The sequence below is a fragment of the Erythrolamprus reginae genome, chromosome 6 (genome assembly GCF_031021105.1).
Source record: "Erythrolamprus reginae isolate rEryReg1 chromosome 6, rEryReg1.hap1, whole genome shotgun sequence".
NCBI lineage: Eukaryota > Metazoa > Chordata > Lepidosauria > Squamata > Dipsadidae > Erythrolamprus > Erythrolamprus reginae.
In genome coordinates, this window is record NC_091955.1 from 98,034,180 (window position 1) to 98,158,325 (window position 124,146).

At 43.2% G+C, this 124,146-nt stretch overlaps 6 protein-coding genes and 1 pseudogene across 13 annotated transcripts; 4 read left to right on the forward strand and 3 right to left on the reverse strand.

Annotated features, from left to right (window-relative positions):
- The first annotated feature begins 9,651 nt into the window (after positions 1-9,651).
- On the forward strand, positions 9,652-15,864 carry LOC139168839 (C-type lectin Cal-like). Its single transcript, XM_070754579.1, has 6 exons — positions 9,652-10,070; positions 10,203-10,265; positions 11,057-11,166; positions 13,093-13,239; positions 14,462-14,570; positions 15,598-15,864. The coding sequence occupies exons 1-6, from the start codon at positions 10,052-10,054 to the stop codon at positions 15,666-15,668; spliced, it is 519 nt and encodes a 172-aa protein (XP_070610680.1). The 5' UTR covers positions 9,652-10,051; the 3' UTR covers positions 15,669-15,864.
- A 9,411-nt stretch (positions 15,865-25,275) lies between these two features.
- On the forward strand, positions 25,276-32,181 carry LOC139168842 (lithostathine-like). Its single transcript, XM_070754585.1, has 6 exons — positions 25,276-25,471; positions 25,592-25,654; positions 27,129-27,238; positions 28,141-28,287; positions 31,499-31,610; positions 31,924-32,181. Exons 2-6 carry the CDS (start codon positions 25,600-25,602, stop codon positions 31,992-31,994), a joined length of 495 nt encoding a protein of 164 aa, XP_070610686.1. The 5' UTR covers positions 25,276-25,471; positions 25,592-25,599; the 3' UTR covers positions 31,995-32,181.
- A 3,223-nt stretch (positions 32,182-35,404) lies between these two features.
- Positions 35,405-53,581, forward strand: LOC139168833 (lithostathine-1-like). 8 transcript variants are annotated; one of them, XM_070754571.1, is made up of 13 exons: positions 35,405-35,641; positions 35,787-35,849; positions 36,646-36,755; positions 37,755-37,923; positions 39,698-39,850; positions 40,629-40,775; positions 42,372-42,491; positions 42,766-42,859; positions 43,676-43,738; positions 45,273-45,382; positions 48,689-48,835; positions 51,456-51,570; positions 53,328-53,581. In XM_070754571.1, exons 6-13 carry the CDS (start codon positions 40,674-40,676, stop codon positions 53,396-53,398), a joined length of 822 nt encoding a protein of 273 aa, XP_070610672.1. In that variant the 5' UTR covers positions 35,405-35,641; positions 35,787-35,849; positions 36,646-36,755; positions 37,755-37,923; positions 39,698-39,850; positions 40,629-40,673; the 3' UTR covers positions 53,399-53,581. The 8 variants fall into 8 exon arrangements, with proteins under 8 accessions (XP_070610672.1, XP_070610670.1, XP_070610669.1 ...); XM_070754566.1 differs by having other exon boundaries at positions 35,407-35,641; positions 36,643-36,755; positions 45,270-45,382; XM_070754567.1 differs by having other exon boundaries at positions 35,407-35,641; positions 45,270-45,382.
- Positions 53,582-55,220: 1,639 nt separating this feature from the next.
- Positions 55,221-77,332, reverse strand: LOC139169174 (uncharacterized). Its single transcript, XM_070755001.1, has 12 exons — positions 77,260-77,332; positions 75,965-76,059; positions 72,456-72,596; positions 70,902-71,043; positions 68,850-68,913; positions 68,708-68,732; positions 65,420-65,521; positions 61,910-61,994; positions 61,356-61,438; positions 59,017-59,157; positions 57,705-57,819; positions 55,221-55,288 (listed from the first exon to the last, which is right to left on the reverse strand). The coding sequence occupies exons 1-12, from the start codon at positions 77,315-77,317 to the stop codon at positions 55,221-55,223; spliced, it is 1,119 nt and encodes a 372-aa protein (XP_070611102.1). The 5' UTR covers positions 77,318-77,332.
- Positions 77,333-87,043: 9,711 nt separating this feature from the next.
- Positions 87,044-94,761, forward strand: LOC139168845 (C-type lectin lectoxin-Thr1-like). Its single transcript, XM_070754588.1, has 5 exons — positions 87,044-87,112; positions 88,004-88,092; positions 89,075-89,215; positions 92,961-93,075; positions 94,644-94,761. Exons 1-5 carry the CDS (start codon positions 87,055-87,057, stop codon positions 94,706-94,708), a joined length of 468 nt encoding a protein of 155 aa, XP_070610689.1. The 5' UTR covers positions 87,044-87,054; the 3' UTR covers positions 94,709-94,761.
- Positions 94,762-96,091: 1,330 nt separating this feature from the next.
- Positions 96,092-100,219, reverse strand: LOC139169176 (C-type lectin mannose-binding isoform-like; annotated as a pseudogene).
- Positions 100,220-106,091: 5,872 nt separating this feature from the next.
- LOC139168840 (C-type lectin lectoxin-Thr1-like) lies at positions 106,092-114,737 on the reverse strand. Its single transcript, XM_070754580.1, has 5 exons — positions 114,665-114,737; positions 113,320-113,414; positions 110,083-110,223; positions 108,328-108,469; positions 106,092-106,342 (listed from the first exon to the last, which is right to left on the reverse strand). The coding sequence occupies exons 1-5, from the start codon at positions 114,720-114,722 to the stop codon at positions 106,275-106,277; spliced, it is 504 nt and encodes a 167-aa protein (XP_070610681.1). The 5' UTR covers positions 114,723-114,737; the 3' UTR covers positions 106,092-106,274.
- Between the last annotated feature and the right edge of the window lie 9,409 nt (positions 114,738-124,146).

Here is a 124,146-nt window from a genome sequence, read left to right on the forward strand (position 1 = left end):
TACATAACGCAGAGCAAAGCAGACTGTAATCTCAGAATGTAACAATGGAATGTAACATAGAGCAGCACATCTGCCTCCCTTATATTGCCAAATTGCACCCCAGCCCACAATTACTGCCTAGCTCTTAAAACAATTCCAGTTCTTTCTTCCTAACAACCTATGCTGGCTTATCCATAATATATTGGAAACCCAACCAAAACAGTATGTGGTACTGACAGCTTCCATTCCTGAAAACCAAATTGGAATTTGTCTGTAATGTTGCATTTTATTTTTTCTCCAAATTTTATATAATGATTCTCTAATTTTATGATTTTGAAAATATGAATGCATTTTATGTTTCCCTCCCAAAGAAATGCATGCCATCCAACCTGCAGTTCGTATCCTCCGAGCAGTAATATTCCTTTATTTTCTAATTTTATCCAACCTTTGATCCATTGCATTGCGCACGCCTGATAATAAAGTTCCCAGTCAGATAGTTTGAATCCTCCTTGCTTTCTATTATCCTGTAAATGCTTCAATCTGATTCTGTCTTTCCCCCCCAATCCAGATAAATTTCATTACTATTTTATTTAAATGATCAAAATATTTTTTGTCTAATTTTATTGGGGCTATTTGAAATAAATATGGGAATTAGGGCAAAATTGACATTTTAATCATAGATATTCATCTTAATAAAGAAATTTGCAACTTATTCCAATTATTTAATTTTTTTCTGTTTGCTTACTTAATTCTTCATAGTCATCTTCTTTAATTGTTGAACAGATTTATTCCTAGATATTTAATTTTTTAACCACTTGAATTTCCAATTCACTTTCCAATTCTTGTATTTGTTCTTTTAGTAAATTTTTGGTTATAATTTTAGTTTTCTTTTTATTAATTTTTAGGCCCACCACTTTTCCAAAATTGTTAATCTCATTTATTAATTTTGGTCCTGTTTCTATTGGGTCTTCTATATTAAAAACTAAATTATAGGTCAAGACCTGTAATTTATATTCTTGTCTTTTATTTTTAATCTTTTAATGCCTGTTGATTTTCTAATTTGTTGTAGTAGAGAATTCTATCACGAGTACAAAAAGCAAGGGGGATAATGGACAGCCCTCTCGCACTTCTTTTGCAATCTTAAGTTTATTCATCTTTTCAAACTTATTTATTTAAAAATCCCAATTTAAATTATCAAATGCTTTTTGTGCATTGAGGAATACTAATGCTGCAGGTTTTCCAGATTTTGATTCATAATACTTTAGTATATCTAAAATTGTTCTTTTATTATCCTTTATGGATAATGGATGAAAAATTCTATTTAATACTTGTTTTAATCTCTGCCATAATTGATGAAAAATCTTATAATCGGTATTTAGCAGCAAGATTGGCCTGTAATTTTGGACTTTTTGTTTTTCTTTTATCTCTTTCAGGATCAATGTGATTAATGATTCTGTCTATCCATGTGATTGATCTGGATGATTGGAAGAAGATATGGAACTGGAATCTCAAATTAATGATCTGCACAGCATACAAGGAAAATATATACAAAATGTTTTATCGGTGGCATCTCTCTCTGACAAGACTGGCAAAAATCTACCCTGAATCATCCCCCAAATGTTGGAAGTGCAAATCAGAATTAGGTACATAATACCTCACATGGTGAACCTGTCAGGTGACTAGGATCTATTGGAAGAAAGTCCAATAACGGTTGAAAGAAATTACACTAATTAATTTTAGAGTTAAAGTTGGAGACATTTTTATTGGGTGTAATACATCAAAAATACACAAAGACAACCAATATTTGATTATCCATATGATAACAGCAGCAAGAATTTGTTATGCACAACTATGGAAAAAAGAAATCATTCTCACCAACCTAAAAGTTATAAATAAAATATTGGACGTGGCAGAAATGAATAGATTAACAATTAGAATAAAAGAAAAAGAAGACTCGGACTACCGTAAAATATGAGACGAATTGTGTAACTGGTTGGATAAAATGAAGAAAAAGAAATTAAATGTACATAGCATACAAGTAATATTAAGGAAAACATATAGAGATGGAAAAAATGAATAGATAATAATATGTAATAGATAGAAATTATTAGAATTGAAGACTTATTATCTAAAGGGGAAGTGAATTAATTACAGTATCAGCTAGTTAATATTATTAATTGTAATATCAATGATAAAAAACTACAATATACCAAATATGAGAATGTAAATATGTTAAACCCTATGAGCAACTGCATGAGATATAGAAATTTATAAGTAAGAATAAGAATAATGTTTATTGTTTTTGTTTTTGTGTTCTTTTTTCTTTTTTTCTTGCTTTTTATTTTCTCAAGATGTTGGTTTTACATCTCACTTTGTACTTACATTTGTAATTACATTGTATATGTTTTTTTTTCTTTTAAACAATAAACATATACAGTGATCCCCCGGTTATTGCGTTCCCGACCATTGCGAACAGGCTAATTTGCGATTTTTGAACCCGGAAGTCAAAACACCATCTGCGCATGCGTGCCCTTTTTTTCTATGGGCACGCATGCGTAGATGGCGCTGGGCAGATCAGCTGCTGGGCGGCTTCCCTAGGTCTTCCCCCTCTTGGCGGGCATCAGCAAGGAGTTTCCCCACCGCCCACGCAAACTCCTCGCTGCTGCCGCTTCGCTCGGGCTGCTTCCCAGCTGAGTACTCAGCTGGGAAGCGGCCCGAGCGAACGGCTTGTCCGCAGCCTGCCTGCCCGCGCGCCCGCCACTCGCGCGCCCTTCTCCCGCCCACGCCATTCGCTCGGGCCGCTTCCCAGCTGAGTACTCAGCTGGGAAGCGGCCCGAGCGAACGGCTTGTCCGCAGCCTGCCTGCCCGCGCGCCCCGCCGCTTGCGCGCCCTTCTCCCGCCCACGCCGTTCGCTCGGGCCGCTTCCCAGCTGAGTAGTCAGCTGGGAAGCGGCCCAAGCAAACGGCTTGTCCACAGCCTGCCCACGCCATTCGCTCCCCCTCTTGCTGGCGGGAGGGCGAGAAGCCCTCCCCAGCACCCGCTCGCCCGCCCTTCGCCGCTCGCCCACCCGCCCTTCGCCCGGCCACCCGCCCTTCGCTCGCTGCTCACCCGGGTTCGGGGGGGTGCTGACAAGCCGCCCATGCCGGCAGCGACGTTTTAAAACAGCCGCGCGGCTTTCCAATGAGTCCCGAAGACAAACGCGGAAGTTTGACGTTTGTCTTCGGGACTCATTGGAAAGCCGCGTGGCTGTTTTAAAACGTCGCTGCCGGCATGGGCGGCTTCCTAGCAGCCCCCCAAACCCAGGTTGGGGGTCCGGGGGGTGCTGGTAAGCCCCCCATGCCAGCGGCGACGTTTTAAAACAGCTGCGCGGCCCCCAATCTTCGGCTCCTCGCTAGCGCTGCGGAAGTAAAAACACCATCTGCGCATGCGCAGATGGTGTTTTTACTTCCGCAGCGCTACTTCGCTAAAACCCGCTCATTGCGGGGGGTCCTGGAACGGAACCCTCGCAATGATCGGGGGATCACTGTATATACACCAGGGTGATTCAACACAAAAATATGTAACCCTTCCCTGGTGCAGAGCTGAAGGGATTGGATACTGTAGCCTAGAGGATAATTCTCTGCCTTACAAGGCAAAGGTTGCAGGTTCAAGTCCCAGTGGGTATGGCTAGCTGATGAGGCCAAAATAAGGCCGAAATAGATCTACCCTAGTCTCCCTTAATTTTCAAATTCAGCAAAAAAAACATGTGATATATATATATATGATATATATAAATGATTCTGTCCATGAGTTTGGTGTTTCTCCGTTCTGAAATAGTTCATTATTTACAGTTAGTAATAATTTTGTTAGAACATTTTGTAAATCTTTGTAACATTCCCCTGGAATACTATCTGGTCCTGGTTACTTTTTTGTTAGTGAATTGCATTCTCCAATTCCATCATTATAATTTCCTCGTCTAAAATTTCTTTTTCTATGTCAGTTATCATTTCATTTTTAATATCTTGCAAATAGTTTTATATTATTTCTTTTTATTTCTTCTTTGCTATATAGTTTACTATAATATTGAGTTATAATTTCCTTTATTTCTTCTATCCCTGTTTTTATATTTCCTTTTTCATCCTCCAATTGCTATATATATGTATATGTGAATGATGAGGCAGCAGCCATCTCGATCACCGGAACATAGAAACTTTAATAAAACCACTTAGCTTTCGTTAGCGTGCTGCTAACTTCGTCAGAGTATTAAAATGCCGTGGGAGACAAACATCTTTATAAAGCATTACTCAGTCTGCTCATTGCCCGCGTCACGGGGCCACACCCTTCCCTCCCCCCTGCGGTAAGCCTAATTGTGGGCTTAATCCTGCTGGCTGAAGGGAGATCTACCGCTTTTGCTCGTGTCTGTTGCCTTTTTCCCTCCCCAAGGGAGGGGGTGGAATTGTGAGGCTTAATCCTGCTGGCTGTAGGGAGATCTACCGCTTTTACTCGTGTCTGTTGCCTTTTTCCCTCCCCAAGGGAGGGGGTGGAGTTGTGAGGCAATGCTTCGGAGGTGTTTGGTATTCCTTTCTTCCCCCCATTGTCGTTGTTACTTTCTATAGTGGTACATGTCTGCTCTTGCAATTTTTTTACCCATGTCCTCGTCCTAGGTCTACACTGTTCTAATCCCCCCTTGTCCTCTATGTTAGACTTAAATTGTGCCCCTCCACCTCTACCTCCGTATTGCTCCAGTATGTTCCCTTGTTTCTCGTGGGGGGTTATCCCACCCTCATTTGGCTGGTTTCTATGTCTGGCCTGGGGAATTCTGCTATGTACCTGGAACTCGCATTTTTAGGACTATTCTTGATATATGTATATATATATATATATTCCTCTCTCGCATTTTTAGGACTATTCTTGATATATGTATATATATATATATTCCTCTCTCTCTTTCCTTAATTTGTACGATAACCATCTCCCTGGCTTATTTGCGTGTTCAATATGATTTTACCTAGCTCTTTTTTTCATTTGTGCTACTTCCTCTTGCGTGATTAAATTTATTTTGTGCTTAAGTAGATCTTTTTCTTCCCTGCTTTTATTATCTTGTAGATCAATTTGTAACCTATATTTTAGTTCTCCGATTTCCTTCTGTAGTTCATTAATTTGTCTATTTTTATTTTTATTTTTCCTACTTCCTTATTTGAGGTTTTGCTGATGTGAAAGACTTAGGACACTCAAGATTTATTATCTTCTCCAAACCTTCATAGAAGCAATTTATTTCTTACCTTTTAAAACAGCCCAATATTTATGGATGAAGAGCTTACAATAAATAAATAACTATAAATACCATTTGAATAAAAACATACAGAAAGCAATAAAGTCAAATGCAAATGGGAACCACCATTTAAATCAGAGAGCAGCAAGATAGTAATTCAAAATTTAAAACACTGAGGCTGAAAATATCAATAAACCTAAAAGCATGGGAAACTTACAGAATAATAAAATAACGTAATTGCACACGCCACTGCATTTTGCATCAGCTAAAGTCTCCAGCCGCTCTTCAAGGGTAGCCCCATGTAGAGTGCATTGCATTTTCTTGCCTAAATGTAGAACCTTACTTTTTTCACCATTGAATTTCGTTTTGTTAGATAGCACCCAATGTTCAAGTTTGTCAGGATCCTTCTGTATTTTGCGCCTCTCTTCTGGAGTGTTGCCTTTTCCTGCCAGTTTGGTGTCATCTGCAAATTTGATGAGTTCCCCATCTATCCCCTCATCCAAGTCATTGATGAAGATATTGAAGAGTCCTAAAACAGAGCCTACATTCCTCCATGTAGATGCAGTTCCATTGAGCACTACACATTGAGTGCTGTTGGTTAGCCAGTTTTGAATCCATCTGGTGGTGTTGCTGCCCATCCCACCCTTTTCTACTTTATTTAGTAGTAGGGTCTGGTCTACTTTGTCAAAAGCCTTACTGAAGTCCAAGGAAACCACATTGACAGTATTCCCCTGGTCCACTAATTTTGTCACTTTGTCAAAGAATGCTATAAGATTAGTCTGGCATTTGTTGTTGTTGTTGTTGTTGTTGTTGTTGTTGTTGTTATTATTATTATTATTATTATTATTATTATTATTATTATTATTATTATTTTGTTTGTTCCTAGGTGTTCATTGATTTGCTGCTTGATTATTCCAAAATCTTCCCTGGTATTGAGGTCAGGCTGATAGGTCTGTAGTTTCCTAGATCTGTTCCCCCCCCCTTTTCTTGAAGATTGGAACTACATCAGCTCTTCTCCAGTCCTCTGGCAGGTCCTCTGTACTCCAGGATTTTATTTTATTTATTTTATTTCTTTATTTTGTCCAATACAAATTGAAAGTTAAAGAGAATAAAAACATGCAGTAGTAAATATCAGGGAAAGGATAGAAGAAAAGATATGAGAATAGAATACGTCAATGAAGAGTAGAGGAAAAGATATATGAATGGGAGGAAAGATATATAAAATATAGGAGAGACAATTGGACAGGGGACGGAAGGCACCCTAGTGCACTTATGCTCGCCCCTTGAAGGATCCTTGAAAGCAGGGGTGGGCTACTGCTTGGACAAGGGGGAACGCAGTGGGGTAGCGAAAATGGAGCTCCACCCCAGAGCACCCAATTTGCACTGGAAGATTTTGAAAGAAAATGCAGGGCATCCTGCATAAGCCACACTCACAGTGTGGTAGTAAAAGTTTTGGTAGCCCTTCACTGCCTGAAAGATCTAGTTCAGTGGTTCTGAGATTCTTTTCTGCCACTTCCTTCAGAACCTTGGGGTGTAATCCCTCTGGTCCCGTTGATTTGAATTCGTCTAAGGTAGACAAGAGTTCCTTTACCATTTTCCTCCCTATTTTAACTTGTGTTCCTAAAATGTATTTTGTGATGCTGTTTTTGATAAGTTGAACTGTTTTTTTTTCCTTTGTGTAAAGATAGATGCAAACAATGTGTTGAGTAGCTCTGCTTTCTCCCTGTTGCTTGTCACCTTCTTGCCACTTTCTCCCTGCAATGGACCAATTGTTTCCTTGACTTTTTTTCTTGTTTTTAATATGTTGGAAGAAGCTTTTTTTGTTACTTTTTACTCTTGTTGCAAGCCTTTGTTCATTGTGAGCGTTAGCTTTCCTCACTTCATCTTTACAGACTCGGGCTATTTGCTGGTATTCTGCCTTAGTTATTTCCCCCTCTTTCCACTTTTTATACTTGTCCCTTTTGTCTTTCAATTTGTCAGAGAGTTCTTTATGCAGCCATGTTGGTTTCTTTTGTGACTTATTATTTTCCTTCTTCATTGGTATTGAATTAGTCTCGGCTTTTATAATCTCACTTTACAAAATTTCCCAAGCTTCTTGAGTTGTTTTCCCCTTGAGGATTCTCATCCATGGAATCTTTCCCAAGTTCTCTCTAAGTTCATTGAAATTAGTTTTCTTAAAGTCCAAGACTCTAGTTTGTCTTTGTTTTATTTTTTATGTTTGCATAATGTTGAATTCAAAAATTGCAAGGTCAGTTGCCCCCAAGATTCCTGTAGCTTCAACACCTTCTATCATTTCATCTCTGTTAGCGAGAATTAAGCCCAATAGGGCTGATCGCCTTGTTCACTTCTCTACTTTTTGGGTAACAAAGTTGTCTGCTAGGTTTGTTCCACTTGGTGCAGAGTTTGTCTCCCAGTTGATGTCAGGATAGTTAAAATCCCCCATTACCTTCGTGATGTGCTTCCTACATACCTTAGTTATCTGACTAGCAAAAAGTTCATCTACTTCTTCTGTTTGTTTGGTTGGGTAGCCTATAGTATAGACCCACCCCTTTAATATTGACCCAAATGCATTCAAGATAATAATAATAATAATAATAATAATAATAATAATAATAATAATAATTCGCAATCCCAGGAGACAGCAGAATTGAGGAGAAGCAGCTAGAGAAATTAGTGAAATACGAAGATCTAAAAATCGAGCTGCAACGACTCTGGCATAAGCCCGTGAAAGTGGTCCCAGTGGTACTTGGCACGCTGGGCGCAGTACCAAAGGATCTCAGTGGACATTTGAAAACCATTGGAATTGACAAAATGTCCATCTGTCAATTGCAAAAGGCCGCGTTACTGGGATCGGCAAACATAATTCGCTGCTACATCATGCAGTCTTAGGTGCTTGGGAAGCGCCTGACTGGTTATGAAATACGAAATCCAGCATAGTGATCTCGTTTGCTGTGTTATATTGATAATAATAAGACTGAAGACTCAGAGTGTCTCTATTATTTTTTTTTTAAAAAAAATCTTTATTGAGTTTTATTGAGAATAAGACAAAAACAAAGACAAAGGGGGATCAATAGTACATAATAATTAACGTTCAAAGCACATATTATTGTTGTGCTCTATTTCTGTAAAGGTGTAGTTATTTCTTATATACAGTGCAATTCCACCTCCTCTTTTATTTGGTCTGTTTCTTTAAAATAATTTAAATCCCTCTAGCTGTATATTTCATTTGTCAGTTTCATCCCACCAAGGTTCTGTAATGGCAACTATATCATATTTTCCCTCATTTACTTGAATTTCTAATTCACCCTGTTTGTTCCTGATACTATGTGCATTGCTGTATAGACCTTTAAGTCCATTTTGCTTGACCCTATATTTACATAACTTCATAACCTGTCTTGTGCCTGACCGCCCCATCTTTGTCAGTGAATTCTTTAGTCAGTGAATTGTTGGCAAGATAGGCTACATAATTGTGTTCACACAACTACAAGAACCCTAGTCTTAGATATGTGAAACATTGGGATGTGGTGGGGAATCAGTCTTTTGCTAAGGCAAGTAGCTGCTCTGTCTGGCAGGAGGAGGTGATGTTACCTGTGTACTTCTGGTTTCAGCTTATAGCCAATCACACACACATGGCCTTGGAAAATTCCCACACTCAAATCATTTTCAACCCAACACTGGGGTGCAAACGGTTCTTTAGAATACACAGAGATCAACCTAATTCAAAATAACAGCAAGCTTTCCTGGTTACAGTGTATATCTATTTGCCTTTATACACACACACACACACTGGGAGATGGGTGGCTTTTGTTTGTTTCCTTGACAACTTGGTTCCTTCTAAGCCTTTGTCCACTGTTTTTGTGTGGTATCATGAATCTTTAGATATGGTAGTTTATCTAGAGCCCATTAAAGTTCCTGCCAGCATTTCTTTCTTGGCCCATTTCCTTTCTTTGATCAGAACCCATGAACCCAGGCCCAAAGAACCGAGAATCACGCATGGAGTTACTTCTGAAAAGTGCCTTTCCTGTTGCTCGCCTACAGACAGCATCTTGCCAGACTAAAGCAAAATACCTCCCACGACTATAGATTTGCTCTGTGAACTGCTAGGGAGGATCCGACTTGCTCTCTTTCTGCTCCCCAGACATTCCAAGCTCCACTTTCTCTTTGGTCCCTGAGGAAAGACCCTCTTCTACCTGTGACTTCATTCCACCACAACCCACTGCACAATCCCTTCCCATTCCTTTCCTCCTTTGATTTGTGTCTTCTTCACACCATCTCCAGCAAAGTCAAAACAGTCTACATGGCGACTACAGCCATGTAACCACAGAATCGCTTTGTTAATTGCCTTTTCAAATATTTTCTTTTCATATTCATTTCCAGTCCAGCTTGAGCTGCCTAGAAAAGTGGAGCTCCTTCCTAGGGAGAGATTGTCCTGTTTTTTCTCAACCTGGGCTGATGTGCCTTGAGACTTTGGCCCAGCAGAGCCTCACAACTAGATGCTGATCTGTCACACACTTAAATATGTCCCTTAGTATCAACCCAGTTGTGGAATGTTCTCCGTGCAAGAGATGAAGTAACCATTTGCCAACTCTGTTGATTCATGTTTCATCATGAATCTTTAGATATGAAAGCTTATCTGCCATCTAAAGTTAAATCTAAAGTTTAATGGGTTAAAGAACCCATTAAAATTCCTGCCAGCATTTCTTTCTTTCTGGATAACTTGCTTTGAATCACCCTGTCTTGCCCTGCAGGGTGTGATCATAGGAGCCCTGCTATATAAGGTGCAAAAGAGACCATTGGTGGCTCAAAGGGTTTCTCCTTCAGATGGGATCCCTCTTTGAAGGTGAGAGCCATAGATTAGAGGAAGAGGTTTAATGTAACTTTAGGGAAAGAGATTACAACATAATTGTAATTGTAAAGGGGTTGACCTAGAATTTTTGGAGCACATTCAGGTTTTTTCTCTTTCTCTCCTCAGGTTTGAAGATGCTTCTCATCATTTGCTTCATCTTTGGTCTCTTGGGCACCCTTACCTGGGCAGGTAAGTTGTTGACAGCACTCCAAAGTTGATATAGCTCACTTCTATTCTATTTCCCCATTTATTTAGGCTTATTTTAATGTTTTATTCTTAATGGGGGAGCCTCTACTTCTAGTTATGATCCAGTTAGACCAACCCAGAAAGGCCTGGAGTTCCCAAAGACCCCTGGGTCTCATTATACGGACACCAAATCCTTGTATCGACAGGATGAGGCTGGCATCTGTCCACTAAACAAGACCTGGGCATTTTACATCCTCTGGTTCACCTTTGGCCCTTTAGCTCTCTCTGTCTGGTCCACGTGAGGTCAGTTGGAAATTAGAAATCAAATGCAAATGAGTGTTTGTCATACACACAATACAACTGCAGTGCTTTTATCTTGAAGGCCACTTTTAATTTTCCATTGTATGTGGGTATCTGAGTGCCTACAGACCTTCATAGACCTCTTGGTTTGGCCCTCACCAACAGTCCCAGTTTCCTATGTGGCCCCTTGGGAGAATAGATTGTCCACTGAAGCCAAGATCCACAATACAAGGGAAATAAGACATTTTCACACCCATTTTACATTATGACTTTTTCAGTTACAAATATCAGACTGATATAAATCCATCCTAATTCCAATTGACTCGTTCAGTTTATGTCACTCTTTCCAGCTCATCTTCATGGAATGAAAACTTTTTCTTCTCTGGAATGTTTATCAAGTACCGTAGTTATAAATGTCTCTTTTGCTCAAGGATTTCTCCACTTTGTTAATGTCCATGAAGAAAAAGTCCATTTTTATTCTGTTTTCTGAGCAGGTCCTCAAGGCCGGACTGTTTGTCCTTCTGGCACCTTTGCCTATAAAGATGGAAGTGAGTGGAGTTGCTACAAGTTCTATAGAGAGCAGCTCACCTTTGAAGATGCTGAGGTAACTCACCTGAAATATCTCACCTGAGTGGGAAGAATTCCCTTAATCTGGCCCAGAGTTTCCCCAAACTTCACAATGCCCAGAAGTTCATGCCATTGTTTAAATGAAGAGCACCTGCTGTATGATTCTCCTTGAAAAAAAAGATGAAAGTCTACAAGAAAGAGTAAAATAAAATATTTTAATAATTCTGTTGAATTCCCTTCAATTTAACAGGATTAATATCATGGTTCAATATCAGTAAATTTTGTTAAAGGAAATAATTTATTTATTTGACTTCTGTGCCTCCCAATCCCGTAAAATTCGGATGAGACCCCTAACTGCTACATTTAAATGGGATTGGATATTGTGTGGTTGAACAAATTGTGCAACTCGGCTATTGTCTTATCCATGTTGTGGGACCAAGGCCAACAATCATAAGGTTAACAGGGGTCTTCACATAATTTTACTTGCAATTATGACATTGATGAAAGTGATTATGGCCAATCCTCACAGTTATGACAGTTGCAATTTGCTCAGCAATTGTTCATTAAATGACTGAGTTGCTAGTCCCAATTGTAGTTGTGGGAGAGAGAGAAGAGGGGAGGAGGTGTTCATTTGTGTGTGGAAATAAAGAGACACTCTTAGAGAGAAGAGGTCACTTTCAAACAAAATAACTTGAATTTTTGTGTTCCCTCCTTTAACAACTACAATTGGGACTGACAATACAGACCTCTTGGAAATGGGGAAAGGTGGACTGTAGACAGTCTAAGGTTAAAGTTTTGGGGGTTCAGGAAAGAAAGCTCAGAGTCAGGTAGCGAATTGATCCCTCTGTTGCTGAAGTCGTATTTTCTGCAGTCAAGTATTGAGCAGTTTACATTTACTTTGAATCTATTGCATGCTCGTGTACTGCTGCGGTTGAAGGTGAAGTTGTCATTAACAGGAAAGACATTTAGGTATATGATTTTCTGAACTACATTTAGATCAGATCGGAGACAACATAGTTGTAAATTGTCTATTCTCAGTATTTCAAGTTTGGTGGAAAAAGGTATTTTGTTGCGAGCGGAGGAGTGAAGAATTCTTCACTCCTCTTCTCACAACAAAATACCTGACTCCACCAGACTCGAAATTCTTGGTTTAGACAACTTACAACTCCGTCGTCTCCGTTCTGACTTAATTATAGTTCATAAAATCATATACCAAAATGTCCTCCCTGTTAACAACTACTTCACCTTCAGCCGCAACAACACATGAGCATGAAATTGATTTAAACTAAATGTCAACCACTCCAAACTTGACTGCAAAAAATACGACTTCAACAACATAGTAATCAACGCCTGTAATGCACTACCTGACTCTGTGGTTTCTACTCCTAACCCCAAAACCTTTAACCTTAGACTATCTACAATTGACCTCTCCCCCTTTCTCAGAGGTTTGTAAGGGGCGTGCATAAGCGCACCACTGTGCCTAGCGTCCCTGTCCTATTGTCTTCTTTTGTTACTTTTTATCATTACTGTTAAGTCACTTATCTAATGTCTTATTTGTACAAATTACCACCCTATAATTGTTTGACAAACAAACAAACAAACAAACAAATAAAAAAAATATGATCACAAAGATTGTTTATGTAGAGTAGGAAGAGTGTTGATCCTAAAACACTGCCTTGAAGGTCACCACTATTGATAGGAGCAGGATTTGATATGGCACTTCCTATTTTGACCACTTATTGTCTGTTAGACAGGAATACAGCTGTCTAATCATGCAGTGGTCCAGAGATTTCATAGGATTATAGTTTCAGAAATAGTTTGTCCTGTACTACTGAATCAAAGGCTTTACAAAAGTCTATGTAGATTGCATTTATTGTTTTACTCAGTAAAACTGCAAGACTCCTGGGTTGGTAGACCTGCATAGTAGCAGACCTACAATGGACAACATGATTCCCCTTTGCAGGAAGAGTGTCAGAACAGATGGAAAGGTCATTTAGCATCTTTCCACTCGGACAAGCAGGCAAAATCCATTGCTGCCTATGTCGCTAAAGAAAATATGGAGAGTCGTTTTGTCTGGATGGGACTTCAACGAGATGAAGACTCTGATATGGTGAGTGTTTGGTCCTCCTGTTTCTGAGCAATTAGCAGCTCTTTCCATGCGGAGGTTTTTTGAACCATCCCTGAAAAGCCCAGAAACCTTGTTCCATTTCCATTCCCTGATGCCAGATTATGTGCAGGACCACCTTCTGCCACACGAATCCCAGCAACCGGTCAGTCCCGCAGAGTCGGTCTTCTCCAAGACCCGTCAACTAGACAATGTCGCTTGGTGGGGCCTAGGAGAAGAGCCTTCTCTGTGGGAGCCCCGGCCCTTTGGAATCAACCCCCCTGGATATTCGCACTGCCCCCTTCCTTGCCTTTCGCAAGAGTCTTAAGACTCATCTATGCCGCCAGTCTTGGGGCGATTAGATCACAGCCCCCTGGCCAGTGAAAGGTTTGTATGGCTGTTGTTTGAATGGGTAGGACTGATTTTTAACACAACTGGGAATTTTAGATTGTTTGTTTAGTTGTAATTTAATTGTATTTAGCTATTTGATTTGTTGTTTTTATATGTTGTAAGCCTCCCTGAGTCCTCGGAGAGGTGCAGCATATAAATTCAATAGATAGATAGATAGATAGATGGATAGATAGATAGATAGATAGATAGAGATAGACAGATAGATAGATAGATATTTCCAACTTAATGATTCCTTTCTAAGTCCCTTATCATCTTGATAGCTCTGAAGGCTCTTCAATTTGTCAGTGTCCATCCTAAAATACAATAGTCAGTACTGGACATAATATCCTAGCTGACACCGCCAGAATTATTCCTGGGTCTTTGGCTTGTCAGTATTTTCACTGTTGCTTTGAATGAAGAAGAGGAAGGAGTTGCTCAACTGGCACAGAGAGGATAGCCCCATAGCCCTCCTCCTCCTCCTCCTCCTCCTCCTCCTCCTCCTCCTCCTCCCACACTCCCTTCTAGCACTGATGATGCTTCCCAGCTGGGTCGTGGCTCAAAGGCTCAGGTGTCTTTGTAGCCCCAGAAATCCTGGATTCTGGGCATAGCAAGAGCGACAGCAGCAGCACTTGGGCTTATATAAAACTTCATGCACCCAAAGAATTTAACTGTGTGATAGGCATGTGGTGCATGTTTGCAGAAAATCCTATTTACTAGGACTCCCCCCCTTAATTGTAAGTTAGAAGCAGAATTGGAAAATATCTCTCTCCACTCCCACCCCCCACTCCTCATGTCCCCCACTCACCCACCTCAACATGTTTTATTCTGCATTGCACAGATTACTGGATGGTACTGGGTTGATGGATCACGATCCAGGTACAGAAAATGGTACTATGGTGAACCCAATGGCAAGACTGAGTTTTGTGCCACTCTCTATGCTCTAGCTGGTCAGTATGAAAAGCCTTCGTTCCTTAGTGGGGTTGGACTTTGCATCTGGAGTTGCAGGAAAGCAGGGGAGGGGAAGGGAGGGGAGGGAGGGGAGGATAGAAGACAGGAAAGAGAAGGGAAGGAAAGAAGAGTAGGGGAAGGAGGGGAGGGAGGGGAGGCAAGATGGGAAGGGGAATAAGCCTTAATTTGAAGGAGACTTTCTTGGGGTGGCTGATTTTAAGGACTTATGGGAGACCCTTAGCAGGCAAAAGTTAGAAATTTCCAGAGTCTCAGAAAACAACAGCTCCTCATCCCAGCATTTGTCGCAGAGGCAACACAATCTATTTGCTTCTTTCTGCTATTTCTCATTCACTGTCACAGCTGGAGAGGTTTGTGAAGGACTCTTTTCATTTCAGACATTTACAGGGTCACCCAGCCCAATCAAAGGGGCTCTGAGTGGCATATAACCACAAAACCTAAAACATCAATTGCACTTCATCTTAACAAGTAAGGCAGATGTGCCACAACTGCAATCTGGAAAGAATAGATTAATACAGTGTTTTTCAAGATTAGCCCCTTTAAGAAGTGTGGCCTTCAACTCCCAGAATCCCCCAAGCAGAGAGTCAAATGTTTCAGGGAAGACAGAAATCTTAACTCTCTTTATGAAAGAGTCAAGTAAGTTGTAGCTCAGCAGGAAGACAGTTCTGGACTAGGGAGGCAGCCACCGAAAATGGGCCCTTCTGAGATGGCCAGGCTTAGATGAGGGGAGCTGGAAGGCGGAGTTAAATGTGCCATCTCTGTAGAGTCTTTGTGTCCCCACAACAGACCTAAATCCAGTCCTCTTGAGGTCTCTTGGCCCTTATCCAGTGTAAATTTACCTTTGACGCGATTAGTTGACTAGATTATTGTGTACTGGAGCTCTTCGTACTTGATATCGCCCATTAGTGGACAGGCAGTTGTATTTGAGAGAAGATAGTCTGCATGTAGCCCGATTGTATGCCATGTTGTGCTCTAAAAATGATCACCACCCATGTTCCTTCCTTTCAGGGCACTTGACTTGGGTTGATCTATCCTGCGTCTACAAATTTCCTTTTCTCTGCAAATGGAAACCCACTTAAGCCAAGTCTGGAGATGGAGTTTGGAGGGCTCCCTGTTGATCAGAAACCTCAGCTGAGATCTTTTGATTCCAACTTCTCCATGCGTAAAATGTCATTGACCAGAAAGACCAGCTGAATGTCAAGCAGTTGGTTCCTCTAATCTTGCTTCTCTTCCTCTCTTTCTGAAGAACTTGATAATAAAGTCTATTGTTCTGCCCTTGTCTTGAGTTTGGCCTTTCTCTCCCAGGGGGTCCAGGGTCCCTCTCTGAAGAAATCTCGGGGCGGGATGGGTGTTGTGTCTGTAATTGACTTTCCAGGCCCAAAACACACAGTGCAACCTTATTGGCTCATTCATTCATTCATTCATTCATTCATTCATTCATTCATTCATTCATTCATTCATTCATTCATTCATTATATTTGCCAAACAAGTATACAATTATAGTTTGTATTAACATATCAAAGTATAAAGAAGTGATAAAAAGGATAATAGGGCAGTAGGGCAGGCACAATAGTGTGCTTATGCAGGCCCCTTACAGACCTCTTAGAAAAAGAGAAAGGTCAACAGTAGATAATTTTGAGGTTTGGGGAAGAAGCAACAGAGTCCAGTAGTGAGTTCCAGACATTGATCACTCGGTTGCTGAAGTCGTATTTTCCGCAGTCAGGTTTGGAGCAATTTACATTTAGTTTGTATCTCTTATGTGCTCTTGTGTCATTTTTGAAGGAGACGTAGTCACTAACAGGAAGGACGTTATGGTGTAGGATCTTAGGAACAACAGTTAAATCAGTTCAGAGTCTTCCCTGGGGTCCCTCTCTCCCACCTTTTCTCTCCGAGGGAAATAGGAGATTAGTGGGAGGAGAAATATGGATGGGTAGAAATGTTTATTTATATGTTTATTTATTTATTGGACTTATATGCCGCCCTTCTTCAAGGACTCAGGGCACCTCACAACATACATACATACATACATACATACATACATACATACATACATACATATAAATACAAACACTAATGCAAATCCATATCACTACCAAACTGTGTCAGGCCAACCTTTGACTTCACATAATGACTTTGGGCCTGACACCCCTGCTCAGGCAGGAGACCCTCTCCCACTTCAGACAAATGACAACTGAAAACAGAGTGGTCTTCACTTGACACTTATGAAGAATCCCAGAATTGCCATGGCATCTATGCCACCTATAAGCAGGTAAAACGGCTGCCACGGGACCTCCACTTCTCCAGCCAGTCAACTGTTGGCAAGATAGGTTGCGTAATGGTGTTCACACAATTGCTAGAACCCTAGTCTGAGATGTGTGGAAGATTGGGATGTGGTGGGGAACCAGGCCTTAAGCTACTCTCACATTGGAATACTGATATCGAATGACCTAAGTGCTAAAGCCCACTGCAACAATATCGCCAAAAAAGCCTCTAGAGTTGTTAACCTGATCCTACGCAGCTTCTGCTCAGGCAATCTCACACTACTCACAAGAGCCCACAAAACTTTTGCCAGACCCATCCTAGACTACTGTTCATCTGTCTGGAACCCATACCACATCTCAGACATCAACACCCTTGAAAATGTCCAAAGATATTTCACCAGAAGAGCCCTTCACTCCTCCACTCGAAACAGAAGACCCTACGAAAATAGACTAACAATCCTGGGCCTAGAAAACCTAGAACTACGGCACCTAAAACACGATTTGAGTATTTCCCACAAGATCATATGCTGGAATGTCCTACCGGTCAATGACTACTTCAGCTTCAACCGCAATAACACAAGAGCACGCAACAGATTCAAACTTAATACGAACCGCGCCAAAATTGACTGTAAAAAATATGATTTCAACAACCGAGTTATTGAAGCGTGGAACTCATTGCCAGACTCAATAGTGTCAACCCCTAACCCCCAACATTTCTCCCTTAGACTCTCCACGATTGACCTCTCCAGGTTCCTAAGAGGCCAGTAAGGGGCGTAAATAAGTGCACCGGTGTGCAGTGTTCCCTCTAATTTTTTCCCGGTGTGGGCAGAAAGGTATAGTGTCTGAGCAGCAGTCCTTTTGGGACTGGGCGGCATAGAAGTCTAAATAAATAAATAAATAAATAAAGTGTGAGCGCACACTATCAGGCGTACGCGAGTTCTGACATCCATAATTCGCTCCCCCTCCTTTCTCTTTCCTCCTTCCTCTCTCATCTCTTTCCTTTCTCTCCCTCCCTTTCTCTTTCCATTCTCTCCCTCCCTCTTCCTCTCTATCCTTTATATATGTCTCTTTCTTTCTCCCTCCATCATTCCCTCTTTTTCTCCCTCCCTTTCTCTCCCTCCCTCTTTCTCTCTATCCTTTCTATCTGTCACTCTTTCTTTCTCTCCCTCCTTCATTCCCTCTTTGTCTTTCCCTCCCTCCCTTTCTCTCTATCCTTTATAGCTCTCACTCTTTCTTTCTCTTCCTCCTTCATTCCCTCTTTCTCTCCCTCCTTTTCTCTCTTTCCTTTCTCTCCCTCCCTCCTTCTCTCTATCCTTTATATCTCTCACTCTTTCTTTCTTTCTCTTCCTCCATTCCCTCTTTCTCGCCCTCTTTTTCTCTCTTTCCTTTCTCTTCCTCCCTCTTTCTCTCTATCATTTATATCTCTCTCTTTCTTTCTTTCTTTCTTTCTCTCCCTCCTCTCCCTCCCTCGCTTTCTCTCCCTCCCTCCCTCTTTCTATCCTTTATATCTCTCACTCTTTCTTTGTTTCTCTTCCTTCTTCATTCCCTCTATCTCTCCCTCCTTTTCTCTCTCTTTCCTTTCTCTCCCTCCCTCTCTCTCTATCCTTTATACATCTCTCTTTCTCTCCCTCCTTCATTCCCTCTTTCTCTCTATCCTTTATATCTCTCTCTTTCTTTCTCTCCCTCTTTCATTCCCTCTTTGTCATCGAGTTGGTGGCATGGGCGGTGGATTCACACAGACACCCCGCACGGACGAACATCAGGCTGGTGGCGTGGCCGGCGGATTCGCGCCTCCCCCCACATGGATAGACATCGGGCTGGCGGCAGTGCCGGCGGATTCGCCCCCCCCTGCACGTACGGACATTGGGCTGGCGGGGTGACCGGCGGATTGCGCCCCCCCCCCCAGCACGTACAGACATCGGGTTGGTGGTGGGCAGCCAGCTTTGCTGACGCCGGCCAGCAAAGCTGGCTTTCCGGGAAAACAGCGCACTTTTCAAATTCGGGCTGGCGTGGCACAAACACTTCTATAGGACTCACTCGCCTCGCTGAGGCCGTGCCGAGGCCCGCTCGCCTCATGGAGCCCCACTCCGCCTCGGCCTCCTCCGCCGCCCGGCTGGGCTGCCTGCGGGACTCGCACAGAAAAGCAGCGAATTTGAAAAGCGCGCTGCTTTCACAGAAAGCCGGCTTTGCTGGCCGGCGTCAGCAAAGCTGGCTGCCAGCCGCCAGCCCGATGTCCGTACATGCTAGGGGGGAGCAATCCGCCGGCCACCCCACCAGCCCAATGTCCGTACGTGCCGGGGGGGAATCTGCCGGCACTGCCGCCAGCCCGATGTCCATCCGTGTGGGGCTGGGGTGAATCCGCCGGCCATGCCGGCAGCCTGATGTCCGTCCATGCGGGGCCCCCCGAATCCGTCGATGAGAAAGAGGGAATGAAGGAGAGAGAGAAAGAAAGAAAGAGAGGCCCCCCGCACGGACGGATATCAGGCTGGTGGCGTGGCCGGCAGATTCGCGCCTCCCCCCACATGGATGGACATCGGGCTGGCGGCAGTGCCGGCAGATTCGCCCCCCCCCCTGCACATACGGACATTGGGCTGGTGGGGTGACCGGCGGATTGCCCCCCCCCCCCAGCACGTACAGACATCGGGTTGGTGGTGGGCAGCCAGCTTTGCTGACGCCGGCCAGCAAAGCTGGCTTTCCGGGAAAACAGCGCACTTTTCAAATTCGGGCTGGCGTGGCACAAACACTTCTATAGGACTCACTCGCCTCGCTGAGGCCGTGCCGAGGCCCGCTCGCCTCATGGAGCCCCACTCCGCCTCGGCCTCCTCCGCCGCCCGGCTGGGCTGCCTGCGGGACTCGCACAGAAAAGCAGCGAATTTGAAAAGCGCGCTGCTTTCACAGAAAGCCAGCTTTGCTGGCCGGCGTCAGCAAAGCTGGCTTTCCGGGAAAACAACGCACTTTTCAAATTCGGGCTGGCGTGGCACAAACACTTCTATAGGACTCACTCGCCTCGCTGAGGCCGTGCCGAGGCCCGCTCGCCTCATGGAGCCCCACTCCGCCTCGGCCTCCTCCGCCGCCCGGCTGGGCTGCCTGCGGGACTCGCACAGAAAAGCAGCGAATTTGAAAAGCGCGCTGCTTTCACAGAAAGCCAGCTTTGCTGGCCGGCGTCAGCAAAGCTGGCTTTCCGGGAAAACAACGCACTTTTCAAATTCGGGCTGGCGTGGCACAAACACTTCTATAGGACTCACTCGCCTCGCTGAGGCCGTGCCGAGGCCCGCTCGCCTCATGGAGCCCCACTCCGCCTCGGCCTCCTCCGCCGCCCGGCTGGGCTGCCTGCGGGACTCGCACAGAAAAGCAGCGAATTTGAAAAGCGCGCTGCTTTCACAGAAAGCCAGCTTTGCTGGCCGGCGTCAGCAAAGCTGGCTGCCAGCCGCCAGCCCGATGTCCGTACATGCTAGGGGGAAGCAATCCGCCGGCCACCCCACCAGCCCAATGTCCGTACGGACGGATATCAGGCTGGCGGTGTGGCTGGCGGATTGGCTCCCCCCCCCCGCACGCACGGACATCAGGCTGGTGGCGTGGATGGTGGATTCACCCCCACACACACATGGACGGACATCAGGCTGGCACATTCGGGGGGCCCCACACACACGGACAGACATCGGGCTGGCGGGCAGCCAGCTTTGCTGACGGGTGCAGGGTTCAAGCCCTGTGCTGGCCAGCAAAGCCGACTTTCCGGGAAAGCAGTGCGCTTTTCAAATGCGCTGCTTTCCTACACCTTTTACCTGGGCAGGGTGGGGAGGCGGCCACCTTCTCCCCCCCCTGCCCAGGAAAGAGGTGCAGGAAAGCAGCGCATTTGAAAAGCACACTGCTTTCCCGGAAAGCCGGCTTTGCTGGCCGGCATGCCCTCCCCTTGGCTCTGCCTCCCGCTGCCGCCACGCAGCTCACCTCAGAAGCCTTGACGATTTGCTGGCCTGCACGGCGTGGGGGAGGAGGCCGATTCTGGGCCCGTTGCCCCTGGCTCCAGGGGGCAGCTCCCAGCACGGCGGCTGGGAAGGAGGCCAACGCCTCCTCCGACACCGAAGGGAAGCGGAAGGGCGTGGGAGGAGATGGGCGCGGCCGACGGCAGAGCCCAGGAAGCCGGGGCTTTCTCTCCCACCAACAGCTTGGGAGGGGCGGATCAGCTGTCGGTCGGGGAGAAACCCGCTCCGCGCCAGCTTGGAAAACTCTGCGCTGTCCTTAAAATTTGCCTGCGCTATAGCGCGCTGCGCAGCTTACAGGGAACTATGCCGGTGTGCCTTTCGTCCCCTGTCCAATTGTCTTTCCTTTCTCTCACTTATCATATATATTCTCTTCCTTTCATATATCTTCTCCTCTATTTTTACATATTAACTTTATATATATTACTTCATGTCTATTCTCTTCCATATGTATTGTGTATTGTGTATTGGATGAATGAATGAATGAATGAATAAATAAATAAATAAATAAACAAACAAACAAACATTGCACGTCTGCTTCTGATTTCAGCTTACGGTCACTCACACACGCACGGCCCTGGAAAATTGCCTCGCTCAAATCATTTTCAACCCAACACTGGGGCACAAACGGTTCTTTAGAACAGTGATTTTCAACCTTTTTTGAGCCACGGCACATTTTTTACATTTACGAAACCCTGCGGCACATTGAGCAGGGGGGGGGGGGGGCGCTAAAAAAGTTTGGACAAAAAAATTCTCTCTCTCTCTCTTCCTTCCCTTCACTCTATTTCTTTCTCCCTCCTTCTTCCTCTCCCTTCCTTCCTCTTTCTCTCTCTCTCTCTCTCCACCCCTCTTTCTTTCTCTTCCTTCCTTCCTCTCTTTTTTGCTCTCTTTCTCTCTCCCTCCCTACCTCCCTCTATGTCTTTCTCTCTCTCTCCTTCCCTCCCTCTCTTTCTCTCTCTCTCTTGTTTTCTTTCTCTCTCTTTCTCTCTCGCTTTCTTTCTCTTGTTCTCTTTCTCTCTCTCTCTTATTCTCTTTCTCTCTCTCTCTCTTTCTCTCTCTTTCTCTCTCTCTTGCTCTCTCTCTTGCTTGCTTTCTCTCTCTCTCTCTCTTGCTTGCTTTCTCTCTCTCTCTCTCTTGCTTTCTCTCTCTCTTGCTTTCTTTCTCTCTGAGCTTCGCGGCACACCTGACCATGTCTCGCGGCACACTAGTGTGCCACGGCACACTGGTTGAAAAACACTGCTTTAGAATACACAGCTAATTCAAAATAACAGCAATAAGCTTTCCTGGTTACAGTGTGTATTTATTTATTAATAGTGCTTGTGCTTCTATTTGCTATATCTATATCTATTTGCTTTTACCCAAACACACAAACACACGCCCACACAGACCTTCTCTCTCACACTCTGAAGGGACTGGGGATGGGGTTTCCCAGCTGCTTAGTCCCAATTTCTTTTTTCTGGTTCAGGTGATTTTTGTTTGTTTGTTTGTTTCCTTAACAACTTGGTTCCTTCTAAGCCTTTGTCCACTCTGCTTCTGTGCCATCATGAACCTTTAGATACGATAGTTTATCTGGGGCCCATTAAAGTTCCTGCCAGCATTTCTTTCTTGGCCCATTTCCTTTCTTTGATCTGAACCCATGAACTCAGGCCCAAAGAACCGAGAATCATGCATAGAATTACTTCTGAAAAGTTCCTTTCCTGTTGCTCACCTACAGACAGAATCTTGCCAGACTCAAGCAAAATACCTCCCACGACTACAGATTTACTCTGTGAACTGCTAGGGAGGATCCGACTTGCTCTCTTTCTGCTCCCCAGACATTCCAAGCCCTACTTTTTCTTCGGCCCCTGGGAAAGACCCTCTCCCTCCTGTGACTTCATTCCACCACAACCCACCACACAATCCCTTCCCATTCCTTTCCTCCTTTGACTTGTGCCTCCTCCACACCATCTCCATGATGGCTGTCTCTTTCCCAATAATATCATGGATAAGAGAGCTTTATTGCAGACTCACCTGGCGTTCAAGACTCAGATCTCTGAGGCAGTGAGAGAGAGGGCAGGGCCTGCAAAATGGCGCCAGGACTTAACATCCCTTCCCCCTTCCCAGAGTGGCCCACTGCTTATGAGCCACTTCATCTGCTTATGGTCCAATATCCCCACGATGTTCCTGCTTGCCCTTTCGCCCCCAACAACACACATTCTTTCCCCTCCACCCATGTGTCTGTTACACCCTACCCCACAACCAGGCCAAAAAGCAATGGTCACTAACACTGGGTGCTTCTGTCTAGTATTCTGGACTGAGTCTACCAAGTTAGATCACTCAAACGCTTTCTCTATCCCCCAACCTACTTGCTGCCAGTGGAGCCATTCAACCACAGCTAGTGGCCTGTTGGGAAAAGGTTTAATAGCATCCCAGAGAACAAAAACCATTTACAGGCTCATTTGTTGGATTTCTTTGAAACATCTGAGTTCAATGACAAGGGTGAAATACAGGAAATACAGGTTACAACCCCCCAAATTCAACAAGTCTCCTTATTCTATTTCAGGTGTTGGGGAAGGTATCCTCAAACCTTTTGTGATGCAAAATATACATTAGACCAAAACATACCGCATCTCGGACATTAACACCCTCCAAAGTTACTTCACCAGAAGAGCCCTTCACTCCTCCACTTGAAACAGAATACCCTACGAAAATAGACTTACAATCCTGGGTCTAGACAGATTAGAACTACGACGCCTTAAACATGATCTAAGTATTGCCCACAAGATTATATGCTGCAATGTCCTGCCTGTCAAACACTACTTCAGCTTCAACTTCACCTCAACACAAGAGCATGTAACAGATTCAAGCTTAATATTAACTGCTCCAAACTTGACTGTAAAAAATATGACTTCAGTAATAGAGTTGTCAAAGCGTGGAACTCATTGCTGGACTCCATAGTGTCATCCCCAAACCCCCAACACTTCACCCTTAGATTATCCACGGTTGACCTCTCCAGATTCCTAAGAGGTCAGTAAGGGGTGTGAATAAGTGCACTAGAGTGCCTCCCATCCCCTGTCCTATTGTCTCTCCTGTATCTCATATCTCTTCTCTTCTATCCCTAAATCTTTTGTTCTATGCTCTCATTGATATATTTTATTCCTATATTTTCTCCTCTATTCTTTCCTTGATATATTTCATTTTGAGTATATCCACTATAACCTTCATTGTGTATTAATGTGTATTGGACAAAATAAATAAATAAATAAATAAATAAATAAAATTTGCAGCTGGCTGTAGTGTAGACATCAGAGAGTTATTGTTAATGGTGAGTATTCTGAGCAGAGACTGGTTACAAGCGGTGTGTCACAAGGGTGTGCTCTGGGTCCTATTCTTTTTAATATGTTTGTGAGTGACATAGGGGAAGGTTTGGTAGGGAGGTTTTGCCTATTTGCCGATGACTCTAAAGTGTGTAATAGGGTTGATATTCCTGGAGGCGTCTGTAATATGGCAAATGATTTAGCTTTACTAGATAAGTGGTCAAAGCAGTGGAAACTGCAGTTTAATGTTGCCAAATGTAAAATAATGCACTTGGGGGAAAAGGAATCCTCAATCTGAGTATTGCATTGGCAGTTCTGTTTTAGCAAAAACTTCAAAAGAGAAGGATTTAGGGGTAGTGATTTCTGACAGTCTCAAAATGGGTGAGCAGTGTGGTCGGGCGGTAGGAAAAGCAGTTAGGATGCTTGGCTGCATAGCTAGAGGTATAACAAGAAGGAAGAGGGAGATTGTGATCCTGCTATATAAAGCGCTGGTGAGACCACATTTGGAATACTGTGTTCAGTTCTGGAGACCTCACCTACAAAAAAGATACTGTATTGACAAAATTGAACGGGTCCAAAGACGGGCTACAAGAATGGTGGAAGGACTTAAGCATAAAACGTATCAGGAAAGACTTCATGAACTCTATCTGTATAGTCTGGAGGACAGAAGGGAAGGGGGGACATGATCAAAACATTTAAATAGGTTAAAGGGCTAAATAAGGTTCAGGAGGGAAGTGTTCTTAATGGGAAAGTGAACTAAGGGGCAAGGGGGCAAAATCTGAGGTTAGTTGGAGGAAAGATCAGAAGCAACGTGAGAAAAGATTATTTTACTGAAAATGTAGTAGATGCTTGGAACAAACTTCCAGCAGACGTGGTTGGTAAATCCACAGTAACTGAATTCAAACCTGCCTGGGATAAACATGGATCCATCCTAAGATAAAATACAGGAAACAGTATAAGGGCAGACTAGATGGACCTGGAGGTCTTTTTCTGCTGTCAATTTCTATGTTTCTATGTTTCTAACCTGTTGCCAGGTCCCAGTTGCAAAGCCAAGAGGGGACAGGTGATCTTCATTCAAAAGAATTGGCCTTCCTTAAATTTTTATTCACTAATGATTTTGGTGTTGCCTGTTTCTAGAGCAACTCTTGACATCTTACAACATAAAACAGGAAGAAAAGACCAGGAGGACAGGAGAGGAGGGACGTTCCACCTGCTTTCTGGATCACTTGCTTTGGATCAGCCTATCTTGCCCTGCAGGGTGTGACCACAGGAGCCCTGCTATATAAGCTGGAAAAGAGACCATTGGTGGCTCAAAGGAATTCCTTTCAGATTGGATTCCTCTTTGAAGGTGGGAGCCATAGATTAGAGGAAGGGAAAGAGATTACAACGTAATTGTAAGGGTGGGGGGTTGGCCTGGCATTGTTGGAGGACATTCAAGGTTCATCTCAATTTCTTTTTCTCTCCTCAGGTCTGAAGATGCTTCTCATCACTTGCTTCATCTTTGGTCTCTTGGGCACCCTTACCTGGGCAGGTAAATTTACAGCACAGCTGATATTTCTCACCTCTGTCCTGTTCCCCCCATTTATCTGGTCCTTGGTTTATTTTAATGTTCTGTTCTTAATGGGGGAGCCTCTTCCTCTATCTATGATCCCATTAGACCAACCCAGAAAGGCCTGGAGTTCCCAAAGGCCCCTGGGTCTCATTATATGGACACCAAATCCTGGTATCGACAGGATGAGGCTGGCATCTGTCCACTAAACAGGACCTGGGCATTTTACATCCCCTGGGTCACCTTTGTCCTTTTGTCCTTTATTGTTATGTTGTATTTCATTACTGTAAGCCACCCTGAGTCCGCGAGGAGAAAGGTGACCTATAAATTTAATAAATAAATACATAAGTAATCTTGAAGGCAACTTTTTCTTTTCACTTTGTGTATATGGGTGCCTTCATGCCTAGAGAACTTCATAGATCTCTTGGTTTGGCCCTCCACAACACTCCCAGTTTCCTAGGTGGCTGCTTGGGAAAACTTTGCATTATAACTTTTTCAATTACAAATATCAGTCCGATACAAATTTATTTATTTATTTATTTATTTATTTATTTATTTATTTGTTTGTCTGTCTGTCTGTCTGTCTGTCTGTCTGTCTGTCTGTCTGTATATATACATATATACAGACAGATATATATATATATGCTGCCCCTATCCAGGGACTCGGGGTGGCATATAAATCCAATTTAACCAAATCCATCCTAATTCCAATTGACTCGTTCAGTTGAAGTCACTCTTTCCAGCTTTTCTTCATGGAATGAAATCTGTCTTCTCTAGCATGTTTATCAAGAAAGAGGCATGTTCTACTACCAATGGTGGACATGCACACAGGCAAAAAATTTCTGGAATAAAATAACAAATTGGTTAAAAGAAATAGTAAATGAAGAAATTGAAAAAACCCCAGAATTATATTTATTGGGTATTTTTAATTAAAAAATAGAAAAAGAGGTAAGATACCTAGTTATACCTATACTAACAGCTGCCAGAATAGTATATGCCCAACAGTGGAAAATAGACAAACTACTGGAAGAAAATATAATAATTAAAAAGATACTAGACTGTGCGGAGATGGACAGGTTATCTAAAAGATTAGAGGGGGGAAAAGAATCAGATTACTATAAAATATGGGCAAAATTTTATGATTGGCTAAAGAAAAGAGCAATAAAGAAATAAATAAAAATCTACGCAAAGCAACACGTTGAATAAAAGAATTGAAAAATTAATACTATGTGAAAGAAGTAAAATTCTCTGATCAAACATCCAAAAAGTGGGGAAACTTTCATTTCCCAAATGTTGTATGTGTCTGTCTTTATGTATGTTTTTTCTTTTTTCTTGTATGTTATATTTGTAAAAAACCCCAAATAAATAAATAAATAAATCAAGTACCCTACTTATAAACTCATCCTTGTTATTGTCCGTGAAGAAAAAGTCCATTTTTATTCTATTTTCCGAGCAGGTCCTCTTGCCCGAACGGTCTGCCCTCCGGATACCTTGGCCTATAGATACAGAAACCAGTGGTATTGCTACCAGTTCTATGACAACCAGCTCAGATTTGAAGATGCTGAGGTAACTCACCTCATTTAGGGAAGAATTCCCTTTATGTAACCCAGAGTTTTTTCAAACTTCACAAGGTCAAAAAAAGTTCATGTCAATTTTTAAATGAAGACCACCTGCTGTATGATTTTCCCTTTAAAAAAGACAAAAGTCTACAAGAAAGAGTAAAATAAAATATTTTAATAATTCTGTTGGAATTCCCATCAGTTTAACTGGATTAACATCATGGCTCATTATCAGCGAAATTTGTTAAGGGAAGTAAAATTCGAACGAGACCTCTGACTGCTACATTTAAATAGGATTGGATATTGTGCTGTTTAACAAGTTGTGTAACTCAGCTATTGTCTTATCCATGTTGTGGTTCCAAGGCCAATGATCATAGGGTTCACAGGGGTCTTCACTTAATTCCATTTGCAGTTATGACAGTGAGGAGAAGTGATTGTGGCCAATCCTCAAAGTTATGACAGTTGCAATTTGCTTAGCAATTGTTCACTAAATGGCTGAGTTGTCAGTCCCAATTGTAGTTGTTAAACAAGGGAGCTCAAACATTCAAGCTATTGTGTTTGAAAGTGACCTCTTGTCTCTAAGAGTGTCTCTTTATTTCCACGCACAAACACACACCTCCTTCCCTCTTCTCTCTCTCCCACACCTTGTGTGTATGAACCACTTTTTTATAGCTATCCCACTGCTGACACCACCTTTATGCCTCACTCCTGTGCATGAGAGTTATCTTCCCCCAATGCTTTTCTCGCATTTGCAGCTCCTCTTAGGAGAACGTCTACTACAGGAACATAGCGGAGAGGACCTAGTCTGAGCAAAGACTCCTGGGTTGGTAGACGGGGATAGTAGCAGACCTGCAATGGACAACATGGTTTGCTGGTGCTACGATATTTGTGGTTCTTCTCTCTTTGCAGCTGCAGTGTCAGAACAAATTGAAAGGTCATTTAGCATCCATCCACTCGGACAGACAGGCAAAATTAATTGGTGCCTATGTCACTCAAAAAAACCGAAGGAATAGTTTTGTCTGGATCGGGTATCAACAAGATGAAGGGTCCAGTGGGGTGAGTATTTTGCCCTCCTGTTTCTGAGCAATTAGCAACTTTTTCCTTATGGAGGTTTCTTGCGTCGTCCTTGACAAGCCCAGCAACCTTGTTCTGTCTCCATTCCCTGATGCTGGTTTGGTCCCATGTTAATGAGTTAGACAGACTGTGTGTTGTTGTTGAATCTAAACACCATCTCATTGCTGCTCCTGACACAAGGGGTCACAAGGACAAAGGATCCCAATGCCAGCAGACGATGGTTGGGATGAACTTTTGTGAATTATCACTGAGAAATCCTGGAGATTGCTGGAAGTGCCAGTTGACCTGGAAGAGGAAAAAATATTTATCTATTTTATTTATTTATTTTGTCAAGTACGTATTGGTAATATACAAAGATACAACAATATTTATACATGATATTGGTATTAATACGAGAGAAACATTAGGACAGGGGATGGAAGGCACACTGGTGCACTTATGCACGCCCCTTGCTGACCTCTTAGGAATTGGGAGAGGTCAACAGTGGGTAGTCTTAGGGTAATGTTTTGGGGGTTAGGTGATGATACTACAGAGTCTGGTAGTGAGTTCCATGCATCAACTACTCGGTTACTAAAGTCGTATTTCCTGCAGTCACGTTTGGAGCACTTTACTTTGAGTTTGTATCTGTTGTGTGCCCGTGTGTTGTTGTGGTTGAAGCTGAAGTAGACATTGACAGGAAGGACAATGTAGCAGGTGATTTTATGGGCTATGCTCAGATCATGTTTCAGGCGACATAATTCTAAGCTTCCTAAGCCCAGGATTTCAAGTCTGGTTGCGTAGGGGATTCTGTTGTGTGTGGAGGAGTGGAGGGCTCTTCTTGTAAAGTATCTCTGGACGTTTTCTAATGTATTTATTTCCAAAATGCAATGTGGATTCCAGACAGATGAGCTGTATTCGCGGATTGGTCTGGAGAAAGTTTTGTATGCTCTGGTTAGTAGTGTGAGATTCCAGGAGCAGAAGCTACGTAGGTTTACGCAGCTTTTATAGACTGGATGTCCCTGTCTTTCAAAGAGAGAAAGGCAAAAAGGCAGCTGTGGTTCTATTGCTTTTTGCAGCTGTAGACAGTCTCATACTGATGCCTGGGGAAATTCCTGGGGAGCTGATGATAAACAGATTGAGCACAATAAGCGCTTTGAAGAGAATGTCAGATATCAGTCTGCAGTTTTCAGGAATAAATCCTCCCAAAGTGTCTTCATCTCATTGTTTCCTCAGATGGCTTAGTAGATTAATATCATGTAGATTAATATCATGTGTATAAAGTACCGATATCTTGTATATAAAGAGAGTTATTTCTTTGTACACTACCAATATGTGCGTGACAAAAATAAATAAAATAAATAAATTACAGTCATGCAGCAGATGTAATATATCTTGATTTCGGTAAAGCATTTGAAAGGCCATAGAATTCCATCCATTGCCAGCCAACAAGCCCATGTTGTCTCACAGCATCTTTTGAAATAAGGGACTCGTTGTTGCCCTGGCGATCATACTCCCAGAATATAAAATTGGAAAAGATCGGGAAATAGTTATGTCAGTCTTTTGCTCTTTGTAACTGTTGGCAATGCAAAGTTCTTTGTTTAGGAAATGAAAACTAAAAGCACGTACAAGTGCCCTCGAGTGCCTTCCGTCCCCTGTCCTATTGCTCTCCTATATCTCCTATACCTTTCCTCTATTCCTCTATCTCTTCTTTTATTCTTTCATTGATATGTTCCATTCCTATATCTTCTTTTCTATTCTTTCTTAGATATATTTTACTATGAGTATCTCCTCTATAACCTTCACCATGTATTTTACTATGTGTATATTGATATATACCCACTAAAACCCTCATTGTGTGTTGGACAAAATAAATAAATAAATGAATGAATGAATGAATAAATAAATAAATGAACGAACAAACGAACGAACAAACAAACAAACAAACAAACAAACAAACAAACAAACCAACCATGAAGGGAGCCACTTGGATGTGATGTGGCTGCAAAAAAAGAAAGAAAGACAAATGTGATTTTAGGTTTATCCCAGGAGTAAAATTCCCCCCCCTCTTCAAAATGGAAGGATTTGTTCTATAGGTTCCTTCTCCCCCCCCCCCTGTCTCTTTCCCCCGCTTTCTACCCAACTAGGTAATAACTTCAGGGCTAGAGGGGACGGGGTTGCTCTCTGCTTATATGCAAGTGGTGTGCTGTGCCCTGCCAGGGTTGGTGGGAGTGGGCTGATGCTTACTTTCTTTGTCTGAAGTGGGAGTTCCTGGATTGGGGTATTATAGCACATGTAGAGAGCATTGCAGTAGTCGAAACTTGAGGTAATAAGGGCGTGAGTGACTGTGAGTAGAGACTCCCTGTCCAAATAGGGCCGCAACTGGTGGACCAGGCAAACCTGGGCAAACGCGCCTCCTCCTCCTCCTCCTCCTCCTCCTCCTCCTCCTCTTCCTCTTCCTCTTCCTCCTCCTCCTCCTCCTCCTCCCATACTCCCTTTGAGTGCTGATTATGTTTTCCAATTGGGTCTTGAAAAGTCTGCAGGAAAACCTAACATTTCCTGGTTCTTCCACCTCCTTTCCAGTTGTCTGATCATCTTCTCTGAACTATCCTGATGCCCATCTAATTGGCACCGGATTTTAGGGGAGGGGTCTCTGATCAAAGAAATATAAAGCAGAACAGTTACTAACAGAAGCGAATATTTGTAGCTCCGATTGATCGGTGCCCCCTGAGCCTGATTGTTCCCTTGAAGACCTTTCGTGACCCAACTAGGAGACATCATCAGTGCTAGAAGGGAGTGGGGGGGGGAGGAGGAGGAGGATGGCTATGGTATTCTCTGAGCCTGGTAGTTTTCAGAAAATAATGAAATTAGCAACCCCCAGAAACGTCAGGGAGTTGGATTTGTCCCAGGGATCTGAAATCAGTTCTATTGGAGACACAGCTCTTTCTCAACAGTTCATTTAGTGACCAAAGTTACAAAGGCATTGAAAAAATTGACCCAGCACTAGTGACCATTGCAGCATCCCCCCTGGCTATGTGACTTACATTGGGGAGGGGGGGGTTGATAACTGGTTCAGGTGCGTTTTGCCTGCTTGCACAAAGACCTAATTAACAGGACTTCCCCCTTTGAATTAATGTAAGGTAAATTCAGAATTGGAAAATATTTCCCCCACTGTCCCCACCCACCACTTCAACCTGCTTCATTCTGCATTGCACAGAGTAATGAATGGCGTTGGGTTGATGGATCCGAATCCACATACAGCGGGTGGAGCAATTACGAACCCACTAGGAACTACGAGGATTCTTGCGCTGGTCTCTCTCCTCAGTCTGGTCAGTATGAAAAGCCTCCGTTCCTTGGTGGGGTTGGAGGTTGCACCTGCACTTCCAGGAAAGAAGGAGAGGGGAAGGGGTGGAAGATGGGAAGACAAGGAAAAGAGGGAAGGGAAGACAGGGGAGGGAAGACAGGAAGGGAAGAAGGGAAGTTGGGGAGGGAAGGGGAAGGGAAGAGAGATGGGGGAAGGAGGCGAAGAGAAGGCAGGGAAGGGAAGATGAGAAAGGAAGGGAAGAAAGGAAGGGAAAGGAATATGGAAAGGGAAGAAGGGAAGGTGGGAAGATGACCAACGCCCATGTTCTTTCCTTTCAGGGCACGTGACTTGGACTGAGCAAACCTGTAGCTGCCTACTTCCTTTCCTCTGCAAATTTAAACCCACTTAAGCCAAGTGTGGAGATGGAGCTTCCCCATTGATTGGAAACCTGAGCTGAGATCTTTTGATTCCACCTTCTTCATGTGCAAATCTTCCTTTGCCAGAACGACCAGCTGAATGTCCAGCAGTTGTTTCCACTAATCTTGCTTCTCTTTCCCTCCTTCTGAAGAACTTGATAATAAAGTCTATTGCTCTGCCCTTGTCTTGAGTTTGGCCTTTCTCTCCCAGGGGGTCCAGGGCCCCTCCCTGAAGAAATCTTGGGGGGAAGAGGGCGTTGTGTAGTTGACTTTCCGGTCCCAAAACAATGCAACCTTGTTGTCTCCTTTCCTGTGGTCCTTCTCTCCCACCTTTTCTCTCAGAGGGAAATGTGAGATTAATGAGAGGAGAAATATGGATAGGTGGAAACAATGTCCCCCTGGAGAGAAAAAGATCTATGCAGGGGGGGTACCTGGAAACAAGGCCAAAAACATTAACCAGCAAAAGCGGAAATAAATGCATTCGTGATGCCCATCTTCTGGTTCATTGGCACCTCCTGTAGGGTCTGGGGAGCCATAAACCGTGTCTCTTCCGGGGGTGTTTGAGCTGTAAAGCAAGGACGCTACTTTCCTGAGAAGGTTCCCTCTTCCCACTGGGGACAGATCATCTCCAAGGGCCCTTAGACCAGTGGCTGAGCAACCCCACAATTGTCATGGCATCTATGCTACCTATAAACAAGTAAAATGGCTGCCCCAGGACCTCCACTTCTCCAGTCAGTCAACTGTTGGCAAGATAGGTTGCGTAATTGTGTTCACACAACTAGTAGAATCTTAGTCTGAGATGTGTAAAACATTGGGATGTGGAAGGAAACCAGGCCTTTTACTAAGGCAAGTAGCTGCTCTGTCTGGCAATAGGAGATCATAATTAATGGAATGGAATAGAATTCTTTCTTGGCCTAAGTGTGACTGGACACACAAGGGATTTGTCTTTGGTGCAGATGCTCTCACTGCACATAAAAGAAGAAGAGACATTTGTCAAGAATCATGAGGTTAAAAAACACTTAATGATTGTTATAGGGGTCAAATAAGCAATCAGGAAACAATCAATATTAATAAAAATCTTAAGGATACAAGCAACAAGTTACAGTCATACAGTCCTAAGTGGGAGGAAATAGGTGAGAAGAAGAATGAAAATATTAATAGTAGTGCAGCCTTACTGAATAGATTGACAGTGGCAAGGAAATTATTTGTTTAGCAGAGTGATGGCATTCAGGAATAGAATAGAATAGAATAGAATAGAATAGAAAATAGAATAGAATAGAATTCTTTACTGGCCAAGTGTGACTGGACACACAAGGAATTTGTCTTTGGTGCAGATGCTCTCAGTGGACATAAAAGAAAAGAGACATTTGTCAAGAATAGAACAGAACAGAATAGAATTCTTTATTGGCCAAGTGTGATTGGACACACAAGGAATTTGTCTTTGGTGCAGATGCTCTCAGTGGACATAAAAGAAAAGAGACATTTGTCAAGAATAGAACAGAACAGAATAGAATTCTTTATTGGCCAAGTGTGATTGGACACACAAGGAATTTGTCAAGAATCATGATGTACAACACTTAATGACTTGTCATAGGGGTGGGTGCCTGCGAGCCTACAGACGTTCATAGATCTCTTGGTTTGTCCTTCCACAACAGTCCCAGTTTCCTATGTGGTCACTTGGGGAAAAAAGATTGCCCACTGAAGCCAAAAGCCATAGCACAAGGGAAATAAGACATTTTCAAACCCATTTTACATTTATGACCCTCTCAATTACAAATTTCAGACCGATAAATAAACAAACAAACAAACAAACAAACAAACAAACAAACAAACAAACAAACAAGTATATGTCCAGGATGTGAGGGGTCCATCAATATTTTCACCACCCTCTTTTTGACTCCTGCAGTCTGCAGGTCCTCAAGGGAAGGCAGGTTGGCTGCCATTGCTTTTTCTGATTCTCCTCTGAAGTCTCTGTCGGTCTTGTTGGGTGGTAGAACAAGATGATGTTGCACATGTACTTCTAGTTTCAACTTATGGTCACTCACACACTCATGGCCCTGGAAAATTGCCACACTCAAATCATTTTCAACCCAACACTGGGGCACAAACGGTTCTTTAGAATACACAGAGACCTAGATAATTCAAAACAACAGCAAATTTCCTGGTTACAGTGTATATCTATTTGCTTTCACACACACACACACACACACACACACACACACACACACACACCCATATACACACTGTAAAGGGACTTGGGATAGGGTTTCCCAATTGCTCAGTCCCAACTTCCTTTTTCAAATTCAGGTGACTTGTTTGTTCATTTGTCTCCTTAACAACTTGGTTCCTTCTAAGCTTTTGTCCATCAGGACTCTTTAGATAGAGGAGTTTATCTGGGAGCCATTAAGCTGCCAGCATTTCCTTTCTTTCATTTGAACCCATGAACTCAGGCCCAAAGGACCGAGAATCACACATGCAGTTACTTCTGAGAACTACAGATTTACTCTGTGAGCTGCTAGGGAGGATCCAACTTCTGATCCCCTTATATAGAGCACTGGTGAGACCACATTTGGAATAATACTGTGTCCAGTTCTGGAGACCTCACCTACAAAAAGATATTGACAAAATTGAACGGGTCCAAAGACGGGCTACAAGAATGGTGGAAGGTCTTAAGCATAAAACGTATCAGGAAAGACTTCATGAACTCAATCTGTCTAGTCTGGAGGACAGAAGGGAAAGGGGGGACATGATCAAAACCTTTAAATATGTCAGAGGGTCAAATAAGGTTCAGGAGGGAAGTGTTTTTAATAGGAAAGTGAACCCAAGAACAAGGGGACACAATCTGAGGTTAGTTGGGGGAAAGATCAAACACAACGTGAGAAAATATTATTTCACTGAAAGAGTAGTAGATCCTTGGAACAAATTTCCAGCAGACGTGGTTGGTAAATCCACAGGAACTGAATGTAAACATGCCTGGGATAAACATAGATACATTGTAAGATAAAATACAGGAAATAGTATAAGGGCAGACTAGATGGACCAGGAGGTCTTTTTCCGCCGTCAGTCTTCTATGTTTCTATATGTTTCTCTCTTTTTGCTCCCCAGAAATTCCAAGCTCCACTTACAATCCTCCAAATTCATCAAGTCTCCTTATTCCATTGCAGGTCTTGGGGAAAATATCCTCAAACCTTTTGCACTGCACTAGGCCAAAACAAGGTGGAGAGAGAGAGAGAGAGAGGGAGGGAGGGAGGGAGGGAGGAGGAGGAGGAGGAGGAGGAGGAGGAAGGAAGGATCTGGCCAAACCTGTTGCAATGTCCCAGTTGCAAAGCCAAGAGGGTACAGGTGATCTTTACTCAAAAGAATTGGCCTTCCTTACAATATCATTTATAATTTGATTGGATTGGACTTGGGTGTTGCCTGTTTCTGGAGCAACTCTTGACATCTTACAACATAAAACAGGAAGAAAAGACAAATAAGGGCAGGGAAGGAGGGACTTTCCACCTGCTTTCTGGATCACATGCTTTGGATAGCCTTATCTTGCCCTGCAGGGTGTGATCGTAGGAGCCCTGCTATAGGAGCTGGAAGAGAGACCATTGGTGGCTCAAAGGGTTTCTGCTTCCAATGGGATCCCTCTTTGAAGGTGGGAGCCATAGATTAGAGGAAGAGGTTTAATGTAACTTTGGGGGAAAGGATTACAACATAATTGTAATTGTAAAGGGGGGATGGCCTGGCATTGTTGTTGGAGGACATTGGAGGTTCTTCTCAACTTCTCTTTCTCTCCTCAGGTTTGAAGATGATTCTCACCACTTGCTTCATCTTTGGCCTTTTGGGCAGCTTTACCTGGGCAGGTAAGTTGCTGACAGCACAGCTGATATTTCTCACCTCTGTCCTGTTTCCCCCATTTATCTAGTCCTTGGCTTATTTTAATGTTTTGTTCTTAATGGGGGAGCCTCTTCCTCTATCTATGATCCCATTAGACCAACCCAGAAAGGCCTGGAGTTCCCAAAGGCCCCCTGGGTCTCATTATATGGACACCAAATCCTGGTATCGACAGGATAAGGCTGGCATCTGTCCACTAAACAGGACCTCGGCATTTTACATCCCCTGGGTCATACCTGGCCTTTTGGATCTATCTGTCCGGTCCATGTGAGGTCAGTGGGAAATTAGAAATCAAACGCAAATGAGTGTTTGTCATACACACAATACAACTGCACTGCTTTTATCTCCAAGGCAACTATTAATTTTCAATTTACGTGTGTGGGTGCCTGCGTGCCTACAGACCTTCATAGATCTCTTGGTTTGGCCCTCACCAACAGTCCCTGTTTCCTATGTGGCCTATGGGAGAATAGATTGCCCACTGAAGCCAAGATCCACAATACAAGGGAAACAAGACATTTTCACACCCATTTTACATTATGACTTTTTCAATTACAAATATCAGACTGATATAAATCCATCCTAATTTCAATTGACTCGTTCAGTTTAAGTCACTCTTTCCAGCTTTTCTTCATGGAATGAAAACTTTTTCTTCTCTGGAATGTTTATCAAGTACCATAGTTATAAATGTCTCCTTTGCTCAAGGATTTCTCAGCCTTGTTGGTGTCCATGAAGAAAAACTCCATTTTTATTCTGTTTTCCAAGCAGGTCCTCCTGGCCGGACCCCCTGTCCTCCTGGCAGCTTTGCCCATAAATCCAGAAGCCAGTGGTATTGCTACCAGTTCTTCAGAGATCGGCTCACCTATCTAGTGGCTGAGGTAACTACCTGAGAGGCAGCAATTCCCTTAATCTGGGCCACAGTTTTTTCAAATGTCACAGCGTTAAAAAGTTCATGTCATTTTTAAAATGAAGAGCACCTGCTGTATGATTTTCCCTTTAAAAAATGATAAAGGTCTACAGGAAAGAGTAAAATGTTTTTTTAATTAATTATGTTGAATTCCCTTCAATTTAGTATTTTGAAATCTGAATGGGTATAATGAGCTGGCTTCACTTCAATATCTGAGTGAAAGTTTTTAAAAGAAGTAAAACTCGAATGAGACCTGTAACTGCTACATTTAAATGGGATTGGATATTGTGTGGTTTAACAAATTGTGCAATTCAGCTACAGTCTTATCAAAGTTATGGGAACAAGGCCAACAATCATAGGGTTAATAAGTGTCTCGTTATCTCTCTCTCTCTCTCTCTCTCTCTCTCTCATCTATCTATCTGAGTTGGAATGGACCTTGTAGGTCATCTAGTCCCACCTCCTGCCCAAGCAGGAATTGAATTTAAATGGAATTTATTAGATTTGTATCCTGCCCCTCTCCGGAGACAACAAAGACAACAAAGCAGCAATAAAGCACAATACAAATCTAACGTTAAAATTTAAAACTAAATTAAAATACATTGTCATATAAACCCATTAACTACACAACCATACACACTTGGTCCAGCTAATCAATATAGAGGTCGGAAAAGAAGGGGGGGGACAAAATGGCAGTCCAGTCTACTGGTCGATCGTTCTCACTGTCAGAAAGTTCCTCCTTATTTCCAGGTTGAATCTCTCCTAGGTCAGTTTCCATCCATTATTCCTCATCTGGCCTTCTGGTGCTTTGGAAAACAGCCTGACCCCCTTCTCTCTGGCAGCCCCTCAAATATTGAAACATTGCTATGATGTCTCCCCTGGTCCTGAGCCTGTCCTCTGGGGTTTTGGCTACTTCTGCCAGATTGATGTCATCTGGACATTTGGTTAGATGCCCTTCTATTCCCTCATCTAGGTCATTAATGAAGATATGAAAGAGTACTGGGCCTAGGACGGACTCTTGTGGTACCCTGCTGCTTACTTCTCTCCATGTGGACCTGGACCCATTGAGGACTACTTGTTGGGGATGGTTGGTCAGCCAGTTGTTAATCCATCTATCCCACTTTTTTTGAGCTTGCAGAAAAGTAGGTTGTGGTCCACTTTGTCAAATGCTTTGCTGAAGTCCAAGTCCACTGCATACTGCATACCACATACTGTTTGATTTAACATGTTGTGCAACTCGGGCTATTGTCTTATCCATGTTTGGGATCAAGGCCAACAATCATGGGGTTAACAGGTATCTTCACCTTATTTAATTTGCAGTTATGACAGTGATGAAAAGTGATTGTGGTACATATGACCACACGTGGTGGACGTGTCCGGAAGCGAAAAAATTCTGGGCCATGATTAAAAACTGGTTAAAAGAAATATTAAACTATGACTTAGAATTACAACCTGAAACATATTTACTAGGAATTATTAGAGGGCAACATAAAAAGCAAATTTATACTTAATAATCCACATTTTAACAGTGGCAAGACTGAGTTTTGCACAAAATTGGGGGGAAAAAACCCAACAGAACAAATGGTAATTAGGAAAATACTAGAATGTACAAGAATGAATAAAATCACATTAGAACTGCAAAACAAACAGGGAAAGGAACATTCTACCATATCAGAGAAAGTTTATAAATGGATAGAAGAGAAAACAGAAACAAAACAATTAAGTAAAGCAAAAGGGGAACATGTAGAAACGGAAATGTAGAAATAATCTTATGTCAAATGTGTAAATGTCGTTGTAATTTCATGTACTATTTATTTATTGTTTTGTTTTATGTTTTTTAAAATTCAATAAATATATATATTTAAAGAAAGAAAAGAAAAGAAAAGTGATTATGGCCAATGCTCACATTTATGATAGTTGCACCTACTTAGAAACTACTTTGCTAAATGAATGAATTGCCAGGCCCACTTATGGTCCTTCAATGAGAATCTTCAGAAGTTCAAGGCAACTTGTTCAGAGTGATCAAAGGGATCCCTCGTCTCTAAGAATGCTTCTTCCGCATTCAAACACGCGCTGCCCTCTTCTCTCCACACCTTGTTTGTATGTCCCAATTTTTTTATGGGCATCCCACCGCTGACACCACTTTCATACCTTGATCACATGTGTGAGAGTCGTTTCCTCCTATATTTATTTTGTCTTTATTTTCCTTCTTGGTTGAAAAAAATCATGCTTGCATTGGCAGCTCCTCTTAGGTGAACTAAGAATAGAATAGAATAGAATAGAATTCTTTATTGGCCAAGTGGAATTTGTCGTTGGTGCAGATACCCTCAGTGTCCATAAAAGAAAAAGAGACATTTGTCAAGAATCATGAGGTACAACGCTTAATGATGGTCATAGGGGTCAAATAAGCAATGAAGAAACAACCAGCATTAATAAAAATCTTAAGGATGCAAGCAACAAGTGGCAGCCATACAGTCATAAGTGGGAGGAGATGGGTGATGGGAGTGATGGGAAAAAACTAGTAGTAATAGTAGTTTAGCCTTAGTGAATAGTTTAACAATGTTGAGGGAATTATTGGTTTAGCAGAGTGATGGTGCTCTGGAAAAAAACTGTTCTTGTGTTGAGTTGTCTTGGTGTGCAGGGCTCTGTAGCCATGTTTTGAGGGTAGGAGTTGAAACAGTTTGTGTCCAGGATGCGAGGGGTCTGTCAATATTTTCCCCACCCTGCAGTATACAGGTCCTCAATGGAAGGCAGGTTGGCAGCAATGGTTTGTTCTGCAGTTCTGATTCCACTGCAGGAACCTAGCCGAGAGGACCTTGTCTGATCAAACTGCAAGACTCCTGTATTGTAGCAGACTTGCAAAGGACAACATGGTTGGTTGGTGCTAAGATATTTTTGGTTCTTCTCTCTTTGCAGGAAGAGTGTCAGAACAAATGGAAAGGTCATTTAGCATCTTTCAACTTGGAGAAGCAGGCAAAATCCCTTGCTGCCTATGTCACTCAAAAAAAAAAAAATCAAAGGAATGATTTTGTCTGGATTGGGCTCCGATGAGATGAAGGGTCCAGTGTAGTGAGTATTTGGTCTTCCTGTTTCTGAGCAATTAGCAGCTCGTTCTATATGGTGGTTTCTTGCATCATCCTTGAAAAGCCTATCAACCTTGTTTCATTTCCATTCCCTGATGCTGGTTTGGTCCCATGTTAATGAGTTAGACAGACTGTGTGTTGTTGTTGAATCTAAACACCATCCCGTTGCTCCTCCTGACACAAGGGGTCACAAGGACATAGGATCCCAATGCCAGCAGACGATGGTTGGGATGAACGTTTGTGGATCATCATTGAGAAATCCTGGAGGCTGCTGGAAGTCTCTTTGCTGAATTTCTCTTTGCAGTTTCCAACCACAGAGGCTTAGAAATTGCTTTGCTAAATGACTGAATTATGGTTCTTAAATGAGAATCTTCAGAAGTTCAAGCCAACTTGTTCAACGTGATCCCTTGACTCTAAGAGTGTCTCTTCCCCATCCAAACACACTCTTCCCCCTTCTCTCCACACCTTGTTTGTACCTCCCATGTTTATTTATGGATATCCCACTGCTGACACCACTTTCATACCTCACTTTGTTGTTTCCTCCAATATTTATTTTGTCTTTATTTTTCCTTGTTGTGTGAGAAAATCATGTTTGCATTTGCAGCTCCTCTTAGGAGAACGTCTACTCCAGGAACCTAGCTGAGAGGACCTTGTCTGACCAAAATGCGCGACTCCTGGGTTGGTAGACCTGGGTAGTAGCAGACCTGCAATGGACAACATAGTTTGTTGGTGCTAAGATATTGGCGGTTCTTCTCTCTTGGCAGGAAGAGTGTCAGAACAGATGGAAAGGTCATTTAGCATCTTTCAACATGGAGACGCAGGCAAAATCCATTGGTGCCTATGTCACTAAAGAAAATATGGAGAGTACTGATGTCTGGATTGGGCTCCGACGAAATGTAGGGTCCAGTGTGGTGAGTATTCTGTCCTCCTATTTCTGAGCAATCACCAGCTCTTTCCATATGGAGGTTTCTTGAGTCATCGCAGTTTCCAACCACAGAGGCTGAGGGAAGAGCTCCTGGCTCCTGGGGACTCTGAGACGGAGGGAGAGAAGGAGGAGAAAAGTAGTGAAAAAGCCATTTTCTATTGCTTGAATTAAAAAAGGCTGGGGAGAAGCTACTGGCTGGGAAGGAGGAGAAAGGTGGGAATAATCCATTTCTCTTTGGAGTTTCCAACCACAGAGGCTGAGGGAAGAGCTCCTGGCTCCTGGGGACTCTGAGACGGAGGGAGAGAAGGAGGAGAACGGTAGTGAAAAAGCCATTTTCTATTGCTTGAATTAAAAAAGGCTGGGGAGAAGCTACTGGCTGGGAAGGAGGAGAAAGGTGGGAATAATCCATTTCTCTTTGGAGTTTCCAACCACAGAGGCTGAGGGTAGAGCTCCTGGGGACTCTGAGACGGAGTGAGACAAGGCTCGTTCTCGACTTACAACAGTTCATTTAGTGGCCAAAGTTACAAAAGCACCAAAAAAATTGACTTAGCACCATTTTCCCCACTAGTAACCACTGCAGCATTTCCCCTGATCATGTGACTTACGTTCAGGTACTTGATAACTGGTTCACATTTATGACAATCGCAGTGTTGCAGGGAAATGTGACAAGCAAAGTTGATGCGAAATCCAGATTCACTTAACAAATGGGGCATTCCTGCTTGTTATACCTGTAGCTATGCAGCCAAGCATCCTACTTGCTTTTCCTACCACTTAAATAACTAAAAAATAAAATCTAATAAATAATTCTTACTAGTCAGAAGGGGGTGCATGGGGGCTCCATGTGCTCAGTGGGCCTTGTGGTGTGATGGGTCGTGTCAGGTGAGGGTCTTGTGATGGTGTCAGGTGGGGGTCCATCCAGCTGGGGGTTCCTCTTTGCCGGTGCTACCGGACAATTCCTGATGATTGGCATGGTACACACATGTCTGGCAGGCAGGTGGGCATCGGCGTGAGATTTGGCTTCTGTGCGTGCAGCTCCATTTTTGCTACTGGGATGGTGTCCCATGCCAGGAATTAAAAATCCCTAGATAATATCATAATGCAGAAAGTCGGCCTCAGGTAAGAACCCTGAATCATTCAGAGGCAGTTGAGCCTGCAGCAACCTAGCAATGATGTGAAAAGTATTTAACTAGGCAAGAGCTCCCTGCTCTCTCTCTCTGTCTGTCCGCTGTTAGCTGTGTGCTGTTGCTGTTCATGGAAGTATGCTTTGAAGAAGCTGTGACACTGTAAAAGTTGGTTCCTGTGAGTTATTGAACTAAGATAGTTGTAGCAAGGTACTAGTAAGAGACTAGTTTATGGTATGTATAGTATAGACAGTAGTAGCAATAGTATAAAGAAGTAAATATATATTTTCCACCACTCTCTACTGCTGCTGTGTTTCATTGAAGACTTCAACTCCATTTCCACTGGTCTGTGGCTGGCTGGCTGGTTGGGTTGGTGGGCTGGCTGGACTGGTCTGCTGCTTGGGCACAAACAGGCTAGTTTCCGCAAATGCAAGCTCTGATATCCCACCCTCCCATTCCAGGTGCAACCCAATGCTGGTCCTGTCATAGAAGGAGTTTCTTCCTTGCGGGAGCGTATCCTGTTTCTCAATGGGGTCACAAATGTAATGGTCCTCAAGCCCCTGGTCCAGTGGGACCTCCTAGTAAGATCTCACCTTCATTGGCCATTCTGGATTTATTATTTATTGATTGGATTTGGGGGTTACCTGACACTGGAGCAATTCTCGGTCACTTAATAATAATTATAATAATTTATTAGATTCGTATGCCCCCCCCTTTCCAAAGTCTCGAAGCACTTACAATATAATGCAGGGTACAAGCACCATAAGGGGAGGGAGGGAGGGAGGGAGGAGGTTTCTACCTGCTTTCCGGATATTAACACCTTGTTTTGTATCATCATCTTATCTTGCATGGCAGGGTGTGAACCTACCAGCTGTCTGGTATATAAGCTGGAAAACAGACCATTGGTGGTTTAGAGGATTCTTCTCTCAGACTGGATCAGCCTTTGAAGGTGAGAGCCCTTATAGAAAGACGAGTAACGTGGTGTAACTTTATAGAGAGAGTTTAGGACATATTTGTACTTAAAACTGCTGTGAAGAATATTGGAAACTGATAACTCCTCTCTCTTACCCCCCCTATTTTTCTTTAGACTTTCCCCCTCCTTTTTTGGTTTTTCTTAGTTTCCTTCCTTCCTTCCCACTCTCCCTCTTTCTTTCTTTCTTTCTTTCTTTCTTTTTCTTCCCTCCCTCCCTTCCTTCCTGTCCTTTTCCTTCCTTCCTTTCTCTCTCTCTCTCTTTCTTTCTTCCTCTCCCACTCTTTCTCTCCCACTTCCTTCCTTCCTTCCTTTCTCTCTCTCTCTTTCTTTCTTTCATTCTTTCTTTCTTTCTTTCTTTCGGCAAAGGTGGGATCCTCCCAGTTAAGACTGCTTCCCCTGAACCAATAGTGACCTGCTGGTGATGTCATGGAATTAGTTAAGTTGTTGCTGGTCCATAGGTGCCACCATATTTTAATTTTTTTAATTTAAAAAAAAATATATTATCATTTTCTTCTGAGCATGCTGCTGAGCCACATTTCTGGCATGGTGCATGCAATCGGCCTCTTGTTTTTGGCTTTAAAAAAAATTGAATTTTTTTCGGCACTGCACTTGAGCATGCGCGCCCATGCAGCATGACTATGTGGTGCATGAGGAAGTAAACCAGAAGAGGGTTAGTTTTAACCTCTCCCTAGTGCTCAGTTCTTCCTTCTGAGGATGGAAACCTGAAAGGAGGTGGCCTGGCATTGTTGAAGGGCATTCAAGGTTCTTCTCAACTTCTGTTTCTTTCCTCAGGTCTGAAGATGCTTCTCATCACTTGCTTCATCTTTGGCCTCTTGGGCACCCTTACCTGGGCAGGTAAGTTGCCGACAGCACAGTTGAATATATAGCCCCCCCCCATCATGTTTCCCCCTGGGTCCCTATATATCCGTTGTTATTTTACTTATATTCAACTCTTGGTGACTTTGTAGGCAAGTGTTCTCCATGTATCTAGTCTCTGATTAATTTTCATCTCTGAATTCTTAATAAAAATTTTTTAGTGTTTTATTCTTCCTCTGTATTGGATTGGGTTGTTTTATATTTTTGTAACATTGTAAGCCTTTCAAGGACACCTCACGATGGGGTGGAAGTTGAATAGGTGAATGTTTTTCATGCTCCTGTCTTTTTAGATTATGTTTTTTATATAGTCATAAGCTTGACTGACAGTGAGATGGGCAGCACATGAAGTTAATCAATAAATATTTCCTTGCCGAGAGCATTTCATGAAATAGGGGGTGGTGGTGATGTCCCTGCGACCTTGGAATAATCAAGTTGGAATCCTTGTTGGGTTGTGGGTGCTCTGACTTAACAAGGGAAATAGCAATGTTGTTCGCCTACAGACAGAATCTTGGCAGACTAAAACAATAGCAATCACATTTAGACTTATATACCGCTTCCCAGTGCTTTCCAGCCCTCTCTAAGTGGTTTACAGAGAGCCAGCCTCTTGCCCCCAACAATCTGAGTCCTCATTTTATTGACCTCGGAAGGGTAGAAGGCTGAGTCAACCTTGAGCCTGGTGAGATTCGATCTGCCAACCTGCTGGCAGCTGGTGATCAGCAAAAGTAGCTTGCAGGACTGTACTCTAACCACTGCACCACTTCTGAAGAATTATCCATATCTCCATCACCAACCTCCGAGAGCGCCAAGGACCCCCTTTCTTCCTCCTCTTCCTTTACACAAATCCCACTCCCCTCTAGCACTGACGATGTTCCTTTGTTGGGTCCAGAAACCCACCAAGCTCAGAGACCCCCTCACAGTTCAACCCTGAGCTACAAATATCCTCTCCTATGGGAACCATTCGTTATGGAAGTCCGAAAGTCAAATTGTTCTTCATAACCAATAAATACATTTTTAAGAGAGAGGTTAATGACAGGGAAAGCACTCAAAGGATCACGTGGTGTAATTTATTTATTTATTCAATTTCTGTAGCCACCCAACTCAACCAGTTGACTCTGGGCGTCTTGCAAAGTTGCAATTCTAAGGTTATAAAATAATTAAAACAGTAAAAACATCCCCAGAATAAATAAGTACAAGCAGCAGCTGTGATGATTAATCATTAATTTCTAGAGGGACTGGAAGATTTTAAGCAGGGAACAGCCTGGGACAATGTCAGTGGTCAGTTCAATGGGAGGGAGGTTAATAATGCATGAGTCTGAGGATTCTCACTTAGTGAAGAAGGCAAAAAGCCTTGAGAGGTTCACAGTCTTCAGGGTGGCACAGAGATCTAGAGCTATAACCTTCCATGCCCTAGACCAGTGATGGCGAACCTATGGCAGGGGTGTCAGGGTTGACACTAGGAGCTGTTCTTTGTCCCTCGCTTTCTCTTTGCTTTCTCCTTCTGTTTCTCCAGCAGATCCAAAGGCTCGAACTGCCTGTCCCTTTGGCAGCTTTGCCCTTAGAGAGCGAAGCCAGTGGTATTGCTACAAGTTCTACGAAGAGCGGTTCACCTTCCAAGAGGCTGAGGTAACTACTCCGAGGTAACCCTCACCCCGTGCAGGGCTACCAAAATTTTGTGGGCATGACTTATTTTGTGGGTGTGGCTTGAGGGTCATGTGACCGGGTAGATAAGCTTGGCAGTAACATAAAAAACATTCCACAAGTCATTCTAAAATTTATGGGCTAATCAGGGCTAGCCAGGGGTCATAACCTTCCAGCGTGACCAGGTGGGAGTGGCTCGACAATCATGTGACTTGACCAAAGACAATCTAAAGTGTCCCTTGCTACTTTCACAGCCTAAGTGAACATCCCAAAATGCTCCATTCCACATAACAGTGGTAACCCTTCTTCCTGCAGACTACCAAACAAAATCAAGGTCTCTGGCCAAACATTCGGTTTCAAGCAATATTCATTTCATGTTTCTAGAGCAGGGCCCCCCATACTTGGCCACTTTGGGACTTGTGAATTTCAACCCAGAATTCTCCAGCCACCTATTGTTGTGTGTACTTCCCTTGCAGCATGAGGAGTTTTCAGATTCGGAGGATGAGTGGGATTTAGAGATCATAAATCTCCCTGCTCTACCAACAGTTAGCAATGTTAGTGAAGACCACAGAGCTAATGACATAGACATGTGTAAGAAAAATTCCTCAGACCAAGAGAATAAAAGCTAAAAAACTTTATTAACCACATGATATATATCAAACATAACATATATCAAACATAACATAAAGATGTCAAAGATTCCAGCATGATCATACAGTATCATACAGGGACCAAAAGAAGTCACGTGGAAAATAAATACCTGTGAACCTCAAAAGGTAAAGTACCTAACTTCAAGAATCATCTTATATCGAATTTTCATGTCTGGTTTACACCTTCTTCTTCCTGTCCATATATGGGGTTGTCTTGCATACCATTTCATCATAGTTCCTCGGAACTCTCTAGATTAATCTCTAGATTAGTCCTGCCTTTATGAATGTTTCTTGGCCTAAAAAAATAGGATTTCTTCATCTCTGATACAGGATGTAAACATGTTATTGTACATTTTTGCTTTTCCTGGCAAGGTCCGCTGTCCAAAAGGTCGGAAGTTTAGTACTCTAATAAGAGTGTTTTGTATCTATCTAGGCCTTAGATGCCTAGATTCTATAAATAATTCTCACAATCCCCCCTCTGTTTTTTCTAAGGATTTTTCAAATTCTTAGAACATCTTTATGTCCTGCATCATAATGCAGACCTCCCTATTTATGGGGATATTCATCTTTATGCCAGCAGGCCTTCCATCAGATAATGCAAACCAGCACACATTTACAGATACAGGTTACAGAACTTAATACATAACTTAATACAATGCTTATAATAACTCCTACAAATAAGTCTGGCAACCAAGAGGTTGAAGTGTTCCATATGTCACTAGATGCAGCATTGTATGATTCTACTCCTAACTGCGGTTTCTTGTGCCATATCTCTACTTGAATAACTCATCTCCCATGTCTATATCTATATGTCTTTAGGGTCACTCTATTTTATATTATGGGGGAGCTCACAGATGGAGGGATGCTCGTTTCAGAAGGTTTCAGAAACGATTGGAAGAAAGAGGGAGGAGATATTAGAGAGTAATTAATTAATGAATTACTTCACATCCGGGTGTAAAACGGAACAGATGCTGAATTCGTTCAATCTTGCAAAATAAGAATGGCTGCGTCCAGAACTTGCTCCGAAGTGTAAGCTACCATATGTGATTTATTACTTGCTTTTTTATGACTCTTGGCTAGCCCTGATTAGCCCATAAATTTTAGAATGACTTGTGGAATGTCTTTTATGTTACTGCCAAGCTTATCTACTTAGTTGCTGAGATAGTAACAATGAGAGAAGAAAACTGCATGCAAGATTGAAGTGTTATAAAGGAGAAATTAAAGAGGAGATGTTTTACAATGAGAATTCATTTATTCCAGGTATTATATGAATCAGCCTGAGAACAGCTATGAAGACCTCTGTTCTAGAGAATACTATAGCCATTTGGAAAGAAGGGGGAGGCGGAAACCCAGATCACGTAGAATTAATTCCAGATCTCAACTCCTGATATTGTTCCTAGACACTTTTGTTTGTAGCAGAATCGCTGGCTTTGGGGTTTTTAAACGCTTTGCGGAAGAACGCAGAGGCTGCCCAAAGAGGACGCCCTGTATTTTCTTTCAACGTCTTTCAATGCAAATTGGGTGCTCTGGGGTAAAGCTCCACTTTTGCTACCCCACTGCGTCCCCCCCAATCCAGGCAGCAGCCCACCCTGCCCTCACCTGTGGTGACTCACCTGAGCAGGAAGAATTCCCTTAATTTGCCCCAGAGGGTTTTTTTCCCAGTCTTCACAACAGCAAAACATTCGTATCGGGGTTTTTTAAAAAAAAGTTTTTATTTTTATTTTTCTCCTCATGACATGTAGTCAGACCTGTTACATATTTGCATCCCATAATACCACACATGTTCATTGAAATGGACAACAAAAGGGGTATAAAATTTAGGATGTTAATAAGGGGAAAAGGTGGTTTGGAGTTTACGGAAGGACAGACCAGATGCCAATTATCCCTAACCAAGCTTTCTCTTATCCGGAGATATGGTCCAAAAAGTATCCCCTCCTCTAACTTAGCTTTTCAGTTTAGAAATGTCAGAAGCTGTCAATCAATCCATACAGCGATAGGATAAAATGTTTCCTACATTTATTTATTTATTTATTTATTTATTTATTTGTTTGTTTGTTTGTTTGTTTGTTTGTTTGTTCGATTTTTATGCCGCCCTTCTCCTTAGATTCAGGGCGGCTTACAACATGTTAGCAATAGCACATTTTGAACAGAGCCACCAGCTTATTGCCCCCACAATCCAGCTCCTCATTTGACCCACCTCAGAAGGATGGAAGGCTGAGTCAACCTTGAGCCGGTGATGAAATTTGAACCGCTGACCTTCAGATCTACAGTCAGCTTCAGTGGGCTGCAGTACAGCACTCTACCTGCTGTGCCACCCCGGTTCATACACCCCAGGCTGTAACGCTTTGATAAACCTGCGTCTCACCATTTTAAACAAGAGCAAAATAAATAAAAATACAAAATGCCATGTTGGTTAACAGGTAGAAAAATATGACAAAGTCTCTATCGTGGGGCCCTCAGTTGAGGTCTCCTTCCTTGTCTACCCAAACTGCTGGAGCCTTCAGAGTGGTAGCCTTGAATGGTAGCAGCCCTGCAACGGATAACATGGTTTGTTGGTGGTAAATAATCAGCCACTGTCAAGGAGCGAGTTCGAATCCATCTCTTTTCTCTTCAGATGATACTTTTGGTTCTTTCTTTGCAGGAAGACTGTCAGTTCAAATGCAAAGGTCATTTAGCATCTTTCATAAGTGACAGCCAGGCAAAATCCGTCAATGCCTATGTCTCTAAAGGAAACCGAGAGAAGAGATGGGTCTGGATTGGGCTCCAACGACTTCCAAAATCCGATCTGGTGAGTACTTGGGCAATCAGCAGCTGTTTCCATACAGATGTTTCTTGAGTCGTGATTCACACCATCCTTGAAAAGCCCAGCAACCTGACCCGTTCCTTGTTGCTGACTTTGTCCCAATGTCTCTTTAAAGGCGATGCCATCCCATCGGTGCCCCTGACCACAAGGAGACACAAGGACAAAGATCGGGAAATTTCTCCTTCGTTCTAAGTTGCTTCTCTCCTTGTTTAGTTTCCACCCATTGCTTCTTGTTCTACCCTCAGGTGCTTTGGAGAATAGCTTGTTCCCTCTTCTTTGAGGCAACTCCTGAGAGATAGTGGAAGGCTGCTATCCTGTCTCCCCTGGTCCTTCTTTTCATTCAACTAGCCAGGCCCAGTTCCTGCAACCGTTCTTCATGTGTTTTAGCCCTAATCATCTTTGTTGCTCCTCTCTGCACTTTTCCTAGAGTCTCAACATCCTTTTTGCATCATGGTGACCAAAAATGACTACAGTATTCCACGTGTGGCCTTAGCAAGGCCTTATAAAGTGGTATTAACACTTTGTGTGATCTTGATTCTCTCCCTCTGTTAATGCAGCCTAAAACTGTGTTGGCTTTTTTGGCAGCTGCTGCACACAGCTGGCTCCTATTTAAGTGGTTGTCCACCAGGACTCCAAAATCCCTCTCACAGTTGGTACTGTTGAGAAATGTACCACATACACTGTACCTGTGTGTTTTGTTTTTCTTGCCTAAATGTAGAACCTGACTTTTTTCACCCTTGAATTTCACTTTGTTAGCTAGCGCCCATTGTTCAAGTCTGTCCAGATCCTTCTGTCTGTGTTTTGTGAATGTTTGCAAGACACCGTTCAACCCCGGAGAGCCCCAGGGACTCCAGTCTGAGCTACAAATATTCTCTTCTATCACTCTACTAAACAAATAATTCCCTCAACACTGCCTGGGGGCCCTGAATTAATCCACTAGCTTGTCCATGTATATGAATTTGGTATGAATGATTAGTACGTGTTGTTGAATCATTTTTAAAATTTTAATTAGGATTTTAGTAATTGCTCGTTTGTTCTTTGACTTCTTTTTATTATTGTCATTGTCACTGAAATTTTATATTGTTGTCAGCCGCCTTGAGTCCTTCGGGATTGGGAGGCATAGAAGTCAAATTAAATAAATAAAATAAATAAATAAACTATTTAATTTAATTTAATTTTAATTTATTAGATTTGTATGCCGCCCCTCTCCAAAGACTCGGGGCGGCTCACAACAACAATAAAAACAATATTATACTGGCACAAATCTAATATTAAAAAAAACTATAAACCCTATCATGATTAAAAACCAAACAGCACATACATACCAAGCATAAATTATAATAAGCCTGGGGGAAAGGTGTCTCAAATCCCCCATGCCTGGCGGTATATGTGGGTCTTAAGTAGTTTACGGAAGACAAGGAGGGTGGGAGCAGTTCTAATCTCCGCAGGGAGTTGATTCCAGAGGGCCGGGGCCGCCACAGAGAAGGCTCTTCCCCTGGGGCCCGCCAGACGACATTGTTTAGTCGACAGGACCCGGAGAAGGCCAACTCTGTGGGATCTTATTGGCCGCTGGGATTCGTGCGGTAGCAGGTGGTTCTGGAGGTATTCTGGTCCAATGCCATGTAGGGCTTTAAAGGTCATGACCAACACTTTGAATTGTGACCGGAAACTGATCGGCAGCCAATGCAGGCCACGGAGTGTTGTAGATACGTGGGCAAATCTGGGAAGCCCCACAATGGCTCTCGCAGCCGCGTTCTGCATGATCTGGAGTTTCCGAACACTTTTCAAAGGTCGCCCCATGTAGAGAGCGTTGCAGTAATCCAACCTCGAGGTGATGAGGGCATGAGCGACTGTGAGCAGTGAGTCCCGGTCCAGATAGGGCTGCAACTGGTGCACCAGGCGAACCTATTTACTAAGGCTGCACTACTATTACTACTAGTTTTTTCTCATCATTCCTATCACCCATTTCCTCCCACTTATGGCTGTATGACTGTAACTTGTTGCTTGTATCCTGAAGATTTTTATTAATATTGACTGTTTACTGATTGCTTATTTGACCCCTATGACCATCATTAAGTGTTGCACCACCTGATTCTTGACAAATGCATCTTTTCTTTTATGTCCACTGAGAGCATCCGCACCAAAGACAAATTCCTTGTGGGTCCAATCACACTTGGCCAATAAAGAATTCTGTTCTGTTCTGTTGGTCCTTGTTTTGACTAGAGCCCCCTCCTTTAAAATCCCGTGCCCCTTTGAGGCATCACACCTTAAGAAGGATTTGATGGACACCAGGGTGGTTTCAGGGAAGAGCAATAAGGGTGACTAGAGGACTGGAAAGAGAGGGCCAAGAACGAGGACGTGTTTTCCCAAAGGGGCTTTTTCCAAAAGACCACTGGACTTTCTGGCTTTTCTCTGAAGACATTTGGCTTCTTTCTCCAAGAAGCTTCTTCGCTTCAAAACCTTTGGGACAACCATGACCTGGATGACTGGGAATCGCCATAGGCAGAAACTGTTTTAATTTTCAGGAAAAACAACAACAACAACAGGAACAGTAACCCAAACTCCCACTCACCCACCACCCTGTACTGTATTGTGTATTGCACAGAATAATGGATGGCGCTGGAATGATGGGACCCGATCCAGGTACACCAGGTGGGGCCCTGGAGAACCCAACAACATGTCTAGAAACGAGTTTTGCGTTGCTCTCTCTCCTCAATCCGGTCAGTGTGAACAGCCTTCATTCCTTAGTGGGGTGGGAGTTGGCAGCTGTAACCCCAGGAAAGCAGGGGAGGGGAGGGGGAGGGAAGGAAGGGAAGGGAAGCAGGGGGCAGGTTCAGCTTTGTTTTGCTGGTGGTTCACTCAGGGACCCTTTTGCATACATGAGCATGCGCAGTACTTAAAAAAAATATCCTGCATGTGCACAGAAGCAAAAAAACCCACCACAAAATGGTGGTACTTATGACACCACCAAGAGAACCAGTTGGGGGGCGTGGCAGGCCTGGGTCACTGCTGACTCTAGGGACCCAGCTTGCCAAGTTATTGCAAGTTCTATAGAACTGGTCTGAAATGGTAGGAATCCACCTCTGAAGAGAACCGAAGCGAAGGGATGGGAAGGGAAGGGAGGGAAGGAGGGGGAGGGAAGGGAGGGAAGGGAAGGAGAGGCAGGGGAGGAAGGGGAGGGGAAGGAGGGAAGGAAGGGAAGGGATGGGAAGACAAGGAAGGGAAGGGAAGAGAGAGGAGGGTGGGGAGAGGAAGGGATGGGATGGGGGGGAAGAAAGGAAGGGAAGAGAGGGGAGGGGCAGGGCATACAGATCCTGGGAATAATGCTCAAATTGAGAGAGACTTTTTGGGGGGGTGGCTGATTTAACGTACTTATGGAGAACCATTACAGGCAAAAGTTAGACGTTTCCAGAGTCTCAGAAAACGACAGCTCCTCATCCCAGCATTTGTCTCAGAGGCAACACAATCTAACGGCTTCTTTCTGCTATTTCTCATTCACTGTCAAAGCCAGAGAGGTCTGTGAAGGCCTCATTTCATTTCAGACATTTACATTTACATGGCCACCCAGTTCAGTCAAGGGCCATAAACAACAAAAGTAAATATACAACCTGAAACGTGATTGTATTTCATCCTGACTTTCAGCCTTTTGGAGGGTGGGGGAGGCCGTTTTTGCCCTTCCGAAGCCTCCAGAGCCTGTGGATGGTGAAAAAACAGCTCAATGGGCCGACTGGAAGTTCGGAAGCTTCAGTGTGGCCTGTGAGCCTGTGTGTGGGGTGGGGCAGTGCAGGGGGTTTGTGCGTGAATGTACGGAGGGAGGGCATTATTATTATTATTTAGATTTGTATGCCGTCCCTCTCCAAGGACTCGGGGCGGCTCACAACAATAATAAAATATAATAAACAGTGGTACAAATCTAATATTAGTAAAACTGAAGTTAAAATTCCTTAATATTAAAAAAAACAATACTACACTATAAATACATGGGATATGAATATATATTATAATATTCAATGGAAGGAATGTTAACCTGCACCGCCAGCCCACATGTGATATGCTCTATTCTAAATAAAGAAATAGATTGAGATTTGTGCCGAGTGAGAGAGATAGAAAAACCCAAAGGCGAGGAAAGGGTTAACTCCGACTTCCGGCTGGTGGACTTGGCCGCCACTCAAATCTTCATAAGTCCCACCCCTCGCGCCGCCAACCCCCATTTTGCCGCTCGGTTTGTAGCTGGATGGATGTCTCTTCCTTTCTTATGCATTGCATTATGGGTGGGGCAAACATGTGCAAGCTATCACAAACGTTTGTGCTCTTTTGGCACCAGGAAAAAAAACCAGTTTGCCATCACAGGCCTATCACATTTCAGGCCAATCTCTTCTGCAAAGCCTCCAGTGTGGAAGGGAAGTGGTTCCATTGGTTGATTGCTCTCAGCACCAGCCCAGTTTAATGGTGATAACACCATGTTCCTTTCTTCCAGAGCACTTGAAATGGGTGGATATAAACTGTAGCAGCAAACTTCCATTTCTCTGCAAATGGTCTCCCGCCTAAGCCAAGTCTGGAGATGGAGTTACAAGGGATGGATCGGAAACCTCAGCTGAGATATTTGATTCCACCTTCTTCACGTGTAAAGAACAGCTGAAGGCCAAGCTGTTGGTTCCTCTAATCTTGCTTCTCTTCCCTTCTTTCTGAAGAACTTGGCCCTCCCTTGCTAATAAAGTCTATTGCTCTGCCCTTGTCTTGAGTTTGGCCTTTCTCTCCCAGGGGGTCCAGGGCCCCTCCCTGAAGAAATCTTGGGGGGAAGAGGGTGTCGTGTCTGCAGTTGACTTTCCAGTCCCAAAACACTCAATGCAACCTTGTCGTCTCCTTTCCTGGGGTCCTTCTCTCCCACCTTTTCTCTCAGAGGGAAATATGAGATTAATGGGAGGAGAAATATGGATAGGTGGAAATAATGCCCCCCCCCCCCCCCCGGAGAGAAAAAGATCCATGCAGGGTGGGTAGCTGGAGAATCCCTGAACCAAACAAGGCCAAAAACATTAACCAGCAAAAGCGGAAAGAACGAAATGCATTCGTGATGCCCATCTTCTGGTTCATTGGCACCTCCTGAAGGGTCTGGGGAGCCATAAATCATGTCTCTTCTGGGGGTGTTTGAGCTGCAAAGCAAGGACATTACTTTCCTGAGAAGGTTCCCTCTTCCCACTGGGTCAGATCAGCTCCAAGGGCTCTTAGATCAATGGCCCAGAGCCAAAAGAAATCCCAAACTGGGCATAAGGGGGGCCCGATAATATTCCAGGGGGTGCAAAAACGTGGGTTTAGAAGTTTCAAAATTTTAGCGTAAATGTATAATTCTATGCATATAACTGCCATATTTTTCAGAGTCACTTTTTTCCTCCGTAAAAGAGGCTGAAAATTTGGGTGGGCCTTATACTCTCAATGCAGCTTTTTCGAAGCTTTTTTTTTCTAGCCCTAATGAGGCGCTAACAATTTTCCCAGCTCTTACTGGCTTGCTGGCTTTTTTTTTATTGCTAGTTGTTTCAAATCAGTTTTTTTTCAGCCCTAACAAGGTGCTAATGAGCTTCCCAGCTCTTCCCAGCTTGCAGGCTTTTTTAAATAACTACTTGCTCCACTTAAGTTTTTTTTCCAGCTCTAACAAAGTGCTAACGATGTTCCCAGATCTTGACGGCTCTTTCATATTACTCGAAAAAGGTTTTTTCCAGCCCTAACCAGGAGATAAAATAATGAGCCAGGGTGGTGCAGCAGTTCAGGCCACTAACACTGACTGCTAGATCTGCAGGTCAGTGGTTCAAATCTCACCACCGGCTGAAGGTTGACTCAGCCTTCTATCCTTCCGAGGTGGGTAAAATGAGGACTCGGATTGTGAGGGGTAATAGGCTGGCTCTGTTAAAAAGCGCTATTGCTAACATGTTGTAAACCGCCCTGAGTCTAAGGAGAAGGGCGGCATAAAAATCAAATGAATGAATGAATGAATGAACAAATGAAGTGTTGAAGCTGACCAGAGTAAAGATGCTGGCCAGACACTAACCTGATAGGCAGATATTTTTCCCCTCTATTTTCCTCCCCCCAAAACTAAAGTGTGTCTTAAACTCCATAAAAATATGGTATTTATCTTTTTTAAAGGGTGTGAGAATATATCAGAAGCCTTCTTGGGGTCTAGAAAAGGTTTGGACCCCAACAGTCTCCTGGTTCTGCAGATTAAAGGAAGGCAATGGTGCTAGATAGACTTTATTTGACTTTCTGGCCCTTGCGGATGAAGGGAAGGGGTGCAGAGCAGAGATTCCGTCAGATCTTCATTGCTTCTCCAGACTTCGCCAGGCACTGACTCACTGCAGAGCAGGAAAAGGAGCCATTTGCACTAGAATGTGCACCGACAGATGAAAGGATGGACGGCGTCACAGGACATATCGTTCCACTGCTTGTAACCTGGACGGCAAAAGGAAAAGTTATGCAGTGACCTCCTCAGAGTCCCAGAAGAACATGCCAGTGGCTCCTCTCTCATCTGCAGAGGGACGTGAGGACACCACAGGCGGAGAACTTCATGTGTGAATGTGGGCTTTGGGTTCAGCTGGTGGCTGTAACCAAGATAGCTTGCCCAGCCAACAAATCAGGATATGGCTTTGCCTGTCAAGCTCTGCTCAGCCAAAAGATGGCATCAAAAAGTTGGAGTTTTTAAGCCCGTCTCTTTTACAGGTGAAAACTGGATGGAGCTTTGATTTCACTGTCATGAATCTTACATTGACACACCCACCCACCCCTTTTCTTTCTTTCTTTTTTTAAAACATGTGCTAAGAACACCCCTGACTGATGTGTATGGGAACCAGCATTCTGGCTTACAAGGAGTCCCCTCAATTAGACATTGTAGCTTGCCCAGAAGAGGCTGCGCCTGCTGTGGTTGTACGAGGGTTGCCCAGAAAACAATGCACCACTGTACCCCAGTAACGGTACGAATGCAAAACTTTAGATATACATTATTTGAATTGTCAGGAGTGCGTGTGTAAATTTTGTGTTTCTTTAGACAGATAAGTTACAGCAGTGTTTTGATGTAGTGATGTACGTTACAAGCAGCTTGTCATCATTGAATTTCTCACTGCGGAGAAAGAAACTGTTGGGAACATTCACAAATGTTTGTGTACAGTTTAGGGAGAATCTGAAGTCGACAGAAGTACGGTTAGTCACTGGGCACAGAGGGGGAGGTTAAGAGGTGATTTGCACAATGCAGAAATGGCTTTGTGGCTAGAACTAGGAATGGTTGCCTACACACCCTCGTGTCTCGCTGGAGGAAGGCCATAGAATGGGACAGAGATTAGGTGGAAAAACAGGGAGTGTAGAAGAAACATCATTCTTTCTTGTGTGTAAGTTTCATTGTGTTCAATAAATAATTGTTGAAGAAAAAATGGCGTGCATTACTTTCTGGGAACCCTCAGAGTTGTGATACCCTGGCCAAATTGTATTGTTGTTGCTGGGATTGTCCTGGTTCTCAGCATGGGACTTTGCTTGTAGCATGGATGCAAGTGGGGCTGGTAACCTCACCTGCACCTTCTCTCCTTCTCTGCAAAACATACCAGGAAAACTACAGCTACGGAGCCCTCCAGGTGAATACTAAACACTAAATCCGTCCGAGATTCTTCTGGCTGGAGCGGGATAGAAGTCTGATATATATTTAAGCAAGAAAAGAAACAACAAAAAGCTAAATGTCCCGTAACAACAATGGCCTTTGGGAAGAAGGTTAAGATGGACCTTATGTGATTATGGCCCTGTAATGTGTCCACTTACGCTTGACCCATAAAGAATCCATATTCTCATTCTAGTTCAGGTTTCAGGATAAGACTTGGAATAATTGAGTGCTAGACATCTTATTTTGTAAAACACAGCAAAGCTTCTCTTTGTTTCCTTCAATTTTCATTTAACACTTGCTATGGCGCAGTGCAGTTCATTCTCGTTTCCCTCTTGAGCAGTTAGGCAGTTATTCTAAGTAATTACTCAATGCATTCCACAAGTCCTTCTAAATTTTATGGGCTAATCGGTGCTAGCGAAACAAGCCATAAAACAGGTTATAAATCACACGATTAGTAGCTTACATGCCGGAGCTGAACTGGGAAGCACCATCTTGGCTGGACAAAATGGGCACAATCAAAGCTCCTTTTCCATTCACTCCCAGATGTGAGGTAATTAATTAATTAATTCCTCACTCTCTAAAATACTTTAAAATCTCCTCCCTCTGACTTCTTCTAATGGTCTCTGGTGGTGTCTGAAGCGGGGACCAGCCCATCTCCAATCCTGCCCACTTGATGCATCTGAACACATGAGTGTACGTCACAATCTTATTCTTCTTCGCTAACATTCCCCTCTGCCTCTAAATCAGGTAAACTGACAAGTTCTAAATCACTTTCTCCCTCCGAATCTGAGCATTCCCCAGGCTGACAGGGAGCATACACAGCAGTGCTAATTCTGGTTCTACTTCTCCTTCTCGTACTTGTTCTAGTTCTCGTTCTCGTTCTAGCTCTTGTTCTAGTTCTCATTCCAGTTGTCGTTCTAGTTCTCGTTCTCGTTCTACTCCAATGCTACTGCTACGCTATTTTCCCCTATGCTTTTATCTATTATTCTCTATATTCTATCCCATCCCATCCAATCCTATTCTTAATCATATGCATGTACAGTTCCAGTGTTTGAAGGAGTCGTGGCCTTCATTTCTATTTCTGTTTGTGTTCTCTTTGCTCTTATAGGGCGTTGGATGTTGAGAGCTTAGAAACCAAGGGATCAATAAAGATAATAGGTTCTCAAGGGGGTGAGTGTTCCAAGATGGACCACGTGGGTCCTCATTAATGGAAGCACACCATACCTGTCCTGGCCAAGAGGTGGACACAGTACTCGTTATTCTGATTGTTGTTGGGCTCTCCTGGATTCCAGGACAGGTAGTCGATGCAGGATCTGTCTGACCATTCCCAGTTGCGTTGCTGGAATGACAAGGAATCCACATTAGCCCACGGAGGAAGAGGATTTGATTCTGCGGGGCTCAGATCACAGCGGAATGCTTTTCAAGACAGAGCAAATATATATCACCTCTCCTCCTCTCTCAATCTCTCAATCAGAATGGAGTTGGAAAGGACTTTGGAGGTCTTTTATTTCAACCCCCGGTTCGAGCAGGAGACCCTATGCCAGTGATGGCGAACCCTTTTTCCCTCAGGTGCCAAAAGGGTGTGTGTGCATGCTATCACACATATGTGAGTGCCCACACCCATAATTCAATGCCTGGGGAGGACAAAAACAGCTTCCCCTGCTCCCCGGAGGCTGGAAACAACCTGTTTCTTCCCAACTTCTGGTGGGCCCAATAGGCTCATGTTTCACCTGCCCCAGGGCCCAAAGGATTTCCTGGAGCCAGGAGAGGGTAAAAACGCCCTCCCCCATTCCCCCGGAGACTCCCTGGAAACCAAAAACGCCCTCCAGAGCCTCTATGTGAGCCAAGTATCTGCTGCCCAGCACACCCATGCGTGTTGGAGCTGAGTTAGGACAATAGCTCATGTGCCAGCAGATACTGTAGGTTCGCCATCACTGCCCTATATCATTCCTGAAAATGACTGTCCAGTCTCTTCTCAAAGCATCCAGTGATGAAACCCCCACAATTCTGAAGGCACGTCCTTCCACCGGTTAATTGTCCTCATTGTTACGAACATTCTTGCATGTTGCTTCTCTCCTTGTTCAAGTTCCCATCCTTTGTTTTTTGCCTCTGGAGGGCGTTTTTGGTTTCCAGAGAGCCTCCAGGGGAATGAGGGAGGGCATTTTTACCCTCTCCTGGCTCCCATCCAGTTCCCATCCTTTGTTTCTTGCCTTCTTAGGCTTTGGAAAATAAGTTGACCCTCTCCTCTTCATGGCAACCCCTCAAATACTGGAATACTGCTGTCATGTACACACTAGTCCCGTGATGGTGAACCTATGTTTCAAAATATCAAAAAGGAGGAGAGGTAGGAGGACACTTTTCGAGGAAGGACGGAACCTACAAAAAAAGGACTAAGGTCACCTTAATATTATGTATTTTAAAATTGTTGACTTTGTTTTATTGTTGTAAGCTGCCCTGAGTCTACGAGGAGGAGGGCGGCCTGCAAATTAAATTAAATTAAACAAACAAAGAAAGAAAGAAAGAGAAAGAGACCTACCTTCCGTCGATCAATCAGTCCAATCCAGACCTGAGTTTTCTTTGTGAGATAGTCAGTCAGGTACTCGGCCAAGTCGGCTGATTCTGCCATGCTGTGGATGGAGGCGAGGTGGCAACCTGGCTTGTGCTTCCTGCAGAACATCTGGAACAAGAATAGAAAAAGAGGTGCAGACTGATGTGGGAAAGAGCAGAGAGTTGATTCTGTTGACCCCCGAGGATGTCCTGGCCAGAGTCTGCAGCTCTTGAACAACTACTCATATGTGCATCTCTAACTAAATCATGAATGTATTCGCTGAACCTTAGTGGCACAAAGGTTAGAGTGCAATAATGCAGGGCACTTCTGTGGACTATTAGCTGCCTGCAATGTGGCAGTTCAAATCCCACCAGGGTCAAGGTTGACTCATCCCTCCATCCTTCCAAGACTCTGTTAAACTACTTAGAGAGGGCTGGGAAGCACTATTAGGTGGCATATACTGTATTCTTTTTGTAGTATAAGGCGCACTAAAGACCCATCTTAGTTTTGGGGGAGGTTTTAGTTTTCATCTGGCCAGCGTCCTTAGTCTGGTCAGCTTCAGCACATTATTTTATCCCCTGGTTAGGGCTTTAAAAAAACTTTATTTGGAGAGAGTAACAATGAAAGAGCTTGCAAGCCAGTAAGAGCTGGGAACATCATTAGCACCTGGAAAGAAACAGTCGGAGCAAGTAGAGCAATGGAAAAAACACTGCAATGCATTAGGGTTTGGAAAACATTTTTTGCAGAGAGTAACAATGAAAGAGCTTGCAAGCCAGTAAGAGCTGGGGACATCGTTAGCATCTGGTTAGAGCTGGGGAAAAACTTATTGAGAGCAAATTAGAGCAATGAAAAAAGCCTGCAAAGACTTAGGGCTTGGAAAACATTCTTCGCAGAGAGTAACAATGAAAATGCCTGCAAGGTAAGAGCTGGGAAGATTGTTAGCACCTGGTTAGGGTTGGGGGGAAAAAGCTACATTCAGAGTATAAGATGCACCCAAATTATCTGCCTCTTTTACGGTGGAAAAACGTGTGTCTTATACTCTGAATAATATATTAAGTCTAAGTGCTGTTGCTATTGCTAATTTATTCATTGGTTACAATCTCAGATCCCCATCACTTCAAGATCAAGGTGGTCCCAGGCAGTATTGGGTTCCTGGGGGGGACGACAGTGGCCCCTCAGGAATCATGAAGCCTAAAAAACATGAAGCGAAACCCCACCAAGATCGGAGAAATCTCACACGCATGAGCTTCCTGGTGCAAGATTTGGTTCCTGTGCCTGGTCCCAAGATGTCTGAAGAAGGCAGCCAGAGTTGGGGGCAAACTCTCAGGAAGTCTATTGTCTAGATTTCATCTACCGGTTCTCCACCTGGGGGTCAGGACCCCTTGGCAGTGCAACGACCATTTCACAGGTGTTGCCTAAGACCATGGGAAAAGATCCATTTCCCCTGGTGTTAGGAACTAAAGCTTCTATTCTGGCACCTTGGAACCCAGGGGAAGAGCCTTCTCTGTGGTGGCCCCGACCCTCTGGAACCAACACCCCCCAGAGATTAGAATAGCCCCCACCCTTCTTGCCTTTCGTAAGCTTCTTAAAACCCACCTCTGTCGTCAGGCATGGGGGAATTAAGATATTCTTTCCCCCTAGGCTTCTACAATTTATGTATGGTACGTTTGTATGTATGATTGGTTTTAAAATAAGGGTTTTTAGCTACTTTAGTATTGGATTGTCACAAGTTGCTTTTACCACTGTTGTTAGCTGCCCCAAGTCTACAGAGAGGGGCAGCATGCAAATCCAATAAAATGAAATGAAAATGAAATTATTATTATTATTTTACAATCCAACCAATTGGGCATTGCCATTCAGCTTACCGCTCTGCTGGGAGAACTGACCCTGGACTTATGGTTGGGGGTAACCACTAAAATCATGATCTTTACTGATTTTTCACCCACCCACCCAGGCAGTGAAGGGCTACCAACTTTTTTACTACCCCACTGTGGGTGTGGCTTATGCAGGACGCCCTACACTTTCTTTCAACATCTTTCAGTGCAAATTGGGTGCTCTGGGGTGGGGCTCCAGTTTTGCTACCCCACTGTGTTCTCTCCCCCCCGTCCAGGCAGCAGCCCACCCCTGCATCCAGGCCTCCCTTGGTGGGTTTCCAGCCCAGCCAGAGGGGTCTTGGGGGCTCTGCAAGGGTCTGCCCAGACTTCTCCTCTGCCTGAACTGGGAAATTCACAAGCACACAGACACAAACGCTGCTAGTCGAGTCTTCGGAGAGGGGCGGGCATACAAATCTAATAAATAATAATAACAACAACAACCACAACAACCACCTCTGAGTCATTCCAGTTCTTTGGTTCCTCGAAGACCTTGTAGCAAAACCCATTCCTGGGGAGCCAATCACGAGGGCAACAGCCTTTGGATCCTGCGTGGGAAGAGAGGAAGCTCAGTGGGAAGGTAGCCGGGAGAAAAGGAGGAGGAAGAGGAGGAGATCTTCCTTCCCGGCCAGAATTGAATGGAATGGAATTGAATTGCATTGCTTTTAATTTAATTTAGTTTAGTTTAGTTTAGTTTAGTTTAGTTTAGTTTAGTTTAGTTTAGTTTAGTTTAGTTTAGTTTAGTTTAGTTTAGTTTAGTTTAGTTTAGTTTAGTTTAGTTTAGTTTAGTTTAGTTCAATTCAGTTCAATTCAGTTCAATTCAATTTAATTCAATGTAATTCTATGCTGCCCAATCCTGTGGGACTCAGGGCAGCTTACAACAATAATTAATATAGTACAATGTTACAATATTATAAAAGTCAAATATTACATATTAAAAATAAAAACCATTGTAAAAATCCAATCAAACTCACACACACACAAACCAATAAATCACAAATATGATCGACCCATCTCGAACTCACCACTTAGGCAGAGGGCCACCACCAACAAGCCCAGGCTCCCAAAGACGAATCTCCCCATGGTCTTCTTTTCCTGCAGAGGGGCAAATTGGGAGGGGAAACAAGAGCTGGTCATGAAAGGGGAGCCCCACATTCAATCTGCCCCCCCAGGCTGAGAACCCCAAGTTTTGTCTTGCAGGTTTGCAGTCGCTCAGGTGTTTCTCCCCTCGTGGTCAGGCAATGGCTTGGATGGGGGCCCAGTGGCTCTGCCCAATGGCCGGGGTGGGGACGGGTTTCCTGAGGAATTCTCTCGCAGGAAGACCTCTCTCAGAGAAGAAGAAGTCCCCCTATTCTGCAAAGCTCCAGAAGGCAAGAGAAGAAGCCACGGGTGGGAACCTATCAAGGAGAGAAGCAGCCTGGAACTTAGGGGAAATTTCCTGACAATGAGGACAATTTAACACAACTTGCCTCCAGAGGTTTCAGGTGCTCCATCACTGCAGGTTTGAAGAAGAGATGGGACAACCATTTATCTGAAATGGTTTAGGGCCGTGATGGGGAACCTATGGCGTGGGTGCCAGAGGTGGCACACAGAGCCATATCTGAGGGCACATGAGGCATTGCCCTATGTCCTCTCCAGTGTGCATGTGTGTGCCAGCCAGATGATTTGGAAGGTGGGGGGAGCTGTTTTCACCCTCCCAAGGCTTCAGGAAAGCCCCTAGAACCTGTGAGTGGCAAGAAACAGACCCAACGGGCCTCCCGGAAGTCAGAAACGAAACATAGAAACATAGAAGACTGACGGCAGAAAAAGACCTCATGGTCCATCTAGTCTGCCCTTTTACTATTTTACCCTTTTACTATCTTAGGATGGATCTATGTTTATCCCAGGCAGGTTTACATTCAGTGACTGTGGATTTACCAACCAAGTCTGCTGGATGTTTGTTCCAAGGATCTACTACTCTTTCAGTCAAATAATATTTTCTCACGTTGCTTTTGATCTTTCCCCCAACTAACTTCAGATTGTGTCCCCTTGTTCTTGTGTTCACTTTCCTATTAAAAACACTTCCCTCCTGGACCTTATTTAACCCTTTCACATATTTAAATGTTTCGATCCTGTCCCCCCTTTCCCTTCTGTCCTCCAGACTATACAGATTGAGTTCATTAAGTCTTTCCTGATACGTTTTATGCTTAAGACCTTCCACCATTCTTGTAGCTCGTCTTTGGACCCCTTCAATTTTGTCAATATCTTTTTGTAGGTGAGGTCTCCAGAACTGAACACAGTATTATTCCAAATGGGGTCTCACCAGCGCTCTATATAAGGGGATCACAATCTCCTTCTTCCTGCTTGTTATACCTCTTATACCGAACTTCTGGTAAGTCTGGTTTTTCCCCCCACGGACTTCAGGAAAGCCTCCTGAAACCTGGAGTGGGCGAAAAACAGACCCAACGGGCCTAATGGAAGTCCTGAGGCTTCCAGGAGGCATGCGTGCATCGATGGGGAAGGGGCAGCGTGGGGGGAGGGTTTGTGCACGGATGCAAAGGGGGAGGGCATTGCATTGTGGGTGTGGGCATGTGCACACACACACTATCGCACATTGCTTGGCATGATTAGGAAGGGAATCAAAAACAGGTCTGCAAGCGTTGCCTTTCCTCTGTAAAAATCAATGGTGAGACCACACTTGGAGTCCTGTGTACAGTTCTGGTCACCTCAAGAAGGATAGAATGGAACTGGAAAAGGTGCAAAAAAGGGCACCTTGAAAGACGGCGTTTAAAGAGGGGACTTGATGGAAGGGTATAAAATCCTGCATGGGATTGAAAAAGGTGGATAGATAAAAATCCTTTTCTCTCTCACACAATACTAGGACAAGGGGGCCCTCTCTAAAGTTCAGAGGGAAGAAAGTGAGAACAAATCAAGGGAAATATTTCTTCCCCCAGAGGGTCCTTGGTTGATGGGATTCCCTTCCAGAAGAGGTCATGACAGCTGTCAGCCTGGAGAGCTTCAAGGCAGGATGAGACAGATTCATGGATGCCAAGTGTATCCATGGTGGTGATTGAAACGGATGCCCATGTGCCTATGCCTCTATGTGGGTGGAGGCAGGCAGGATTCCCTCGGGTCCCATTTGTTGGGGGTCCAGGGTAAGGGTGGCTTCTGCCTTCTCTTTCTGCTCAAGATTCCCATGGACAATTGGGGGGCCAGTGTGGGACACCGAATGCTGGACTCGAGGGGCTTTGGCCTGATTCAGCAGGGCTCTTCTTAGGTTCTTATATTTGCCCTTTTGGCACTCAGGCAAAGAAAGATTCACCACCAGTGAGTTTCAGTTTCAGTTTAATGGGATTTGTGTCCTGCCCCTCTCCGAGAACTCAAGGCAGCTCACAGCATATACAAAAAGTAATAATAAACAATCCAATTACAATCCAAATACATTTAAAAAACAATCCTTAAAATTCTGATTTTAAAAACTTCCATCAACAATTCATTCGACAATCATACAAGAAACATTTATTGGTTAGGGGGAAGATTTAAAAATACCAGGCCTGGCAACAAAGATGAGTTTTTAAACTTTTTCAGAAAGCGAGAAGGGTGGGGGCAGTGCAAACCTCTGGGGGGAGCTGATTCCAGAGGGCCGCCCCCCCACAGAGAAGGCTCTTTCCCTAGGTCCCCCCAGCCAACATTGTTTGGTCAAAGGGACCCTAAGGAGGCCTACTCTGTGGGACCTCACTGGTTGCTGGGATTCGTGCGGCAGATGGCAGTCTCGGAGATATTCTGGTCCTATGCCATGAGGGGCTTTATAGGTCATAACCAACACTTTGAATTGTGTCCAGAAACAGATCGGCAGCCAATGCAGTCCGCCTTTCGCAAGCTCCTTAAAACCCACCTCTGTCGTCAGGCATGGGGGAATTGAAATTTATCTTCCCCCTAGGCTTATAGAATTTATACATGGTATGCTTGTATGTATGAGTGGTTTTTTAAATTGGGGTTTTTAAGATTAGATTTGTTTACATTGTCTTTTTATTTTGTTGTTAGCTGCCCCGAGTCTTCGGAGAGGGGCGGCATACAAATCTAATAAATAAATAAGTAAGTAAGTAAGTAAGTAAGTAATAAGTAAGTAAGTAAGTAAGTAAGTAAGTAAGTAAGTAAGTAAGTAAACAAACAACAAACAAACAAATAAATAAATAAATAAATATGGCCATGCCTTGGAAGATCCAATATTTATTTATTAGATTTGTATGCCGCCCCTCTCCGAAGACTCGCAAAGCTGCATTTTGGATGATCTGAAGTTTCCGAACACTCTTCAAAGGTAGCCCCACATAGAGAGCATGGTATAGGTTTTCCTGGTAAAGGGGGCTGGACTAGAAGACCTCCAAGGTCCCTGCCCCTCTGTTATTCTGCATTCTCTTATTCTCTCCCAGAGATTCCCAAGAGAGCTTGCACTCTCCGCCATAGAGACCCTCCTCCAGATTTCCTACAGGGAACTGGCATCAAGGACCCAGTGCCCCCCCAGGTGGGAGAGCAACACTCACCTGTCCCTTAGGATGTCTCAGTCCAACTCTGGGTCCTTGTCTGCAGTGCTGAAGCCCAGATAAACACCTCAGGATTGGAGGTTGGAGCAGGATGGTGTTTCTCTGTGCAGAAAGAGGACGTATAAAGATTTTCCCCGATCATGTCTTTTATATCAGCAGGCCACATAATCCACAAACGGAATACCAGGGTGTCAACACCTTCTTTTCCCATTATGGCTTAAAGGTCTGTAGCTATTAAAAATATAGGGAGATGTCTACATAGGTTGGCCAAACATTTTCATAATATAACTGTCATTTCAGCCGGTTCATAACGTTCTATCTGCTTAATTTAGTAATGTTTTAGCAATATTTGCAAGGCTGTGGTTTGACTTTTTCCTGCCTCCACCTTTTCTCCATTCAGTTGAGACATCCATTGTGTCAGTTAGGATTATTCACCTAGAGATTTATTTATTTATCCATTTGCTTATCTATTTATCTGTTTATTTATTGATCTATCGATCTATTTATTTATTTATTCGTTCATTCGTTTGTTTGTTTGTTTGTTTGTTTGTTTATTTATTTAATTTGTATGCTGCCCACTCCCAAGAGACTCAGGGTGGCTTACAATAAAAATAAAAACAGTATAAAATGATTAAAATAAAACAATTAATAATAATTAATATATTATGTTAATAAAGACTTTTGCTTTTATTCTCTTGTCTGGGGAATTTTTCTAACAACCACATGTGGTAATATGTTCCAGATTTGTGGCTGCAGCTCCAACATTTGAGGGATAAATGTGGAAATATTTAAGGGCCCTGCATCAGTGCACCAGTTTGCCTTCCATCCCCTGTCCTCATGTTTCTCTTTTACTAGTATCACGTATATAAATATTATTGTATCTTTGTATACCACCAATACATACATGACAATCTCACTGGGGGCAAATGCCATCTATAAAACATTTAGAGACAGGGTGGCACAGTGGTTAGAGTGCAGCACTGCAGGGAACTTCAGCTAACTGCTAGCTGTACTGTAGGTCAGCAGTTCAAATCTCCCCACTGGCCCCAGGTTGACTCAACCTTGCAACCTCGCCAGGTGGGTCAAATGAGGACCCGGATTGTGGGGGGCAAAAGAGGCTGATTCGTAAAAACACCATGAAGTGGTATATAAGTCTAAATGCTGTGGCTATTTTATAGAGGTTTTCTTTGTAGGCCACCACTATCGTAAGTTTATAATTCCTTTCCCATAGTTGATCCCACTCTTCTAACTCTATATGGTGACCAAAGTTTCTGAACCCCTTGATCCTAATGAAATTTTGTCCAGCTCCAATTGTTCCACATAAATGCCACATTGTTCTTGATCTTTTCTGAACCCTGTTTTAATTTGTAGGTAGGGTCCTTTTGTGCTGACTCATTGTGGCCTGTCTGGGGATGGGGTGGTCCTGGCAAGGATGAGCAGATATTGGTAGGCATTATGCATGAATCCCAGTGACCAGTGGGGTCACACAGAGTTGGTCTCCTTAGGGTCCCATCGGCCAAACAATGTCAGCTGTCGGGACCTAGGGGAAGAGCCTTCTCTGTGGGGCCCCCCAGCCCTCTGGAATCAACTCCCCCTGGAGATTCGCACTGCCCCCACCCTCCTTGTCTTCCAAAAGAGTTTAAAAACTCATCTCTGCCCCCAGACCTGGGGTTATTAGAGCTTCCCCCTGGTCAATGAATGTTTCCTAGTATGACTGTTGTACGAATTGTTAATTGAAGTTTCCCGAACGCCCTCACTCTCCTAAACAAATAATTCCCTCAACACTGTCAGACTTTTTACTAGATCTGCACTTCTATTCTACTAGTTTTCCTCATCATTCCTATCATCCTTTTCCTCCCACTTAGGACTGTATGACTGTAACTTGTTGCTTGTATCCTAAGATTTTTTTATTAATATTGATTGTTTCTTCATTGCTTATTTGACCCCTATGACAATCATTAAGTGTTTTATCCCATGATTCTTGACAAATGTATCTTTTCTTTTATGTACACTGAGAGCATCTGCACCAAGACAAATTCCTTGTGTGTCCAATCACACTTGGCCAATAAGGAATTCTATTCTATTCTATTGTATTCTATTCTATTCTATTCTAAAATTAGAATTTTTTAATGATTGTTTATGTTATTAATTGGATTGTTTTTCTACTGTTTTATTATGTGTTGTGAGCCGCCCCAAGTCCTCGGAGAGGAGCGGCATACAAATCCAATAAAAATAAAAATAAATAAATAAATTATCAGCAAGGTCACCCAAGGATGAACAGCTCTCCACATATTCCAGCTTTTTGGGAGAAGTGCAATGGTGCCGAGCAAGGGTGGATTGCACGTATGGCTGCTAGCGGTGTGCCTCCCATGGAGCTCTGCAACCCCGGCACACGCCCATGCGCGGAAGCAAAAAGATAAGTGAAAATCACAGGACTCTCCTTTGTGCGCATGTCCGCATGTGAGATTTGGCACACAAGCCAAATCTCATGCTGACGTGCATGTTTGCCAGCCCCATCCCCATAATTCTGGTAGCAACCCAATATTGGTGCTGAGACCCATCAGGTTCTCAATCCTCGAATTAAAATGAGGGTGGACATGCAAGAAAGCACCAAAGCATGGATGCATGGTATGTCAGTATGTATGTCTGGTTTTTATAATAAGGGTTTTTAGTTGTTTTAGTATTGGATTGTTACATGCTGTTTTTATCACTGTTGTTAGCTGCCCTGAGTCCACGGAGAGGGGCGGCATACAAATCCAATAAATAAAATAAATAAATAAATAGAAACATAGAAACATAGAAGTCTGACAGCAGAAAAAGACCTCATGGTCCATCTAGTCTGCCCTTATACTATTTCCTGTATTTTATCTTAGGATGGATATATGTTTATCCCAGGCATGTTTAAATTCAGTTACTGTGGATTTACCAACCACGTCTGCTGGAAGTTTGTTCCAAAGATCTACTACTTTTTCAGTAAAATAATATTTTCTCATGTTGCCTTTGATCTTTCCCCCAACTAACTTCAGATTGTGTCCCCTTGTTCTTGTGTTCACTTTCCTATTAAAAACACTTCCCTCCTGGACCTTATTTAACCTTTTAATATATTTAAATGTTTCGATCATGTCCCCCCTTTTCCTTCTGTCCTCCAATGGATGGCTCTTCTGAAGAAAAACACCCCCCCCCCCATTTAAGGCCAGTCCTTGCCATGAAAAAGTCTTGGGTTCTCAAGAATCCAAAATGATCAAGGCCATTTATGCAAGACGGAGTTTATTTGACCTTCCGGCCCACCAGGAAGAGCAAAATCACATCCAAGCTACAGAAAGCGAGCCAAGGATTGGGGAAGAGAGGTTTCGGCAGGGCTTGGTTGCTTTTCCAGGTTTCACTGGGTGTTTCCCTCCCCCTGGAGCAGGGAACGAGCCCCTGGCACTACTTGGAGCACTGGCAGAGGGAAGCACGCTCGAAGTCGCAGGGATGGTCATTCCACTTCATATAATCTGGGCAGAAAAAGAGAAAGTAGTGAGTAGTGAGTCCCTCAGAATCCCTGAACAGTATTGCAGGTTAGGTTAGCCCCCCTGAATCTCTGCAGAAAGGCAGCATCGGAATTGAAATAACAAACAAACAAAAAAACAATATTGCCGATTATTGCAACGATATGGAAAACCTATCTTGTCAATAAAAAGCACCTCATTATTCTGCCTTGTTTAAGTCTAAAAGTTATACTCACTGTGTATCTGGGGAAAAGAATAAAATGTGGATTAGCTACCCATCTCTATAAGAATATGGAATGCCCTCTGTGGATATGATAGGATCAAGCCTAGGCACCTGGATTAGTTTAAGGAAATAATTATCCATTTAAGCTTCCATTTACCTAAGGTAATTAAAACCCTTTTGTCTGTCTAAGGTAAAAAACTAATTAGATACTCTTCTCTTCATTTTATGCCATCCTACCATGGCAGGATTTCCTTTGTATATTATGTGTTATTAACCATTAAGTAGAGAAGTAATACTTTATAATTATATGCACAAGAACTTGTTATAAATAATAAACTGACAAGTCCAGAGGCAGAGCTTTAAATCATGAAGCTGCTCGCTCTGAGAGATTTCTTGGCCCGGACAAGCTTTGCTTGAGAAATCATGTCTCCATGGCTGTGATTTCTACAGGTATGAAGATACCAGAGGTGGAGAACATCATGTGCTAAAATGGTCTTACCTAGCCATCAACTCAGGCCAAGGCAACCAGAATTTTCTGTCAAGCTGTGCTCTGCCATAGTTGCACTTCTAGCACGCTGGCTGAAAATTATTAAGCTTTCATCAGTCCCTATTGATTTCATCAGAGTATTAAAATCCCCATTGACGAAATGCTTGTTTTTATATAATGCTGCTCAATTTAGTCAACTTAGTGACTAAATTTATTTATTTATTTTATTTTATTTATTTTATTTAGTTATTTTGTCCAATACTCAATGAGGGTTTTAGTGGGTATATATCTATATACACATAGTAAAATACATGATGAAGGTTATAGAGGAGATACTCATAGTAAAATATATCTATGAAAGAATAGAAAAGAAGGTATAGTAATAGAACATATCAATGAAAGAATAGAAGAAGAGATATAGGAATAGAAGAAAGGGATAGGAGATATAGGAGAGCAATAGGACAGGGGACGGAAGGCACTCGAGGGCACTTGTACTCGCCCCTTACTGATGTCTTAGGAATCTGGATAGGTCAACCGTAGATAATCTCAGGGTAAATTGTTGGGGGTTTGGGGATGACACTATGGAGTCCGGTAATGAGTTCCATGCTTCGACAACTCAGTTACTGAAGTCATATTTTTTACAGTCAAGTTTGGAGCGGTTAATATTAAGTTTAAATCTGTTGTGTGCTCTTGTGTTGTTGTGATTGAAGCTGAAGTAGTCACCAATAGGCAGGACGTTGCAGCATATGATCTTGTGGGCAATACTTAGATCTTGTTTAAGGTGTTTAATTGAGCAGCATTATATAAAAGCAAACATTTCTTCAATGGGGATTTTAATACTCTGATGAAGTCAGTAGGGACTGATGAAAGCTTAATAATTTTTAAGAGTTTTAAATAAATTTTAAACGTTTTAGAGATTGTGATGGCTTTAGCCTCTTCATTTACACCTATACCTATACCTATACCTATACCTATACATATACATACCTATATATAAGCAAGGAATGAAACAACAAAAAGATAAATCTCATGTGACCATAATGGCCTTTAAGAAGTAAGTTAAGATAAAGAGGTTTTGAAGAAATAGTGAGTTCCATTTTTGTTTATCCCACGGGTGTTTTGTGTTCCCTTGACTGCACAGAAGGTTGGGCTGTGAGAGCTTAGAATCTAAGGAGGTCAACGAAGGTCCTCAGTTGCTCACTGCTGGGCATCCCAAGATGGTTGAAATAAGTCTTCATGGTTGAAAGCGCATCATCCACCCCACCCCCCTCCAGCTTGGTTTACCTGTGCTGGCCAAGATCTCTACACAGTATTCATTCCCCTTCAGGTTGTTGGGTTCTCCTGCCGCCCAAGCTAGGTAGTCAGTGCTGGATCTGTCTGTCCAATCCCAGACACGGTCTTGTAATGGAAGGGAGGCCACGTTAACCTAGGAAGAGACTCTGGCTTTGGTCAAGGAAAGAACAGACGGCAGGTTTCGAGGGGCAGATCATAGAGAAACCCCTCCCTCTTTTTCTCCACCCAGCTTAGTTGACCTGGAACAACTAGCCAGGGTTGAACTTGGGGAATGCCTCTGATACTTCAGCTGGACAGTAGCTATGCATTTCCTTGACAAATTATCTCCGAGACCGCCTTCTGCCACACAAATCCCAGCGTCTGCTGAGGTCCCACAGAGATGGTCTTCTTAGGGTCCTTTCAACCAGACAATGTCGGCTGGTGGGGCCTAGGGGAAGAGCCTTCTCTGTGGGGGGCCCCACCCTCTGGAACCAGCTCCCTACAGAGATTCACACTTCCCCCACCCTCCTTGCTTTCCAAAAAAGTTTGAAAACTCATCTTTGCTGCCAGGACTGGGGCCATTAGATCTCTCCCCCCCCCCCGACCAATGAATGTCTTTAGAATGACCTATTGATTGAGTGAATGACAATTGAATGTTTTTAAGTTTTTAGGATGTTTTTAAGTCTTTTAACTGTTATTAATTCAATCAAATTGTTTTATTATGTATTCTATGTTTGTTGCGAGTCCATAGAGAGGGGCAGCATACAAACTAACAAGCTAACAAGCTAACAAGCTAACAAACTAACAAACTAACAAACTAACAAACTAACAAACTAACAAACTAACAAACTAACAAACTAACAAACTAACAAACTAACAAACTAACAAACTAACAAACTAACAAACTAACAAACTAACAAACTAACAAACTAACAAACTAACAAACTAACAAACTAACAAACTAACAAACTAACAAACTAACAAACTAACAAACTAACAAACTAACAAACTAACAAACTAACAAACTAACAAACTAACAAACTAACAAACTAACAAACTAACAAACTAACAAACTAACAAACTAACAAACTAACAAACTAACAAACTAACAAACTAACAAACTAACAAACTAACAAACTAACAAACTAACAAACTAACAAACTAACAAACTAACAAACTAACAAACTAACAAACTAACAAACTAACAAACTAACAAACTAACAAACTAACAAACTAACAAACTAACTAACAAACTAACAAACTAACAAACTAACTAACAAACTAACAAACTAACAAACTAACAAACTAACAAACTAACAAACTAACAAACTAACAAACTAACAAACTAACAAACTAACAAACTAACAAACTAACAAACTAACAAACTAACAAACTAACAAACTAACAAACTAACAAACTAACAAACTAACAAACTAACAAACTAACAAACTAACAAACTAACAAACTAACAAACTAACAAACTAACAAACTAACAAATTAATAATGGATACATACATACATACATACATACATACATACATACATACATACATACAAAGGACCTACTTTCTGTGCATCAGTCAGTCCGATCCAGACATTTCCCCCCTTTGTGATATAGTCAGAGATGTATTGGGCCAAGTCCCCTGATTCTTCCTCGCTGTGGATGGAGGCGAGGTTACAGCCTGGCTTCAACATTCTGCAGGACACCTGGGAGAGAGCAACAACAGAGAAAGGCGCTTATTCATCAGAAAGAACAGAACAGAATAACGGAGTTGGAAGGTGTTTTGCCTGGCATGACAGCTGAGCAGTAATTAAAGACAAAATCAAACACACAGACTGGCGTTTTCCAAAACACCAAAATATACTGCCTCAACAAATTGGCTGAGGGCCACAATTGCAGCAAAAGAATGTCTGTTTATTGCCAAAAATTCTGGGTTATCTTCAAGGCTGATAATGAATGTCTCAACCCCCCCACCCAAGGTTTGTAAATAATGTCTCCAAACTGGGCTGAAGCAAAGGTGCTCACTCCTTTTCCCAAGAGCTACAGTCTTTCAGAAGTCAATTGTCCAAAGGCTGGGGTTCTATAAGGAAGCAGGGATGTTGGTTTACAGAAATACTCTGGATCTGTTTCTTTTTCTCTCTTAAATCACAAACGATAAATCCTGCAAAGAACACGCCCACAAAACCTCCCCTTTTATGCCGGCTGCCGAATTCCCTCTCACTCTCAGCTGTGGTCAAGATCTCCTCCTGCATCTGTGCAACTGTTCCTCTCTCCCCCTAATCCTTCTCACAGGATTGGATCATCAATCACCCCCTTCTCATCCGACCCAGACGAGGCCCTAGCTGGGGGTTCCACAGGCAATGCAGGGGCCTCCATCTCTATCTCCCCAGCACCTTCCAACTCTCCTTCTCCCTCACTGTCTGAATCCTCTGATAGCCACCGAGGTCTCCGATGCTCGGACGGACCAGCTCATCCAATTCAAAATCTGTTACCAGAGGAGCTGGCCATGAGCCCAGAAGGGACCTTGGAGGTCTTCCAGTCAAATCCCCTGCTTGGAACAGGAGACCATTCCCAACAAATGGCTGTCCAATCTCTTCTTCAAAGGCTCCAGTGATTCATTGTTCTCAACTTCTGCTTAATTCTTCTCTCCTTGCTTAGTTTTCACCCATTGCTTCTTTCCTTTTGGTGCTTTGGAGAATAGGTTGACCTCATCCTTTTTCTTTGGGGGTGGGGGGGCAGCCTTTCAAATATTGGAACATTAGTTCTTCCTTTCAGAAAACTAGACATACCCAATTCCTGCCACTGTTCTTTATAGGTTTTAGGCACCAGGACCCTAATCGTCTCTTGGTTGCTCTTTCCGGTACTCTTTCCAGAGTCGTGTTGGGGTGGGTGGGTGGGTGGGTGGGTAGTTGGGTGTGGATGTTTGTGCATGAGAGAAAACAATAGGCATCTGATTGCATGATCCTAGCCACTTCAATCCGTTGACCATCATGGATGCTTTTCTGCAGCTCCTTACTTAAAATGACTTAAAATTCATGATTCATTGTTTAAAATCTGAGATCTTCGTCACTTCAGAATAAAGGAAGTCTGAAGTTGCCAGTGACACATCTTGTCTGCAAGACAGCCACTCAACCCTGAACTTTGATATTGCCCAACAGATAGTGGCAGTGAAGGGCTACCAGATGTTTTACTACCACACTGTGGGCATGGCTTATGCATTTTCTTTCAACATCTTTCAGTGCAAATCCGGTGCTCTGGGGTGGAGCTCCATATTTGCTACCCCACTGCATCTCCCCCCCCCCAATCCAGGCAACAGCCCACCCCTGGATACTGGTCATGAAAGCTTAAACTGGTATATCATGTATAAAATACTTGCATTTCAGATTATTCTAAAATCACGTTTGTCAGCAATCCTCACTGGTCTGACAGCCAATGAGAGAAATACTGTATTTGAAACAGAGTATATGTGGCAGTGGTGGTTGTTCAGTCAATAACACAAACCAACATATAGTAAAGGTATTATTTACAAGATACACAATATCATTAATATTACACCGTAACTATGATATAATACATAATACATAACACATAATACACACAGAGCAATATCATTTAACACATAGCAATACCTGTTAGCACATAGCAACTACATTAGACCAATTAGCATACAGCAATATAATATATTCCCTTATTCGCACACAGCAACTATAATATATTCTCTTATCCGCACACACCATATACATATACCCTTTAGCACACAGTGATATAGGATATTCTCATATTAGCATATACCTTCACAGCTTTAGCACACAGCATACATATAGAGTAGAATAGAATAGAATAGAATAGAATAGAATTTTATTGGCCAAGTGTGATTGGACACACAAGGAATTTGTTTTGGTGCATATGCTCTCAGCGTACATAAAATAAAATATACATTTGTCAAGAATCATGTGATACAACACTTAATGATTGTCATAGGGGTCAAATAAGCAATGAAGAAGCAATGTTAATAAAATCTTAGGATATAAGCAACAAGCTACAGTCATACAGTCAACATGGGAGGAAATGGGTGATAGGAATGATGAGAAAAACTAGTAGAATAGAAGTGCAGATTTAGTATATTATTTAGTATATTATTTAGCATAAGCACACAGCTTCTTCTCTTATATTAATAGCAAGCAGCAAAACTTAGCACACAACTAGATAACATGTTGTCATATTAGCACACAACAAAGAGCATCAATACTAACCAGCATATATAACACCAACAACCAACCATACAATGTCATCCAATACAAAGCAACAGGAACAAAACCCAACAAAATGCAACAACAAGCAGTAGTTATGACTCCCTTATATGGCTAAATTGCAGCCTAGCTCATAATTGCTATCTAGCTCTTAAAGTAATACTACAGTGGTACCTCATGATACGAACCCTTGTCATACGAACCTTTCGAGATACGAACCCAGGATTCGGAATTTTTTTGCCTCTTCTTACGAACTTTTTTCACCTTACGAAGCTCTCTTTTTGAGGAGAAAGGTGCAGGACAGGGTGGGAAGAAACGGGAGGGACCCATGGAGAGGAAGAGAGGCTCTTTTCGCCTTGCTTCGTTGGGGCTGCCACCTCTTGCCACCTCTCGCTGTCCCTCCCCCCACTCCTTCGCCTCAGCTTCGTCTGCTGGCAGCTTTTTTTTTAAAGCCTTAATGTTTTGGATTCTCCTAATGGGCTTGCACGCATTATTGGCTTTTCCATTGATTCCTATGGGAAAGATTGTTTCATCTTACGAACTTTTCACCTTACGAACCTCCTCCTGGAACCAATTAAGTTCGTAAGACAAGGTATTACTGTATTTTCTCCTAACATACATTGCTGGTTTATCTTCATATATTGAAAACCCAACCATTCCAGTACGTGGTACTGACAATGTTCTTTGCTACGTTTTCACCCACCCGTGCTAGTAGCCTCCCACTTCACCCCAGCCAGAGTGGGAGCTTGGGAGCGATGCAAGGCGCTGGCTAGACTCCTCCTATGCCTGGGGGAGGAAATTCACAGACACACAACACTTCTAACCTCTGCATCTTTCCAGGTCTTGGCCTCATCAGTGACCTTGTAGCAAAACTCATTCATTGGCAGCCAACCATCGGGACAACAACAGCCTTTCACTCCTGTGTGGGAAGATAGAAATTGCAATCAGAGGAAGGCCAGGAGAAAAGGAGGAGGAGGAGGAGGAGGAGACAGCTGTGTCTTAAGAACATTCTTGGCCTGTTGGGTTGCAAACATCTTTCATGGCAGTAAATTGATGCAACAGCTGCATGCACAAACTTCCACATTTGGCTGTTGTTGATTAGTGGCTAAGTCATATCTAGCTCTTCACAACCTGATGGACAATAGCATGTCATCCACCCATTGTCCATTACCCCAGATGAGTTTGCCCAAACTCATGTTCATTGCATTGATGACACTAGCTAACCCTCTCCTCCTCTGCTGTCCCCCTCTCCTTTTGCTTTCCATCTTTCCCAACATCCTTGGCGGCTTTTCCAAAGAGTCCTCTCTTCTCATTTGATGGCCAAAGAGGCTTCAGCTTCAGTATCTACCCTCTCAAAGAAATTTAGGGTTAACTTGGGTCAGGGGTAGGTCAAGTTGGCTCTTCTATGACATGTGGACTCCAACTCCCAGAATTCCTGAGCTTGCATGATTGGCTCAGGAATTCTGGGAGTTGAAGTCCACGAGTCATGGAAGAGCCGTCTTTGCCTGCCCCTGGCTTAGGTTAATTGTCTTGAAATTGAAAGTCTTGTGAGAACCTTTCTGCTTTAGTTGTATCATTCAGGGAATTGTGTAAATGTGCTAAGCCAGAAATTCAGTTAGCAATAGCAATAGCATTTAGACTTATATACTGCTTCGTAGTGCTTTTACAACCCTCTCCAAGTGGCTTTACAGAATCAGCCTATTGTCCCCAACATTCTGGGTCCTCATTTGACTCCCCCGCTCAGAAGGACGGAAGGTTGAGTCAACCTTGAGCCAGTGGTGAGATTTGAACTGCTGAACTACAGCTAGCGGTTAGCCGAAGTAGCCTGAAGTGCTGCACTCTAACCACTGCGCCACCCCGCTTCTTTCAAGAACCAGGCTGCTGACGGGCAAAATATGGGAACCACAGGGTTCAGTTCTGGAAGATTTGTAACTGCTTAAGAGACTTCAGGAGAGATTATTGATGGGATCACTCCAATACAAGGAGTGGAAAGTACTAAACTTGTAATGATAAATGCATATATATTTTGGCAAGCTTTTAGCTATTTAGTTTATTATTGTGAATTTTAATAGTATTAAAGGGATTCAAATACAACAGGAAAGACCTTGCTTGCACTCACCACTTAGGGAGATGACCACAACCAACAAGCCGAAACTCACGAAAGAAAATTGCCCCATGGTTTTCCTCCCTTTCCTGCAGAGAGGAAAAATAACAACAACAATAGCCTTTAGCTTTTTTATATACAACTTCACACTCCATTGTGTTCAGTCCTATCCAAAGCGTTTTAATGGAGTCAGCTTATTTCCTCCCAAACAAACTGGCTCCTCATTTTACCAACCACGGAAAGACGGAAGGCTGAATTCAACCTTGAGCTGCTGGAGAGTCGATCTGCCAAATTGCAGTCAATCAGCAGAAGTAGCCTGCAATGACGCACTTTAGCCACTGCGAAAGAGGGGGAGCTACACTCATTGGAAAGCTCACTCAGATCCAGGTTCCAGCCCAGAGTTCAATAGTTTGTCCACAGTTTTAGCATTTAGACTTATATCCCGCTTCACAGTAGCCCCTCTAAGTGGTTTGCAGAGAGTCAGCCTCTGGCCCCCAACAATCTGGCTCCTCATTTTACAGACCTTGGAAGGATGGAAGGCTGAGTCGACAATCACTAGCCCAGCTGGATCCCCCTTCTCTCACCATGGTCATGCCACACCCTTGGTAGGTCCCACTGGACACCGCATTGCTATATAATCAGCAGGAGACTCTCTCTCTCTCTCACACGCACACTCTTTCCCTCTCTCTCTCCCAATGGATCCCTTGATCCTTGCCTGAACCCCTGCTGGAACCTGCAGCAACTTTAAAGAGGTCCCTTCAAATGGCAGCAAAGGGCTGCAAAATGTTTTACTACCACACGGTGGGTGTGGCTTATTTTGTGGGTGTGGCTTGCCGGTCATGTGACCAGGCGAGAGTGGCTTGACGATCATGTGACAGGAGTAGCTTAAAGGTCATGTGACTGGCTTAAAGGTGGCCAACTTAACGTCACTCACCTCAAGGGTTTGGGTGAGGGTGCCTGGCCTCTTTTTGCCTCAAAGAGAGACAATTTCCCTCTCTATTTGCTATTACTGAATATCCAAAATATACTATTTAATTCTATGTATGTATGCTATATGTGCACATGCATATTACACACAGGCACACAAAAATATATATGATCTACTATATCAACTGTATCTGTATGTACACACACGGACAGCTCTTCTAAAATTCTACACATTCAACCTCATTTACTGCAATAGAAAAAACATATGCATATTACACACAGGTACACAAAAATATACATTATCTACTATATCAACAGTATGTGTATGCACATCTCTTCTAAAATTATACACATTCAACCTCGTTTACTGTGATAGAAAAAACATTCCCAGAGCCCAGAAGGGGAAGAAAGAAAAATTCAAATGTTTTCCACCGGTTCTGCATACCTGACCGTACCCGTAGGAGCCCATCATTGCTCTAGATCTCTGTGCCACCCTGAAGACTGTGGACCTCTCAACACTTTTTGTCTTCTTCATTAAGTGAGAATCCTCACATTATTAGCCTCCCTCCCAAAATATTTCTACCAGTTCTCCATACCTGACCGTACCTGTAGGAGCCCATCACTGCTTCTGGGATAGAGACTCCCAGGAAGGATCTCACTCAAGGACCTCACCTGCTGTGTCCCCTCCCCCCCCAGGTGGGAGAGCAGCACACTCACCTGTCCAACTCTGGGCCCTTGTCTGGGGTGTTGAAGCCCAAATAAACACCTGGAGGTGGAGACTGGAGCAGGAGGAAGTCGCTCTGTGCAGAAGGAGGACCTCAGCCAGGTCTTTTATACCCCCAAACCACAAAACCCCCAAACGTGAACATCAGGGTGTCATGTGTTACCAACCCCACACAGGCACAGACACACGTGTACATGGGTTGTTCAGAGGCTTTCATAATGTAGCTGTCATTTCAGCCAGTTGGTGCGTCCTCCATGTGCTTCGTTTAGTAATGTTTGAGCAACACTTGTGAGCCTGTGGTTTTGCTCCCTCCTGCATTGTGCCTAAAGCACATGGGAATTACACAAAGCAAGCCATGCCTCTGGCCTTATGCTTTTTAACTCTCCTGCTTAGCCCAGCTATGTGTCCATTCCCATGCAAAGCTATTCCCATGCAAAGCATGGGATGGAAAAGGTGGATAGAGGAGAATTATTTTCTCTATCACACAATACTAGGACGAGGGCCCCCTCCCTAAAGCCCATAGGTAAGAAAGGGAGGACAAATGACGGGAAATATTTCTTCACCCAGACGGTCCTTGGTTGATGGGATTGAGCTTCAAGGCAGCATGAGATAGATTCATGGATGCCAAGTGTATCATAGGTGGTTATTGAAACGGATGTCCAAGTGCCGCCTCTATGTTGGTGGAGGCAGGCAGGGTCCCCTTGGGTCCCATTTGTTGGGGGTCAGGGGAAAAGGAGGGTCTTGCCTTCTCCTTCTGCTCAAGATCCCCATGGACAATTGGGGGGCCACTGTGGGACACAGAATGCTGGACTCGATGGGCTTTGGCCCCATTCAGCAGGGCTCCTCTGAAGGTCTTATTTGATTTATATTTTTAGCAAAGGGGATTAATGCTTTTGATTGCATTCCCTGATCACATTTGGCTCCTTCACACACTTGACAAAACAAATAAATAAATAAAAATAAAAATAAGTCTGCTGCAGAAGCGAATGGAGGAATTTATAGTCTGGGCAAAAGCCAGACAAGGGGGTGGGTTTCTTTGGGGGGGAGGGATTTTGGGTGAAGGTAGAGACAAATTGCTTTATATTGGAAGGAAATTTATATCTGAAAACCAGGAAGTAGCTTCTTTGCATAAAATATCTAGTAATAGGCTAAAGACAGACAGCTTGAATCCCTGAGGGCGAGTCAGATTTTATTGTTTAAAACATTTATATAGTCACAAAACTATATGTTGAATTCTGGGTGGTTCCCAATCCACAAGTAAAATTAAGTCAGTTATCAAATAATGCAATACATGCCCTATAAAAGATTAAAATTAAAAAAAACCTGGCACCAAAGTTAACTTAGCACACTCTGTCCTTCCTTAAATCCTCTTGTCCATCTCATTTTTAATTTTTTTAAATTTATTTGTTTTGTCCAATACACAATAATACACAATGAAGGTTATAGAGGATATAGTAGAGAAGCAATATGAGATATAGGAGAGACTATAGGACAGGGGACGGACGGCACTATAGTGCGCTTATGTACGCCCCTTACTGACCTCTTAGGAATCTGGATAGGTCAACCGTGGATAGTCTAAGGGTAAAGTGTTGGGGGTTTGGGGCTGATACTACAGAGTCTGGTAATCAGGTCCACGCTTCGACAACCAGATTATTAAGTCATATTTTTTACAGTCAAGTTTGGAGCGGTTAATATTAAGCTTGAATCTGTTGTGTGCTCTTGTGTTTATTTATTTTATTTATTTATTTATTTATTTTGTCCAATACACAATGAGGGTTTTAGTGGGTATATATCTATATACATATAGTAAAATACATGATGAAGGTTATAGAGGAGATACTCATAGTAAAATATATCTAAGAAATAATAGAAGATATAGGAATGGAAATGATAGAAGATATAGGAATGGAACATATCAATGAAAGAATAGAAGAAGAGATATAGGAATAGAAGAAAGGGATAGGAGGTATAGGAGAGCAATAGGGCAGGGGACGGAAGGCACTCTTGTGCACTTGTACTTGCCCCTTACTGACCTCTTAGGAATCTGGATAGGTCAACCGTAGATAATCTAAGGGTAAAGTGTTAGGGGTTTGGGGATGACACTATAGAGTCCGGTAATGAATTCCATGCTTCGACAACTCGGTTACTGAAGTCATATTATTTACAGTCGTATTTGGGGTTCAGATTCTTCTTCCCAATGTGTAGGACAGAGCATTTGCTAGTTGAGATTTGGAGTTGCCATGTGTTAGACCACTCAGAAACAGCATCAAGGTCTTTTTGGAGAGTAGTTGTGTTATCGGAGGTGTTGAAGAGTTTTACATCATCGGCGAAGAGGACACAGTTGCTTGTGATGTAATCGCAAAGGTCATTGATGTAGAGAATGAAGAGCATTGGTCCCAGTACACTACCTTGGGGAACACCGCTTTTAACTGGGACGGGGGTGGATATGGTGCTTCCTATTTTGACCACTTGTTGTCTGTTTGACAGGAATGCTGTAATCCAGCTATGGAGGGATCCTGAGATGCCATAGGATTTATGTTTTAGGAGTAGTTTGCGTGGACCACTGAATCAAAGGCTTTGCAGAAGTCAATATAAATTGCATCTGTAGATTTCCCTTTATCTAGATGAGTTGTCCATATATTTTTGCAGTGGAGGAGCTGCAGGTTGCAGGATAGTTTGTTGTTGTGGTTGAAGCTGAAGTAGTCTTTGACAGGCAGGACATTGCAACATACTTAGATCATGTTTAAGGCGTCGTAGTTCTAAGCTTTCAAGACCCAGGATTGTAAGTCTAGTTTCGTGGGGGATTCTGTTTCGAGTGGAGGAATGAGGGGCTCTTCTGGTGAAGAAGAAGAATCCCACCCCTCCTCTTTCCCCTCTCTTATGCTGTATCTCTCTGCAGCCAGATTGCAGGGACCAGTTTCATGTAGAAGAACAAATGCAATCATTTCTTTGGAGCCTGCTCAGCCACTGTGTCGCTAATTCATTTCCTGGATGTGCTTGAACCATGGTAATTGCCAGCGTTTTTGTGGTTTGGATGCACAGATTAATGGCCTTGCTTAATCTCTGTCCAATGGCTTGTCACGAACACTCTGTTTGTCCATGATGAACCTAACCTGGGTCTCTTCCTGCAGGCACCTCTGGAATCTACATAAATGTTTCCTGGTTTTATTCCCAATGCGAGGCGGCCAAGTTGCTCCTGCTGCTGCAACTGGAGGCTGAAGGCTGCCGACTTCTGTTTATTGATTGATTGGTTTTGTCCAATACACAATGAGGGTTTTTAGTGGGTATACACATAGTAAAATACATGATGAAGGCTATAGAGGTGATACTCATAGTAAAATATATCTATGAAAGAATAGAAAAGAAGATAAAGTAATAGAACATATCAATGAAAGAATAGAAGAGAAGATAAAGGAATAGAAGAAAGGGATAGGAGATATAGGAGAGCAATAGGACAGGGGACGGAAGGCACTCTAGTGCACTTGTACTCGCCCTTTACTGACCTCTTAGGAATCTGGACAGGTCAACCATGGATAATCCAAGGGTAAAGTGTTGGGGGTTTGTGGATGACACTATGGAGTCCAGTAATGAGTTCCACGCTTCGACAACTCGGTTACTGAAGTCATATTTTTTACTGTGGTTTCCAACTCTATCATTCTCTTCTTTTGAATTAAAATTATTCCCAGGGTGAGGTCAAGAAAACAGTCCGTCCACTAAAGAAAGAAGACAACAAGGAACTGTCGGGCAGCAGAGAGAAAGCAGAGCTGCTCAACTCATTCTTTGCACCAGTCTTCAGACAAAACGAAACTATTGTCCATAACTGTAAAATACAGACTAGAAATTAAAATTTACAATTTTAAAAAGCAAGACAATGGTACGAGCATACCTGTTAGATCTTGATGAATATAAATCACTAGTACCTGATGGATTACATCCCAGAGTTCTGAAGGAGATGGCAGATGTTATCTCAGAATCTTTGTATCAGACAGTTCTGGTCACCACACTTCAAAAGAGACACTGAAACTCTGGAGAAGGTGCAAAAAAGAGCAACCAAGATGATTAAGGGATTGGAAACCAAGACTTACAAAGAGAGACTGAGGGAACTGGGCATGGATAGCCTAGAGAAAAGGAGGGCCAGAGCGGACATGATAGCAGTCTACAAGTATACGAGGGGATGTCACAGAGAGGAGGGGATCACTTTATTCTCCAGGGCACCAGACGGCCGGACGAGGAACAACGGCTGGAAGCTGACCAAGGAGAGATTCAACATGGAGATAAGGAGGAACTTCCTGACAGTCAGAGCGATCAACCAATGGAACAACCTACCAGCGGATGTTGTGAACTCCAACACTCTGGACATTTTTAAGAGAAGATTGAACTGCCACTTGACTGGTGTTCTCTAGGGTTCCTGCTTGGACAGGGGGTTGAACTCGATGGCCGTCATGGTCCCTTTCAACTCTAACAATAAATAAATTTAAAAATATTGGCGTACTGGGGTACTACCAGAGAATTAGGAAAGAGCTGATGTGGTTCCCATCTTCAAAAAAGGAAAAAAAGACGGGGGGGGGGGACACAGACCCAGGAAATTACAAACCAATCAACATAACATTAATGCCTGGGAAGATACTGGAAAAATAATAATAAAAAACAGTTCTGTAAACATCTAGAAACAAATGAAGTTATAACTAGTACCAGCAGAAACAGGTCATGCCCAATCAATCTTATTTCATTCTTGTACAGAGTGATCAATTAGTAGACCAAGAAAATGATGTGGACATAATAAACTTCATCAAGGCATTTGACAAAGTAGCCCACAACCTGCTTCTTAGTAAAAATATGGGATAGACAGCTTCACCCCCAGATATATTTGTAACTGGCGGACAAACCACACTCGGTGAGTCCTCCTTAATGAGACTATGTCTACATGGAAGGAAGGAAGCAGTGGGGCACCACAAGATTCCACCTTAGGCCAAGTGCTTTTCATTATCTTAATAAATGACTCAGATGAGGGAATGAAAGGGGAACTCATCAACTTTGCAGGTGGCACTAAGTTGGTAGGAATAGTCAACACCCCAGAAGACTTGAATGATGGGCTCTATCCAACAACATGACATTTAATGTGGAGAAAAGCAAGGATTTACACCTGGGCAGGAAAAACCAAAGGTAGAAATAAAAATGAGGCCAAACCTAGCTCAAGAACAGTTGCTGTGAAAGGGGCCTTGGGGTCCACACGAGCCAGCCACATGCAGCAACAACAGACAAGAAAGCTCATATAACAGAACTATATAGTCAAAATCACATGGAATATTAGTACCACTTTATAAAGTCTTAGTAAGATGACACCTGGGATACTGCATCCAGCTTTGCTCACATTACAAAAAAAGATGTTGAAACTTTGAAAAGAAAAGTTGAAAGAAAAGCAACTAAGATGATTAAAAGCCTGGAGAGAAAAACAGATGAAGAAGGGTTGCAAGAGTTGGGCATGGACAGCCTAAAAAAAAAAGAAGGACTAAGGGTGACATGATAACAATGTTCCAGTATTTGAGGGGCTGCCAGAAAGAGGAGGGGGTCAACTTATTTCCCAAAGCATGAGAAGGCAAGAAGAGAAACAATGGATGGAAACTCACCAAGGAGAGAAGCAACCAGGAATTAAGGAGAAACTTCCTAACCCTGAGGACAATTAACCAGTGGAACTCCTTGCCTCCAGAAGTGATGGGTGCTTCGTCACTGGAGATTTTTAAGAAGGGACTGGAAAGCCATTTGTCTCGGACAGTCTAGAGTCTCTTTCTTGAGCAAGGGATTGGTCTAGAAGACCTCAAAGGTCTCTTCCAGGTCTATTCTAATTGATATGGTCACGTTTTCTCCATTTCAGGGTTCCTTCTCCCTCAGTAATATCAAAATTATCTCAATAATTGTGGGGCTAAACCCAGCCCAAATCATGCCCTTGGACATGTTGTGATCTCCATGGAAGATGAATGCTTGACTTACTCCCAGTGTCAACACAAAAGATGCCTACCCTTCTTGACCTTCCAAATCCTAAAAGTCTTGTTAAGGACATTGCCTCTGTTCCCTTCCTAGTTCAGTTGAGGATGCTGGATGGACCACAAAGAGGCTCACCTGTGCTGGTCAACCCACCCTCGGAAGACCTCAGCCATGGCAGAAGAAGAATCACCTTCTCCCAAAGTTCTCCCACAGCTGGATTTGGACACAAAGAGATGAGAGGTGGCCTCAGCCAAAACTCTCCCCACAGAGCAGGAAGGGAGACATTTAGAAGCTCATTCCTGGTTCCTGCATTACCTGTAACAGGTGGTAACTCATAGGTGGGGGGAAATGTGCCTTTGTGTGCAGGCCTTGAGAATATTCCTGCAGGGAGTAGAGCTGAGAGGCCACTTAGCAGTGACCCTCTAGGGGGAAACTCACATCTGGGACTTGTTAGCTGGCTCCGGGTTCATTAAGTTGCACCAGGGCTGGGAGACACAGCAGGAGAAAGAGGGCAAATCTGACTAGCTTCATTCTACCTTTGGCTCCTGCTGTAGTTTGTAGCTGGTGTTCCAGAAATGAATCCAAGTGCACATTGCAAGAGGTCATGTTTAAATCCCCTTTCCCTCCCTTCTACATGCGCAGAAGCAAAAATCCATGAAAGTAGCCGAAATCTCGCTCTCTCCTGTGACCTCGCGCAAGATTTGGCTGGCTGTGCATGTACAGAAGCCAAATCTCACGCAGGGGCACGTCGGGGGCACACAGCTGTGCATGCATGTGGGATTTTCCTACCAGAGCCGCACAACTGTGAACACCGGCTGCTTCCCGCCACTGCAACCACCCTCCCCAAGTCCCACAGTCCTTTTACTACTTGTGGAAGGCCAAAGTCTCTAACTCCAGACAAGGGCTTCGGCCTGACAGCTACATTTATGTGAGCGATGTACATCTGGAATTATCCCCAACCTCTGCAGCCACCTCCTCTTCCTCTGGTCCACCAATAATTAATAATAATAATAATAATAATAATAATAATAATAATAATAATAATTTATTAGACTTGTATGCCGCCCCTCTCTGAAGACTCACAACAACAATAAACAATGCAGTACAAATCTAATAATTACAAACTGTAGCTAAAAGCCCACTATCATTAAAACAATCAAAAATTACGCTATTGTCACCATACATAAATCTTTCTAGTCAGAGAGGGGATATATTAATTACCCCATGCCTGGAAACATAGAGTCTTGCGGAAGGCGAGAAAGGTTGGGAAACACTGTTCCCAATCAATCAATCAATCAATCAATCAATGCATCTGATTAAACCCCCAGGAGTAAACGTTCTGTACCCTTATCATGTTCCAAAATTAGTGGTGCAAAGAAGCTTCTTCCAGGTTGTTAATCAGGAGCAGAAATCCTGAAGCGAAGCCATTTGTGTCTCCCTCTGCCTCCTCTCCCCCCTCTCCTTCCTTGCCTATAAATGCCCCCCGTTCCCTTTGCAGGAGGACAAGCCTGGAGTGGCCACTGAGCAGACTTGCTACCTGTGGAGGCAAAGGGACAGGTGAGTGCAGCTCTCCAGGTGAGGCCCCTCCATCAGTTCTGCCTTTCTTTCTCCATCTGAAGGGGCTGTTGAAGGGGCTGCATCTGAAGTCCAGGTTCCAGCAGGGGATCTGTGGGAGGTGGGGAGCAAGGGATCTGTGGGGAAGAGCCTTTCTGGGGAAAGAGGGTCCTTCTCCCCTTTATAGAGTAATGCAGGATCCACTCTGACCCACCGAAGCTGCTGGGGGACCAAGGAGGCAGACTGGATTATTAGATTTGTATGTCGTCCCTCTCCGAAGACTCGGGGCGGCTCACAACACAAGCCACCCTGAGTCTTCGGAGAGGGCGCCATATAAATCCAATAAACTGAAACCTAACTTTTCCTGAAGATTCCCTCTTTCTCCCCCACCCAAGATCCCCCATAGACCCCTGTCTTAAGGACCTTCCTACAGACCTCTGCTGGAACCAGGACTTTGCCTGCAGTTCCTTGCAAGAGGTCACTTCAGATGGAGAGAGAGAAAACAGAGAGAGAGAGAGAAAGAAAGAGAGAGAGAGAGAGAGAGAGACAGAGAGAGAGAGACAGAGAGAGAGAGACAGCTTCTTCTTCTGCCCTCCCTGTTCTTTTCTGCAGGAAAGGAGACCATGGGGAGATTCATCTTTGTGAGCCTGGGCTTGCTGGTGGTGGCCTTCTCCCTAACAGGTGAGTTCCCTCTCATGTCCGGAGAGGCCAATTCTCTTGCCTCTGACCCCCTTCCTGCTTAGACCTCCCCCACTTTCAAACTCCCCTCCCTGGAATTGCTTCCATTCCCATTTGATGTGTTCCAGAATTTAGAGCTGGCCTTCTTTCTCTGCTACAAGGCCCAGTGCTGTTGGCCACAAGGGAAAAACAAAGCAGAATTAATGCAATCAAAATTCAGACTCTTTAATTGATAGTTAAAGGTTTAATGAAAGATAGGTTATCATAGCTGATGAATAGTTTGACAGTGTTGAGGGAATTATTTGTTTAGCAGAGTGATGGCATTCGGGGAAAAGACTGTTCTTGTGTCTAGTTGTCTTGGTGCGTGGTGCTCTATAGCGACATTTTGAGGGTGGGAGTTGAAACAATTTATGTCCAGGATGTGAGGGGTCAGTAAACATATTTTGCCAACCCCTCTCATCCTATACTCACATCTTCAGACCCACATAAACCACGTTTCAGCAGCCTAGCTAGGTTGCAGCCAAAGTGGGGATAAGTGTTGCTAAGTCAGACCGGCTGATGAAACTTCACAACTGGCACCAGAGATCCAAGTGGGCAAAGGTTAAACCGACTTAACCTGGTTCTTGAAGGAATCCGTTTTCACTGAACAACAAACCAACCCAAAAGGACAGACTGACAGACGTCACGTACTTTCAGAGGAATTAGCCAAGGCTAAACCAAAGGCACCTGCTCTGTTTGCAGCCCAAGCCCTTTTCAATTCATTGTCATCAAAGATGTTTGCAATGTAGGACTGTAAGCAGAATCCACTGTCTCCTCCTCCTCCTCTTCCTCTTCCTCTTCCTCCTCCTCCACTCTTGGCCATCTTTTCATGGGGCTTCCTCTCTTCCCACACAGGAGCCAGACATTGTCCCAGTGATCAGCTCTCCATGCAAACGTTTTGCTACAAGGTCTTTGACCACCACAAGAACTGGAACGATGCTGAGGTTAGACGTGCTGTGTCTCTGTGAACATCCTAGGCCAGGCGGAGGAGAAGTCTAGGCACAGCCCTCTAAGTCCCCTCTGGGTGGGCTGCAGTGGAGAGCCACTAGGCTGTGTGCATGAAAAGGACCCTTATCTCAGGGGACTCTGAAACGCGAGTGTTCTCTGGGTGAGATACTGCTGTGGGCTTTCGTGGCTGGTAGCCGTTGGGCAGTGCAGAGCATCAACTCGATTTCCTGATGTTTCACTGGCAACTCTGGTGGCATCTTCAGACCTTCTGTTATGTTCTAGCACCGAGGCCCCCAGAAAATAGATGCCCACCACCAGTTTTCAATAATAAAGGATTGACTATTTACAAGACTTATTTAGAGTTCAGGTTTGTTCAAATGAAAACTTAAATCTTTCAAACGGCTTCGCTGAAATGTTTAAAGGGTCTTATCAGATGGCTACAGTCCTAGTAGTAGATAAGCATAAGGGTAATTACCGTAGTTTTGGAGCATAAGATGCACCAGAGTATAAGTCACACCTTAGTTTTGGGGGAGCAAAATGGGGAGAAGAATCTGCTTACAAGGTGTTCATCTGGCCAGCATGCTTAGCCAGCACATTATTTATCCCCTGGTTAGGGTTTAAAAAAAGCCTTATTGGGAGAGAGTAACAATGAAAGAGCTTGCAAGCCAATAAGAGCTGGGAACATCATTAGCATATGGTTAGGGCTGGAATGAAACAGTCGGAGCAAGTAGAGCAATGGAAAAAACCCTGCAAAGACTTAGGGCTTGGAAAACATTCTTTGCAGAGAGTAACAATGAAGGAGCTTGCAAGCGAGTAAGAACTGGGAACATCATTAGCATCTGGTTAGGGCTGGAAAGAATTCCCTGACTCTTTGATCACTTTCACAAACTAACACACACACACACACACACACACACACACACACACACTTGCTTGCCTCCTTAACAAGTGCCTTTCTCCCTTGTGGCTCCTTCCCAGATGTACTGCACGAACTACAGGCCAGACTGTCACCTCGCCTCCATCCATAGCGTTGAAGAGTCAACTGCCTTGGCTGGATATGTTTCCCGCAATCTCAGAAGTGGCGGAAATGTCTGGATTGGATTTCATGACCCATCTCAAGTAGGTCTCCTTCTGTTGCACATGTTCACAAATCCATACTTACCATTTCTATGAGGCTTTTTAGATGGATCTCCCAATAGAAGGTACATATCTCTCCCACAAAAGCTCTCACCTTGGACAAAACCTATGAACAACGTGATTTCCTCCAATGCTGTGTCTCCTGGCCCTCACCAACATTTAATTTAATTTAATTTAATTTAATTTACCATGTTTTGGGAGTATATGACTCACCTTAGTTTCAAGGGAGCAAAAGGGGGGAAATAATCTGCTTACCAGGTCTTCATTTGTATAGTGTCCTTAGCCAGCACATTGTTTTATCCCCTGCTTAGGACTTTAAAAAAACTTTATTCAGAGAGTAACAATGAAAGAGTTTGCAAGCCAATAAGAGCTGGGAATATTGTTAGCACCTGTTTAAGGCTGGAAATAAACTTATTCAGAGCAGATCAAAGCAATGAAAAAACCCTGGAAAGACTTAGGACTTGGAAAACATTCTTCACAGAGAGTAACAATGAAAGAGCTTGCAAGCCAGTAAGAGCTGGGAATATTGTTAACACCTGGTTAGGGCTGGAAAGAAACGTATCGGAAGGAAGTTAGAGCAATGAAAAAAACCCTGGAAAGATTTATGGCTTGGAAAACATTCTTTGCAGAGAGAAAGAATGAAAGAGCCTGCAAGGGAAGAGCTGGGAACATTGTTAGCAGCTAGTTAGGGCTGGGGGGGGAGGAGCTACACTCAGAGTATAAGACACACCCTAATTATCAGCCCCTTTTAGGGAGGAAAAAGGTGTGTCTTATACTCCAAAAAATACAGTATAAGCCATCCAATTCTTTCCAGACTCTGGGCGGCTGTACAACAATTAAGTCTTCGGAGAGGGGCGGCATACAAGTCCAACTAATAAATAAATAAAATAAATTAAAAAATAATGTGAAAACAATTAAAAACCTTGATACGAAAATCATTCATTACTTCTTTGGCCAGAGCTAGGTGGTATAGCTCAATGGCCCCAGACCTGCCAGCAGAGCCAGGTTTTAATGGCTTTCTGGAAGGCCAGGAGGGTGGGCGCATTCTGGATCTCTGGGGGCAGTTAGTTCCAGAGAACTGGTGCTGCCACAGAGAAGGCCCTCCCACGTGGCCCTGGCAGCTGACATTGCCTAGCCAATGGGACCCGGAGGAGGCTAACCCTGTGGGCCCGAATCGGTTGCTAGCAGGTGTACGGCAGAAGAAGGTCCTGTAAGTAGTCCTACCCCCTTGAAGAACTGACTGTTGTCTTTTAACCTGCAAAGATCGGGTCCTTCTCCCTCCCCCATCTCAGGATCCAGGCCACCTCTCACCCTCAGCTCCTCCTTCAGTCTGCCTTCATCTTCAGGGTCCATTGAAGGGTCTCGAAGGCTTCTTGAAACTCTGGTGGGTCGTTAATTTTGGGACTGCGAGTCTCAACCTGGGAGTGTTGTTCTTTCTTCCCCTCCATTTATTTTGGGCAGAAATTGCTCCTTTCATCCTGTGCTCTGTTCCTTTCCATTCATGAAAGGTGCTTGGTTGTGTAGAAAGAAGGTCATTTCCCTGGAATTGAGCTCAGTTCCAGGTGACTTTGTGAATACAAGTGTTTCTTTGTGACAACAACACAGTGGTCCCGAAAAGAAATCAAGAACCAAGGTTGTTCAAATGTGTTGTGTTGTTACTAAGAATTCAAAGATAGACAAAGATCATTGCAGGATGAAAAAAGCCAAAGGCCTTACTTTATTAGTGAAATAATAATAATAATAATAATAATAATAATAATAATAATAATACTAATAATAATAATATTATTATTATTATTATTATTATTATTATTATTATTATTATTATTATTTATTGGATTTGTATGCCGCCCTCTCCGTAGACTTGGGGCAGCTAACAACAATGATAAAAACAGAATGTAACAACCCAATAATAAAACAACTAAAAACCCTTATTATAAAACCAAACATACACACAAACATACCATGCATAACTTGTAATGGCCTAGGGGGAAGGAATATCTCAACTCCCCCATGCCTGGCGGTATAAGTGAGTCTTGAGTAGTTTGTGAAAGACAGGGAGGGTGGGGGCAGTTCTAATCTTCAGGGGGAGTTGGTTCCAGAGGGCCGGGGCCGCCACAGAGAAGGCTCTTCCCCTGGGGCCTGCCAAACGACATTGTTTAGTCAACGGGACCCGGAGAAGGCCAACTCTGTGGGACCTTATTGGTCGCTGGGATTTGTGCGACCAATAAGGCGGTTCCAGAGGTAATCTGGTCCAATGCCATGTAGGGCTTTAAAGGTCATGACCAACACTTTGAATTGTGACCAGAAACTGATCGGCAGCCAATGCAAGCCACGGAGTGTTGCAGAAACGTGGGTGAATCTTGGAAGCCCCACGATGGCTCTCGCAGCTGCGTTCTGCACGATCTGAAGTTTCCGAACACTTTTCAAAGGTAGCCCCATGTAGAGAGCGTTGCAGTAATTGAACCTCGAGGTGATGAGGGCATGAGTGACTGTGAGCAGTGACTCCCTATCCAAATAGGGCCGCAACTGGTGCACCAGGCGAACCTGGGCAAATGCCCTCCTCGCCACAGCCGAAAGTTGATGTTCCAATGTCAGCTGTGGATCGAGGAGGACGCCCAAGTTGCGAACCCTCTCTGAGGGGGGTCAGTGGTCCCCCCCCAGGATAATGGACAGACAGATGGAATTATCCTTGGGAGGTAAGACCCAAAACCACTCTGTCTTGTCAGGGTTGAGTTTGAGTTTGTTGACACCCATCCAGGCCCCAACAGCCTCCAGGCACTGGCACATCACTTCCACTGCTTTGTTGACTGGACATGGGGTGGAGATGTATAACTGGGTATCATCGGCGCATTGATGATACCTCACCCCATGCCCTTGGATGATCTCACCCAGCGGTTTCATGTACATATTGAATAGCAGCGGAGAGAGGACCGACCCCTGAGGGACCCCACAAGGGAGAGACCTAGAGGTCGTCCTCTGACCCCCCACTAACACCGACTGCGACCAACCGGAGAGGTAGGAGGAGAACCACTGAAGAACAGTGCCTCCCACTCCCAACCCCTCCAGCCGGCGGAGAAGGATGCCATGGTCGAAGAATGTGAAGAATGCCAAGAAGCTAAAAGAGCCAAAAGCAGCAAGTTATCCTAACTAATCCTAACTAATCCTAAACGTATTTCACACAGCATCCTTTTAAAATTCTCTTTTCTCTATAACCTAACCAGCTAATACACATGCACAGTTCATCATGATGCTGAATTAACAAACATGCCAACGTCTATAGATAATGCTGCAGGTATGTGATAAAAGTTTACAGGAAACCTGTGAGAAAGCTAGGCAAAGGAATTTGTCTAATGGTACCAGATAGTACTCCCATCCCTTTGATGATATCACCATTCCCGAGAACATGAACTTTCCCAGAACTTTTCCCAGGCCTACCCAGAAATCCGTAATTGCAAAGCCTGAGCAAAACGCATGCTAACTTATGCTAACAGCATAATGTGAACCAAGCACTCATGTGCAGTTTCAGGTCACATCTGGGTTTGCCCAGCAATATGGCCTTTCACCTACACAAGGAATACTACACAAATGGGTACGTGTCTAATCCATGCTAGTCTCCTCAAGAATCTGAACGTCTAACAGTCAAAGTCTTCAGTGATAGATGAGAGTCAATAGAATACACGATGGCTGGTCCTAGGTCTCTAAGGTGGCTTCCCTGTCATTACAGAGAGGCCAATGGACGTGGGCAGACAGATCCGCAACCAACCACGCAGCCTGGGCAAGAAACGAGCCTGATCGCTCGGAGGACGACGAGTTCTGTGCTCAGCTCCAACAGGGTTCAGGTGAGCCAAGATGTTGGGGGAAGCAGCTGGGGTGCAATTCAAAGCAAGGATGAGGATCTTGGAACTATGGGCAACTGTCAACCACTCCTTATTTATTTATTTATTTATTTATTTAAAACAGTTATATAGGTAGTTATCGGCTTACAATAGTTCACTTAATGACTGTTCAAAACTACAATATCAATGGAAAAACTTGACATGAACATTTTTCACACTTACAACCTTCGACGCATCCCCGTGGCCACATCATCAATATTCAGCATGCGGGCCTTCAGTTTGACACCCCTGAATTAGTGCATGACATGATTGGATGAAAAGAATCCTGTAGGTGTAGCTGACTCCTCCTCCTCTTTTCTGCTTAAATGTCCATCAATCTTCTACCCTGAGTTCCCCAATCTTTCTGGCTTTGTGGACCAGGGGAAGGGGGATGGTTCCGTGCGAGTGGCTGGCGAATGGAGCTTTTGCAGACCCTTTCAGCCACTGGTCAGGCAAGTGCAGATGTGTCCCTGTGTTGCTTGCCACTTCCACTGCCCAGTTCCAAATCCTTTATGGCCCAGTCATGAGCTTCTGCTCAGATGTTGGGGACCCCTGTCTAGCCCATCATAGTCAGACAAGTCTCGGCCACTAAAAGAATAAAGAAGAAAAAAGTTGACAAATGCCTTATACACTGTTCTGTCCGGAACAGGTCAATGACCAAAAATAAAGGCCACACACACTTTTTAAACATTGATCATGGCAAAAGTATTACTTCTTAACAAAATTTCAGGCAAAAACTGGTTAACTCTAGATCATTCCATGCTGGAAGCGTTCCCAGCTAATGAGCCACCCAAACTGCGAGCCAAGTGTCCTTGAAATGATTCTGGCATTTTGACCAACCTTACAGTTAAATAAAACTCAGCAGCACATGAAACTGGTATGAACAAAAAGTCTGTGAAAGCAGAAAAATTCACCAACCACCATGATGATAAACATTATTCACCACAACCTCTTTTCCCATGACTTTCCCTTATATACTGGCAAGGTGTGGCCAAATGTCCCATAGATCTGCTAACACCAAGAACCCCTTCTTTTCAGATATTCCTGCCTAGACCACATTCTCCTGACTCTTACATCTAACTGGGGGTACTGCTCCTCTAATTCCCCCTCGTCCTCTGATTCACTCAATCCCACAACTGGGGGTGCTACGGTCTCTGGTGGTTCCTCAGTCCCAACTCTCCCTCACGCTCACTCTCAGACTCAGGTGCTAAGAACACAGGCCTGTGATGCCAGTACTCATCCATCTCTTAATCCTCAAAATCCGTGACTAGCTGAGCCAGACATGGACCACTCACAACATACACTTCAAAACCCAACACACGAACAGCCTAAAAACCCCAAACAAAATAAATTTGATGAGTGGGTATATTATCTGGGTTACTGAATCCTAAGCTCATTTTGACAGATGAGTATCTCCAACTGTGGTGTCCTCATGATCTCCTGAGAATGAGGGGGAGGCCATCAGAATGATCTTATGGGGCTCTGATGGAGTCACTTCCCAAGGGCAATCAACACTTTCTTTTCCTGACCAGGATATTTCCACTGGAGGGTTTCGAACTGTGAGAAATTGAAGCCGTTTCTCTGCAAGTGCCCATAGCTCCTCTTCCTGCTCCACATTGATGAAACCTTCGCTTCATGGATGTTTTCTGTAGCTTGGACCTGATTTTGCTCATCCTGGTGGACCAGAAGATCAAATAAAATCTGACTGATCTCTTTTATTCTGCAGAGCCAGGAGACTGTGGTGATTTCAATCCTCTGCGTGGCAAGGGCTGGCCTTAATGGGGAGCGGTGCTGCTATGTTGCTCTCTTGCAGGTTCATCTCATTTTAATTGGAAGGTTGGGAACCCAGTTTCTTGCCCCTAAAACATTTTACATTGATGACCCACGTGGTTTCCTGGGTCAGATACGGAGCAGACTGAGTTCACATGGCTGCATTCTGGACTATCTGTGGTCTCTGAACCCTCTTCGAGGGTTGCCCCATGTAGAGCACATTGCAATAATCAAGACTGTAGGGGATGAGGGGATGAGTGACTGTGCTCTCCTCCAGAAGAAACCTTGGAAAGGGGGTAGGAGAAGAGAGGAAGAGGAGGAGGAAGAGGCACACTTTTGAGCTTTCAGAGCTTCTATTTTACTGAAAGAGTAGTAGATGCTTGGAACAAACTTCCAGCAGACGTGGCTGGTAAATCCACAGTCACTGAATTGAAATATGCCTGGGAGAAACATAGATCCATCCTAAGATAAAATACAGGAAATAGTATAAGGGCAGACTAGATGGATCATAAGGTCTTTTTCTGGCGTCAGTCTTCTAGGTTTTTATGTTTCAGAACTGTGGGAAACCCTCACGGCTAGCGCTTGAGAGGCTAGGCCAGTGATGGCGAACCATTTTCTCCTTGGGTGCCAAAAGAGCATGCGTGCACGCTATCACGCATGCGCGAGTGCCCACACCCATAATTCAGTGTCCCAGGAGAGCGAAAACAGCTTCCGCCGGCCCCTGGAAGCCCTCCGGAGGCCGGAAATTGTCTGTTTCCAAACTTCTGGTGGGCTCAATAGGCTCATGTTTCACCCTCCCCAGGCTTCAAGAGCTTCTCTGGAGCCAGGGGAGGGAAAATGCTCTCTCCCACCCCCCCTGGAGGCTCTCTGGAAACAAAAATCCCCTCCCACAGCCTCTGTGAGAGCCAAAAATCAGCTGGCTGGCACACACATGCACGTTGGAGCTGAGCTAGGGCAACAGCTTGAGGGCCAGCAGATATGGCTCCACGTGCCCCCTGTGCCCCCTGTGCCATAGGTTCGCCATCCCTGGGCTAGGCCGTAGCTTTAGCACAGGTGTGTTCACCTACATTCTGCAATGGCGCCCGTTGCTTTGGGCAAAGAGAAGAGTGCGGAGGGAGCGATCCCTAAAGCCGGCTGTGGGGGAGGGGACCAGAAGGGAGAGAAGGAGCCGATCCACCGGTCTGGGCGGGAAAAGGAGGCACGCAGAATTCTACGCCTTGGCTGTTTCCAGAGCTCCTGGCTGGGTCTGCGGATACCCCCAGTTGTGTCCCCACCACCTTGCCATACCTGTCCTGGCCAAGAGGTGGACACAGTACTCGTTATTCTGATTGTTGTTGGGCTCTCCTGGATTCCAGGACAGGTAGTCGATGCAGGATCTGTCTGACCATTCCCAGTTGCGTTGCTGGAATGACAAGGAATCCACATTAGCCCACGGAGGAAGAGGATTTGATTCTGCGGGGCTCAGATCACAGTGGAATGCTTTTCAAGACAGAGCAAATATATATCATCTCTCCTCCTCTCTCAATCTCTCAAACAGAATGTAGTTGGAAAGGACTTTGGAGGTCTTTTATTTCAACCCCCGGTTCGAGCAGGAGACCCTATGCCAGTGATGGTGAACCCTTTTTCCCTCAGGTGCCAAAAGGGTGTGTGTGCATGCTTTCACACATATGTGAATGCCCACACCCATAATTCAATGCCTGGGGAGGACAAAAACAGCTTCCTCTGCTCCCTGGAGGCCTTCTGGAGGCCAGAAACAGCCCATTTCCTCCCAACAACAGTAGGCTTGTGTTTCACCCTCTCCAGGCCCCCAAGGATTTCCTGAAGCCAGGAGAGGGTAAAAACGCCCTCCCCCATCCTCCCACAGGCTCCCTGGAAGCCAAAAACGCCCCCCAGAGCCTCTGTGTGAGCCAAATATCTGCTGCCCAGCACACCCATGCATGTTGGAGCTGAGTTAGGACAATAGCTCGTGTGCCAGCAGATAGGTTCACCATCACTGCCCTATACCATTCCTGAAAATGACTGTCCAGTCTCTTCTCAAAACGTCCAGTGATGAAACCCCCACAATTCTGAAGGCACGTCCTTCCACCGGTTAATTGTCCTCATTGTTAGGAACATTCTTGCATGTTGCTTCTCTCCTTGTTCAAGTTCCCATCCTTTGTTTTTTGCCTTCTGATGCACCCGCTCCTCTTCATGGCAACCCCTCAAATACTGGAATACTGCTGTCATGTACACACTACTCCCGTGATGGTGAACCTATGTTTCAAAATATCAAAAAGGAGGAGAGGTAGGAGGACACTTTTCGAGGAAGGACGGAACCTACAAAAAAAGGACTAAGGTCACCTTAATATTATGTATTTTAAAATTGTTGACTTTGTTTTATTGTTGTAAGCTGCCCTGAGTCTACGAGGAGGAGGGCGGCCTGCAAATTAAATTAAATTAAACAAACAAAGAAAGAAAGAGAAAGAGACCTACCTTCCGTCGATCAATCAGTCCAATCCAGACCTGAGTTTTCTTTGTGAGATAGTCAGTCAGTTACTCGGCCAAGTCGGCTGATTCTGCCATGCTGTGGATGGAGGCGAGGTGGCAACCTGGCTTGTGCTTCCTGCAGAACATCTGGAACAAGAATAGAAAAAGAGGTGCAGACTGATGTGGGAAAGAGCAGAGAGTTGATTCTGTTGACCCCCGAGGATGTCCTGGCCAGAGTCTGCAGCTCTTGAACAACTACTCATATGTGCATCTCTAACTAAATCATGAATGTATTCGCTGAACCTTAGTGGCACAAAGGTTAGAGTGCAGTAATGCAGGGCACTTCTGTGGACTATTGGCTGCCTGCAATGTGGCAGTTCAAATCCCACCAGGGTCAAGGTTGACTCATCCCTCCATCCTTCCAAGACTCTGTTAAACTACTTAGAGAGGGCTGGAAAGCACTATTAGGTGGCATATACTGTATTCTTTTTGTAGTATAAGGCGCACTAAAGACCCATCTTAGTTTTGGGGGAGGTTTTAGTTTTCATCTGGCCAGCGTCCTTAGTCTGGTCAGCTTCAGCACATTATTTTATCCCCTGGTTAGGGCTTTAAAAAAACTTTATTTGGAGAGAGTAACAATGAAAGAGCTTGCAAGCCAGTAAGAGCTGGGAACATCATTAGCACCTGGAAAGAAACAGTCGGAGCAAGTAGAGCAATGGAAAAAACACTGCAATGCATTAGGGTTTGGAAAACATTTTTTGCAGAGAGTAACAATGAAAGAGCTTGCAAGCCAGTAAGAGCTGGGGACATCGTTAGCATCTGGTTAGAGCTGGGGAAAAACTTATTGAGAGCAAATTAGAGCAATGAAAAAAGCCTGCAAAGACTTAGAGCTTGGAAAACATTCTTCGCAGAGAGTAACAATGAAAATGCCTGCAAGGTAAGAGCTGGGAAGATTGTTAGCACCTGGTTAGGGTTGGGGGGAAAAAGCTACATTCAGAGTATAAGATGCACCCAAATTATCTGCCTCTTTTACGGTGGAAAAACGTGTGTCTTATACTCTGAATAATATATTAAGTCTAAGTGCTGTTGCTATTGCTAATTTATTCATTGGTTACAATCTCAGATCCCCATCACTTCAAGATCAAGGTGGTCCCAGGCAGTATTGGGTTCCTGGGGGGGACGACAGTGGCCCCTCAGGAATCATGAAGCCTAAAAAACATGAAGCGAAACCCCACCAAGATCGGAGAAATCTCACACGCATGAGCTTCCTGGTGCAAGATTTGGTTCCTGTGCCTGGTCCCAAGATGTCTGAAGAAGGCAGCCAGAGTTGGGGGCAAACTCTCAGGAAGTCTATTGTCTAGATTTCATCTACCGGTTCTCCACCTGGGGGTCAGGACCCCTTGGCAGTGCAACGACCATTTCACAGGTGTTGCCTAAGACCATGGGAAAAGATCCATTTCCCCTGGTGTTAGGAACTAAAGCTTCTATTCTGGCACCTTGGAACCCAGGGGAAGAGCCTTCTCTGTGGTGGCCCCGACCCTCTGGAACCAACACCCCCCAGAGATTAGAATAGCCCCCACCCTTCTTGCCTTTCGTAAGCTTCTTAAAACCCACCTCTGTCGTCAGGCATGGGGGAATTAAGATAGTCTTTCCCCCTAGGCTTCCACAATTTATGTATGGTACGTTTGTATGTATGATTGGTTTTAAAATAAGGGTTTTTAGCTACTTTAGTATTGGATTGTCACAAGTTGTTTTTACCACTGTTGTTAGCTGCCCCAAGTCTACAGAGAGGGGCAGCATGCAAATCCAATAAAATGAAATGAAAATGAAATTATTATTATTATTTTACAATCCAACCAATTGGGCATTGCCATTCAGCTTACCGCTCTGCTGGGAGAACTGACCCTGGACTTATGGTCGGGGGTAACCACTAAAATCATGATCTTTACTGATTTTTCACCCACCCACCCAGGCAGTGAAGGGCTACCAACTTTTTTACTACCCCACTGTGGGTGTGGCTTATGCAGGACGCCCTACACTTTCTTTCAACATCTTTCAGTGCAAATTGGGTGCTCTGGGGTGGGGCTCCAGTTTTGCTACCCCACTGTGTTCTCTCCCCCCCCGTCCAGGCAGCAGCCCACCCCTGCATCCAGGCCTCCCTTGGTGGGTTTCCAGCCCAGCCAGAGGGGTCTTGGGGGCTCTGCAAGGGTCTGCCCAGACTTCTCCTCTGCCTGAACTGGGAAATTCACAAGCACACAGACACAAACGCTGCTAGTCGAGTCTTCGGAGAGGGGCGGGCATACAAATCTAATAAATAATAATAACAACAACAACCACAACAACCACCTCTGAGTCATTCCAGTTCTTTGGTTCCTCGAAGACCTTGTAGCAAAACCCATTCCTGGGGAGCCAATCACGAGGGCAACAGCCTTTGGATCCTGCGTGGGAAGAGAGGAAGCTCAGTGGGAAGGAGGAGGAAGAGGAGGAGATCTTCCTTCCCAGCCAGAATTGAATGGAATGGAATTGAATGGAATTGAGTTGAGTTGAGTTGCGTTGCGTTGCGTTTAGTTTAGTTTAGTTTAGTTCAGTTCAGTTCAATTCAGTTCAGTTCAATTCAATTTAATTCAATGTAATTCTATGCTGCCCAATCCTGTGGGACTCAGCGCAGCTTACAACAATAATTAATACAGTGCAATGTTACAATATTATAAAAGTCAAATATTACATATTAAAAATAAAACCCATTGTAAAAATCCAATCAAACTCACACACAAACCAATAAATCACCAATATGTTCGACCATCTCGAACTCACCACTTAGGCAGAGGGCCACCACCAGCAAGCCGAGGCTCCCAAAGATGAATCTCCCCATGGTCTTCTTTTCCTGCAGAGGGGCAAATTGGGAGGGGAAATGAGAGCTGCTCATGAAAGGGGAGCCCCACATCCAATCTGCCCCCCCCCCAGGCTGAGAACCCCAGATTTTGTCTTGCAGGTTTGCAGTCGCTCAGGTGTTTCTCCCCTCGTGGTCAGGCAATGGCTTGGATGGGAGCCCAGTGGCTCTGCCCAATGGCCGGGGTGGGGATGGGTTTCCTGAGGAATTCTCTCGCAGGAAGACCTCTCTCAGAGAAGAAGAAGTCCCCCTATTCTGCAAAGCTCCAGATGGCAAGAGAAGAAGCCACGGGTGGGAACCAATCAAGGAGAGAAGCAACCTGGAACTTGGCAAGAAACAGACCCAACGGGCCTCCCGGAAGTCAGAAACGAACTTCTGGTAAGTCTGTTTTTGTCCTCCATGGACTCCAGGAAAGCCTCCTGAAACCTGGAGTGGGCAAAAAACAGACTCAATGGGCCTACTGGAAGTCCTGAGGCTTCCATGAGGCATGCGTACATCCATGGGGAGGGGGCAGCGTGGGGGGGGGGTTGTGCACGCATGCAAAGGGGGAGGGCATTGCATTGTGGGTGTGGGCATGTGAACACACCCTATTGCACATTGCTTGGCATGATTAGGAAGGGAATCAAAAACAGGTCAGCAAGTGTTGTCTTTCCTCTGTAAAAATTGATGGTGAGGCCACACTTGGAGTCCTGTGTACAGTTCTGGTCACCTCAAGAAGGAGAGAAAAGGTGCAAAAAAGGGGCAAGAAGTATGATCAAGGCAATGGAGCCCCTCCCTTATGAAACCAGGTTGCAAGGCCTTGGTCTCTTCAGCCTTGAAAGATGGCGTTTAAAGAGGGGACTTGATGGAAGGGTATAAAATCCTGCATGGGATTGAAAAAGGTGGATAGAGAAAAATCCTTTTCTCTCTCACACAATACTAGGACAAGGGGGCCCTCTCTAAAGTTCAGAGGGAAGAAAGTGAGGACAAATCAAGGGAAATATTTCTTCCCCCAGAGGGTCCTTGGTTGATGGGATTCCCTTCCAGAAGAGGTCGTGACAGCTGTCAGCCTGGAGAGCTTCAAGGCAGGATGAGACAGATTCATGGATGCCAAGTGTATCCATGGTGGTGATTGAAACGGATGTCAATGTGCCGCCTCTATGTGGGTTGAGGCAGGCAGGATTCCCTCGGGTCCCATTTGTTGGGGGTCCAGGGTAAGGGAGGGTCTTGCCTTCTCTTTCTGCTCAAGATACCCATGGACAATTGGGGGGCCAGTGTGGGACACCGAATGCTGGACTCGAGGGGCTTTGGCCTGATTCAGCAGGGCTCCTCTTAGGTTCTTATATTTGCCCTTTTGGCACTCAAGCAAAGAAAGGGTCACCAACACTGAGTTTCGCTTTCAGTTTAATGGGATTTGTGTCCTGCCCCTCTTTGAGAACTCAAGGCGGCTCACAGCATATAGAAAAAGTAATAATAAACAATCCAATTACTAATACATTTAAAAAACAATCCTCACAATTCTGATTTTAAAAACTTCCATCAACAATTCATTCGACAATCATACAAGAAACATTCATTGGTCAGGGGGAAGATTTAAAAATACCAGGCCTGGCAACAAAGATGAGTTTTTAAACTTTTTCAGAAGGCGAGAAGGGTGGGGGCAGTGCAAACCTCTGGGGGGAGCTGATTCCAGAGGGCCGGCCCCCCCACAGAGAAGGCTCTTTCCCTAGGTCCCCCCAGCCAACATTGTTTGGTCAAAGGGACCCTAAGGAGGCCTACTTGTGGGACCTCACTGGTTGCTGTGATTCATGCGGCAGATGGCAGTCTCGGAGATATTCTGGTCCTATGCCATGAGGGGCTTTATAGGTCATAACCAACACTTTGAATTGTGTCCAGAAACAGATCGGCAGCCAATGCAGTCCGCCTTTCGCAAGCTCCTTAAAACCCACCTCTATCATCAGGCATGGGGGAATTGAAATTTATCTCCCCCCTAGGCTTATAGAATTTATACATGGTGTGCTTGTATGTATGAGTGGTTTTTTAAATTGGGGTTTTTAATATTAGATTTGTTTACATTGTCTTTTTATTTTGTTGTTAGCCGCCCCGAGTCTTGGGAGAGGGGTGGCATACTAATCTAATAAATAGATAGATAGATAGATAGATAGATAGATAGATAGATAGATAGATAGATAGATAGATAGATAGATAGATAGACAGACAGACAGACAGACAGACAGACAGACAGACAGACAGACAGACAGACAGACAGACAAATAGACAAATAGACAAATAGACAAATAGATAAACAAACAAACAAATAAATAAATAAATAAATAAATAAATAAATAATAAATAAATTTTAAAAAATGGCCATGCCTTGGAAGGCCCAATATTTATTTATTAGATTTGTATGCCGCCCCTTTCCGTAGACTCACAAAGCTGCATTTTGGATGATCTGAAGTTTCCGAACACTCTTCAAAGGTAGCCCCACATAGAGAGCATGGTATAGGTTTTCCTGGTAAAGGGGGCTGGACTAGAAGACCTCCAAGGTCCCTGCCCCTCTCTTATTCTGCATTCTCTTATTCTCTCCCAGAGATTCCCAAGAGAGCTTGCACTCTCCGCCATAGAGACCCTCCTCCAGATTTCCTACAGGGACCTGGGATCAGGGACCCAGTGCCCCCCCAGGTGGGAGAGCAACACTCACCTGTCCCTTAGGATGTCTCAGTCCAACTCTGGGTCCTTGTCTGCAGTGCTGAAGCCCAGATCAACGCCTCGAGATTGGAGGTTGGAGCAGGATGGTCTTTCTCTGTGCATAAAGAGGACATATAAAGATTTTCCCCGATCACGTCTATTATATCCGCAGGCCACGTAATCCACAAACTGAATACCAGGGTGTCAACACCTTCTTTTCCCATTATGCCTTAAAGGTCTGCAGCTATTAAGAATGTAGAGAGATGTGTACATAGGTTGGCCAAAAGTTTTCATAATATAACTGTCATTTCAGCCGGTTCATAACGTTCTATCTGCTTAATTTAGTAATATTTTAGCAATATTTGCAAGGCTGTGGTTTGACTTTTTCCTGCCTCCACCTTTTCTCCATTCAGTTGAGACATCCATTGTGTCAGTTAGGATTATTCATATAGAGATTTATTTATTTATCTATTTGTTTATCTATTTATCTGTTTATCTATTGATCTATTGATCGATCTATTTATTTATTCATTCATTCATTTGTTTGTTTGTTTATTTATTTTATTTGTATGCTGCCCACTCCCAAGAGACTCAGGGTGGCTTACAATAAAAATAAAAACAGTATAAAACGATTAAAATACAACAATTAATAATAATTAATATATTATGTTGTTAATAAAGACTTTTGCTTTTATTCTCTTGTCTGGGGAATTTTTCTAACAACCACAAGTGGTAATATGTTCCAGATTTGTGGCTGCAGCTCCAACATTTGAGGGATAAATGTAGAAATATTTAAGGGCCGTGCATAGGTGCACCAGTTTGCCTTCCGTCCCCTGTCCTAGTCTTCTCTTTTACTAGTATCATGTATATAAATATTATTATATCTTTGTATACCACCAATACATACATGACAATCTCACTGGGGGCTAATGCCATCTATAAAACATTTAGAGACAGGGTGGCACAGTGGTTAGAGTGCAGCGCTGCAGGGAACTTCAGCTAACTGCTAGCTGTCCTGTAGGTCAGCAGTTCAAATCTCCCCACTGGCTCCAGGAGCACTCAGCCTTCCAACCTCGCCAGGTGGGTCAAATGAGGACCCGGATTGCTGGGGACAAATATGCTGATTCTGTAAAAACACCATGAAGTGGCATATAAGTCTAAATGCTGTGGCTATTTTATAGAGGTTTTCTTTGTAGGCTGCCACTATCATGGGTTTATAATTCCTTTCCCATAGATGATCCCACTCTTCTAACTCTATATGGCGACCAAAGTTTCTGAACCCCTTGATCCTAATGAAATTTTGTCCAGTTCCAATTGTTTCACATAAATGCCACATTGTTCTTGATCTTTTCTGAACCCTGTTTTAATTTGTAGGTAGGGTCCTGACAAGGATCAGCAGATGTTGGTAGGCATTGCGCATGAATCCCATCAACCGGTGAGATCCCACAGAGTTGGTCTCCTTAGGGTCCCATCGGCCAAACAATGTCGGCTGTCGGGACCTAGGGGAAGAGACTTCTCTGTGGGGGCCCCAGCCCTCTGGAATCAACTCCCCCTGGAGATTCGCACTGCCCCCACCCTCCTTCTCTTCCAAAAGAGTTTAAAAACTCATCTCTGCCACCAGGCCTGGGGTTATTAGAGCTTCCCCCTGGTCAATGAATGTTTCCTAGTATGACTGTTGTACGAATTGTTAAGTGAAGTTTCCTGAATGCCATCCCTCTGCTAAACAAATAATTCCCTCAACACTGTCAGACTTTTTACTAAATCTGCACTTCTATTCTACTAGTTTTCCTCATCATTCCTATCATCCTTTTCCTCTTACTTAGGACTGTATGACTGTAACTTGTTGCTTGTATCCTAAGATTTTTTTATTAATATTGATTGTTTCTTCATTGCTTATTTGACCCCTATGACAATCATTAAGTGTTTCACTTCAGGATTCTTGACAAATGTCTCTTTTCTTTTATGTACTCTGAGAGCATCTGCACCGAGACAAATTCCTTGTGTGTCCAATCACACTTGGCCAATAAGGAATTCTATTCTATTCTATTCTATTCTAAAATTAGAATTTTTTAATGATTGTTTATGTTATTAATTGGATTGTTTTTCTACTGTTCTATTATGTGTTGTGAGCCGCCCCAAGTCCTCGGAGAGGAGCTGCATACAAATCCAATAAAAATAAAAATAAATGAAAAATAAATCCTCTGCAAGGTCACCCAAGCATGAACAGCTTCCCACCTATTCCAGCTTTTTGGTGCCGAGCAAGGGTGGATTGCACGTATGGCTGCTAGCGGTGTGCCTCCCATAGAGCTCTGCGACCCCGGCACACGCCCATGCGCGGAAGCAAAAAGATAAGTGAAAATCACAGGACTCTCCTTTGTGCACATGTCCTCATGTGAGATTTGCACACAAGCCAAATCTCATGCCGATGTGCATGTTTGCTACTGGGATGGTGCCCCATCCCCATCATTCCGGTAGCAGCCCAATACTGGTGCTGAGATGCCTCAGATTCTCAATCCTCAAATTAAAATGAGGGTCGACATGCAAGAAAGCACCAAAGCATGGATGCATGGTATGTCAGTATGTATGTCTGGTTTTTATAATAAGGGTCTTTAGTTGTTTTAGTATTGGATTGTTACATGCTGTTTTTATCATTGTTGTTAGCTGCCCCGAGTCCACGGAGAGGGGCGGCATACAAATCCAATCAATAAAATAAATAAATAAATAGAAACATAGAAACATAGAAATCTGACGGCAGAAAAAGACCTCATGGTCCATCTAGTCTGCCCTTATACTATTTCCTGTATTTTATCTTAGGATGGATATATGTTTATCCCAGGCATGTTTAAATTCAGTTACTGTGGATTTATCTACCACGTCTGCTGGAAGTTTGTTCCAAGGATCTACTTCTCTTTCAGTGAAATAATATTTTCTCATGTTGCTTTTGATCTTTCCCCCAACTAACTTCAGATTGTGTCCCCTTGTTCTTGTGTTCACTTTCCTATTAAAAACACTTCCCTCCTGGACCTTATTTAACCTTTTAATATATTTAAATGTTTCGATCATGTCCCCCCTTTTCCTTCTGTCCTCCAATGGATGGCTCTTCTGAAGAAAAACACCCCCCCCCCCATTTAAGGCCAGTCCTTGCCATGAAAAAGTCTTGGGTTCTCAAGAATCCAAAATGATCAAGGCCATTTATGCAAGACGGAGTTTATTTGACCTTCCGGCCCACCAGGAAGAGCAAAATCAGATCCAAGCTACAGAAAGCGAGCCAAGGATTGGGGAAGAGAGGTTTTGGCAGGGCTTGGTTGCTTTTCCAGGTTTCACTGGGTGTTTCCCTCCCCCTGGAGCAGGGAACGAGCCCCTGGCACTACTTGGAGCACTGGCAGAGGGAAGCACGCTCGAAGTCGCAGGGATGGTCATTCCACTTCATATAATCTGGGCAGAAAAAGAGAAAGTAGTGAGTAGTGAGTCCCTCAGAATCCCTGAACAGTATTGCAGGTTAGGTTAGCCCCCCTGAATCTCTGCAGAAAGGCAGCATCGGAATTGAAATAACAAACAAACAAAAAAACAATATTGCTGATTATTGCAACGATATGGAAAACCTATCTTGTCAATAAAAAGCACCTCATTATTCTGCCTTGTTTAAGTCTAAAAGTTATACTCACTGTGTATCTGGGGAAAAGAATAAAATGTGGATTAGCTACCCATCTCTATAAGAATATGGAATGCCCTCTGTGGATATGATAGGATCAAGCCTAGGCACCTGGATTAGTTTAAGGAAATAATTATCCATTTAAGCTTCCATTTACCTAAGGTAATTAAAACCCTTTTGTCTGTCTAAGGTAGAAAACTAATTAGATACTCTTCTCTTCATTTTATGCCATCCTACCATGGCAGGATTTCCTTTGTATACTATGTGTTATTAACCATTAAGTAGAGAAGTAATACTTTATAATTATATGCACAAGAACTTGTTATAAATAATAAACTGACAAGTCCAGAGGCAGAGCTTTAAATCATGAAGCTGCTCGCTCTGAGAGATTTCTTGGCTCGGACAAGCTTTGCTTGAGAAATCATGTCTCCATGGCTGTGATTTCTACAGGTATGAAGATACCACAGGTGGAGAACATCATGTGCTAAAATGGTCTTACCTAGCCATCAACTCAGGCCAAGGCAACCAGAATTTTCTGTCAAGCTGTGCTCTGCCATAGTTGCACTTCTAGCACGCTGGCTGAAAATTATTAAGCTTTCATCAGTCCCTATTGATTTCATCAGAGTATTAAAATCCCCATTGACGAAATGCTTGTTTTTATATAATGCTGCTCAATTTAGTCAACTTAGTGACTAAATTTATTTATTTATTTTATTTTATTTATTTTATTTAGTTATTTTGTCCAATACTCAATGAGGGTTTTAGTGGGTATGTATCTATATACACATAGTAAAATACATGATGAAGGTTATAGAGGAGATACTCATAGTAAAATATATCTATGAAAGAATAGAAAAGAAGGTATAGTAATAGAACATATCAATGAAAGAATAGAAGAAGAGATATAGGAATAGAAGAAAGGGATAGGAGATATAGGAGAGCAATAGGACAGGGGACGGAAGGCACTCGAAGGCACTTGTACTCGCCCCTTACTGATGTCTTAGGAATCTGGATAGGTCAACCGTAGATAATCTCAGGGTAAATTGTTGGGGGTTTGGGGATGACACTATGGAGTCCGGTAATGAGTTCCACGCTTCGACAACTCAGTTACTGAAGTCATATTTTTTACAGTCAAGTTTGGAGCGGTTAATATTAAGTTTAAATCTGTTGTGTGCTCTTGTGTTGTTGTGATTGAAGCTGAAGTAGTCACCAACAGGCAGGACGTTGCAGCATATGATCTTGTGGGCAATACTTAGATCTTGTTTAAGGTGTTTAATTGAGCAGCATTATATAAAAGCAAACATTTCTTCAATGGGGATTTTAATACTCTGATGAAGTCAGTAGGGACTGATGAAAGCTTAATAATTTTTAGGAGTTTTAAATAAATTTTAAACATTTTGGAGATTGTGATGGCTATAGCCTCTTCATTTATACCGATACCGATACCTATACCACCTATACATATACATACCTATATATAAGCAAGGAATGAAACAACAAAAAGATAAATCTCATGTGACCATAATGGCCTTTAAGAAGTAAGTTAAGATAAAGAGGTTTTGAAGAAATAGTGAGTTCCATTTTTGTTTATCCCATGGGTGTTTTGTGTTCGATTGACTGCACAGAAGGTTGGGCTGTGAGAGCTTAGAATCTAAGGAGGTCAACGAAGGTCCTCAGTTGCTCACTGCTGGGCATCCCAAGATGGTTGAAATAAGTCTTCATGGTTGAAAGCGCATCATCCACCCCACCCCCCTCCAGCTTGGTTTACCTGTGCTGGCCAAGATCTCTACACAGTATTCATTCCCCTTCAGGTTGTTGGGTTCTCCTGCCGCCCAAGCTAGGTAGTCAGTGCTGGATCTGTCTGTCCAATCCCAGACACGGTCTTGTAATGGAAGGGAGGCCACGTTAACCTAGGAAGAGACTCTGGCTTTGGTCAAGGAAAGAACAGACGGCAGGTTTCGAGGGGCAGATCATAGAGAAACCCCTCCCTCTTTTTCTCCACCCAGCTTAGTTGACCTGGAACAACTAGCCAGGGTTGAACTTGGGGAATGCCTCTGATACTTCAGCTGGACAGTAGCTATGCATTTCCTTGACAAATTATCTCCGAGACCGCCTTCTGCCGCACAAATCCCAGCGTCTGCTGAGGTCCCACAGAGATGGTCTTCTTAGGGTCCTGTCAACCAGACAATGTCGGCTGGTGGGGCCTAGGGGAAGAGCCTTCTCTGTGGGGGGCCCCACCCTCTGGAACCAGCTCCCTACAGAGATTCACACTTCCCCCACCCTCCTTGCTTTCCAAAAAAGTTTGAAAACTCATCTTTGCTGCCAGGACTGGGGCCATTAGATCTCTCCCCCCCCCCCCGACCAATGAATGTCTTTAGAATGACCTATTGATTGAGTGAATGACAATTGAATGTTTTTAAGTTTTTAGGATGTTTTTAAGTCTTTTAACTGTTATTAATTCAATCAAATTGTTTTATTATGTATTCTATGTTTGTTGCGAGTCCATAGAGAGGGGCAGCATACAAACTAACAAGCTAACAAGCTAACAAACTAACAAACTAACAAACTAACAAACTAACAAACTAACAAACTAACAAACTAACAAACTAACAAACTAACAAACTAACAAACTAACAAACTAACAAACTAACAAACTAACAAACTAACAAACTAACAAACTAACAAACTAACAAACTAACAAACTAACAAACTAACAAACTAACAAACTAACAAACTAACAAACTAACAAACTAACAAACTAACAAACTAACAAACTAACAAACTAACAAACTAACAAACTAACAAACTAACAAACTAACAAACTAACAAACTAACTAACAAACTAACAAACTAACAAACTAACTAACTAACTAACTAACTAACTAACAAACAAACAAACTAACAAACTAACAAACTAACAAACTAACAAACTAACAAACAAACAAACAAACTAACAAACTAACAAACTAACAAACTAACAAACTAACAAACTAACAAACTAACAAACTAACAAACTAACAAACTAACAAACAAACAAACTAACAAACTAACAAACTAACAAACTAACAAACTAACAAACAAACAAACTAACAAACTAACAAACTAACAAACTAACAAACTAACAAACTAACAAACTAACAAACTAACAAACTAACAAACTAACTAACAAACTAACAAATTAACAAACTAACTAACTAACTAACTAACTAACTAACTAACAAACAAACAAACTAACAAACTAACAAACTAACAAACTAACAAACTAACAAACAAACAAACAAACTAACAAACTAACAAACTAACAAACTAACAAACTAACAAACTAACAAACTAACAAACTAACAAACTAACAAACTAACAAACTAACAAACTAACAAACTAACAAACTAACAAACTAACAAACTAACAAACTAACAAACTAACAAACTAACAAACTAACAAACTAACAAATTAATAATGGATACATACATACATACATACATACATACATACATACATACATACATACATACAAAGGACCTACTTTCTGTGCATCAGTCAGTCCGATCCAGACATTTCCCCCCTTTGTGATATAGTCAGAGATGTATTGGGCCAAGTCCCCTGATTCTTCCTCGCTGTGGATGGAGGCGAGGTTACAGCCTGGCTTCAACATTCTGCAGGACACCTGGGAGAGAGCAACAACAGAGAAAGGCGCTTATTCATCAGAAAGAACAGAACAGAATAACGGAGTTGGAAGGTGTTTTGCCTGGCATGACAGCTGAGCAGTAATTAAAGACAAAATCAAACACACAGACTGGCGTTTTCCAAAACACCAAAATATACTGCCTCAACAAATTGGCTGAGGGCCACAATTGCAGCAAAAGAATGTCTGTTTATTGCCAAAAATTCTGGGTTATCTTCAAGGCTGATAATGAATGTCTCAACCCCCCCACCCAAGGTTTGTAAATAATGTCTCCAAACTGGGCTGAAGCAAAGGTGCTCACTCCTTTTCCCAAGAGCTACAGTCTTTCAGAAGTCAATTGTCCAAAGGCTGGGGTTCTCTAAGGAAGCAGGGATGTTGGTTTACAGAAATACTCTGGATCTGTTTCTTTTTCTCTCTTAAATCACAAACGATAAATCCTGCAAAGAACACGCCCACAAAACCTCCCCTTTTATGCCGGCTGCCGAATTCCCTCTCACTCTCAGCTGTGGTCAAGATCTCCTCCTGCATCTGTGCAACTGTTCCTCTCTCCCCCTAATCCTTCTCACAGGATTGGATCATCAATCACCCCCTTCTCATCCGACCCAGACGAGGCCCTAGCTGGGGGTTCCACAGGCAATGCAGGGGCCTCCACCTCTATCTCCCCAGCACCTTCAGCTTCCAACTCTCCTTCTCCCTCACTGTCTGAATCCTCTGATAGGCACACAGGTCTCCAATACTGGAATCGGCTCATCTGGCTCAAAATCTGTTACCAGAGGAGCTGGCCATGAGCCCAGAAAGGACCTTGGAGGTCTTCTAGTCCAATCCCCTGTTTGGAGCAGGAGACCATTCCCAACAAATGGCTGTCCAATCTCTTCTTCAAAGGCTCCAGTGATTCATTGTTCTCAACTTCTGCTTAATTCTTCTCTCCTTGCTTAGTTTTCACCCATTGCTTCTTTCCTTTTGGTGCTTTGGAGAATAGGTTGACCTCATCCTTTTTCTTTGGGGTGGGGGGGGCAGCCTTTCAAATATTGGAACATTAGTTCTTCCTTTCAGAAAACTAGACATGCCCAATTCCTGCAACTGTTCTTTATAGGTTTTAGGCACCAGGACCCTAATCGTCTCTTGGTTCCTCTTTTCTGTACTCTGTCCAGAGTTGTGTTGGGGTGAGTGGGTGAGTGGGTGGGTTGGTGTGGATGTTTGTGCATGAGAGAAAACAATAAATAGTATAGGAAATAGCATAAGGGCAGACTAGATGGACCATGAGGTCTTTTTCTGCCGTCAGTCTTCTATGTTTCTATGTTTCTAATAGGCATCTGATTGCATGATCCTAGCCACTTCAATCCGTTGACCATCATGGATGCTTTTCTGCAGCTCCTTACTTAAAATGACTTAAAATTCAGGATTCATTGTTTAAAATCTGAGATCTTCATCACTTCAGAATAAAAGAAGTCTGAAGTTGCCAGTGACACATCTTGTCTACAAGACAGCCACTCAACCCTGAAGTTTGATATTGCCCAACAGATAGTGGCAGTGAAGGGCTGCCAGATGTTTTACTACCACACTGTGGGCATGGCTTATGCATTTTCTTTCAACATCTTTCAGTGCAAATCCGGTGCTCTGGGGTGGAGCTCCATATTTGCTACCCCACTGCGTCTCCCCCCCCCCAATCCAGGCAGCAGCCCACCCCTGGATACTGGTCATGAAAGCTTAAACTGGTATATCATGTATAAAATACTTGCATTTCAGATTATTCTAAAATCATGTTTGTCAGCAATCCTCACTGGTCTGACAGCCAATGAGAGAAATACTGTATTTGAAACAGAGTATATGTGGCAGTGGTGGTTGTTCAGTCAATAACACAAACCAACATATAGTAAAGGTATTATTTACAAGATACACAATATCATTAATATTACACTGTAACTATGATATAATACATAATACATAACACATAATACACACAGAGCAATATCATTTAACACATAGCAATACCTGTTAGCACATAGCAACTACATTAGATCAATTAGCATACAGCAATATAATATATTCCCTTATTCGCACACAGCAAATATAATATATTCTCTTATCCGCACACACCATATACATATACCCTTTAGCACACAGCGATATAGTATATTCTCCTATTAGCACACAGCATATACCTTCACAGCTTTAGCACACAGCAAGTACATATAGAATAGAATAGAATAGAATAGAATAGAATAGAATAGAATTTTTATTGGCCAAGTGTGATTGGACACACAAGGAATTTGTCTTGGTGCATATGCTCTCAGCGTACGTAAAATAAAATATACATTTGTCAAGAATCATGTGGTACAACACTTAATGATTGTCATAGGGGTCAAATAAGCAATGAAGAAGCAATATTAATAAGAATCTTAGGATATAAGCAACAAGTTACAGTCATACAGTCAACATGGGAGGAAATGGGTGAAAGGAATGATGAGAAAAACTAGTAGAATAGAAGTGCAGATTTAGTATATTATTTAGCATTAGCACACAGCTTCTTCTCTTATATTAATAGCAAACAGCAAAACGTAGCACACAACTATATAACACGTTCTCTTATTAGCACACAACAAAGAGCATCAATACTAACCAGCACATATAACACCAACAACCAACCATACAATGTCATGCAATACAAAGCCTCAGCTTCGTCTGCTGGCAGCTTTTTTTTTAAAGCCTTAATGTTTTGGATTCTCCTAATGGGCTTGCACGCATTATTGGCTTTTCCATTGATTCCTATGGGAAAGATTGTTTCATCTTACGAACTTTTCACCTTACGAACCTCCTCCTGGAACCAATTAAGTTCATAAGACAAGGTATTACTGTATTTTCTCCTAACATACATTGCTGGTTTATCTTCATATATTGAAAACCCAACCATTCCAGTACGTGGTACTGACAATGTTCTTTGCTACGTTTTCACCCACCCGTGCTAGTAGCCTCCCACTTCACCCCAGCCAGAGTGGGAGCTTGGGAGCTATGCAAGGCGCTGGCTAGACTCCTCCTATGCCTGGGGGAGGAAATTCACAGACACACAACACTTCTAACCTCTGCATCTTTCCAGGTCTTGGCCTCATCAGTGACCTTGTAGCAAAACTCATTCATTGGCAGCCAACCATCGGGACAACAACAGCCTTTCACTCCTGTGTGGGAAGAGAGAAATTGCAATCAGAGGATGACCAGGAGAAAAGGGGGAGGAGGAGGAGGAGGAGGAGGAGGAGGAGGAGGAGGAGGAGGAGGAGGAAAGCTGGGTCTTGAGAACATTCTTGGCCTGTTGGGTTGCAAACATCTTTCATGGCAGTAAATTGAAACTGATTTGCGCTACAGATGCAACAGCTGCTTGCACAAACTTCCACATTTGGCTGTTGTTGATTAGTGGCTAAGTCATATCTCGCTCTTCACAACCTGATGGACAATAGCATGTCATCCACCCATCGTCCATTACCCCAGATGATTTTGCCCAAACTCATGTTCATTGCATTGATGACACTAGCTAACCCTCTCCTCCTCTGCTGTCCCCCTCTCCTTTTGCTTTCCATCTTTCCCAACATCCTTGGCGGCTTTTCCAAAGAGTCCTCTCTTCTCATTTGATGGCCAAAGAGGCTTCAGCTTCAGTATATGCCCTCTCAAAGAAATTTAGGGTTAACTTGGGTCAGGGGTAGGCCAAGTTGGCTCTTCTATGACATGTGGACTCCAACTCCCAGAATTCCTGAGCTTGCATGATTGGCTCAGGAATTCTGGGAGTTGAAGTCCACAAGTCATGGAAAAGCCATCTTTGCCTGCCCCTGGCTTAGGTTAATTTTCTTGAAATTGAAAGTCTTGTGAGAACCTTTCTGCTTTAGTTGTATCATTCAGGGAATTGTGTAAATGTGCTAAGCCAGAAATTCAGTTAGCAATAGCAATAGCATTTAGACTTATATACTGCTTCGTAGTGCTTTTACAACCCTCTCCAAGTGGCTTTACAGAATCAGCCTATTGTCCCCAACATTCTGGGTCCTCATTTGACTCCCCCGCTCAGAAGGACGGAAGGTTGAGTCAACCTTGAGCCAGTGGTGAGATTTGAACTGCTGAACTACAGCTAGCGGTTAGCCGAAGTAGCCTGAAGTGCTGCACTCTAACCACTGCGCCACCCCGCTTCTTTCAAGAACCAGGCTGCTGACGGGCAAAATATGGGAACCACAGGGTTCAGTTCTGGAAGATTTGTAACTGCTTAAGAGACTTCAGGAGAGATTATTGATGGGATCACTCCAATACAAGGAGTGGAAAGTACTAAACTTGTAATGATAAATGCATATATATTTTGGCAAGCTTTTAGCTATTTAGTTTATTATTGTGAATTTTAATAGTATTAAAGGGATTCAAATACAACAGGAAAGACCTTGCTTGCACTCACCACTTAGGGAGATGACCACAACCAACAAGCCGAAACTCACGAAAGAAAATTGCCCCATGGTTTTCCTCCCTTTCCTGCAGAGAGGAAAAATAACAACAACAATAGCCTTTAGCTTTTTTATATACAACTTCACACTCCATTGTGTTCAGTCCTATCCAAAGCGTTTTAATGGAGTCAGCTTATTTCCTCCCAAACAAACTGGCTCCTCATTTTACCAACCACGGAAAGACGGAAGGCTGAATTCAACCTTGAGCTGCTGGAGAGTCGATCTGCCAAATTGCAGTCAATCAGCAGAAGTAGCCTGCAATGACGCACTTTAGCCACTGCGAAAGAGGGGGAGCTACACTCATTGGAAAGCTCACTCAGATCCAGGTTCCAGCCCAGAGTTCAATAGTTTGTCCACAGTTTTAGCATTTAGACTTATATCCGGCTTCACAGTAGCCCCTCTAAGTGGGTTACAGAGAGTCAGCCTCTGGCCCCCAACAATCTGGCTCCTCATTTCACAGACCTTGGAAGGATGGAAGGCTGAGTCGACAGTCACTAATCCAGCTGGATCCCCCTTCTCTCACCATGGTCATGCCACACCATTGGTAGGTCCCACTGGACACCGCATTGCTATATAATCAGCAGGAGACTCTCTCTCTCTCTCACACGCACACTCTTTCCCTCTCTCTCTCCCAATGGATCCCTTGATCCTTGCCTGAACCCCTGCTGGAACCTGCAGCAACTTTAAAGAGGTCCCTTCAAATGGCAGCAAAGGGCTGCAAAAAATTTTACTACCACACGGTGGGTGTGGCTTATTTTGTGGGTGTGACTTGTCGGTCATGTGACTAGGTGAGAGTGGCTTAACAATCATGTGACAGGAGTAGCTTAAAGGTCATGTTACTGGCTTAAAGGTGGCCAGATTGAGGTCACTCACATCAAGGGTTAGGGTTAGGGTGCCTGGCCCCTCCTTGCCCCAAAGAGAGACAATTTCCCTCTGTATCTTCTATTACTGAATATCCAAAATATACTATTTAATTCTAGGTATGTATGCTATATGTGCACATGCATATTACACACAGGTACACAAAAATATACATTATCTACTATATCAACTGTATGTGTATGTACACACATGCACATCTCTTCTAAAATTATACACATTCAACCTCGTTTACTGTGATAGAAAAAACATTCCCAGAGCCCAGAAGGGGAAGAAAGAAAAATTCAAATGTTTTCCACCGGTTCTGCATACCTGACCGTACCCGTAGGAGCCCACCACTGCTCTAGATCTCTGTGCCACCCTGAAGACTGTGGACCTCTCAACACTTTTTGTCTTCTTCATTAAATGAGAATCCTCACATTATTAGCCTCCCTCCCAAAATTTTTCTACCACTTCTCCATACCTGACCGTACCTGTAGGAGCCCATCACTGCTTCTGGGATAGAGACTCCCAGGAAGGATCTCACTCAAGGACCTCACCTGCCATGTCCCCCCCAGGTGGGAGAGCAGCACACTCACCTGTCCAACTCTGGGCCCTTGTCTGGGGTGTTGAAGCCCAAATAAACACCTGGAGGTGGAGACTGGAGCAGTAGGAAGTCGCTCTGTGCAGAAGGAGGACCTCAGCCAGGTCTTTTATACCCCCAAACCACAAAACCCCCAAACGTGAACATCAGGGTGTCATGTGTTACCTACCCCACACAGCTGTTGGAAACACAGGCACAGAAACACGTGTACATGGGTTGTTCAGAGGCTTTCATAATGTAGCTGTCATTTCAGCCAGTTGGTGCGTCCTCCATGTGCTTCGTTTAGTAATGTTTGAGCAACACTTGTGAGCCTGTGGTTTTGCTCCCTCCTGCATTGTGCCTAAAGCACATGGGAATTACACAAAGCAAGCCATGCCTCTGGCCTTATGCTTTTTAACTCTCCTGCTTAGCCCAGCTATGTGTCCATTCCCATGCAAAGCTATTCCCATGCAAAGCATGGGATGGAAAAGGTGGATAGAGGAGAATTATTTTCTCTATCACACAATACTAGGACGAGGGGCCCCTCCCTAAAGCCCATAGGTAAGAAAGGGAGGACAAATGACGGGAAATATTTCTTCACCCAGACGGTCCTTGGTTGATGGGATTGAGCTTCAAGGCAGCATGAGATAGATTCATGGATGCCAAGTGTATCATAGGTGGTTATTGAAACGGATGTCCAAGTGCCGCCTCTATGTTGGTGGAGGCAGGCAGGGTCCCCTTGGGTCCCATTTGTTGGGGGTCAGGGGAAAAGGAGGGTCTTGCCTTCTCCTTCTGCTCAAGATCCCCATGGACAATTGGGGGGGCACTGTGGACATAGAATGCTGGACTCGAGGGGCTTTGGCCCCATTCAGCAGGGCTCCTCTGAGGGTCTTATTTGATTTATATTTTTAGCAAAGGGGATTAATGCTTTTGATTGCATTCCCTGATCACATTTGGCTCCTTCACACACTTGACAAAACAAATAAATAAATAAAAATAAAAATAAGTCTGCTGCAGAAGCGAATGGAGGAATCTATAGTCTGGGCAAAAGCCAGACAAGGGGGTGGGTTTCTTTGGGGGGGAGGGATGTTGGGTGAAGGTAGAGACAAATTGCTTTATATTGGAAGGAAATTTATATCTGAAAACCAGGAAGTAGCTTCTTTGCATAAAATATCTAGTAATAGGCTAAAGACAGACAGCTTGAATCCCTGAGGGCGAGTCAGATTTTATTGTTTAAAACATTTATATAGTCACAAAACTATATGTTGAATTCTGGGTGGTTCCCAATCCACAAGTAAAATTAAGTCAATTATCAAATAATGCAATACATGCCCTATAAAAGATTAAAATTTTTAAAAACCTGGCACCAAAGTTAACTTAGCACACTCTGTCCTTCCTTAAATCCTCTTGTCCATCTCATTTTTAATTTTTTTTAATTTATTTGTTTTGTCCAATACACAATAATACACAATGAAGGTTATAGAGGATATAGTAGAGAAGCAATATGAGATATAGGAGAGACTATAGGACAGGGGACAGACGGCACTATAGTGCGCTTATGTACGCCCCTTACTGACCTCTTAGGAATCTGGAGAGGTCAACCGTGGATAGTCTAAGGGTAAAGTGTTGGGGGTTTGGGGCTGATACTACAGAGTCTGGTAATGAGTTCCACGCTTCGAAAACCAGATTACTAAAGTCATATTTTTTACAGTCAAGTTTGGAGCGGTTAATAATAAGCTTGAATCTGTTGTGTGCTCTTGTGTTTATTTATTTTATTTATTTATTTATTTTGTCCAATACACAATGATGGTTTTAGTGGGTATATATCTATATACACATAGTAAAATACATGATGAAGGTTATAGAGGAGATACTCATAGTAAAATATATCTAAGAAATAATAGAAGAGAAGATATAGGAATGGAACATATCAATGAAAGAATAGAAGAAGAGATATAGGAATAGAAGAAAGGGATAGGAGATATAGGAGAGCAATAGGACAGGGGACGGAAGGCACTCTTGTGCACTTGTTCTCGCCCCTTACTGACCTCTTAGGAATCTGGAGAGGTCAACCGTAGAAAATCTAAGGGTAAAGTGTTAGGGGTTTGGGGATGACACTATGGAGTCCGGTAATGAGTTCCATGGTTCGACAACTCGGTTACTGAAGTCATATTTTTTACAGTCATATTTGGAGTTTATTTATTTATTTATTTTATTTATTATTTAGATTTGTATGCCGCCCCTCTCCGCAGACTCGGGGCGGCTCAGATTCTTCTTCCCAATGTGTAGGACAGAGCATTTGCTAGTTGAGATTTGGAGTTGCCATGTGTTAGACCACTCAGAAACAGCATCAAGGTCTTTTTGGAGAGTAGTTGTGTTATCAGAGGTGTTGAAGAGTTTTACATCATCGGCGAAGAGGACACAGTTGCTTGTGATGTAATCGCAAAGGTCATTGATGTAGAGAATGAAGAGCATTGGTCCCAGTACACTACCTTGGGCAACACCGCTTTTAACTGGGAGGGGGGTGGATATGGTGCTTCCTATTTTGACCACTTGTTGTCTGTTTGACAGGAATGCTGTAATCCAGCTATGGAGGGATCCTGAGATGCCATAGGATTTATGTTTTAGGAGTAGTTTGCGTGGACCACTGAATCAAAGGCTTTGCAGAAGTCAATATAAATTGCATCTGTAGATTTCCCTTTATCTAGATGAGTTGTCCATATATTTTTGCAGTGGAGGAGCTGCAGGTTGCAGGATAGTTTGTTGTTGTGGTTGAAGCTGAAGTAGTCTTTGACAGGCAGGACATTGCAACATACTTAGATCATGTTTAAGGCGTCGTAGTTCTAAGCTTTCAAGACCCAGGATTGTAAGTCTAGTTTCGTGGGGGATTCTGTTTCGAGTGGAGGAATGAGGGGCTCTTCTGGTGAAGAAGAAGAATCCCACCCCTCCTCTTTCCCCTCTCTTATGCTGTATCTCTCTGCAGCCAGATTGCAGGGACCAGTTTCATGTAGAAGAACAAATGCAATCATTTCTTTGGAGCCTGCTCAGCCACTGTGTCGCTAATTCATTTCCTGGATGTGCTTGAACCATGGTAATTGCCAGCGTTTTTGTGGTTTGGATGCACAGATTAATGGCCTTGCTTAATCTCTGTCCAATGGCTTGTCACGAACACTCTGTTTGTCCATGATGAACCTAACCTGGGTCTCTTCCTGCAGGCACCTCTGGAATCTACATAAATGTTTCCTGGTTTTATTCCCAATGCGAGGCGGCCAAGTTGCTCCTGCTGCTGCAACTGGAGGCTGAAGGCTGCCGACTTCTGTTTATTGATTGATTGGTTTTGTCCAATACACAATGAGGGTTTTTAGTGGGTATACACATAGTAAAATACATGATGAAGGCTATAGAGGTGATACTCATAGTAAAATATATCTATGAAAGAATAGAAAAGAAGATAAAGTAATAGAACATATCAATGAAAGAATAGAAGAGAAGATAAAGGAATAGAAGAAAGGGATAGGAGATATAGGAGAGCAATAGGACAGGGGACGGAAGGCACTCTAGTGCACTTGTACTCGCCCTTTACTGACCTCTTAGGAATCTGGACAGGTCAACCATGGATAATCCAAGGGTAAAGTGTTGGGGGTTTGTGGATGACACTATGGAGTCCAGTAATGAGTTCCACGCTTCGACAACTCGGTTACTGAAGTCATATTTTTTACTGTGGTTTCCAACTCTATCATTCTATTCTTTTGAATTAAAATTATTCCCAGGGTGAGGTCAAGAAAACAGTCCGTCCACTAAAGAAAGAAGACAACAAGGAACTGTCGGGCAGCAGAGAGAAAGCAGAGCTGCTCAACTCATTCTTTGCACCAGTCTTCAGACAAAACGAAACTATTGTCCATAACTGTAAAATACAGACTAGAAATTAAAATTTACAATTTTAAAAAGCAAGACAATGGTACGAGCATACCTGTTAGATCTTGATGAATATAAATCACTAGTACCTGATGGATTACATCCCAGAGTTCTGAAGGAGATGGCAGATGTTATCTCAGAATCTTTGTATCAGACAGTTCTGGTCACCACACTTCAAAAGAGACACTGAAACTCTGGAGAAGGTGCAAAAAAGAGCAACCAAGATGATTAAGGGATTGGAAACCAAGACTTACGAAGAGAGACTGAGGGAACTGGGCATGGATAGCCTAGAGAAAAGGAGGGCCAGAGCGGACATGATAGCAGTCTACAAGTATACGAGGGGATGTCACAGAGAGGAGGGGATCACTTTATTCTCCAGGGCACCAGACGGCCGGACGAGGAACAACGGCTGGAAGCTGACCAAGGAGAGATTCAACATGGAGATAAGGAGGAACTTCCTGACAGTCAGAGCGATCAACCAATGGAACAACCTACCAGCGGATGTTGTGAACTCCAACACTCTGGACATTTTTAAGAGAAGATTGAACTGCCACTTGACTGGTGTTCTCTAGGGTTCCTGCTTGGACAGGGGGTTGAACTCGATGGCCGTCATGGTCCCTTTCAATTCTAACAATAAATAAATTTAAAAATATTGGCGCACTGGTGTACTACCAGAGAATTAGGAAAGAGCTGATGTGGTTCCCATCTTCAAAAAAGAAAAAAAAGACCGGGGGGGGGGGACACAGACCCAGGAAATTACAAACCAATCAATATAACATTAATGCCTGGGAAGATACTGGAAAAATAATAATAAAAAACAGTTCTGTAAACATCTAGAAACAATGACGTTATAACTAGTACCAGCAGAAACAGGTCATGCCCAATCAATCTTATTTCATTCTTGTACAGAGTGATCAATTAGTAGACCAAGAAAATGATGTGGACATAATAAACTTCATCAAGGCATTTGACAAAGTAGCCCACAACCTGCTTCTTAGTAAAAATATGGGATAGACAGCTTCACCCCCAGATATATTTGTAACTGGCTGACAAACCACACTCGGTGAGTCCTCCTTAATGAGACTATGTCTACATGGAAGGAAGGAAGCAGTGGGGCACCACAAGATTCCACCTTAGGCCAAGTGCTTTTCATTATCTTAATAAATGACTCAGATGAGGGAACGAAAGGGGAACTCATCAACTTTGCAGATGACACTAAGTTGGTAGGAATAGTCAACACCCCAGAAGACTTGAATGATGGGCTCTATCCAACAACATGACATTTAATGTGGAGAAAAGCAAGGATTTACACCTGGGCAGGAAAAACCAAAGGTAGAAATAAAAATTAGGCAAAACCTAGCTCAAGAACAGTTATTTATTTATTTATTTATTTATTTATCAGATTTGTATGCCGCCCCTCTCTGTAGACTCGGGGCGGCTAACAACAACAATAAAATAATATAAACAAATCCAATAATTTAAGTTAATTTAAAAACCCTAATTTAAGAAACCAATCATCCCTACAGACATACCATGCATAAATTTTATAAGCCTAGGGGGAAGGGAAGTCTCAATTCCCCCATGCCTGACGACAGAGGTGGTTTTAAGGAGCTTACAAAAGGCCAAATGACATTGTTTAGTTGACGGGACCCGGAGAAGACCCACTCTGTGAGACCTTTTTTTAAATAATATTTTTTATTATTTTCAAAAAGGATAGACAAAAACATACAACATTAAACATTGCTCCGCTTATCGTAGAAGTCTTACTAATACAGAAAGAAAAAACTCTAGCTGTTACTAGATCTAAGCAGAAATGCCACATTTACAAAATACATTATCATTAAACTTAATTCTATGTTTTTAGGATTAAAATTGTTGATCAAATTTCTTTATGTTTTTTTTTAAAGAAAAAGATACACACACACACACACATATATATATATATATATAAATAAAGAACAATAAACAAATTATTGGTAGTACAAAAAGAAAACAAAATAAAAGCTTCTATGTTAGTTATCATATAAAATATTTAATTCTATTTTATAATTTTTCAAATAATCATTTATTCTTATATATTTAATTTTTAATACTATTTTTAACATTCCACCAATCATATACTTTATCCCATATTTTGTAAAATTCCGTTTCGGTTTGGTTATTCAAACGTTTAATCATCATATCTAATTCGGCACATTCTATAATTTTTTTGAATACCTCCGTATCTTTCGGTATCGTCTTTTCTTTCCATTTCTGTGCAAATACTATTCGTGCCGCCACCAATATGTGTATTATTAAATAGTAAATTTCTTTTTTATACGTTATATTTGAAATACCCAATAGGAAAAATTCAGGAGATTTTTTAATCTTCTCCTTTGTTATTTCATTTATCCAATTCTCTACTTTATTCCAAAATATTTTTGTCTCCGGACAAGTCCACCATGCATGATAATATGTGCCAACCTCTTTTTTACATTTCCAACAAATAGGCGATACAGATGGAAACATTTTAGAAATTCTATAAGGTGGAAGGTGCCATCTATAAAACATCTTAATTTGGTTTTCTTTAAAAGAAATTGATTTTGTTATTTTCCAGTTATACATCCATATCTTTTCCCAAGTATCTAGATCAATCTCTTTGCCAAAATTTTTGCACCAACTGATCATATTGTCTTTCAATATCCAACCTATCGTTCTATGATTTAATAAATATTTATAAACATTTCCAATTGTCTTTGTTTGATTTTGGAATAATAATTTGCCCAGTACATTATTTTCCTTTTTAAAAATATAAGTCTTTACGTCTATTTGATATCTAGAACTAATCTGCATATAATGCCACCAATCTAAATCTATACCTAACTCGTGTAACTCTTGTTTTGTTCTTAATTTTAATTGATTATTTAACAAGTCACTATATTTCCAAATCTTACCTTTTCCTTTAAGATTCGGGTGTACAATGGCTTCAAGGGGTGAAACCCATTCTGGCATTACTAAAAAGTGATTTTTCTTTATTTCATTCCACACTTCTATTAATGATTTTCTAATAACATTATTTTTAAAGTATGAGTGAGTTTTTAATTTATCATACCATACAAATGCATGCCAACCGACCATCAAATCCTGCCCTTCTAAATTAAGCAATCTTTGATTTTCTAGTGTGAGCCATTCCTTTATCCATGTCAGGGCCGTGGCATGATAATATAGTTTCCAATTTGGGAGACCTAGGCCTCCTCTTTCCTTACGATCTTCTAATGAGTTTTGTTTTATTCTTGATTTTTTACCTTGCCAAATAAATTTTCTTATTATCTTATTCAATTCAATAAAAAATTTCGTTCCTGGATTTATTGGAATCACTTGGAAAAGAAACAATATTTTTGGAAGGATATTCATTTTAACTGTGGAGATTCTTCCTACAAGTGATAATTGTAGATTACTCCATATTTCTAAGTCTTTTTTAATCTGACTTAATAATTTTAAATAATTATCTATGAGACCTAACTGGTCGCTGGGATTCGTGCGGCAGAAGGCGGTCCCGGAGATATTCTGGTCCAATGCCATGAAGGGCTTTATAGGTCATAACCAACACTGTGAATTGTGACCGGAAACTGATCGGCAGCCAGTGCAGACTGCGGAGTGTTGGTGTGACATGGGCATACCTGGGGAAGCCCATGATTGCTCTCTCAGCTGCATTCTGCATCATCTAAGTTTCCGAACACTTTTCAAAGGTAGCCCCATGTAGAGAGTGTTACAGTAGTCGAGCCTCGAGGTGATGAGGGCATGAGTGACTGTGAGCAGTGAGCAGTTACTGTGAAAGGGGCCTTGGGGTCCACATGAGCCAGCCACATGCAGCAACAACAGACAAGAAAGCTCATATAACAGAACTATAGAGTCAAAATCACATGAAATATTAGTACCACTTTATAAAGTCTTAGTAAGATGACACCTGGAATACTGCATCCAGCTTTGGTCAAATTACAAAAAAAGTTGTTGAGACTTTGAAAAGAAAAGTTGAAAGAAAAGCAACTAAGAGGATTAAAAGCCTGGAGAGAAAAACAGATGAAGAAGGGTTGCAAGAGT

What these genes read in the sequence shown, in the direction of transcription:
- LOC139168833 (XM_070754568.1), top strand. Translation starts at nt 40,674, where the DNA reads ATGGAGACGCAGGCAAAATCCATTGGTGCCTATGTCACTAAAGAAAAT. An exon ending in GAAATGTAGGGTCCAGTGTG is followed by an intron (nt 40,776 to 42,371) that starts GTGAGTATTCTG and finishes CTCCCATTCCAG; the next exon opens with GTGCAACCCAATGCTGGTCC. An exon ending in TCACCTTCCAAGAGGCTGAG is followed by an intron (nt 45,383 to 48,688) that starts GTAACTACTCCG and finishes CTTTCTTTGCAG; the next exon opens with GAAGACTGTCAGTTCAAATG.
- LOC139168840 (XM_070754580.1), bottom strand. Translation starts at nt 114,722, where the DNA reads ATGGGGCAATTTTCTTTCGTGAGTTTCGGCTTGTTGGTTGTGGTCATC. An exon ending in TGTGGTCATCTCCCTAAGTG is followed by an intron (nt 113,415 to 114,664) that starts GTGAGTGCAAGC and finishes CTTCCCACACAG; the next exon opens with GAGTGAAAGGCTGTTGTTGT. An exon ending in GACTGACTGATGCACAGAAA is followed by an intron (nt 108,470 to 110,082) that starts GTAGGTCCTTTG and finishes GTCTCTTCCTAG; the next exon opens with GTTAACGTGGCCTCCCTTCC.
- LOC139168845 (XM_070754588.1), top strand. Translation starts at nt 87,055, where the DNA reads ATGGGGAGATTCATCTTTGTGAGCCTGGGCTTGCTGGTGGTGGCCTTC. An exon ending in AGAACTGGAACGATGCTGAG is followed by an intron (nt 88,093 to 89,074) that starts GTTAGACGTGCT and finishes GCTCCTTCCCAG; the next exon opens with ATGTACTGCACGAACTACAG. An exon ending in TCAGCTCCAACAGGGTTCAG is followed by an intron (nt 93,076 to 94,643) that starts GTGAGCCAAGAT and finishes TTTCCTGACCAG; the next exon opens with GATATTTCCACTGGAGGGTT.
- LOC139168842 (XM_070754585.1), top strand. Translation starts at nt 25,600, where the DNA reads ATGCTTCTCATCACTTGCTTCATCTTTGGTCTCTTGGGCACCCTTACC. An exon ending in GGGCACCCTTACCTGGGCAG is followed by an intron (nt 25,655 to 27,128) that starts GTAAATTTACAG and finishes TTTTCCGAGCAG; the next exon opens with GTCCTCTTGCCCGAACGGTC. An exon ending in AAGATGAAGGGTCCAGTGGG is followed by an intron (nt 28,288 to 31,498) that starts GTGAGTATTTTG and finishes TGCATTGCACAG; the next exon opens with AGTAATGAATGGCGTTGGGT.
- LOC139169174 (XM_070755001.1), bottom strand. Translation starts at nt 77,317, where the DNA reads ATGGGGCAATTTTCTTTCGTGAGTTTCGGCTTGTTGGTTGTGGTCATC. An exon ending in TGAGACATCCTAAGGGACAG is followed by an intron (nt 61,995 to 65,419) that starts GTGAGTGTTGCT and finishes GCCCCTCTGCAG; the next exon opens with GAAAAGAAGACCATGGGGAG. An exon ending in AAGTGGTGAGTTCGAGATGG is followed by an intron (nt 61,439 to 61,909) that starts GTCGATCATATT and finishes CAGGATCCAAAG; the next exon opens with GCTGTTGCCCTCGTGATTGG.
- LOC139168839 (XM_070754579.1), top strand. An exon ending in GAGATGAAGACTCTGATATG is followed by an intron (nt 13,240 to 14,461) that starts GTGAGTGTTTGG and finishes TGCATTGCACAG; the next exon opens with ATTACTGGATGGTACTGGGT. An exon ending in CACTCTCTATGCTCTAGCTG is followed by an intron (nt 14,571 to 15,597) that starts GTCAGTATGAAA and finishes CCTTCCTTTCAG; the next exon opens with GGCACTTGACTTGGGTTGAT.